The 129,751-nt window shown below is 33.3% G+C and overlaps 3 protein-coding genes and 1 long non-coding RNA gene across 13 annotated transcripts; 3 read left to right on the forward strand and 1 right to left on the reverse strand.

Moving 5' to 3' along the window:
- The first annotated feature begins 480 nt into the window (after positions 1-480).
- On the forward strand, positions 481-49,309 carry LOC113715079 (protein NUCLEOLAR FACTOR 1-like). 7 transcript variants are annotated; one of them, XR_011822347.1, is made up of 22 exons: positions 481-635; positions 1,267-1,364; positions 1,431-1,538; positions 1,623-1,779; positions 3,483-3,556; positions 4,733-4,910; positions 5,769-5,913; positions 7,133-7,256; positions 8,966-9,063; positions 9,234-9,359; positions 10,407-10,487; positions 11,316-11,497; positions 12,970-13,042; positions 21,166-22,867; positions 25,252-25,287; positions 27,785-29,486; positions 31,871-31,906; positions 34,404-36,105; positions 38,490-38,525; positions 41,023-42,724; positions 45,109-45,144; positions 47,642-49,309. XR_011822347.1 is itself a non-coding variant. In XM_072068887.1 (14 exons), the coding sequence occupies exons 2-14, from the start codon at positions 1,334-1,336 to the stop codon at positions 14,556-14,558; spliced, it is 1,389 nt and encodes a 462-aa protein (XP_071924988.1). In that variant the 5' UTR covers positions 481-635; positions 1,267-1,333; the 3' UTR covers positions 14,559-16,214. The 7 variants fall into 7 exon arrangements, 2 of the variants coding, with proteins under 2 accessions (XP_071924988.1, XP_071924989.1); XR_011822348.1 differs by lacking the exons at positions 45,109-45,144; positions 47,642-49,309 and adding an exon at positions 744-788 and having other exon boundaries at positions 529-635; positions 41,023-42,690; XR_011822349.1 differs by lacking the exons at positions 45,109-45,144; positions 47,642-49,309 and having other exon boundaries at positions 487-635; positions 1,302-1,364; positions 41,023-42,690.
- Positions 49,310-55,864: 6,555 nt separating this feature from the next.
- Positions 55,865-73,511, forward strand: LOC113720144 (protein NUCLEOLAR FACTOR 1-like). 4 transcript variants are annotated; one of them, XM_072068520.1, is made up of 20 exons: positions 55,865-56,036; positions 57,256-57,379; positions 59,089-59,186; positions 59,357-59,482; positions 60,532-60,612; positions 61,441-61,622; positions 63,097-63,169; positions 65,138-65,197; positions 65,401-65,439; positions 65,727-65,815; positions 66,299-66,363; positions 67,258-67,304; positions 68,334-68,393; positions 68,706-68,777; positions 70,556-70,585; positions 70,681-70,775; positions 70,919-71,024; positions 71,866-71,928; positions 72,014-72,085; positions 73,371-73,511. In XM_072068520.1, exons 2-20 carry the CDS (start codon positions 57,265-57,267, stop codon positions 73,443-73,445), a joined length of 1,548 nt encoding a protein of 515 aa, XP_071924621.1. In that variant the 5' UTR covers positions 55,865-56,036; positions 57,256-57,264; the 3' UTR covers positions 73,446-73,511. The 4 variants fall into 4 exon arrangements, 3 of the variants coding, with proteins under 3 accessions (XP_071924621.1, XP_071924622.1, XP_071924623.1); XM_072068521.1 differs by lacking the exon at positions 60,532-60,612; XM_072068522.1 differs by lacking the exon at positions 55,865-56,036 and having other exon boundaries at positions 59,347-59,482.
- On the reverse strand, positions 73,284-92,172 carry LOC140015715 (uncharacterized). The gene is made up of 2 exons (XR_011822341.1): positions 92,091-92,172; positions 73,284-73,592 (listed from the first exon to the last, which is right to left on the reverse strand). It is a non-coding gene; the product is annotated as an uncharacterized lncRNA (long non-coding RNA).
- Positions 79,834-83,934, forward strand: LOC140016158 (uncharacterized). Its single transcript, XM_072069587.1, has 3 exons — positions 79,834-80,896; positions 81,583-83,462; positions 83,909-83,934. The coding sequence occupies exons 2-3, from the start codon at positions 82,544-82,546 to the stop codon at positions 83,932-83,934; spliced, it is 945 nt and encodes a 314-aa protein (XP_071925688.1). The 5' UTR covers positions 79,834-80,896; positions 81,583-82,543.
- Positions 92,173-129,751: the final 37,579 nt, after the last annotated feature.

Consider the following 129,751-nt stretch of genomic DNA (forward strand, 5'->3'; position numbering starts at 1 on the left):
TAGCAACGGAAGATAAATACATGAAACAATTTTTCAATTTCCCACACCAAAAGTAAAAAGCTATTGTAAAATGACACTATTAGACATGAGTTGAAAATATATAGTCCATTCAATGAATATTTTGAGGGATGAAAATGTAATTAAACAAGAGAAAATTAGTTGGCTGATAGAAATCAACATCACATCTCATTAATGCTTCTTGTAAATGCTGCAAAACAGCCAATGTTTCACTGACATTCGGCTAAGCCTTGCAACAAGCAACAAGTAGTTCCAATAGCTCTTGAACAGAACAAATGGATTGCAATGAACACTAACCAAAAGAACAACCACAACCAAAAGGCTTTAAGGACAAAAATGCTCTGAAGTGAGCAGATGAAATTTTATGGACAAAAATGCCCAATGAACAGGAACCCAAAACCAAAACGTCTTCTTATAATATATATATAATATAAAGATATAAAGATATATAAAGATATATATATATATATATATATATATATATAATTTCATGCAAATTCCATAATTATTTTCTATAGTTCTTTGAAATAGACCCAAATTTGACCCCAATACACCTCCAAAGATCAATGCTTTCTCCCCGAGAGGATTCAAAAGAGTCACCTGATTTAATAACAGAGGTTAGTTCGCTTCTCAATTTCAGGATGTCTTTCATCCTTTTTCAATTTGAGTTTTGCAAATTTAGGGCTCTTGATAATTGGGCTTTCTCTTGTTCACGTTTTCCTCAGTTGGGCTTTGCTTAGATCACTAATTTATTCAATTACAGTAAACAGGTTTCTCTTTAATTGGCTTGATGTCTTGCTTTCTTCATTTTCTGCAGCATTTGTTGAATTTTTAGTTGTAATTTAGTGTAGATTGTTTCTGAATTGATTCTTTTATGTGAAAAAGGTGTTCTTGGGTCCGTGCAGATAATTGAAAACTATCAGTTTGAGGGGAAAGGAAGAATTTTGAGTTGTGGGGTTTAGGTTGGCGACTTTTGTTCTGAATTTTTTTGGGGAGATAAAACAGAACCTTGAAAAATGTTGTCAAGATCGTATACTAATCTCTTAGATTTGGCATCCGGGAATATTCCGGTAATGGGTAGAGAGAAGGAAAGGAGAAGGTTTCCTAGGGTCATGACCGTGCCCGGAAGTATATGTGAGCTAGATGATGACCAGGCGCATAGTGTTTCATCGGATAATCCGTCTTCAATACTGTTTCTATCTTCTGTATAACACCCTTTTTTTAATTTGTGGTTTTGATTTTGTTTAGGGTTTCTTTCCTTCTTTAACTTATTAACGTGCCAGAGCTCCAACAAAGCTTGAAGAATCAAGTTTCAATGGGAAAACCAGGATTTGCAAGAAAAAGAGGTAAAATTTCCATTAGTTTGCTTCGTAATGTTCGTTTATACTTATTAATAGGTGCATCGTATATAGGATTGAAGAGAGTGAACAGTTCAAAGCCATTTAAGAAGTTCAAAAATCTGAAGCTAAATCTTGGAGCAGAAAAACTTGTACCTAAGCAACCTCTAGAAAATGACTCAGGTGAGCAGTATTACATTTTAGTTTTCTTTTAAGGATTTTTTTTTTGTTATTAGTGATTTTTTTAGTCTTTTTTAAATGTTCTAGAGGATTGGTCTGATGAAAATTCTGAGGCTGAATTAGAAACCAAAGAAGAAGAAGTAGAAGAGGATATTGTTTTTAACAGAAAGCCAACAATGTATGACAATTTATTGAAGAGGTTGGGATCAAGTAGTCAATTAATTGCAAATGCTATTAAGCAAAGGTAGTACTCTGGTGCTACAAAATCTGTGTCCCCCTTTTTCTTAATCTGTGAAATATACCCCCTTTTGATTGTGATGGTGAATTATTTACTTCTTGATGGTTTTATGTGTTTAAAATTTGCTGATTGACCATAGTCGATCATTTGGATAATGTCTTGATGATGATGATATTGGAATTTTCAATGTAGAAAGTGCTGTTTTCATTGCATTGAATGTTTGCTTGAGTTTTATAATGGCCAGTCTGGAAATAAATTCAGTGTACTATGCGAGTAAAGGAATACATGTTATAAGAGTTTGTTATGTATTACATGTTTTTATTTTTATCTGCGTAGTATGCCCCCTTTTGATTTTGCTGGTTAATTATTACATATTGATTGTTTAATGCGTTTAAAATTTGCTGATTGAACCTGTGGGACTTTCGTTGGTTTTGAAAGTCTATCATTTGTTATATGTATTACATGTTTTTATTTTTATCATACCCCATTTTGATTTGCGGGTTAATTATTACATATTGATGGTTTCATGCGTTTAAAATTTGCTGATTGAACCTGTGGGACTTTAGTTGGTTTTGAAAGCCTATCATTTGGAAACTGTAACTTGGATGATTGGCAATTTAATGTAGAAAGTGCTGTTTTGGTATATGTAATGCATTGCTTGAGGTTGCTAATTGTCATTCTGGAAATAAATTTGATTTGCTCTATGGATAAAAGGAATACATGTTATAAGAGCATGTTTGAAATAGTGCTATGAGTGGAGGTTGGTGGGTTCCCAAGAACTAGGGCATTGAGGTGCACTGTAGCATATTCCCCTAGTGTTTTTGGGGTTTGTTAAGTTTTCTTTTGTAAGATAATGATAATTGCTTTGTTATTGTGGAATTGAAGTGTCAAATGACATTTTTTCGGGATTTGGTTAATGTTAAAAGCATCAATTGCTTCTCCATTAATCAGTATTTTACATTGTTTGATGATCATTGGTAATGGCAAAAAAATTGTGATGAAAGAGGTGGAGAAACAGATGTAGTGATGTCTTTAATCTCTTTCCCTGAAACAATAGGTGCTAATCCTTAATTTATTTTGTTTGTAAAGGTATATGAACTTTTTTTCTTTGCTTATGGAAGATATATGGTTTTGTTTTCCTGGTAATCAGAGCCTGTGCTTTAACAAAGATGAAAAATATTATGGAAAGCATAAATGAGTTACAGAGGATGGAAATTATTTCAGTAAGTTTGATTTCAAGTATCTAGTCAAACTGGTGATTAGTGTAGGGTGAACTGTTTTATGTTGATTATGAGAAATGAAAGTTAAAAAATACAAGTCCTTGAAAATTGTTCTTGTCATGATGAGGCACGCAGATGGTTCTTGGAATAAGTTTTGTCACCGCGATAGTGTAACTGATGTGTTTCACTGCATAAGAAGTGTTAGTTTTCTCATGCATAACTTTTTTCATGGTTAGGAGGTCAGTCAAATCAATCATTGTTATTCTCAAAAGTAATTCTCCATGTTGCTGTAGACACTTGGCTGATTTTTTTACTATTCTAGTTGCATTGAATGAATTCATGATGTTGATTTATTTAGTCCTGTGAAAACTTACATAAGAAAAGTGTCTCTCCTGTGAATAGAAAAAGAGAAGAAGAAACTCAATTCATGATGTCGATTTATTTAGTCTGTGAAAACTTACATAAGAAAAGTGTTTCTCCTGTGAATAGAAAAAGAGGAGAAGAAGGGAAAAGTGATACAGAAGATGATGAATCAGAAAGTGAGGTTGAAGATGACAATGAAGGTAGACAATATGCTCTTTATGAATCAGTTGTAGAATTTGTATTTTGTTGCTTCATTTGGTTACAAGGAAGTATAATGTCTTTCATTCTCTTTTCTCATCAAATGTAAACTTCAATGCATCACATTATTATTGTTATATCCTTTAATGCTTTTACTGAGCCTTTGCCTAGTTGATCCGTAAGTTTACATGTTGATTATTACCTCCATCATAGATTGTACTGGGTTTCTTGGTTCCATGTTTTCAGTTAATCGGCTTGTTTATTAGTTTCAAGCACTATGATAATTTGGATAGAATGTATTGAGCACATAGTCCACTATGTTATTTAGGTGAAAACATGTGGTGATGAGCTTGCACGCTAGTTACTGTAGCTTGAAAATTTTTTAGAGCACGAGTTTTGATCATTAATGCTCACATTAGCTTACTTATGTGAAGGATTGGAATTATGTCATGTTTCAGATTCTGTGGGGGCTAAAGTGTTAAACTTGTTATATTTAAAACTGGGCATAATAATAATTTTGGAGAAAAGTTCAACTAGTATTCTTTAATCCTACTGCCTTGGGTGCATAGATGAGATGGAAAATAAAAGTTAATAATCTTTCCTTGATGTAAAATTTAAACATCTTTGCATCATCGGAGGGATAAAACACTTTTTGTGTCTTGGAATTAGTATTTTTTATTTATTGATACACATGGGTTAAAATGGATTTTTGTTCTTTTTTCCTGTACAACATGTCGAAGTCTGTTCATATATCGGAAGTTATCAAGTTAAAGTGAATGGTTAGATATCATTAATTACTTGGGCATATCTTTTATCACCAAAATATTCAGTTGAAAAATTAGATAAATTTTCAAGTTATAAGCAATTGCTTATAGTCTGAAGTCACCTCAGAAGCACAACTTTTCAAATAAGCAACCATAACAATACAAACAATAAGAAAAACTATGGAAGGCATGATCTTTAATTGCTCAATTGATTACTACAACCCTATCGGCGTTGCTTTTATATTTTTCCAACTAAAAAAATTAGTAATCTTGCCTAAAGCTGATATGTTGATAATTTATGGTGTGGTAAGAGTAGTGATGCAATCAACTTGTTATGTCATTTTGTAATGTGAGCTGCTTGGGTAGCTGACTGTTGAATATTGATTTATTTATTTATTTATTTTTTTGAATTAGGGAGTATTGATGAGTCTCCTAGAAGTATTGAAATGATAAATGGTGCCAAAGAAAGTGGTGTGCCAGGTTATACAGAAAAGAGTGAAGATTCTGGATCAGATGATGGAGAGATTGGTGCCTCTGACTCAGACGAAGAACATGATTCGAGAACAAATGTTGAATCCATTACCAGCAGAAGGTATTCTTACATGACATAAATTGCATTGGTTTTTCTATTATCGCTTTTGGGATTCCATTTTTTCTTATAAAACAAACAAAGGTGGAAAGCGAAAAGGACAAAGGTGGAAAGCGAAAAGGAAATCAACTTATGTTTTTAAAAAAGCAAGGACAAACTTTGGTTGTTTATAATCTAATTTTTATCCACCAAGGAAATGATAGATACATTATGGCACTGAAATGCGAGCATTTTGGAGTCTTTTTGTTGTCATTATCAAATTTGCTCATTGACTTCTTTTTATTCTTCCTTTGGATCATTGATCTTTATTTTGTTGCCCTTCTTAATGGAATTTGTGATGGCGTATTCATTTAATGATCATGTACCTAGTTTGACTAGTTACTGCAAAAGAGAGAGGGTATGATATGTAGGTGCTTCTTTACTGTGCATTATGCCAGTTTTGTTTTATAAATTTAAATCTCCAAGGAAAGTGATAAATTTGTTTTGAAGTTGTGCTTTTCCTATTCGCGTTTCTACAACGAGACTTTTCTTATATATATATATATATATATATATATTTTTTTTTTTTTGGTTGTAAACTTTGCACTGTACGAGAAACCTTGTAATTTCCTAGTTTGAATGATTGCAAGGAATTTATACCTGACTAAGAAATTAATCGAACACAAGTATAGAATTTCATGGGCGATCTTTTACATGTTTTTCAATGTAGATGGTCTTTAACATTTTTAACATGTTTTCCTATTCCTTTTGGAACCAGTGCAACAACTGTTCTGCATTCTAATACGATGTTCTACCCCCACCGAAAATATATGGGACACAAGAACTGTCTATATACCTAACTTGAGGTTTCTGAACTTGTAGTACATTCAGCAGTCACTTGGAATATAAATTATCTCAAGGAGAGGTTGACAACTTATTCAAGAGGAAATGGAATTACAAATGGGAAGTTCCTGCTCTTCGTGCACCCAATTGCAAGTGGAGAGGAACTGGAGACTGTTTTTTGAAGGTAGATCTCTTTAATTATAACTGTTGGTTGATATGGTGAGTTTCTGCATGCAAAGAGCTCTAACTGTTGTAATAGTTATCGTCTTGTAATTCTGGTTCCTTTAGCCTAGTGGTTGATTGATGCGGATTTGTGTGGATCTAATAGCCCATTGTGTTTATTTACTTCAAGTTTTGGGCATACGATGCTGCAGTTGGACCCTCCCTCCCACAAGCATACAAAAAATCAGTTTCTCCTGAAGTAAAACAACTCTTTTAATATTCATGACCTGTTTTTTGTGGGTGGATAAGGAAGATTTTAGGGTAATATCCTACTATTTGGTCTTTTAGCGCCAAATACTCTTTGTTTGTTAGCATTGGGAGAGAATTTTGGAGGTTAAGTCCTGTTTGCAGTGTGGTATGGCAGTGCTTGTCATTTAGAGTATCTCTGAACATCATCTATCATTGTATTTCATGATCTAGTTCTTAGATGGTGGCATGACTAAGCTCAATACATGATTTATTGCCTGTGTTCATGTTGCATTAGCTGAGGATTTTTTGGGAAGGTAGTCGTTTACTTTTATTCTTTTGGAGCATTTTTTTTAATGTATCATAGTTCTTGACTTTTTAAAGCCAATTTTGCCCTTATCTTTTCCACAACCATATGATCATCAATCAATATGCTTGAGCCCTGAGCTCATTTCGCTATTTATCTAGGAGTCATGAATGTTTTGAGTTCATTCATTTTTCTTGTTGCATTAGTATGTTTATCTCTACAAATCATTGAAAGATAAAGATGTACAACTTGGTGTTTATAGATTAAATTTTGCTGTTATTTAACTTCACCCACTTGGTATCATCTGATGATCTTGGATAGGTTTAATTTTTTTTTTTTTTTTAAGGTAGCTTATGAAATTTAAACTATCTTCTATGCCTTTTGTTTTGATATTGGAGGAGAGTGCTTTCTCCTCTATTTACAACTTTCTTTCTTCCTTTCTGTTATGTGTTTCTGTGATTTGGTTCCGCATTCTAGTGCTGTGTGGACTGTGTAAAAATGTTACGCTAGTTAGAAGTCGTTGATGTTGCAGCAAAGGGAAATTAATGGAGTCTTTATTGGTGCACCTTGCACTTTGTCTGTTGTTGCCTTTTGAGATCTTTTTGATCTCCTTTATAGACTCTATTTAAAAGGACTTGAGTATAGTTCCGAGAGTAGCAGGACAAGTAATTGATGACTGGTTATGCAGGACATTGACATGAATGAAATGTGTGGCCTCAAGCCAAGATTGTATAAGCATTGGGTAGGTGTCTACCAAGGATCTGGCGGCACTGATTTTCAATCATCTGAGCAGAGATTCTTTTTCTCCATCTGTAAGTGATCTAACAAACTTGGCCACACCTTTCTGCCACTCAAACTTCTTATGTTACTTATGATTAATAGTGGTGATGGTTTTCATCAATGTGATGTTGAATTAAATTGTAGCATTTGCTGTCACCTTGGAAGAGGAATTTTGTGGTGTTAACTTATGTGTGGAACAACTTATAGCATGCCTGGCATGTTTAAAAGTGCTTATAAACCTTTAGGTCTATCCTGTTTGTTAGTTTATTTTTGTGCTGTTACTGAATTTACTTTGGCCCTATCACTTGGCACCAGAAATTGTGTATGAACCAGTAGCAGTCTGATACATGTGAAAGAATGAATCATACTTACTCTGAAGAAGAAATTCTTGTTAGCGAGATTTAGTTCTAGAAACATTCAAGGAAAATTTAACTATATTAGTTTCTATTCCTCCTAAGTTCTTCAATCATTGTGTTCAGATTTCATAATAACGAAGGCAATATGGATTTATCCACATAAATATAAAATTCTTTTTGACTCCTTCAGTTGGCTTAATTTTTGTATAATTTTCTTGAGAATTGCATTTTGCATAATTATTTATTATAGTTGCCCTTCCTGGTTGAGTTTGGTTTCTTGAGAGTCCCAAATTAATATCTCAAAAAACAAAAGTGGCTTTGTCAGGTTGTACTTCATTCTGCACTTTGCATCAGAAACTTTTAAAGACTAGGTCTAGGGGTTGTAATGTTATTTACAAGCAGTTGATTGGAAAAGGCTAGGTTTTTTATTACCCTGGATGACATATCTTAACAATGCTGGAATACTCAGCAAAAGACATAAGAAATTAATTGGTGATAACGCAATTTTCTTGGTCATCTTTGTTTGGTTTAATTGGTATTGCTTCTAAATTCAATCTAATTGCTGCTTGCTGTGTATTACTTCAGGTTCAATTATGTGATTCTTTAGTTGGGTTTCATTTTGCATCAAACATTGATGAACAGATTTAATGTTGACAAACTGGCATGTTATTGAGCATGTATTGCATAACAAATGTTAAAAGCATACAGGTGTATATTTTTTATATTAAAAGTACTTTTGCTTTTCCCCTTTTTCTTTGGTAGGCGGAAAGGTGTCAATGCCCCGTGTATGTTTAGATGGTCTTCATAGTGCATTCTTTTTTTTTTTTTTTAAAGAATGTATATTTCTGCAAACCAAATGTTTATTTATCTATTTAAAAGGCAAAGTTTAGGGGCAACTTTGAGATTCCTTTTAACGTCTAAGCTGTCCATTATTTTATTCTAGGGAATCAGAGTCAACCACGAGCAAGATATACATATGCTTCTCAGTGTAGATGATATAAAATGACTGAAAACCTTGTGATTCTCTGAGATGCCTTTGGACTTTATTTTCGATTTTCTTCCATGCTTGACCCCCTTTCTGCAATAGTTGTTTAACTTATCAAAGATCAGCAACTAGAATATAAGTTATTTAACATGAAGTGGTCCTTTTTAAAATGCAGTTTGGGATTGAGCCTTATTATTCAGCTTATATTTGCTATCATATTTCCCCTTTTTTGTCACTCTGAGCTTATTTTGCGTTAACAATTGATAGTCAATCACTTTTTGACACATTCTAGAGAATTGAGATGGTTGTTGCTTTATGTTAAACTCTTGCTTGTTCAATGGGGTTATATTCATCAGTTAAAAGTTGTACATGTAATCTTGCAATCACACTATTTCTGTAGGCAACAGCTATCGGGATGTATTACACCATAACAAGAAGCCTTTTTATCTTAAAGGTCAAGAGGACTCGAGTATCCTGGATGCTTATGTTTTGCACACTGTATGTATATGGTTTTATACTTGTATTTTGGTCATTGCCTTTGTGTTTTGAATTGGCATTTCCTTTCCAACTTTCTCTATATGGATTTTTAATTGTTATAGCATCATTTTGTAATGAGAAGCGAAACAACATTGTGTATTTCAAACTGCTGATAAAACAGTGGTATGCAGTTAAATCATGTTTTGAGAACAAGGATTTTGATCAGTAAAAATGATGCAAAAGTGGCTGATGCTCAAGGACAAGGGGGCATTCTCAATGGTGATGGTTTCCTGGACCATGGGTTTACTCGTCCTAAGGTATTCATAGTGCTTGCTCTAGGTGTAATTCTGCACATAAGAAAGGTTATGCACAAAATTTTCTTCCATGCGTCTGTTTATTTATTCTGGTTGTCTGAATTGGCTGTTTATCTATTCCGTTCTTACTAGTCTGGTGTTGTTCTTATGATCTTTTTCCCCCTTTGTCATGTAATCAATTTATTGTTCATCTAAGTGGCTATCTTTTGCTCAATGAACAGTTACTATAAATTGGTAAACCTAATGTATGCGCAAGTTTCTCCATCTATTAGTAATTGTTAGGTAGACTTGAGGTCAGAAAGAGCTGTGCCTTCTCCTGGCAAATTTGAACTTCACTTCGTAGGCTTTCTGGTTTTGTCAATATTTGCTTTGGTGCTACCTTGCCCTTGAATTTCAAAAGTGCTGCAGTTTTCGGACCCTCTTATATCTGATACAGACAGTGACCGATCCAAGGGAATGGATATTTGAAAAGGGAAAAGATTCTGAAAGTTTGCCTTTCTTTTCACGTGAACTACTTGACGCCTTTGTTAAGTGATTATCATAGAGCAGAGCTTGTTCTTGAGTTCCAAAACCATGGTGCCAAAGATTAGAAAGTATTGATCAGAGGTGCCTGCATGGACAACTTGGCATCTCTGTTTCATCGCCCAGATCTTTCACCAATCATGTGCTACTCTCTTAACCCACAAGACGTACAGATTTACCCTACTTTTTTGGTCACTTGTAGCTGATTTATTTAGGTTAATGTAATGAACTTCTTCCTGTTAATTTTCTCACCTCGGAAGTTTATACCTACATTGTAGACACTATACATGTCTGAAAATCCACTTGGGAAAGAGACTAACAGGACGCAGAAGCAACTGACTCAAGTTTGAAATTAAGGGAGGATTGAAGAATGCTTAAAGTTTCTTTCATATTTGTTTTATGTGTCTGACAACTTTCTTATACATTTTAGTTTTGATGTCCTGGGCACACTTTTAAGATTCTTAATTGCTTTAATGTTGACACTTTCAGAAGATAAGCTTTTGCCCTTGTTTTTGTTTTAATTTTCAGGTCTTGATCCTTTTGCCTTTAGCAAGCATTGCATTTTGGGTAGTAAAGAGGTTGATCCAGTTAACCCCTTCAAAGCATAAGGTATTGCTGCACTGTCCTAGAGCACTCGTAGGAAAGGTCAATGAGTTTTTGTGCATAAGAGCCAACTGAGGCTGGTTATCTTCTTGTTTAGCACTATTCTTACATAACTTCTTATCGAAAACTCAAATGTATCTGTTGTGTTGTCGACAATGACTTTTCAGTCTTCTGCACTTAATACAACTTGCCTGATGGACAGTGATACTTTATGGACTGGAGCACATACATGGTCTTACGCCCAGATATGACTTTCCATTGACTTGGGCTAAAGAATGCAATGCATCTCAAGATGCGCATTCGCATGCTAGTGACCAAAAAGAAAAGCCAGTCTTCTGTAGGATAATTACTGATTGTGACTAAAAATTTCAACTATGCTCAAGAAGTAGGAACAACGATGGCATATATTTCTTATTGCTTCCATGGGAAGAAATTAAGGAGATTTTAATGTGTTTTTGAATGTGTGTGGTGTAATGTTCATGCTGACACGCGGGAGACTGGCAAATGGTCCTCCTAGACTGGTTATGGATCTCCACTTTTCCAACTAAACAGTAGATTCTACATGGACTGAGTAGAAGAGGAGACGAGCATTCTAAGTTCTCCAATCGAGTTCTTGTGGAGTCTGGATAATTGTGATGCTTAGAACTTAAAGGGACTAAATTGACTGTGGTAGCTGCAAATATGATGTCTTATAATCTTTGCTTCTCGTCATTATTTGGGCATTTGCATAGGTCATCTGTGTGGAGTTAATCAGTCTTCTGTTGCTATAGTTATTGATTGTCATTAAAATGAACAGTCTCTTCAATGCATTTTCTGCATTGTCCTATTCCCCAGGTTAATATTGAACACATGGATCGCTTTACTGAGGAGTTTGGGAGTGGAGGAGTTGAAAGTGAGGAGGAGGATGAGGATGTTGAGAACTCAAAAAGAAAGAAGTCCTCTAAACCTTCTGACTTTCAGTCATTGTTTGGTGGGAATAACAATGATCATTTCATGATAGGCATCAAGTATATGGGGTAAAATATCTGATCTTGACTTGTTGACTAGTGTGAGATTCTTAATTATTTGACTCTGTTTGAGCAGACTTCTTTAGGGAGCTCCTTTTTCTATTGCATGTCAATTCTTACGCATTCATTGGGTGTTTTCTGAAAAGATGAATGGAGCAATGCTTGTATTTTTTTATATTGATTGTAATTTCTTGGAGAAATAAAATCATTTGGGCTTTTGGCTGTCCGTTGTGACTAAGCCAAGTCTAACATTACAGTCATTTGTTTTCATATGTTTAGCTTTTTTCTCGTACTAAGTTGTCACTCTTCATTAACTTGATGAGGACATCTAAAGGCTGCAAAGTAATTCATGCTTTTTATCCCATTGTGCAATTTTATGGTATATGATTTAATAATGTACTGATTTGGACCAGTTGCCAAAACTATAGCAATCAGTTGATTAAGTAACCTTGAAAATTCGGACTACTCATGCTCTAACACAGTTCCCTCCATGACCCTTGGCATTGTGACAGAACTTAGTTATATGAAATTATATTCTTTAAATGTCTTTGACTGGGAAGGCTTGCATTTTAGGAGTATCGACTTTGTCGTTTCTTAGTACCAAGGAAATAGATGGTTTGAAATGATTGGCTGGGTTAGCATCAAATAAAAGGAGGTTTTGAACTTTGTCAAGAGATTTCTTTTTTGGAAAGAGCTGACGGTGACTTTCTGCAGTCTAAGCATCACATGATATGTTTTGTGGGAAGTGTGTGAGTTTGTTTAATGTTTAATATAACAGGACATGATTGCATAACAAGGTTCCTTTTATTTTATTTTAACATATTGGTTAGAAGCTTCTTCCTGGTTCTCAAGAAAAGTCTTCCCTATCAACATTGCTTGTGGAGGTGTTGATGGGACAGGAACTTCCATCCCTCAATTCCCCTCGGCAGGCTAAAATACTTCAACATCCAGGCATCAGACCTAATTTACCAGTAACCACTAACCACCAAAGGGCTCTTGGTGCATGCTTAGAGCGATTGGCCTAGTAATATTGCTTTAAAAATTTACCAAGTAGTGAGTTTTAGTTCTTCTGATTGAAGTAAGGTCATTTTCATGAGTGGAAAAAATCTGCAGACGTCAAAAGAGATTCTTCATAAGATGAGCTAGGGAATTGTTGATAATGACAAAATGGTGATTAGGCACAATTTGAGGGTTAAGTTGGATTTATTGTTATATGTATGAATCCAAAAGAATTGTATAGTCCATTAAGAAATCATGCATACTAGTTTTTAGCTGTGAAATAACTTCTTTATTCTTTCTCTGATGCACAATAGTAATTTGTTCTGTTTTGAAATCACATATTCTTTTCAAGCTCTGGTTCCTTATTAATCGTGTTGTTCTTGAAGATTTGGAAAAGCCCTGAGGTGTCTTCATTATTCTGATTATTAAGCTTTGGTGTTTTGCTTCTAATAATATTTCTTCATTTGATTGTTTATTGGCAGGAGGAAGATCAAGTTATATGCTGATTTTTATTCCTCAGACATAATAGTTGCTTCCCCTCTTGGTTTGATCACTGTGAGTCTTTAACTAGTCACGGTGATTTGGTTCTTAATGCTATGCATACTATGCCATGTGATCTCTTTTATCTGCATCGAGCATGTTTTGAGTTTTGGATTGCTATAGGTTGAAAATCTTGCCAGTAAACTATAAACTCCTCATCATGGATTGCTCCCTTGGCTGCTTGTTTGCTGTGTATTATCTTTTTGCTATCTATACTATGTTTGTTAGCGGTGATTATGACCAGTTTTCAGATTTTTTGGAAATTTATATAGGTTTTTAGTGTTAACCAGTTAACAAAAAATTATGTGGTTCAATTGGGCATCATAAAGAGGTGTAGTCCAACCCAATTTTTGGTCCAACTTTTAATTTTAACCAAGAAATTTTAGCAGTACAATTCAACCATCCAGTTGGCTGAGTTACTCCACATTTTTTATGTAATACAAGAAACTAATAGTCGCATTCAACGGAAATGTTTACATGACAGTAGTGAATTTAGAAGGAACTGTATAATACGTATTTAAAGGATTGATAGATTGTACTTTTATTCTGTAACTTTTTGGCCTATATTTAGAGCACCTCTACCAGTTACCAGCCTTCAAGTCTTGAAATGATTTTTAGGCCTTCATTTATTTAGGTCTTCAACCATTGCATCTACTTGTAATAAAGTGTTAACCATTTCCACCAGTGGTTGAACCAAATTGGAAATTCTTTGTTGCAACTTTCTTTGAATGTAAAAAACCAGGAATGATTGAATGGTCTAAAAAGGAAAGCACGATACCATGCCATTTTGTAATCTTGGTATGTGAATCCATCTGGAATGAAATTCACTGAAAATGATTTTTTCGAATAAAGAGAAGTCCATTCTCCAGGAGAACAAACTTTCTTTATAATACACTTGGAATGACTAATAATGTTTGGATTCTTTTTATCTGGAATGGGGTAAATCTCTACAGATTGAGTATCTGTAGGGATTAATTCATAATAGTCTAGATTTTTTGAAGGGTCATCTGGTTGCCAATAGCATTTTGGAGGAAAGATCCTTTGAGTAACTTGATGAAGAGAAGAGTATATGGGTATTTCTTGGAATCTGGTTAAAGTAATATGTTGAGTAAATGGCTTTGTGAAATAAGTATTTCCTTGAGATTTTTCTGGGGATTTTGCTAATTGTTGAATGGGTCTAATTTGAGAAGCAATTGGAGTAGCAGCTTGACTATAAGTCAATGCTGGAAAATCTGATAATAGTTGAAATCTATTTTGAGAAACAGGAGTAAGACTCATGGCATAACTTTTCATTCATAATGTCCAAAAGGTGTTGTAAATGCTGTTTTGTATCTATCTTTTGGGTCTATTATTATTTGCCAATATCCTGATTTCATATCAAATTTGGAAAATATTTTTGCATTGAATAATCTATTGAGCAAATCTCTTTTATTAGGAATAGGATATCTAATCCATTGTAATACTTTATTTAAAGGTTTATAATTTATTACTAATCTTGGAACTCCTCTTTCTTTTTCAGCTTGATTCATGACATAAAATGCAGCACAACTCCAAGGTGATTTTGAAGGTGTTATTAATCCTTTTTCTATTAATATTTTTATTTCCTTCTTACAAAATTCTAGTAATTCAGAATTCATCTGTATTGGTCTAGCTTTTGTTGGAATATTCTTTTCTTCAAAGTCCTTTTCATAAGGTAATTCTATCATATGTTGTTTTCTATCCCAAAAAGCATTAGGAATATCTGCACAAATTTCTTTTTGAAATAATTCTTCTAGTTCTGATATTCTTTTTTGTATTTTAATATCATTTATTTGTTCTTCAATTTTTAAATAAGCTTTTTCTTCTTTAATATAGTTTATTTGTTGTTGTACTTTAGTGATGGTATTTATTGTTTTATATATTGAAGATGTTTGTAATGTTTGTAATTCTTTCTGTCTTATTGGAGTTAGAAATTTGAAGGTAATAATTTTTCCCATTATATTTACTGAAATTCCTTCATGACTTACTAGAAATGGATATATTTGAATTAAAAAAGGTGTACCTAATATTACATCATGATTTATATTGTTTACAATTATGAAATTATGTCTAATACAATATTCATTATTACATATTGATCCTTTGGTAAATTTATATTTTACTTCTAAATCTTCTCCATTTGCTGCCATTAGTTTTTCTTTTGTTCTTTCACAATATTTTGTGGGAATTATTCCTTCTTTTATACAACTTGTATCAGCTCCACTATCTATTAGAGCTACAAAGGTTTCTTTGAAATCTTCTACTGTAATGGTAACTAGTGCAAACCATTTTTGAAAAGTCATTTTTTCTATAGTATTTATATACTGGTCTTCTTTTATTGGGTTTTCTGCTATTGATATTTCGTTTGTTTTAGTATTAGAGGTTGAAGGTTGATTATTATCTATTAATGTTAATTTTGATTCTATTTCTAAATCTTTTAATTTTAATTCTATTATTTCTTGTTGTAATTGTTTTGCTTGTATTGGAAAAACCTCTGCCAATGTCATTGGTAAGAGAATTCAAAATAAAATGGTGGACTGGATTCAATCAAGAATTTGGCGATCAAACTAATGTGATCAGATTCCTGACCACTGGAGACAAATTAAAGTGGACAGCTACTACCACTACTCAAAAGGAGACAAGACAGTCAACAATCATTCCACCCACTACACCAGTCACTCCAAAAAGAGACAAAGAAAAAGTGACGGAAATGGCATCCGAAGAAACAGCCAGTAACTTTTTGATAAAGCAAATTATGCAGAACCCCGAGATGCTGAAAGAATATTTGAATTATTTACAAAAGCCAAAAGAAGAAGACAAAATAGAGGAGCCAGCAGGATCATCCGAATCTACTTTTGATCCTTTTGATGATCCCATCGGTGGACAAAATCCAAACGACTTTTGAAAAAGAATGTCGGCCACCACAAATGAAAGCAAAATTCAAATGAAATGCAGAATCGAGCCTCTATAAATAGATTCAAGATTCAGAAGACAGGCATCGGCGAAGAAATATCAGAAGTTGTAATAGACTTGTCTTAGTTTTCCTACGATTACCACTCACTCCGAAGTTCTCCTACTATTCCCACTCACTCTAAATAACCATTGTACTCCAAAGTCTTTGTAGAAGTGGATTTCATCATTACAATAAAGTCTTCAAGGTTGGAATTCATTACAAGCTTCCGTTAGGCACTCAACAATCAAAAGTAAGTCCAACTATTTATGTTTATTACATTCTAAGTCCCTACAATATTTGCTTCTAGTTAACGTATATGATTAATTGCAAAGTCCTGGGTAGAAGTGGTATCAGAGCCACACCCTTATTTGCATAAGCATATTTAGACTTCGTCTTTACATTTTCTAACTTTGAATTTAGTCTCTATTTAAATTATCTATTTCATGCATTTATGATCATTTATTTTATTAAACTTTTACTGAAAACGTTGGTAAGACTTGAGGCCTTGTTAGTCCGTTGGTAAGTCCAGAAAAGGATGTTCCAGGCATAGTGCTCGGTTGTTCCCGTCTAGGTAAAAATTTAATTAAAATAATAAACATGGCTGCATTTTTTAGACAATTAAAAATAGGATCAAATTCAAAACGAGATAATGTAATACAAAGTCATGAATATCATATGCCTATAAATAATTCAGATTGGACTATTCCAGAAGAAAAAATAGAACATATTTATAGAATAGGCCCTTTAGATTTCAAAACTGCTTTATCAGTTAAAACTCATGAAGAAACCATATCACTTCAAGAAGAATATCAATCAATTCAACTATTAAATCATAGCACAATTCAAAAATATTTAAGAAAAGAATATCGATATATTCATATAGGTTTAATACAGATTGCTGTAAAACCTTTATTCCATCTAGGAGTTGATGCTCCAATATATTTAGCATTAAGAGATACTAGAATAAAAAGATATAAACCTTCTTTATTATCAATGATTCAAACAAATGTTTGTAATGGACCAATATATTTTAACTGTGCTCCAAATTTTTCAATAGACTTAACAGATCCACACATTTTGAATTCAGTCATATTAGATATTCATCTACAAGGAAATGAATTTGAAAATACTTCAACTTTCAAGTATAAAACTCCTGTTCCAGAAGTTATAAATCAAAATCAATCAGATTATTCCCCGACCCATTCTCAAATGAAAGGAGAAATAAATGTTATAAGTAAACCATATAAAGTAAATCATAAATATTTACAAGAAGATTTTGATAATGAAGAAAATACTGAAAAAAGAATTTGGTTTTTTCAATTAGAATCAAAATATAAAGAAAAATTAATACTAGAATGGAAAGAGGAATTAGAAAAAAGAAAATTTGATTTTCCTTTCTTTACCTGGTTATCATTTTACATTTCAAAAATAGGAATTAATGATGTTTATAATACTTCTCAAATAAATGTTCAAACTAATTTATATAAAAAATGGAAATTAAAAGACGATCAAATATTAACTTCAATTCACCCCCCATTACAAGAAGTAAAAATTAATATAGGACAAGGAGAAATTATAGCCTCACCTTTTAAAAAAGGAAGAGAAGTTGAATCAAGTACAAATAATTCAATAAACCTAGAAGATATTAAAAAGGTTTATCAACAAAATAATTATACAAATCAAATTCTACATACGATATCTCAACATATGGAAATATTAAATACAAAAATTGACACTCTAAAGAAATCAGATTCAAAATTCCCAAATGATATATCAGCACCTCATTTCCAACCTAGAAGTTTGACAAGAGAAAAAGAGCAAGATTTAGTACAAAGTATTAATAATCAAAAAATAAATACTACAGATAATTTATTAAATAAAATATCTAATGCATTACAAAATCTAACTACAGATTCTAATTCTTCAGTAGAATTTTCTTCTATTATTTGGTCTAATGTGTTTATTTAGCAAGATACCACTTTAATTTATTACCACGATACCATGAAATTTTATTAAAATTTCAAAAAACTTTGAAATCTGCTATATAATTTAAGCATCCTAGAAATCTTTGTAATTGAGTTTTATCTTTTATTTCATCTGGAAATTTAGTAGCAAATTCTAAAGCTCTATTAATTGGTTTTATTGTTCCTTGATATATATTATGTCCTAAAAATCTTACTTTAGTTTGAAATAATTTCATTTTTGGGGCGGAAACAACTAATCCATTTTTCTTGACTACTTTTAAAAATATACTTAAATGTTTGAAATGTTGTTCTATTGATTCTGAAAATATTAATACATCATCTATGTATACTATACTGAATGAGCTGTAAGGATTGAAAATATCATTCATTATATTTTGAAATTCTGATGGTGCATTTTTTAATCCAAATGGCATAACTTTCCATTCATAATGTCCAAAAGGTGTTGTAAATGCTGTTTTGTATCTATCTTTTGGGTCTATTATTATTTGCCAATATCCTGATTTCATATCAAATTTGGAAAATATTTTTGCATTGAATAATCTATTGAGCAAATCTTTTTTATTAGGAATAGGATATCTAATCCATTGTAATACTTTATTTAAAGGTTTATAATTTATTACTAATCTTGGAACTCATCTTTCTTTTTCAGCTTGATTCATGACATAAAATGCAGCACAACTCCAAGGTGATTTTGAAGGTGTTATTAATCCTTTTTCTATTAATATTTTTATTTCCTTCTTACAAAATTCTAGTAATTCAGAATTCATCTGTATTGGTCTAGCTTTTGTTGGAATATTCTTTTCTTCAAAGTCCTTTTCATAAGGTAATTCTATCATATGTTGTTTTCTATCCCAAAAAGCATTAGGAATATCTGCACAAATTTCTTTTTGAAATAATTCTTCTAATTCTGATATTCTTTTTTGTATTTTAATATCATTTAATTGTTCTTCAATTTTTAAATAAGATTTTTCTTCTTTAATATAATTTATTTGTTGTTGTACTTTAGTAATGGTATTTATTGTTTTATATATTGAAGATGTTTGTAAGGTTTGTAGTTCTTTCTGTCTTATTGGAGTTAAAAATTTGAAGGTAATAATTTTTCCCATTATATTTACTGAAATTCCTTCATGACTTACTACAAATGGATATATTTGAATTAAAAAGGGTGTACCTAATATTACATCATGATTTATATTGTTTACAATTATGAAATTATGTTTAATACAATATTCATTATTACATATTGAACCTTTTGTAAATTTATATTTTACTTCTAAATCTTGTCCATTTGCTGCCATTAGTTTTTCTTTTGTTCTTTCACAATATTTAGTGGGAATTATTCCTTCCTTAATACAACTTGTATCAGCTCCACTATCTATAAGAGCTACAAATGTTTCTTTGAAATCTTCTACTGTAATAGTTACTAATGCAAACCATTTTTGAAAAATCATTCTTTCTATAATATTTATATATTGGTCTTCTTTTACTGGGTTTTCTGCTATTGATATTTCGTCTGTTTTGGTATTAGAGGTTGAAGGTTGATTATTATTTATTAATGTTAATTTTGATTCTATTTCTAAATCTTTTAATTTTAATTCTATTATTTCTTGTTGTAATTGTTTTACTTGTATTTTAAGATTATTAATTTCTGATTGAAGATCTTTAGTAGTTTCTTTCTTCATTACATTTATATTTTGATATTTATCTATTAATTTTGATATGCTAAAAGGTTCTATTATCTTTGGCATTTTATCTTCTTGAATAATTAAGCTTTTTAATCTTTCCAAATATTCTTTTTTAGCTATTGGATCGTCAATTTTTTCTATTATATCTAGTAAAAATTCTTTATCTTCTTTTTTAGTTATTACATTGATATATTTTGGAGTACAATTACAATCTTCTTCACTGTCTGAACTGGAAATATCATCTAAATAATCATCTTCTATATTTTGTTCTTTTTCATTTATTAATAAATTTATTAATTTATTTTTTATCTCTTCTTCGTTTACACAAATTTCATTTATTTTTTCTTTTAGTTTACATTTATTTGCTTTATGTCCTATTCTTCCACATTTATAACAAACAATTTTCTTTTTAATAAATTTTCTCTTTTTAGTTGGTTCATTTTCTTTAGAGTTTTTATACCTTGTTTTCTTAGAGTATTTTTTAACTTTCTTTTTGTATGCTGATGGTGATTTAATTCTTTTAATTCCAAATGCATCACAGAATGATCCTACTTCTTTCTGTTTTGATCCATATTTTATTTGTAATCTTAATTCTGAACATAACATTAATCCTTCTTTTTTCACAAAAGCAAATAATTGTCCAAAAGTAATATTTTCGAATGAAATGACATCTGTTCCCATTTCCTTTTGTAAATTATCCATTATTCTTTGTGAAAATAAGCTTGGTAATCCAGTTATGAATCTTTCTTTCCAGAATGAAGCATTACAATCTGGTCTTCTTAATACATTTGTTAAGAACATATCTTTATACCATCTAAAATCTGATAAAGTTGGACATCTTAAATTTGTTAAAAATGTTTTATTAGAATTTAATTCCTCTTTTGGATTTCCTATAAAATACATAACTATTGTTACAATTAAAAATTCTGCAGCATCTGATTGTATTTGAATATTTCCTTGATCATCTTCTATTTCTTGAGTATGATCTAGTATTGATAATTTATCTTGTAATGTTAAAGCATTATCCCACCAATTCTTTAATTGTCCAGTAAATCCTGAAACTAGTAAAGTTGCAATATTTCTTTCTTGAATATTTTTAATTTTATAAGCTAATCTAGCCATTCCCATTTCTTGTAAATTATTTAATACTTCATATTCAGCTTTACCATCGATATTCCATTCATATATTGAATCTCCGTCATATTTAGTCGTTCTAAATTTTGATCTTTCTTCATATTGAATATCTGGAGGACTTGGGCATAACTTTCCATTCATAATGTCCAAAAGGTGTTGTAAATGCTGTTTTATATCTATCTTTTGGATTTATTATTATTTGCCAATATCCAGATTTCATATCAAACTTTGAAAATATCTTGGCATTAAATAATCTATTGAGTAAATCTCTTTTATTAGGAATAGGATATCTAATCCATTGTAATACTTTATTTAAAGGTTTATAATTTATTACTAATCTTGGAACTCCTCTTTCTTTTTCAGCTTGATTCATTACATAAAATGCAGCACAACTCCAAGGTGATTTTGAAGGTGTTATTAATTCTTTATCTATTAATATTTTTATTTCCTTCTTACAAAATTCTAATAACTCAGAGTTCATTTGTATTGGTCTGGCTTTTGTTGGAATGTTTTTTTCTTCAAAGTCTTTTTCATAGGGCAATTCTATCATGTGTTGTTTTCTATCCCAAAAAGCATTAGGAATATCTGCACAAATTTCTTTTTGAAATAATTCTTCTAGTTCTGATATTCTTTTTTGTATTTTAATATCATTTATTTGTTCTTCAATTTTTAAATAAGCTTTTTCTTCTTTAATATAGTTTATTTGTTGTTGTACTTTAGTGATGGTATTTATTGTTTTATATATTGAAGATGTTTGTAATGTTTGTAATTCTTTCTGTCTTATTGGAGTTAGAAATTTGAAGGTAATAATTTTTCCCATTATATTTACTGAAATTCCTTCATGACTTACTAGAAATGGATATATTTGAATTAAAAAAGGTGTACCTAATATTACATCATGATTTATATTGTTTACAATTATGAAATTATGTCTAATACAATATTCATTATTACATATTGATCCTTTGGTAAATTTATATTTTACTTCTAAATCTTCTCCATTTGCTGCCATTAGTTTTTCTTTTGTTCTTTCACAATATTTTGTGGGAATTATTCCTTCTTTTATACAACTTGTATCAGCTCCACTATCTATTAGAGCTACAAAGGTTTCTTTGAAATCTTCTACTGTAATGGTAACTAGTGCAAACCATTTTTGAAAAGTCATTTTTTCTATAGTATTTATATACTGGTCTTCTTTTATTGGGTTTTCTGCTATTGATATTTCGTTTGTTTTAGTATTAGAGGTTGAAGGTTGATTATTATCTATTAATGTTAATTTTGATTCTATTTCTAAATCTTTTAATTTTAATTCTATTATTTCTTGTTGTAATTGTTTTGCTTGTATTGGAAAAACCTCTGCCAATGTCATTGGTAAGAGAATTCAAAATAAAATGGTGGACTGGATTCAATCAAGAATTTGGCGATCAAACTAATGTGATCAGATTCCTGACCACTGGAGACAAATTAAAGTGGACAGCTACTACCACTACTCAAAAGGAGACAAGACAGTCAACAATCATTCCACCCACTACACCAGTCACTCCAAAAAGAGACAAAGAAAAAGTGACGGAAATGGCATCCGAAGAAACAGCCAGTAACTTTTTGATAAAGCAAATTATGCAGAACCCCGAGATGCTGAAAGAATATTTGAATTATTTACAAAAGCCAAAAGAAGAAGACAAAATAGAGGAGCCAGCAGGATCATCCGAATCTACTTTTGATCCTTTTGATGATCCCATCGGTGGACAAAATCCAAACGACTTTTGAAAAAGAATGTCGGCCACCACAAATGAAAGCAAAATTCAAATGAAATGCAGAATCGAGCCTCTATAAATAGATTCAAGATTCAGAAGACAGGCATCGGCGAAGAAATATCAGAAGTTGTAATAGACTTGTCTTAGTTTTCCTACGATTACCACTCACTCCGAAGTTCTCCTACTATTCCCACTCACTCTAAATAACCATTGTACTCCAAAGTCTTTGTAGAAGTGGATTTCATCATTACAATAAAGTCTTCAAGGTTGGAATTCATTACAAGCTTCCGTTAGGCACTCAACAATCAAAAGTAAGTCCAACTATTTATGTTTATTACATTCTAAGTCCCTACAATATTTGCTTCTAGTTAACGTATATGATTAATTGCAAAGTCCTGGGTAGAAGTGGTATCAGAGCCACACCCTTATTTGCATAAGCATATTTAGACTTCGTCTTTACATTTTCTAACTTTGAATTTAGTCTCTATTTAAATTATCTATTTCATGCATTTATGATCATTTATTTTATTAAACTTTTACTGAAAACGTTGGTAAGACTTGAGGCCTTGTTAGTCCGTTGGTAAGTCCAGAAAAGGATGTTCCAGGCATAGTGCTCGGTTGTTCCCGTCTAGGTAAAAATTTAATTAAAATAATAAACATGGCTGCATTTTTTAGACAATTAAAAATAGGATCAAATTCAAAACGAGATAATGTAATACAAAGTCATGAATATCATATGCCTATAAATAATTCAGATTGGACTATTCCAGAAGAAAAAATAGAACATATTTATAGAATAGGCCCTTTAGATTTCAAAACTGCTTTATCAGTTAAAACTCATGAAGAAACCATATCACTTCAAGAAGAATATCAATCAATTCAACTATTAAATCATAGCACAATTCAAAAATATTTAAGAAAAGAATATCGATATATTCATATAGGTTTAATACAGATTGCTGTAAAACCTTTATTCCATCTAGGAGTTGATGCTCCAATATATTTAGCATTAAGAGATACTAGAATAAAAAGATATAAACCTTCTTTATTATCAATGATTCAAACAAATGTTTGTAATGGACCAATATATTTTAACTGTGCTCCAAATTTTTCAATAGACTTAACAGATCCACACATTTTGAATTCAGTCATATTAGATATTCATCTACAAGGAAATGAATTTGAAAATACTTCAACTTTCAAGTATAAAACTCCTGTTCCAGAAGTTATAAATCAAAATCAATCAGATTATTCCCCGACCCATTCTCAAATGAAAGGAGAAATAAATGTTATAAGTAAACCATATAAAGTAAATCATAAATATTTACAAGAAGATTTTGATAATGAAGAAAATACTGAAAAAAGAATTTGGTTTTTTCAATTAGAATCAAAATATAAAGAAAAATTAATACTAGAATGGAAAGAGGAATTAGAAAAAAGAAAATTTGATTTTCCTTTCTTTACCTGGTTATCATTTTACATTTCAAAAATAGGAATTAATGATGTTTATAATACTTCTCAAATAAATGTTCAAACTAATTTATATAAAAAATGGAAATTAAAAGACGATCAAATATTAACTTCAATTCACCCCCCATTACAAGAAGTAAAAATTAATATAGGACAAGGAGAAATTATAGCCTCACCTTTTAAAAAAGGAAGAGAAGTTGAATCAAGTACAAATAATTCAATAAACCTAGAAGATATTAAAAAGGTTTATCAACAAAATAATTATACAAATCAAATTCTACATACGATATCTCAACATATGGAAATATTAAATACAAAAATTGACACTCTAAAGAAATCAGATTCAAAATTCCCAAATGATATATCAGCACCTCATTTCCAACCTAGAAGTTTGACAAGAGAAAAAGAGCAAGATTTAGTACAAAGTATTAATAATCAAAAAATAAATACTACAGATAATTTATTAAATAAAATATCTAATGCATTACAAAATCTAACTACAGATTCTAATTCTTCAGTAGAATTTTCTTCTATTATTTGGTCTAATGTGTTTATTTAGCAAGATACCACTTTAATTTATTACCACGATACCATGAAATTTTATTAAAATTTCAAAAAACTTTGAAATCTGCTATATAATTTAAGCATCCTAGAAATCTTTGTAATTGAGTTTTATCTTTTATTTCATCTGGAAATTTAGTAGCAAATTCTAAAGCTCTATTAATTGGTTTTATTGTTCCTTGATATATATTATGTCCTAAAAATCTTACTTTAGTTTGAAATAATTTCATTTTTGGGGCGGAAACAACTAATCCATTTTTCTTGACTACTTTTAAAAATATACTTAAATGTTTGAAATGTTGTTCTATTGATTCTGAAAATATTAATACATCATCTATGTATACTATACTGAATGAGCTGTAAGGATTGAAAATATCATTCATTATATTTTGAAATTCTGATGGTGCATTTTTTAATCCAAATGGCATAACTTTCCATTCATAATGTCCAAAAGGTGTTGTAAATGCTGTTTTGTATCTATCTTTTGGGTCTATTATTATTTGCCAATATCCTGATTTCATATCAAATTTGGAAAATATTTTTGCATTGAATAATCTATTGAGCAAATCTTTTTTATTAGGAATAGGATATCTAATCCATTGTAATACTTTATTTAAAGGTTTATAATTTATTACTAATCTTGGAACTCATCTTTCTTTTTCAGCTTGATTCATGACATAAAATGCAGCACAACTCCAAGGTGATTTTGAAGGTGTTATTAATCCTTTTTCTATTAATATTTTTATTTCCTTCTTACAAAATTCTAGTAATTCAGAATTCATCTGTATTGGTCTAGCTTTTGTTGGAATATTCTTTTCTTCAAAGTCCTTTTCATAAGGTAATTCTATCATATGTTGTTTTCTATCCCAAAAAGCATTAGGAATATCTGCACAAATTTCTTTTTGAAATAATTCTTCTAATTCTGATATTCTTTTTTGTATTTTAATATCATTTAATTGTTCTTCAATTTTTAAATAAGATTTTTCTTCTTTAATATAATTTATTTGTTGTTGTACTTTAGTAATGGTATTTATTGTTTTATATATTGAAGATGTTTGTAAGGTTTGTAGTTCTTTCTGTCTTATTGGAGTTAAAAATTTGAAGGTAATAATTTTTCCCATTATATTTACTGAAATTCCTTCATGACTTACTACAAATGGATATATTTGAATTAAAAAGGGTGTACCTAATATTACATCATGATTTATATTGTTTACAATTATGAAATTATGTTTAATACAATATTCATTATTACATATTGAACCTTTTGTAAATTTATATTTTACTTCTAAATCTTGTCCATTTGCTGCCATTAGTTTTTCTTTTGTTCTTTCACAATATTTAGTGGGAATTATTCCTTCCTTAATACAACTTGTATCAGCTCCACTATCTATAAGAGCTACAAATGTTTCTTTGAAATCTTCTACTGTAATAGTTACTAATGCAAACCATTTTTGAAAAATCATTCTTTCTATAATATTTATATATTGGTCTTCTTTTACTGGGTTTTCTGCTATTGATATTTCGTCTGTTTTGGTATTAGAGGTTGAAGGTTGATTATTATTTATTAATGTTAATTTTGATTCTATTTCTAAATCTTTTAATTTTAATTCTATTATTTCTTGTTGTAATTGTTTTACTTGTATTTTAAGATTATTAATTTCTGATTGAAGATCTTTAGTAGTTTCTTTCTTCATTACATTTATATTTTGATATTTATCTATTAATTTTGATATGCTAAAAGGTTCTATTATCTTTGGCATTTTATCTTCTTGAATAATTAAGCTTTTTAATCTTTCCAAATATTCTTTTTTAGCTATTGGATCGTCAATTTTTTCTATTATATCTAGTAAAAATTCTTTATCTTCTTTTTTAGTTATTACATTGATATATTTTGGAGTACAATTACAATCTTCTTCACTGTCTGAACTGGAAATATCATCTAAATAATCATCTTCTATATTTTGTTCTTTTTCATTTATTAATAAATTTATTAATTTATTTTTTATCTCTTCTTCGTTTACACAAATTTCATTTATTTTTTCTTTTAGTTTACATTTATTTGCTTTATGTCCTATTCTTCCACATTTATAACAAACAATTTTCTTTTTAATAAATTTTCTCTTTTTAGTTGGTTCATTTTCTTTAGAGTTTTTATACCTTGTTTTCTTAGAGTATTTTTTAACTTTCTTTTTGTATGCTGATGGTGATTTAATTCTTTTAATTCCAAATGCATCACAGAATGATCCTACTTCTTTCTGTTTTGATCCATATTTTATTTGTAATCTTAATTCTGAACATAACATTAATCCTTCTTTTTTCACAAAAGCAAATAATTGTCCAAAAGTAATATTTTCGAATGAAATGACATCTGTTCCCATTTCCTTTTGTAAATTATCCATTATTCTTTGTGAAAATAAGCTTGGTAATCCAGTTATGAATCTTTCTTTCCAGAATGAAGCATTACAATCTGGTCTTCTTAATACATTTGTTAAGAACATATCTTTATACCATCTAAAATCTGATAAAGTTGGACATCTTAAATTTGTTAAAAATGTTTTATTAGAATTTAATTCCTCTTTTGGATTTCCTATAAAATACATAACTATTGTTACAATTAAAAATTCTGCAGCATCTGATTGTATTTGAATATTTCCTTGATCATCTTCTATTTCTTGAGTATGATCTAGTATTGATAATTTATCTTGTAATGTTAAAGCATTATCCCACCAATTCTTTAATTGTCCAGTAAATCCTGAAACTAGTAAAGTTGCAATATTTCTTTCTTGAATATTTTTAATTTTATAAGCTAATCTAGCCATTCCCATTTCTTGTAAATTATTTAATACTTCATATTCAGCTTTACCATCGATATTCCATTCATATATTGAATCTCCGTCATATTTAGTCGTTCTAAATTTTGATCTTTCTTCATATTGAATATCTGGAGGACTTGGGCATAACTTTCCATTCATAATGTCCAAAAGGTGTTGTAAATGCTGTTTTATATCTATCTTTTGGATTTATTATTATTTGCCAATATCCAGATTTCATATCAAACTTTGAAAATATCTTGGCATTAAATAATCTATTGAGTAAATCTCTTTTATTAGGAATAGGATATCTAATCCATTGTAATACTTTATTTAAAGGTTTATAATTTATTACTAATCTTGGAACTCCTCTTTCTTTTTCAGCTTGATTCATTACATAAAATGCAGCACAACTCCAAGGTGATTTTGAAGGTGTTATTAATTCTTTATCTATTAATATTTTTATTTCCTTCTTACAAAATTCTAATAACTCAGAGTTCATTTGTATTGGTCTGGCTTTTGTTGGAATGTTTTTTTCTTCAAAGTCTTTTTCATAGGGCAATTCTATCATGTGTTGTTTTCTATCCCAAAAAGCATTAGGAATATCTGCACAAATTTGTTTTTGAAATAATTCTTCTAGTTCTGATATTCTTTTTTGTATTTTAATATCATTTATTTGTTCTTCAATTTTTAAATAAGCTTTTTCTTCTTTAATATAGTTTATTTGTTGTTGTACTTTAGTGATGGTATTTATTGTTTTATATATTGAAGATGTTTGTAATGTTTGTAATTCTTTCTGTCTTATTGGAGTTAGAAATTTGAAGGTAATAATTTTTCCCATTATATTTACTGAAATTCCTTCATGACTTACTAGAAATGGATATATTTGAATTAAAAAAGGTGTACCTAATATTACATCATGATTTATATTGTTTACAATTATGAAATTATGTCTAATACAATATTCATTATTACATATTGATCCTTTGGTAAATTTATATTTTACTTCTAAATCTTCTCCATTTGCTGCCATTAGTTTTTCTTTTGTTCTTTCACAATATTTTGTGGGAATTATTCCTTCTTTTATACAACTTGTATCAGCTCCACTATCTATTAGAGCTACAAAGGTTTCTTTGAAATCTTCTACTGTAATGGTAACTAGTGCAAACCATTTTTGAAAAGTCATTTTTTCTATAGTATTTATATACTGGTCTTCTTTTATTGGGTTTTCTGCTATTGATATTTCGTTTGTTTTAGTATTAGAGGTTGAAGGTTGATTATTATCTATTAATGTTAATTTTGATTCTATTTCTAAATCTTTTAATTTTAATTCTATTATTTCTTGTTGTAATTGTTTTGCTTGTATTGGAAAAACCTCTGCCAATGTCATTGGTAAGAGAATTCAAAATAAAATGGTGGACTGGATTCAATCAAGAATTTGGCGATCAAACTAATGTGATCAGATTCCTGACCACTGGAGACAAATTAAAGTGGACAGCTACTACCACTACTCAAAAGGAGACAAGACAGTCAACAATCATTCCACCCACTACACCAGTCACTCCAAAAAGAGACAAAGAAAAAGTGACGGAAATGGCATCCGAAGAAACAGCCAGTAACTTTTTGATAAAGCAAATTATGCAGAACCCCGAGATGCTGAAAGAATATTTGAATTATTTACAAAAGCCAAAAGAAGAAGACAAAATAGAGGAGCCAGCAGGATCATCCGAATCTACTTTTGATCCTTTTGATGATCCCATCGGTGGACAAAATCCAAACGACTTTTGAAAAAGAATGTCGGCCACCACAAATGAAAGCAAAATTCAAATGAAATGCAGAATCGAGCCTCTATAAATAGATTCAAGATTCAGAAGACAGGCATCGGCGAAGAAATATCAGAAGTTGTAATAGACTTGTCTTAGTTTTCCTACGATTACCACTCACTCCGAAGTTCTCCTACTATTCCCACTCACTCTAAATAACCATTGTACTCCAAAGTCTTTGTAGAAGTGGATTTCATCATTACAATAAAGTCTTCAAGGTTGGAATTCATTACAAGCTTCCGTTAGGCACTCAACAATCAAAAGTAAGTCCAACTATTTATGTTTATTACATTCTAAGTCCCTACAATATTTGCTTCTAGTTAACGTATATGATTAATTGCAAAGTCCTGGGTAGAAGTGGTATCAGAGCCACACCCTTATTTGCATAAGCATATTTAGACTTCGTCTTTACATTTTCTAACTTTGAATTTAGTCTCTATTTAAATTATCTATTTCATGCATTTATGATCATTTATTTTATTAAACTTTTACTGAAAACGTTGGTAAGACTTGAGGCCTTGTTAGTCCGTTGGTAAGTCCAGAAAAGGATGTTCCAGGCATAGTGCTCGGTTGTTCCCGTCTAGGTAAAAATTTAATTAAAATAATAAACATGGCTGCATTTTTTAGACAATTAAAAATAGGATCAAATTCAAAACGAGATAATGTAATACAAAGTCATGAATATCATATGCCTATAAATAATTCAGATTGGACTATTCCAGAAGAAAAAATAGAACATATTTATAGAATAGGCCCTTTAGATTTCAAAACTGCTTTATCAGTTAAAACTCATGAAGAAACCATATCACTTCAAGAAGAATATCAATCAATTCAACTATTAAATCATAGCACAATTCAAAAATATTTAAGAAAAGAATATCGATATATTCATATAGGTTTAATACAGATTGCTGTAAAACCTTTATTCCATCTAGGAGTTGATGCTCCAATATATTTAGCATTAAGAGATACTAGAATAAAAAGATATAAACCTTCTTTATTATCAATGATTCAAACAAATGTTTGTAATGGACCAATATATTTTAACTGTGCTCCAAATTTTTCAATAGACTTAACAGATCCACACATTTTGAATTCAGTCATATTAGATATTCATCTACAAGGAAATGAATTTGAAAATACTTCAACTTTCAAGTATAAAACTCCTGTTCCAGAAGTTATAAATCAAAATCAATCAGATTATTCCCCGACCCATTCTCAAATGAAAGGAGAAATAAATGTTATAAGTAAACCATATAAAGTAAATCATAAATATTTACAAGAAGATTTTGATAATGAAGAAAATACTGAAAAAAGAATTTGGTTTTTTCAATTAGAATCAAAATATAAAGAAAAATTAATACTAGAATGGAAAGAGGAATTAGAAAAAAGAAAATTTGATTTTCCTTTCTTTACCTGGTTATCATTTTACATTTCAAAAATAGGAATTAATGATGTTTATAATACTTCTCAAATAAATGTTCAAACTAATTTATATAAAAAATGGAAATTAAAAGACGATCAAATATTAACTTCAATTCACCCCCCATTACAAGAAGTAAAAATTAATATAGGACAAGGAGAAATTATAGCCTCACCTTTTAAAAAAGGAAGAGAAGTTGAATCAAGTACAAATAATTCAATAAACCTAGAAGATATTAAAAAGGTTTATCAACAAAATAATTATACAAATCAAATTCTACATACGATATCTCAACATATGGAAATATTAAATACAAAAATTGACACTCTAAAGAAATCAGATTCAAAATTCCCAAATGATATATCAGCACCTCATTTCCAACCTAGAAGTTTGACAAGAGAAAAAGAGCAAGATTTAGTACAAAGTATTAATAATCAAAAAATAAATACTACAGATAATTTATTAAATAAAATATCTAATGCATTACAAAATCTAACTACAGATTCTAATTCTTCAGTAGAATTTTCTTCTATTATTTGGTCTAATGTGTTTATTTAGCAAGATACCACTTTAATTTATTACCACGATACCATGAAATTTTATTAAAATTTCAAAAAACTTTGAAATCTGCTATATAATTTAAGCATCCTAGAAATCTTTGTAATTGAGTTTTATCTTTTATTTCATCTGGAAATTTAGTAGCAAATTCTAAAGCTCTATTAATTGGTTTTATTGTTCCTTGATATATATTATGTCCTAAAAATCTTACTTTAGTTTGAAATAATTTCATTTTTGGGGCGGAAACAACTAATCCATTTTTCTTGACTACTTTTAAAAATATACTTAAATGTTTGAAATGTTGTTCTATTGATTCTGAAAATATTAATACATCATCTATGTATACTATACTGAATGAGCTGTAAGGATTGAAAATATCATTCATTATATTTTGAAATTCTGATGGTGCATTTTTTAATCCAAATGGCATAACTTTCCATTCATAATGTCCAAAAGGTGTTGTAAATGCTGTTTTGTATCTATCTTTTGGGTCTATTATTATTTGCCAATATCCTGATTTCATATCAAATTTGGAAAATATTTTTGCATTGAATAATCTATTGAGCAAATCTTTTTTATTAGGAATAGGATATCTAATCCATTGTAATACTTTATTTAAAGGTTTATAATTTATTACTAATCTTGGAACTCATCTTTCTTTTTCAGCTTGATTCATGACATAAAATGCAGCACAACTCCAAGGTGATTTTGAAGGTGTTATTAATCCTTTTTCTATTAATATTTTTATTTCCTTCTTACAAAATTCTAGTAATTCAGAATTCATCTGTATTGGTCTAGCTTTTGTTGGAATATTCTTTTCTTCAAAGTCCTTTTCATAAGGTAATTCTATCATATGTTGTTTTCTATCCCAAAAAGCATTAGGAATATCTGCACAAATTTCTTTTTGAAATAATTCTTCTAATTCTGATATTCTTTTTTGTATTTTAATATCATTTAATTGTTCTTCAATTTTTAAATAAGATTTTTCTTCTTTAATATAATTTATTTGTTGTTGTACTTTAGTAATGGTATTTATTGTTTTATATATTGAAGATGTTTGTAAGGTTTGTAGTTCTTTCTGTCTTATTGGAGTTAAAAATTTGAAGGTAATAATTTTTCCCATTATATTTACTGAAATTCCTTCATGACTTACTACAAATGGATATATTTGAATTAAAAAGGGTGTACCTAATATTACATCATGATTTATATTGTTTACAATTATGAAATTATGTTTAATACAATATTCATTATTACATATTGAACCTTTTGTAAATTTATATTTTACTTCTAAATCTTGTCCATTTGCTGCCATTAGTTTTTCTTTTGTTCTTTCACAATATTTAGTGGGAATTATTCCTTCCTTAATACAACTTGTATCAGCTCCACTATCTATAAGAGCTACAAATGTTTCTTTGAAATCTTCTACTGTAATAGTTACTAATGCAAACCATTTTTGAAAAATCATTCTTTCTATAATATTTATATATTGGTCTTCTTTTACTGGGTTTTCTGCTATTGATATTTCGTCTGTTTTGGTATTAGAGGTTGAAGGTTGATTATTATTTATTAATGTTAATTTTGATTCTATTTCTAAATCTTTTAATTTTAATTCTATTATTTCTTGTTGTAATTGTTTTACTTGTATTTTAAGATTATTAATTTCTGATTGAAGATCTTTAGTAGTTTCTTTCTTCATTACATTTATATTTTGATATTTATCTATTAATTTTGATATGCTAAAAGGTTCTATTATCTTTGGCATTTTATCTTCTTGAATAATTAAGCTTTTTAATCTTTCCAAATATTCTTTTTTAGCTATTGGATCGTCAATTTTTTCTATTATATCTAGTAAAAATTCTTTATCTTCTTTTTTAGTTATTACATTGATATATTTTGGAGTACAATTACAATCTTCTTCACTGTCTGAACTGGAAATATCATCTAAATAATCATCTTCTATATTTTGTTCTTTTTCATTTATTAATAAATTTATTAATTTATTTTTTATCTCTTCTTCGTTTACACAAATTTCATTTATTTTTTCTTTTAGTTTACATTTATTTGCTTTATGTCCTATTCTTCCACATTTATAACAAACAATTTTCTTTTTAATAAATTTTCTCTTTTTAGTTGGTTCATTTTCTTTAGAGTTTTTATACCTTGTTTTCTTAGAGTATTTTTTAACTTTCTTTTTGTATGCTGATGGTGATTTAATTCTTTTAATTCCAAATGCATCACAGAATGATCCTACTTCTTTCTGTTTTGATCCATATTTTATTTGTAATCTTAATTCTGAACATAACATTAATCCTTCTTTTTTCACAAAAGCAAATAATTGTCCAAAAGTAATATTTTCGAATGAAATGACATCTGTTCCCATTTCCTTTTGTAAATTATCCATTATTCTTTGTGAAAATAAGCTTGGTAATCCAGTTATGAATCTTTCTTTCCAGAATGAAGCATTACAATCTGGTCTTCTTAATACATTTGTTAAGAACATATCTTTATACCATCTAAAATCTGATAAAGTTGGACATCTTAAATTTGTTAAAAATGTTTTATTAGAATTTAATTCCTCTTTTGGATTTCCTATAAAATACATAACTATTGTTACAATTAAAAATTCTGCAGCATCTGATTGTATTTGAATATTTCCTTGATCATCTTCTATTTCTTGAGTATGATCTAGTATTGATAATTTATCTTGTAATGTTAAAGCATTATCCCACCAATTCTTTAATTGTCCAGTAAATCCTGAAACTAGTAAAGTTGCAATATTTCTTTCTTGAATATTTTTAATTTTATAAGCTAATCTAGCCATTCCCATTTCTTGTAAATTATTTAATACTTCATATTCAGCTTTACCATCGATATTCCATTCATATATTGAATCTCCGTCATATTTAGTCGTTCTAAATTTTGATCTTTCTTCATATTGAATATCTGGAGGACTTGGGCATAACTTTCCATTCATAATGTCCAAAAGGTGTTGTAAATGCTGTTTTATATCTATCTTTTGGATTTATTATTATTTGCCAATATCCAGATTTCATATCAAACTTTGAAAATATCTTGGCATTAAATAATCTATTGAGTAAATCTCTTTTATTAGGAATAGGATATCTAATCCATTGTAATACTTTATTTAAAGGTTTATAATTTATTACTAATCTTGGAACTCCTCTTTCTTTTTCAGCTTGATTCATTACATAAAATGCAGCACAACTCCAAGGTGATTTTGAAGGTGTTATTAATTCTTTATCTATTAATATTTTTATTTCCTTCTTACAAAATTCTAATAACTCAGAGTTCATTTGTATTGGTCTGGCTTTTGTTGGAATGTTTTTTTCTTCAAAGTCTTTTTCATAGGGCAATTCTATCATGTGTTGTTTTCTATCCCAAAAAGCATTAGGAATATCTGCACAAATTTGTTTTTGAAATAATTCTTCTAGTTCTGATATTCTTTTTTGTATTTTAATATCATTTATTTGTTCTTCAATTTTTAAATAAGCTTTTTCTTCTTTAATATAGTTTATTTGTTGTTGTACTTTAGTGATGGTATTTATTGTTTTATATATTGAAGATGTTTGTAATGTTTGTAATTCTTTCTGTCTTATTGGAGTTAGAAATTTGAAGGTAATAATTTTTCCCATTATATTTACTGAAATTCCTTCATGACTTACTAGAAATGGATATATTTGAATTAAAAAAGGTGTACCTAATATTACATCATGATTTATATTGTTTACAATTATGAAATTATGTCTAATACAATATTCATTATTACATATTGATCCTTTGGTAAATTTATATTTTACTTCTAAATCTTCTCCATTTGCTGCCATTAGTTTTTCTTTTGTTCTTTCACAATATTTTGTGGGAATTATTCCTTCTTTTATACAACTTGTATCAGCTCCACTATCTATTAGAGCTACAAAGGTTTCTTTGAAATCTTCTACTGTAATGGTAACTAGTGCAAACCATTTTTGAAAAGTCATTTTTTCTATAGTATTTATATACTGGTCTTCTTTTATTGGGTTTTCTGCTATTGATATTTCGTTTGTTTTAGTATTAGAGGTTGAAGGTTGATTATTATCTATTAATGTTAATTTTGATTCTATTTCTAAATCTTTTAATTTTAATTCTATTATTTCTTGTTGTAATTGTTTTGCTTGTATTGGAAAAACCTCTGCCAATGTCATTGGTAAGAGAATTCAAAATAAAATGGTGGACTGGATTCAATCAAGAATTTGGCGATCAAACTAATGTGATCAGATTCCTGACCACTGGAGACAAATTAAAGTGGACAGCTACTACCACTACTCAAAAGGAGACAAGACAGTCAACAATCATTCCACCCACTACACCAGTCACTCCAAAAAGAGACAAAGAAAAAGTGACGGAAATGGCATCCGAAGAAACAGCCAGTAACTTTTTGATAAAGCAAATTATGCAGAACCCCGAGATGCTGAAAGAATATTTGAATTATTTACAAAAGCCAAAAGAAGAAGACAAAATAGAGGAGCCAGCAGGATCATCCGAATCTACTTTTGATCCTTTTGATGATCCCATCGGTGGACAAAATCCAAACGACTTTTGAAAAAGAATGTCGGCCACCACAAATGAAAGCAAAATTCAAATGAAATGCAGAATCGAGCCTCTATAAATAGATTCAAGATTCAGAAGACAGGCATCGGCGAAGAAATATCAGAAGTTGTAATAGACTTGTCTTAGTTTTCCTACGATTACCACTCACTCCGAAGTTCTCCTACTATTCCCACTCACTCTAAATAACCATTGTACTCCAAAGTCTTTGTAGAAGTGGATTTCATCATTACAATAAAGTCTTCAAGGTTGGAATTCATTACAAGCTTCCGTTAGGCACTCAACAATCAAAAGTAAGTCCAACTATTTATGTTTATTACATTCTAAGTCCCTACAATATTTGCTTCTAGTTAACGTATATGATTAATTGCAAAGTCCTGGGTAGAAGTGGTATCAGAGCCACACCCTTATTTGCATAAGCATATTTAGACTTCGTCTTTACATTTTCTAACTTTGAATTTAGTCTCTATTTAAATTATCTATTTCATGCATTTATGATCATTTATTTTATTAAACTTTTACTGAAAACGTTGGTAAGACTTGAGGCCTTGTTAGTCCGTTGGTAAGTCCAGAAAAGGATGTTCCAGGCATAGTGCTCGGTTGTTCCCGTCTAGGTAAAAATTTAATTAAAATAATAAACATGGCTGCATTTTTTAGACAATTAAAAATAGGATCAAATTCAAAACGAGATAATGTAATACAAAGTCATGAATATCATATGCCTATAAATAATTCAGATTGGACTATTCCAGAAGAAAAAATAGAACATATTTATAGAATAGGCCCTTTAGATTTCAAAACTGCTTTATCAGTTAAAACTCATGAAGAAACCATATCACTTCAAGAAGAATATCAATCAATTCAACTATTAAATCATAGCACAATTCAAAAATATTTAAGAAAAGAATATCGATATATTCATATAGGTTTAATACAGATTGCTGTAAAACCTTTATTCCATCTAGGAGTTGATGCTCCAATATATTTAGCATTAAGAGATACTAGAATAAAAAGATATAAACCTTCTTTATTATCAATGATTCAAACAAATGTTTGTAATGGACCAATATATTTTAACTGTGCTCCAAATTTTTCAATAGACTTAACAGATCCACACATTTTGAATTCAGTCATATTAGATATTCATCTACAAGGAAATGAATTTGAAAATACTTCAACTTTCAAGTATAAAACTCCTGTTCCAGAAGTTATAAATCAAAATCAATCAGATTATTCCCCGACCCATTCTCAAATGAAAGGAGAAATAAATGTTATAAGTAAACCATATAAAGTAAATCATAAATATTTACAAGAAGATTTTGATAATGAAGAAAATACTGAAAAAAGAATTTGGTTTTTTCAATTAGAATCAAAATATAAAGAAAAATTAATACTAGAATGGAAAGAGGAATTAGAAAAAAGAAAATTTGATTTTCCTTTCTTTACCTGGTTATCATTTTACATTTCAAAAATAGGAATTAATGATGTTTATAATACTTCTCAAATAAATGTTCAAACTAATTTATATAAAAAATGGAAATTAAAAGACGATCAAATATTAACTTCAATTCACCCCCCATTACAAGAAGTAAAAATTAATATAGGACAAGGAGAAATTATAGCCTCACCTTTTAAAAAAGGAAGAGAAGTTGAATCAAGTACAAATAATTCAATAAACCTAGAAGATATTAAAAAGGTTTATCAACAAAATAATTATACAAATCAAATTCTACATACGATATCTCAACATATGGAAATATTAAATACAAAAATTGACACTCTAAAGAAATCAGATTCAAAATTCCCAAATGATATATCAGCACCTCATTTCCAACCTAGAAGTTTGACAAGAGAAAAAGAGCAAGATTTAGTACAAAGTATTAATAATCAAAAAATAAATACTACAGATAATTTATTAAATAAAATATCTAATGCATTACAAAATCTAACTACAGATTCTAATTCTTCAGTAGAATTTTCTTCTATTATTTGGTCTAATGTGTTTATTTAGCAAGATACCACTTTAATTTATTACCACGATACCATGAAATTTTATTAAAATTTCAAAAAACTTTGAAATCTGCTATATAATTTAAGCATCCTAGAAATCTTTGTAATTGAGTTTTATCTTTTATTTCATCTGGAAATTTAGTAGCAAATTCTAAAGCTCTATTAATTGGTTTTATTGTTCCTTGATATATATTATGTCCTAAAAATCTTACTTTAGTTTGAAATAATTTCATTTTTGGGGCGGAAACAACTAATCCATTTTTCTTGACTACTTTTAAAAATATACTTAAATGTTTGAAATGTTGTTCTATTGATTCTGAAAATATTAATACATCATCTATGTATACTATACTGAATGAGCTGTAAGGATTGAAAATATCATTCATTATATTTTGAAATTCTGATGGTGCATTTTTTAATCCAAATGGCATAACTTTCCATTCATAATGTCCAAAAGGTGTTGTAAATGCTGTTTTGTATCTATCTTTTGGGTCTATTATTATTTGCCAATATCCTGATTTCATATCAAATTTGGAAAATATTTTTGCATTGAATAATCTATTGAGCAAATCTTTTTTATTAGGAATAGGATATCTAATCCATTGTAATACTTTATTTAAAGGTTTATAATTTATTACTAATCTTGGAACTCATCTTTCTTTTTCAGCTTGATTCATGACATAAAATGCAGCACAACTCCAAGGTGATTTTGAAGGTGTTATTAATCCTTTTTCTATTAATATTTTTATTTCCTTCTTACAAAATTCTAGTAATTCAGAATTCATCTGTATTGGTCTAGCTTTTGTTGGAATATTCTTTTCTTCAAAGTCCTTTTCATAAGGTAATTCTATCATATGTTGTTTTCTATCCCAAAAAGCATTAGGAATATCTGCACAAATTTCTTTTTGAAATAATTCTTCTAATTCTGATATTCTTTTTTGTATTTTAATATCATTTAATTGTTCTTCAATTTTTAAATAAGATTTTTCTTCTTTAATATAATTTATTTGTTGTTGTACTTTAGTAATGGTATTTATTGTTTTATATATTGAAGATGTTTGTAAGGTTTGTAGTTCTTTCTGTCTTATTGGAGTTAAAAATTTGAAGGTAATAATTTTTCCCATTATATTTACTGAAATTCCTTCATGACTTACTACAAATGGATATATTTGAATTAAAAAGGGTGTACCTAATATTACATCATGATTTATATTGTTTACAATTATGAAATTATGTTTAATACAATATTCATTATTACATATTGAACCTTTTGTAAATTTATATTTTACTTCTAAATCTTGTCCATTTGCTGCCATTAGTTTTTCTTTTGTTCTTTCACAATATTTAGTGGGAATTATTCCTTCCTTAATACAACTTGTATCAGCTCCACTATCTATAAGAGCTACAAATGTTTCTTTGAAATCTTCTACTGTAATAGTTACTAATGCAAACCATTTTTGAAAAATCATTCTTTCTATAATATTTATATATTGGTCTTCTTTTACTGGGTTTTCTGCTATTGATATTTCGTCTGTTTTGGTATTAGAGGTTGAAGGTTGATTATTATTTATTAATGTTAATTTTGATTCTATTTCTAAATCTTTTAATTTTAATTCTATTATTTCTTGTTGTAATTGTTTTACTTGTATTTTAAGATTATTAATTTCTGATTGAAGATCTTTAGTAGTTTCTTTCTTCATTACATTTATATTTTGATATTTATCTATTAATTTTGATATGCTAAAAGGTTCTATTATCTTTGGCATTTTATCTTCTTGAATAATTAAGCTTTTTAATCTTTCCAAATATTCTTTTTTAGCTATTGGATCGTCAATTTTTTCTATTATATCTAGTAAAAATTCTTTATCTTCTTTTTTAGTTATTACATTGATATATTTTGGAGTACAATTACAATCTTCTTCACTGTCTGAACTGGAAATATCATCTAAATAATCATCTTCTATATTTTGTTCTTTTTCATTTATTAATAAATTTATTAATTTATTTTTTATCTCTTCTTCGTTTACACAAATTTCATTTATTTTTTCTTTTAGTTTACATTTATTTGCTTTATGTCCTATTCTTCCACATTTATAACAAACAATTTTCTTTTTAATAAATTTTCTCTTTTTAGTTGGTTCATTTTCTTTAGAGTTTTTATACCTTGTTTTCTTAGAGTATTTTTTAACTTTCTTTTTGTATGCTGATGGTGATTTAATTCTTTTAATTCCAAATGCATCACAGAATGATCCTACTTCTTTCTGTTTTGATCCATATTTTATTTGTAATCTTAATTCTGAACATAACATTAATCCTTCTTTTTTCACAAAAGCAAATAATTGTCCAAAAGTAATATTTTCGAATGAAATGACATCTGTTCCCATTTCCTTTTGTAAATTATCCATTATTCTTTGTGAAAATAAGCTTGGTAATCCAGTTATGAATCTTTCTTTCCAGAATGAAGCATTACAATCTGGTCTTCTTAATACATTTGTTAAGAACATATCTTTATACCATCTAAAATCTGATAAAGTTGGACATCTTAAATTTGTTAAAAATGTTTTATTAGAATTTAATTCCTCTTTTGGATTTCCTATAAAATACATAACTATTGTTACAATTAAAAATTCTGCAGCATCTGATTGTATTTGAATATTTCCTTGATCATCTTCTATTTCTTGAGTATGATCTAGTATTGATAATTTATCTTGTAATGTTAAAGCATTATCCCACCAATTCTTTAATTGTCCAGTAAATCCTGAAACTAGTAAAGTTGCAATATTTCTTTCTTGAATATTTTTAATTTTATAAGCTAATCTAGCCATTCCCATTTCTTGTAAATTATTTAATACTTCATATTCAGCTTTACCATCGATATTCCATTCATATATTGAATCTCCGTCATATTTAGTCGTTCTAAATTTTGATCTTTCTTCATATTGAATATCTGGAGGACTTGGGCATAACTTTCCATTCATAATGTCCAAAAGGTGTTGTAAATGCTGTTTTATATCTATCTTTTGGATTTATTATTATTTGCCAATATCCAGATTTCATATCAAACTTTGAAAATATCTTGGCATTAAATAATCTATTGAGTAAATCTCTTTTATTAGGAATAGGATATCTAATCCATTGTAATACTTTATTTAAAGGTTTATAATTTATTACTAATCTTGGAACTCCTCTTTCTTTTTCAGCTTGATTCATTACATAAAATGCAGCACAACTCCAAGGTGATTTTGAAGGTGTTATTAATTCTTTATCTATTAATATTTTTATTTCCTTCTTACAAAATTCTAATAACTCAGAGTTCATTTGTATTGGTCTGGCTTTTGTTGGAATGTTTTTTTCTTCAAAGTCTTTTTCATAGGGCAATTCTATCATGTGTTGTTTTCTATCCCAAAAAGCATTAGGAATATCTGCACAAATTTGTTTTTGAAATAATTCTTCTAGTTCTGATATTCTTTTTTGTATTTTAATATCATTTATTTGTTCTTCAATTTTTAAATAAGCTTTTTCTTCTTTAATATAGTTTATTTGTTGTTGTACTTTAGTGATGGTATTTATTGTTTTATATATTGAAGATGTTTGTAATGTTTGTAATTCTTTCTGTCTTATTGGAGTTAGAAATTTGAAGGTAATAATTTTTCCCATTATATTTACTGAAATTCCTTCATGACTTACTAGAAATGGATATATTTGAATTAAAAAAGGTGTACCTAATATTACATCATGATTTATATTGTTTACAATTATGAAATTATGTCTAATACAATATTCATTATTACATATTGATCCTTTGGTAAATTTATATTTTACTTCTAAATCTTCTCCATTTGCTGCCATTAGTTTTTCTTTTGTTCTTTCACAATATTTTGTGGGAATTATTCCTTCTTTTATACAACTTGTATCAGCTCCACTATCTATTAGAGCTACAAAGGTTTCTTTGAAATCTTCTACTGTAATGGTAACTAGTGCAAACCATTTTTGAAAAGTCATTTTTTCTATAGTATTTATATACTGGTCTTCTTTTATTGGGTTTTCTGCTATTGATATTTCGTTTGTTTTAGTATTAGAGGTTGAAGGTTGATTATTATCTATTAATGTTAATTTTGATTCTATTTCTAAATCTTTTAATTTTAATTCTATTATTTCTTGTTGTAATTGTTTTGCTTGTATTGGAAAAACCTCTGCCAATGTCATTGGTAAGAGAATTCAAAATAAAATGGTGGACTGGATTCAATCAAGAATTTGGCGATCAAACTAATGTGATCAGATTCCTGACCACTGGAGACAAATTAAAGTGGACAGCTACTACCACTACTCAAAAGGAGACAAGACAGTCAACAATCATTCCACCCACTACACCAGTCACTCCAAAAAGAGACAAAGAAAAAGTGACGGAAATGGCATCCGAAGAAACAGCCAGTAACTTTTTGATAAAGCAAATTATGCAGAACCCCGAGATGCTGAAAGAATATTTGAATTATTTACAAAAGCCAAAAGAAGAAGACAAAATAGAGGAGCCAGCAGGATCATCCGAATCTACTTTTGATCCTTTTGATGATCCCATCGGTGGACAAAATCCAAACGACTTTTGAAAAAGAATGTCGGCCACCACAAATGAAAGCAAAATTCAAATGAAATGCAGAATCGAGCCTCTATAAATAGATTCAAGATTCAGAAGACAGGCATCGGCGAAGAAATATCAGAAGTTGTAATAGACTTGTCTTAGTTTTCCTACGATTACCACTCACTCCGAAGTTCTCCTACTATTCCCACTCACTCTAAATAACCATTGTACTCCAAAGTCTTTGTAGAAGTGGATTTCATCATTACAATAAAGTCTTCAAGGTTGGAATTCATTACAAGCTTCCGTTAGGCACTCAACAATCAAAAGTAAGTCCAACTATTTATGTTTATTACATTCTAAGTCCCTACAATATTTGCTTCTAGTTAACGTATATGATTAATTGCAAAGTCCTGGGTAGAAGTGGTATCAGAGCCACACCCTTATTTGCATAAGCATATTTAGACTTCGTCTTTACATTTTCTAACTTTGAATTTAGTCTCTATTTAAATTATCTATTTCATGCATTTATGATCATTTATTTTATTAAACTTTTACTGAAAACGTTGGTAAGACTTGAGGCCTTGTTAGTCCGTTGGTAAGTCCAGAAAAGGATGTTCCAGGCATAGTGCTCGGTTGTTCCCGTCTAGGTAAAAATTTAATTAAAATAATAAACATGGCTGCATTTTTTAGACAATTAAAAATAGGATCAAATTCAAAACGAGATAATGTAATACAAAGTCATGAATATCATATGCCTATAAATAATTCAGATTGGACTATTCCAGAAGAAAAAATAGAACATATTTATAGAATAGGCCCTTTAGATTTCAAAACTGCTTTATCAGTTAAAACTCATGAAGAAACCATATCACTTCAAGAAGAATATCAATCAATTCAACTATTAAATCATAGCACAATTCAAAAATATTTAAGAAAAGAATATCGATATATTCATATAGGTTTAATACAGATTGCTGTAAAACCTTTATTCCATCTAGGAGTTGATGCTCCAATATATTTAGCATTAAGAGATACTAGAATAAAAAGATATAAACCTTCTTTATTATCAATGATTCAAACAAATGTTTGTAATGGACCAATATATTTTAACTGTGCTCCAAATTTTTCAATAGACTTAACAGATCCACACATTTTGAATTCAGTCATATTAGATATTCATCTACAAGGAAATGAATTTGAAAATACTTCAACTTTCAAGTATAAAACTCCTGTTCCAGAAGTTATAAATCAAAATCAATCAGATTATTCCCCGACCCATTCTCAAATGAAAGGAGAAATAAATGTTATAAGTAAACCATATAAAGTAAATCATAAATATTTACAAGAAGATTTTGATAATGAAGAAAATACTGAAAAAAGAATTTGGTTTTTTCAATTAGAATCAAAATATAAAGAAAAATTAATACTAGAATGGAAAGAGGAATTAGAAAAAAGAAAATTTGATTTTCCTTTCTTTACCTGGTTATCATTTTACATTTCAAAAATAGGAATTAATGATGTTTATAATACTTCTCAAATAAATGTTCAAACTAATTTATATAAAAAATGGAAATTAAAAGACGATCAAATATTAACTTCAATTCACCCCCCATTACAAGAAGTAAAAATTAATATAGGACAAGGAGAAATTATAGCCTCACCTTTTAAAAAAGGAAGAGAAGTTGAATCAAGTACAAATAATTCAATAAACCTAGAAGATATTAAAAAGGTTTATCAACAAAATAATTATACAAATCAAATTCTACATACGATATCTCAACATATGGAAATATTAAATACAAAAATTGACACTCTAAAGAAATCAGATTCAAAATTCCCAAATGATATATCAGCACCTCATTTCCAACCTAGAAGTTTGACAAGAGAAAAAGAGCAAGATTTAGTACAAAGTATTAATAATCAAAAAATAAATACTACAGATAATTTATTAAATAAAATATCTAATGCATTACAAAATCTAACTACAGATTCTAATTCTTCAGTAGAATTTTCTTCTATTATTTGGTCTAATGTGTTTATTTAGCAAGATACCACTTTAATTTATTACCACGATACCATGAAATTTTATTAAAATTTCAAAAAACTTTGAAATCTGCTATATAATTTAAGCATCCTAGAAATCTTTGTAATTGAGTTTTATCTTTTATTTCATCTGGAAATTTAGTAGCAAATTCTAAAGCTCTATTAATTGGTTTTATTGTTCCTTGATATATATTATGTCCTAAAAATCTTACTTTAGTTTGAAATAATTTCATTTTTGGGGCGGAAACAACTAATCCATTTTTCTTGACTACTTTTAAAAATATACTTAAATGTTTGAAATGTTGTTCTATTGATTCTGAAAATATTAATACATCATCTATGTATACTATACTGAATGAGCTGTAAGGATTGAAAATATCATTCATTATATTTTGAAATTCTGATGGTGCATTTTTTAATCCAAATGGCATAACTTTCCATTCATAATGTCCAAAAGGTGTTGTAAATGCTGTTTTGTATCTATCTTTTGGGTCTATTATTATTTGCCAATATCCTGATTTCATATCAAATTTGGAAAATATTTTTGCATTGAATAATCTATTGAGCAAATCTTTTTTATTAGGAATAGGATATCTAATCCATTGTAATACTTTATTTAAAGGTTTATAATTTATTACTAATCTTGGAACTCATCTTTCTTTTTCAGCTTGATTCATGACATAAAATGCAGCACAACTCCAAGGTGATTTTGAAGGTGTTATTAATCCTTTTTCTATTAATATTTTTATTTCCTTCTTACAAAATTCTAGTAATTCAGAATTCATCTGTATTGGTCTAGCTTTTGTTGGAATATTCTTTTCTTCAAAGTCCTTTTCATAAGGTAATTCTATCATATGTTGTTTTCTATCCCAAAAAGCATTAGGAATATCTGCACAAATTTCTTTTTGAAATAATTCTTCTAATTCTGATATTCTTTTTTGTATTTTAATATCATTTAATTGTTCTTCAATTTTTAAATAAGATTTTTCTTCTTTAATATAATTTATTTGTTGTTGTACTTTAGTAATGGTATTTATTGTTTTATATATTGAAGATGTTTGTAAGGTTTGTAGTTCTTTCTGTCTTATTGGAGTTAAAAATTTGAAGGTAATAATTTTTCCCATTATATTTACTGAAATTCCTTCATGACTTACTACAAATGGATATATTTGAATTAAAAAGGGTGTACCTAATATTACATCATGATTTATATTGTTTACAATTATGAAATTATGTTTAATACAATATTCATTATTACATATTGAACCTTTTGTAAATTTATATTTTACTTCTAAATCTTGTCCATTTGCTGCCATTAGTTTTTCTTTTGTTCTTTCACAATATTTAGTGGGAATTATTCCTTCCTTAATACAACTTGTATCAGCTCCACTATCTATAAGAGCTACAAATGTTTCTTTGAAATCTTCTACTGTAATAGTTACTAATGCAAACCATTTTTGAAAAATCATTCTTTCTATAATATTTATATATTGGTCTTCTTTTACTGGGTTTTCTGCTATTGATATTTCGTCTGTTTTGGTATTAGAGGTTGAAGGTTGATTATTATTTATTAATGTTAATTTTGATTCTATTTCTAAATCTTTTAATTTTAATTCTATTATTTCTTGTTGTAATTGTTTTACTTGTATTTTAAGATTATTAATTTCTGATTGAAGATCTTTAGTAGTTTCTTTCTTCATTACATTTATATTTTGATATTTATCTATTAATTTTGATATGCTAAAAGGTTCTATTATCTTTGGCATTTTATCTTCTTGAATAATTAAGCTTTTTAATCTTTCCAAATATTCTTTTTTAGCTATTGGATCGTCAATTTTTTCTATTATATCTAGTAAAAATTCTTTATCTTCTTTTTTAGTTATTACATTGATATATTTTGGAGTACAATTACAATCTTCTTCACTGTCTGAACTGGAAATATCATCTAAATAATCATCTTCTATATTTTGTTCTTTTTCATTTATTAATAAATTTATTAATTTATTTTTTATCTCTTCTTCGTTTACACAAATTTCATTTATTTTTTCTTTTAGTTTACATTTATTTGCTTTATGTCCTATTCTTCCACATTTATAACAAACAATTTTCTTTTTAATAAATTTTCTCTTTTTAGTTGGTTCATTTTCTTTAGAGTTTTTATACCTTGTTTTCTTAGAGTATTTTTTAACTTTCTTTTTGTATGCTGATGGTGATTTAATTCTTTTAATTCCAAATGCATCACAGAATGATCCTACTTCTTTCTGTTTTGATCCATATTTTATTTGTAATCTTAATTCTGAACATAACATTAATCCTTCTTTTTTCACAAAAGCAAATAATTGTCCAAAAGTAATATTTTCGAATGAAATGACATCTGTTCCCATTTCCTTTTGTAAATTATCCATTATTCTTTGTGAAAATAAGCTTGGTAATCCAGTTATGAATCTTTCTTTCCAGAATGAAGCATTACAATCTGGTCTTCTTAATACATTTGTTAAGAACATATCTTTATACCATCTAAAATCTGATAAAGTTGGACATCTTAAATTTGTTAAAAATGTTTTATTAGAATTTAATTCCTCTTTTGGATTTCCTATAAAATACATAACTATTGTTACAATTAAAAATTCTGCAGCATCTGATTGTATTTGAATATTTCCTTGATCATCTTCTATTTCTTGAGTATGATCTAGTATTGATAATTTATCTTGTAATGTTAAAGCATTATCCCACCAATTCTTTAATTGTCCAGTAAATCCTGAAACTAGTAAAGTTGCAATATTTCTTTCTTGAATATTTTTAATTTTATAAGCTAATCTAGCCATTCCCATTTCTTGTAAATTATTTAATACTTCATATTCAGCTTTACCATCGATATTCCATTCATATATTGAATCTCCGTCATATTTAGTCGTTCTAAATTTTGATCTTTCTTCATATTGAATATCTGGAGGACTTGGGCATAACTTTCCATTCATAATGTCCAAAAGGTGTTGTAAATGCTGTTTTATATCTATCTTTTGGATTTATTATTATTTGCCAATATCCAGATTTCATATCAAACTTTGAAAATATCTTGGCATTAAATAATCTATTGAGTAAATCTCTTTTATTAGGAATAGGATATCTAATCCATTGTAATACTTTATTTAAAGGTTTATAATTTATTACTAATCTTGGAACTCCTCTTTCTTTTTCAGCTTGATTCATTACATAAAATGCAGCACAACTCCAAGGTGATTTTGAAGGTGTTATTAATTCTTTATCTATTAATATTTTTATTTCCTTCTTACAAAATTCTAATAACTCAGAGTTCATTTGTATTGGTCTGGCTTTTGTTGGAATGTTTTTTTCTTCAAAGTCTTTTTCATAGGGCAATTCTATCATGTGTTGTTTTCTATCCCAAAAAGCATTAGGAATATCTGCACAAATTTGTTTTTGAAATAATTCTTCTAGTTCTGATATTCTTTTTTGTATTTTAATATCATTTATTTGTTCTTCAATTTTTAAATAAGCTTTTTCTTCTTTAATATAGTTTATTTGTTGTTGTACTTTAGTGATGGTATTTATTGTTTTATATATTGAAGATGTTTGTAATGTTTGTAATTCTTTCTGTCTTATTGGAGTTAGAAATTTGAAGGTAATAATTTTTCCCATTATATTTACTGAAATTCCTTCATGACTTACTAGAAATGGATATATTTGAATTAAAAAAGGTGTACCTAATATTACATCATGATTTATATTGTTTACAATTATGAAATTATGTCTAATACAATATTCATTATTACATATTGATCCTTTGGTAAATTTATATTTTACTTCTAAATCTTCTCCATTTGCTGCCATTAGTTTTTCTTTTGTTCTTTCACAATATTTTGTGGGAATTATTCCTTCTTTTATACAACTTGTATCAGCTCCACTATCTATTAGAGCTACAAAGGTTTCTTTGAAATCTTCTACTGTAATGGTAACTAGTGCAAACCATTTTTGAAAAGTCATTTTTTCTATAGTATTTATATACTGGTCTTCTTTTATTGGGTTTTCTGCTATTGATATTTCGTTTGTTTTAGTATTAGAGGTTGAAGGTTGATTATTATCTATTAATGTTAATTTTGATTCTATTTCTAAATCTTTTAATTTTAATTCTATTATTTCTTGTTGTAATTGTTTTGCTTGTATTGGAAAAACCTCTGCCAATGTCATTGGTAAGAGAATTCAAAATAAAATGGTGGACTGGATTCAATCAAGAATTTGGCGATCAAACTAATGTGATCAGATTCCTGACCACTGGAGACAAATTAAAGTGGACAGCTACTACCACTACTCAAAAGGAGACAAGACAGTCAACAATCATTCCACCCACTACACCAGTCACTCCAAAAAGAGACAAAGAAAAAGTGACGGAAATGGCATCCGAAGAAACAGCCAGTAACTTTTTGATAAAGCAAATTATGCAGAACCCCGAGATGCTGAAAGAATATTTGAATTATTTACAAAAGCCAAAAGAAGAAGACAAAATAGAGGAGCCAGCAGGATCATCCGAATCTACTTTTGATCCTTTTGATGATCCCATCGGTGGACAAAATCCAAACGACTTTTGAAAAAGAATGTCGGCCACCACAAATGAAAGCAAAATTCAAATGAAATGCAGAATCGAGCCTCTATAAATAGATTCAAGATTCAGAAGACAGGCATCGGCGAAGAAATATCAGAAGTTGTAATAGACTTGTCTTAGTTTTCCTACGATTACCACTCACTCCGAAGTTCTCCTACTATTCCCACTCACTCTAAATAACCATTGTACTCCAAAGTCTTTGTAGAAGTGGATTTCATCATTACAATAAAGTCTTCAAGGTTGGAATTCATTACAAGCTTCCGTTAGGCACTCAACAATCAAAAGTAAGTCCAACTATTTATGTTTATTACATTCTAAGTCCCTACAATATTTGCTTCTAGTTAACGTATATGATTAATTGCAAAGTCCTGGGTAGAAGTGGTATCAGAGCCACACCCTTATTTGCATAAGCATATTTAGACTTCGTCTTTACATTTTCTAACTTTGAATTTAGTCTCTATTTAAATTATCTATTTCATGCATTTATGATCATTTATTTTATTAAACTTTTACTGAAAACGTTGGTAAGACTTGAGGCCTTGTTAGTCCGTTGGTAAGTCCAGAAAAGGATGTTCCAGGCATAGTGCTCGGTTGTTCCCGTCTAGGTAAAAATTTAATTAAAATAATAAACATGGCTGCATTTTTTAGACAATTAAAAATAGGATCAAATTCAAAACGAGATAATGTAATACAAAGTCATGAATATCATATGCCTATAAATAATTCAGATTGGACTATTCCAGAAGAAAAAATAGAACATATTTATAGAATAGGCCCTTTAGATTTCAAAACTGCTTTATCAGTTAAAACTCATGAAGAAACCATATCACTTCAAGAAGAATATCAATCAATTCAACTATTAAATCATAGCACAATTCAAAAATATTTAAGAAAAGAATATCGATATATTCATATAGGTTTAATACAGATTGCTGTAAAACCTTTATTCCATCTAGGAGTTGATGCTCCAATATATTTAGCATTAAGAGATACTAGAATAAAAAGATATAAACCTTCTTTATTATCAATGATTCAAACAAATGTTTGTAATGGACCAATATATTTTAACTGTGCTCCAAATTTTTCAATAGACTTAACAGATCCACACATTTTGAATTCAGTCATATTAGATATTCATCTACAAGGAAATGAATTTGAAAATACTTCAACTTTCAAGTATAAAACTCCTGTTCCAGAAGTTATAAATCAAAATCAATCAGATTATTCCCCGACCCATTCTCAAATGAAAGGAGAAATAAATGTTATAAGTAAACCATATAAAGTAAATCATAAATATTTACAAGAAGATTTTGATAATGAAGAAAATACTGAAAAAAGAATTTGGTTTTTTCAATTAGAATCAAAATATAAAGAAAAATTAATACTAGAATGGAAAGAGGAATTAGAAAAAAGAAAATTTGATTTTCCTTTCTTTACCTGGTTATCATTTTACATTTCAAAAATAGGAATTAATGATGTTTATAATACTTCTCAAATAAATGTTCAAACTAATTTATATAAAAAATGGAAATTAAAAGACGATCAAATATTAACTTCAATTCACCCCCCATTACAAGAAGTAAAAATTAATATAGGACAAGGAGAAATTATAGCCTCACCTTTTAAAAAAGGAAGAGAAGTTGAATCAAGTACAAATAATTCAATAAACCTAGAAGATATTAAAAAGGTTTATCAACAAAATAATTATACAAATCAAATTCTACATACGATATCTCAACATATGGAAATATTAAATACAAAAATTGACACTCTAAAGAAATCAGATTCAAAATTCCCAAATGATATATCAGCACCTCATTTCCAACCTAGAAGTTTGACAAGAGAAAAAGAGCAAGATTTAGTACAAAGTATTAATAATCAAAAAATAAATACTACAGATAATTTATTAAATAAAATATCTAATGCATTACAAAATCTAACTACAGATTCTAATTCTTCAGTAGAATTTTCTTCTATTATTTGGTCTAATGTGTTTATTTAGCAAGATACCACTTTAATTTATTACCACGATACCATGAAATTTTATTAAAATTTCAAAAAACTTTGAAATCTGCTATATAATTTAAGCATCCTAGAAATCTTTGTAATTGAGTTTTATCTTTTATTTCATCTGGAAATTTAGTAGCAAATTCTAAAGCTCTATTAATTGGTTTTATTGTTCCTTGATATATATTATGTCCTAAAAATCTTACTTTAGTTTGAAATAATTTCATTTTTGGGGCGGAAACAACTAATCCATTTTTCTTGACTACTTTTAAAAATATACTTAAATGTTTGAAATGTTGTTCTATTGATTCTGAAAATATTAATACATCATCTATGTATACTATACTGAATGAGCTGTAAGGATTGAAAATATCATTCATTATATTTTGAAATTCTGATGGTGCATTTTTTAATCCAAATGGCATAACTTTCCATTCATAATGTCCAAAAGGTGTTGTAAATGCTGTTTTGTATCTATCTTTTGGGTCTATTATTATTTGCCAATATCCTGATTTCATATCAAATTTGGAAAATATTTTTGCATTGAATAATCTATTGAGCAAATCTTTTTTATTAGGAATAGGATATCTAATCCATTGTAATACTTTATTTAAAGGTTTATAATTTATTACTAATCTTGGAACTCATCTTTCTTTTTCAGCTTGATTCATGACATAAAATGCAGCACAACTCCAAGGTGATTTTGAAGGTGTTATTAATCCTTTTTCTATTAATATTTTTATTTCCTTCTTACAAAATTCTAGTAATTCAGAATTCATCTGTATTGGTCTAGCTTTTGTTGGAATATTCTTTTCTTCAAAGTCCTTTTCATAAGGTAATTCTATCATATGTTGTTTTCTATCCCAAAAAGCATTAGGAATATCTGCACAAATTTCTTTTTGAAATAATTCTTCTAATTCTGATATTCTTTTTTGTATTTTAATATCATTTAATTGTTCTTCAATTTTTAAATAAGATTTTTCTTCTTTAATATAATTTATTTGTTGTTGTACTTTAGTAATGGTATTTATTGTTTTATATATTGAAGATGTTTGTAAGGTTTGTAGTTCTTTCTGTCTTATTGGAGTTAAAAATTTGAAGGTAATAATTTTTCCCATTATATTTACTGAAATTCCTTCATGACTTACTACAAATGGATATATTTGAATTAAAAAGGGTGTACCTAATATTACATCATGATTTATATTGTTTACAATTATGAAATTATGTTTAATACAATATTCATTATTACATATTGAACCTTTTGTAAATTTATATTTTACTTCTAAATCTTGTCCATTTGCTGCCATTAGTTTTTCTTTTGTTCTTTCACAATATTTAGTGGGAATTATTCCTTCCTTAATACAACTTGTATCAGCTCCACTATCTATAAGAGCTACAAATGTTTCTTTGAAATCTTCTACTGTAATAGTTACTAATGCAAACCATTTTTGAAAAATCATTCTTTCTATAATATTTATATATTGGTCTTCTTTTACTGGGTTTTCTGCTATTGATATTTCGTCTGTTTTGGTATTAGAGGTTGAAGGTTGATTATTATTTATTAATGTTAATTTTGATTCTATTTCTAAATCTTTTAATTTTAATTCTATTATTTCTTGTTGTAATTGTTTTACTTGTATTTTAAGATTATTAATTTCTGATTGAAGATCTTTAGTAGTTTCTTTCTTCATTACATTTATATTTGGATATTTATCTATTAATTTTGATATGCTAAAAGGTTCTATTATCTTTGGCATTTTATCTTCTTGAATAATTAAAGCTTTTTAATCTTTCCAAATATTCTTTTTTAGCTATTGGATCGTCAATTTTTTCTATTATATCTAGTAAAAATTCTTTATCTTCTTTTTTAGTTATTACATTGATATATTTTGGAGTACAATTACAATCTTCTTCACTTTCGGAACTAGTAATATCATCATAAAAGTCTTCTTCAGAACTTTTCTCTTTTTCATTTATTAATAAATTTATTAATTTATTTTTAATTTCTTCTTCATTTACACAGATTTCTGTAATTTTTTCTTTTAATCTACATTTGTTTGCTTTATGTCCTATTTTTCCACATTTATAACAAACAATTTTCTTTTTAATAAATTTTTTCTTTTTAGTTGGTTCATTTTCCTTAGAGTTTTTATACCTTGTTTTCTTAGAGTATTTTTTAATTTTCTTTTTGTATGCTGATGGTGATTTAATTCTTTTAATTCCAAATGCATCACAGAATGATCCTACTTCTTTTTGTTTTGATCCATATTTTATTTGTAATCTTAATTCTGAACATAACATTAATCCTTCTTTTTTCACAAAAGCAAATAATTGTCCAAAAGTAATATTTTCGAATGAAATGACATCTGTTCCTATTTCTTTTTGTAAATTATCCATTATCCTTTGAGAAAATAAACTTGGTAATCCTGTTATGAATCTTTCTTTCCAGAATGAAGCATTACAATCTGGTCTTCTTAATACATTTGTTAAAAACATATCTTTATACCATCTAAAATCTGATAATGTTGGGCATCTTAAATTTGTTAAGAATGTTTTATTTGAATTTAATTCTTCTTTAGGATTTCCTATAAAATACATTACTATTGTTACTATTAAAAATTCTGCAGCATCTGACTGTATTTGAATATTGCCTTGATCATCTTCTATTTCCTGAGTATGATCTAATATTGATAATTTATCTTGTAAGGTTAAAGCATTATCCCACCAATTCTTTAATTGTCCAGTAAATCCTGAAACTAGTAAAGTTGCAATATTTCTTTCTTGAATATTTTTAATTTTATAAGCTAATCTAGCCATTCCCATTTCTTGTAAATTATTTAATACTTCATATTCAGCTTTACCATCGATATTCCATTCATATATTGAATCTCCGTCATATTTAGTCGTTCTAAATTTTGATCTTTCTTCATATTGAATATCTGGAGGACTTGGTATTTCTCCTTTCATTTGAGAATGGGTCGGGGAATAATCTGATTGATTTTGATTTATAACTTCTGGAACAGGAGTTTTATACTTGAAAGTTGAAGTATTTTCTACAGGAAAATTTATCTCAGTAGATTCATAGTTAGAATGTCTAGCTGGTATCCATGAATAACTTGAACTGGGTCTTTCTCTTAATGAAGCAAATCTTATTAAAGTGTTTCCATTACAAACATTTGTTTGAATCATTGATAATAAAGAAGGTTTATATCTTTTTATTCTAGTATCTCTTAATGCTAAATATATTGGAGCATCAACTCCTAGATGGAATAAAGGTTTTACAGCAATCTGTATTAAACCTATATGAATATATCGATATTCTTTTCTTAAATATTTTTGAATTGTGCTATGATTTAATAGTTGAATTGATTGATCTTCATCATCAAAATCTTCTTGTAAATATTTATGATTTACTTTATATGGTTTAATTATAACATTTATTTCTCCTTTCATTTGTGAATGAGTCGGGGAATAATCTGATTGATTTTGATTTATAACTTCTGGAACAGGAGTTTTATATTTGAAAGTTGAAGTATTTTCTACAGGAAAATTTATCTCAGTAGATTCATAGTTAGAATGTCTAGTTGGTATCCATAAATAACTTGAACTGGGTCTTTCTCTTAATGAAGCAAATCTTATTAAAGTGTTTCCATCAGGTTTTTCTATAATATCTTCAGCAGTAGTTTGTTCTATATTTCTTGCTATTTGTGGGTTTTTGATTTCAAATTCACTTGGTATAGTTATTTCATTCCATTTTAATCTTTTCGGAGTATAAGTTGTAGGTCTATCTGCATCTACTTGTAATAAAGTTGTTTCTTCTTTAAGGGTTGGAGTCATTATAAATTTGGGATTTAAATGAGATGATAAGGGTCTATAATATAATCTGTATATTATTGCAAAATTCTTTGTATGTTTTTCAAATTCATTTCCTTGTAGATGAATATCTAATATGACTGAATTCAAAATGTGTGGATCCGTTAAGTCTATTGAAAAATTTGGAGCACAGTTAAAATATATTGGTCCATTACAAACATTTGTTTGAATCATTGATAATAAAGAAGGTTTATATCTTTTTATTCTAGTATCTCTTAATGCTAAATATATTGGAGCATCAACTCCTAGATGGAATAAAGGTTTTACAGCAATCTGTATTAAACCTATATGAATATATCGATATTCTTTTCTTAAATATTTTTGAATTGTGCTATGATTTAATAGTTGAATAGATTGATATTCTTCTTGAAGAGATATGGTTTCTTCATGAGTTTTAACTGATAAAGCAGTTTTGAAATCTAAAGGGCCTATTCTATAAATATGTTCTATTTTTTCTTCTGGAATAGTCCAATCTGAATTATTTATAGGCATATGATATTCATGACTTTGTACTACATTATCTCGTTTTGAATAAATTTAAATCTCCAAGGAAAGTGATAAATTTGTTTTGAAGTTGTGCTTTTCCTATTCGCGTTTCTACAACGAGACTTTTCTTATATATATATATATATATATATATATTTTTTTTTTTTTTTTGGTTGTAAACTTTGCACTGTACGAGAAACCTTGTAATTTCCTAGTTTGAATGATTGCAAGGAATTTATACCTGACTAAGAAATTAATCGAACACAAGTATAGAATTTCATGGGCGATCTTTTACATGTTTTTCAATGTAGATGGTCTTTAACATTTTTAACATGTTTTCCTATTCCTTTTGGAACCAGTGCAACAACTGTTCTGCATTCTAATACGATGTTCTACCCCCACCGAAAATATATGGGACGCAAGAACTGTCTATATACCTAACTTGAGGTTTCTGAACTTGTAGTACATTCAGCAGTCACTTGGAATATAAATTATCTCAAGGAGAGGTTGACAACTTATTCAAGAGGAAATGGAATTACAAATGGGAAGTTCCTGCTCTTCGTGCACCCAATTGCAAGTGGAGAGGAACTGGAGACTGTTTTTTGAAGGTAGATCTCTTTAATTATAACTGTTGGTTGATATGGTGAGTTTCTGCATGCAAAGAGCTCTAACTGTTGTAATAGTTATCGTCTTGTAATTCTGGTTCCTTTAGCCTAGCGGTTGATTGATGCGGATTTGTGTGGATCTAATAGCCCATTGTGTTTATTTACTTCAAGTTTTGGGCATACGATGCTGCAGTTGGACCCTCCCTCCCACAAGCATACAAAAAATCAGTTTCTCCTGAAGTAAAACAACTCTTTTAATATTCATGACCTGTTTTTTGTGGGTGGGTAAGGAAGATTTTAGGGTAATATCCTACTATTTGGTCTTTTAGCGCCAAATACTCTTTGTTTGTTAGCATTGGGAGAGAATTTTGGAGGTTAAGTCCTGTTTGCAGCGTGGTATGGCAGTGCTTGTCATTTAGAGTATCTCTGAACATCATCTATCATTGTATTTCATGATCTAGTTCTTAGATGGTGGCATGACTAAGCTCAATACATGATTTATTGCCTGTGTTCATGTTGCATTAGCTGAGGATTTTTTGGGAAGGTAGTCGTTTACTTTTATTCTTTTGGAGCATTTTTTTTAATGTATCATAGTTCTTGACTTTTTAAAGCCAATTTTGCCCTTATCTTTTCCACAACCATATGATCATCAATCAATATGCTTGAGCCCTGAGCTCATTTCGCTATTTATCTAGGAGTCATGAATGTTTTGAGTTCATTCATTTTTCTTGTTGCATTAGTATGTTTATCTCTACAAATCATTGAAAGATAAAGATGTACAACTTGGTGTTTATAGATTAAATTTTGCTGTTATTTAACTTCACCCACTTGGTATCATCTGATGATCTTGGATAGGTTTAATTTTTTTTTTTTTTTTAAGGTAGCTTATGAAATTTAAACTATCTTCTATGCCTTTTGTTTTGATATTGGAGGAGAGTGCTTTCTCCTCTATTTACAACTTTCTTTCTTCCTTTCTGTTATGTGTTTCTGTGATTTGGTTCCGCATTCTAGTGCTGTGTGGACTGTGTAAAAATGTTACGCTAGTTAGAAGTCGTTGATGTTGCAGCAAAGGGAAATTAATGGAGTCTTTATTGGTGCACCTTGCACTTTGTCTGTTGTTGCCTTTTGAGATCTTTTTGATCTCCTTTATAGACTCTATTTAAAAGGACTTGAGTATAGTTCCGAGAGTAGCAGGACAAGTAATTGATGACTGGTTATGCAGGACATTGACATGAATGAAATGTGTGGCCTCAAGCCAAGATTGTATAAGCATTGGGTAGGTGTCTACCAAGGATCTGGCGGCACTGATTTTCAATCATCTGAGCAGAGATTCTTTTTCTCCATCTGTAAGTGATCTAACAAACTTGGCCACACCTTTCTGCCACTCAAACTTCTTATGTTACTTATGATTAATAGTGGTGATGGTTTTCATCAATGTGATGTTGAATTAAATTGTAGCATTTGCTGTCACCTTGGAAGAGGAATTTTGTGGTGTTAACTTATGTGTGGAACAACTTATAGCATGCCTGGCATGTTTAAAAGTGCTTATAAACCTTTAGGTCTATCCTGTTTGTTAGTTTATTTTTGTGCTGTTACTGAATTTACTTTGGCCCTATCACTTGGCACCAGAAATTGTGTATGAACCAGTAGCAGTCTGATACATGTGAAAGAATGAATCATACTTACTCTGAAGAAGAAATTCTTGTTAGCGAGATTTAGTTCTAGAAACATTCAAGGAAAATTTAACTATATTAGTTTCTATTCCTCCTAAGTTCTTCAATCATTGTGTTCAGATTTCATAATAACGAAGGCAATATGGATTTATCCACATAAATATAAAATTCTTTTTGACTCCTTCAGTTGGCTTAATTTTTGTATAATTTTCTTGAGAATTGCATTTTGCATAATTATTTATTATAGTTGCCCTTCCTGGTTGAGTTTGGTTTCTTGAGAGTCCCAAATTAATATCTCAAAAAACAAAAGTGGCTTTGTCAGGTTGTACTTCATTCTGCACTTTGCATCAGAAACTTTTAAAGACTAGGTCTAGGGGTTGTAATGTTATTTACAAGCAGTTGATTGGAAAAGGCTAGGTTTTTTATTACCCTGGATGACATATCTTAACAATGCTGGAATACTCAGCAAAAGACATAAGAAATTAATTGGTGATAACGCAATTTTCTTGGTCATCTTTGTTTGGTTTAATTGGTATTGCTTCTAAATTCAATCTAATTGCTGCTTGCTGTGTATTACTTCAGGTTCAATTATGTGATTCTTTAGTTGGGTTTCATTTTGCATCAAACATTGATGAACAGATTTAATGTTGACAAACTGGCATGTTATTGAGCATGTATTGCATAACAAATGTTAAAAGCATACAGGTGTATATTTTTTATATTAAAAGTACTTTTGCTTTTCCCCTTTTTCTTTGGTAGGCGGAAAGGTGTCAATGCCCCGTGTATGTTTAGATGGTCTTCATAGTGCATTCTTTTTTTTTTTTTTTAAAGAATGTATATTTCTGCAAACCAAATGTTTATTTATCTATTTAAAAGGCAAAGTTTAGGGGCAACTTTGAGATTCCTTTTAACGTCTAAGCTGTCCATTATTTTATTCTAGGGAATCAGAGTCAACCACGAGCAAGATATACATATGCTTCTCAGTGTAGATGATATAAAATGACTGAAAACCTTGTGATTCTCTGAGATGCCTTTGGACTTTATTTTCGATTTTCTTCCATGCTTGACCCCCTTTCTGCAATAGTTGTTTAACTTATCAAAGATCAGCAACTAGAATATAAGTTATTTAACATGAAGTGGTCCTTTTTAAAATGCAGTTTGGGATTGAGCCTTATTATTCAGCTTATATTTGCTATCATATTTCCCCTTTTTTGTCACTCTGAGCTTATTTTGCGTTAACAATTGATAGTCAATCACTTTTTGACACATTCTAGAGAATTGAGATGGTTGTTGCTTTATGTTAAACTCTTGCTTGTTCAATGGGGTTATATTCATCAGTTAAAAGTTGTACATGTAATCTTGCAATCACACTATTTCTGTAGGCAACAGCTATCGGGATGTATTACACCATAACAAGAAGCCTTTTTATCTTAAAGGTCAAGAGGACTCGAGTATCCTGGATGCTTATGTTTTGCACACTGTATGTATATGGTTTTATACTTGTATTTTGGTCATTGCCTTTGTGTTTTGAATTGGCATTTCCTTTCCAACTTTCTCTATATGGATTTTTAATTGTTATAGCATCATTTTGTAATGAGAAGCGAAACAACATTGTGTATTTCAAACTGCTGATAAAACAGTGGTATGCAGTTAAATCATGTTTTGAGAACAAGGATTTTGATCAGTAAAAATGATGCAAAAGTGGCTGATGCTCAAGGACAAGGGGGCATTCTCAATGGTGATGGTTTCCTGGACCATGGGTTTACTCGTCCTAAGGTATTCATAGTGCTTGCTCTAGGTGTAATTCTGCACATAAGAAAGGTTATGCACAAAATTTTCTTCCATGCGTCTGTTTATTTATTCTGGTTGTCTGAATTGGCTGTTTATCTATTCCGTTCTTACTAGTCTGGTGTTGTTCTTATGATCTTTTTCCCCCTTTGTCATGTAATCAATTTATTGTTCATCTAAGTGGCTATCTTTTGCTCAATGAACAGTTACTATAAATTGGTAAACCTAATGTATGCGCAAGTTTCTCCATCTATTAGTAATTGTTAGGTAGACTTGAGGTCAGAAAGAGCTGTGCCTTCTCCTGGCAAATTTGAACTTCACTTCGTAGGCTTTCTGGTTTTGTCAATATTTGCTTTGGTGCTACCTTGCCCTTGAATTTCAAAAGTGCTGCAGTTTTCGGACCCTCTTATATCTGATACAGACAGTGACCGATCCAAGGGAATGGATATTTGAAAAGGGAAAAGATTCTGAAAGTTTGCCTTTCTTTTCACGTGAACTACTTGACGCCTTTGTTAAGTGATTATCATAGAGCAGAGCTTGTTCTTGAGTTCCAAAACCATGGTGCCAAAGATTAGAAAGTATTGATCGGAGGTGCCTGCATGGACAACTTGGCATCTCTGTTTCATCGCCAAGATCTTTCACCAATCATGTGCTACTATCTTAACCCACAAGACGTACAGATTTACCCTACTTTTTTGGTCACTTGTAGCTGATTTATTTAGGTTAATGTAATGAACTTCTTCCTGTTAATTTTCTCACCTCGGAAGTTTATACCTACATTGTAGACACTCTATACATGTCTGAAAATCCACTTGGGAAAGAGACTAACAGGATGCAGAAGCAACTGACTCAAGTTTGAAATTAAGGGAGGATTGAAGGATGCTTAAAGTTTCTTTCATATTTGTTTTATGTGTCTGACAACTTTCTTATACATTTTAGTTTTGATGTCCTGGGCACACTCTTAAGATTCTTAATTGCTTTAATGTTGACACTTTCAGAAGATAAGCTTTTGCCCTTGTTTTTGTTTTAATTTTCAGGTCTTGATCCTTTTGCCTTTAGCAAGCATTGCATTTTGGGTAGTAAAGAGGTTGATCCAGTTAACCCCTTCAAAGCATAAGGTATTGCTGCACTGTACTAGAGCACTCGTAGGAAAGGTCAACGAGTTTTTGTGCATAAGAGCCCACTGAGGCTGGTTATCTTCTTGTTTAGCACTATTCTTGCATAACTTCTTATCGAAAACTCAAATGTATCTGTTGTGTTGTCGACAATGACTTTTCAGTCTTCTGCACTTAATACAACTTGCCTGATGGACAGTGATACTTTATGGACTGGAGCACATACATGGTCTTACGCCCAGATATGACTTTCCATTGACTTGGGCAAAAGAATGCAATGCATCTCAAGATGCACATTCGCATGCTAGTGACCAAAAAGAAAAGCCAGTCTTCTGTAGGATAATTACTGATTGTGACTAAAAATTTCAACTATGCTCAAGAAGTAGGAACAACGATGGCATATATTTCTTATTGCTTCCATGGGAAGAAATTAAGGAGATTTTAATGTGTTTTTGAATGTGTGTGGTGTAATGTTCATGCTGACACGCGGGAGACTGGCAAATGGTCCTCCTAGACTGGTTATGGATCTCCACTTTTCCAACTAAACAGTAGATTCTACATGGACTGAGTAGAAGAGGAGACGAGCATTCTAAGTTCTCCAATCGAGTTCTTGTGGAGTCTGGATAATTGTGATGCTTAGAACTTAAAGGGACTAAATTGACTGTGGTAGCTGCAAATATGATGTCTTATAATCTTTGCTTCTTGTCATTATTTGGGCATTTGCATAGGTCATCTGTGTGGAGTTAATCAGTCTTTTGTTGCTATAGTTATTGATTGTCATTAAAATGAACAGTCTCTTCAATGCATTTTCTGCATTGTCCTATTCCCCAGGTTAATATTGAACACATGGATCGCTTTACTGAGGAGTTTGGGAGTGGAGGAGTTGAAAGTGAGGAGGAGGATGAGGATGTTGAGAACTCAAAAAGAAAGAAGTCCTCTAAACCTTCTGACTTTCAGTCATTGTTTGGTGGGAATAACAATGATCATTTCATGATAGGCATCAAGTATATGGGGTAAAATATCTGATCTTGACTTGTTGACTATTGAGAGATTCTTAATTATTTGACTCTGTTTGAGCAGACTTCTTTAGGGAGCTCCTTTTTCTATTGCATGTCAATTCTTACGCATTCATTGGGTGTTTTCTGAAAAGATGAATGGAGCAATGCTTGTATTTTTTTATATTGATTGTAATTTCTTGGAGAAATAAAATCATTTGGGCTTTTGGCTGTCCGTTGTGACTAAGCCAAGTCTAACATTACAGTCATTTGTTTTCATATGTTTAGCTTTTTTCTCGTATTAAGTTGTCACTCTTCATTAACTTGATGAGGACATCTAAAGGCTGCAAAGTAATTCATGCTTTTTATCCCATTGTGCAATTTTATGGTATATGATTTAATAATGTACTGATTTGGACCAGTTGCCAAAACTATAGCAATCAGTTGAATAAGTAACCTTGAAAATTCTGACTACTCATGCTCTAACACAGTTCCCTCCATGACCCTTGGCATTGTGACAGAACTTAGTTATATGAAATTATATTCTTTAAATGTCTTTGACTGGGAAGGCTTGCATTTTAGGAGTATCGACTTTGTCGTTTCTTAGTACCAAGGAAATAGATGGTTTGAAATGATTGGCTGGGTTAGCATCAAATAAAAGGAGGTTTTGAACTTTGTCAAGAGATTTCTTTTTTGGAAAGAGCTGACGGTGACTTTCTGCAGTCTAAGCATCACATGATATGTTTTGTGGGAAGTGTGTGAGTTTGTTTAATGTTTAATATAACAGGACATGATTGCATAACATGGTTCCTTTTATTTTATTTTAACATATTGGTTTGAAGCTTCTTCCTGGTTCTCAAGAAAAGTCTTCCCTATCACCATTGCTTGTGGAGGTGTTGATGGGACAGGAACTTCCATCCCTCAATTCCCCTCGGCAGGCTAAAATACTTCAACATCCAGGCATCAGACCTAATTTACCAGTAACCACTAACCACCAAAGGGCTCTTGGTGCATGCTTAGAGCGATTGGCCTAGTAATATTGCTTTAAAAATTTACCAAGTAGTGAGTTTTAGTTCTTCTGATTGAAGTAAGGTCATTTTCATGAGTGGAAAAAATCTGCAGAGACTTCAAAAGAGATTCTTCATAAGATGAGCTAGGGAATTGTTGATAATGACAAAATGGTGATTAGGCACAATTTGAGGGTTAAGTTGGATTTATTGTTATATGTATGAATCCGAAAGAATTGTATAGTCCATTGAGAAATCATGCATACTAGTTTTTAGCTGTGAAATAACTTCTTTATTCTTTCTCTGATGCACAATAGTAATTTGTTCTGTTTTGAAATCACATATTCTTTTCAAGCTCTGGTTCCTTATTAATCGTGTTGTTCTTGAAGATTTGGAAAAGCCCTGAGGTGTCTTCATTATTCTGATTATTAAGCTTTGGTGTTTTGCTTCTAATAATATTTCTTCATTTGATTGTTTATTGGCAGGAGGAAGATCAAGTTATATGCTGATTTTTATTCCTCAGACATAATAGTTGCTTCCCCTCTTGGTTTGATCACTGTGAGTCTTTAACTGGTCACGGTGATTTGGTTCTTAATGCTATGCATACTATGCCATGTGATCTCTTTTATCTGCATCGAGCATGTTTTGAGTTTTGGATTGCTATAGGTTGAAAATCTTGCCAGTAAACTATAAACTCCTCATCATGGATTGCTCCCTTGGCTGCTTGTTTACTGTGTATTATCTTTTTGCTATCTATACTGTGTTTGTTAGCGGTGATTATGACCAGTTTTCAGATTTTTTGGAAATTTATGTAGGTTTTTAGTGTTAACCAGTTAACAAAAAATTATGTGGTTCAATTGGGCATCATAAAGAGGTGTAGTCCAACCCAATTTTTGGTCCAACTTTTAATTTTAACCAAGAAATTTTAGCAGTACAATTCAACCATCCAGTTGGCTGAGTTACTCCACATTTTTTATGTAATACAAGAAACTAATAGTCGCATTCAACGGAAATGTTTACATGACAGTAGTAAATTTAGAAGGAACTGTATAATACGTATTTAAAGGATTGATAGATTGTACTTTTATTCTGTAACTTTTTGACCTATATTTAGAGCACCTCTACCAGTTACCAGCCTTCAAGTCTTGAAATGATTTTTAGGCCTTCATTTATTTATTTGTTGTTTAGGTGTGTCATCTCTAGTCGTGGATCCACTGCCTTAGCAACTGTTATGAGGCTTGTAAACCCTCAAAAGTCCAAACCTAAACTAGGACCCAAACTGTTGCATCTAACAAGCTTAAAAAATCTGGAAGGCTAGAAACCAAGCTTTATTCAAACACATGCCTGTAAAAGAAGAGGACATTGTTCATGAAGTGCTGACTGCTGTAAGAGATGTAGTGGCGGGTTGTGGAAAATTTCCAGTAAACAAGGCAAGCTGGGAATTGGCTGTAGAGTCAGGACTACCTCTGACTTGTTTTAGATGACTAGTATTGTATAGCATAGAGTACTATTGATGCAGTAGAAATTCTACATTCTGTGTACAAGCTTACTATTCTTATCAATAAAATGTTCAATTTTGCTCTAAAAAATCATATTAGGACATTGAGGTTTGTAACGAGGTTTCAAGTATAGATCATAATAATGTGGAGCAGTATGCCTTTTGAGATTGTTATCGTGGGGGTCAGAGTTAGGGCTTATTGGATTTTAAAATGCGCTCCATTTCTATGACCATCAAAACTCAACTACCTTTTCCTTTTTCCTGCAATAAAGGGAGTGGGGATTATTAACTTGCCTGTAAATTTGGTTAAAATAATCGAAGGGTTCTCTTAAAAGATCATCAGAAAAATAAGCACATGGAGTAAAGCGTACAGCCGGGAACAGGCTGTATTCAAGTGAAACCCTAGTTTTGTAGAACACAATGAAGCCCAAATTTTGTGGAACATATTCTTTCATAATAGCTAACCAATATGGCTTTGTAACATGTTCTATCATCTGGGAATTTTAAATCTAATATAAGTTGAAGTAGTTCTTGATATTCTGTTAAAGAAAAAAAGAATGCAGATCAATATATTTTAGGATAGTGCAACAAGGTGGGATTTAACAGATTTGATTAAAACCCAAAAATTGTTGTTTTCAATAAATTAAAAGTTTGGCTAGACTCCGAGAGTGGAAATCAATTCTTAGCCCTGTCAGGATTCAGTAGTGTAGTATTCTTTTTTAAAGCATAAGGTGACCTTGATTTTACTGATGAGATTAGACCTCTACTTTAGTTTACTGATTGAGCTTTGAAAAACCATAATCACTAAAAGGTCTGTATTTTTTCCAAATTATGATTCAATAGAGATGGTCATTTTGTTTTCTATGGCTCAAAAATGTCATTATGACTAAAGAGAATCTTGTTTTTTTGGTTTTCAATCTCTCTCTAATTTTGGGGTGGTTTGCCGAGAACAGATGACTTTTCAATCACCTCCTTTCTCTCTTAAAGTGTGATATGCATAATGATTTGTTCTATTTGGCAATTTACAGAAAATTGGCGCGGCAGAAGTAGAGAAAGAAAAGGATATTGATTATCTTTCCTCCATAGAGGTAAACTATTTAGTTCTAAGCCATGTAATTTCCATTTAATATTTACGTATATAAGTGTGTGTGTGTTTGGGTTTGTGTGCATTTGGGCTGAAAAGAACGTTTTATTGGTTGAACTTAATCACTACCATGATGATTCAATATTTATCTTAATAAATTCTTTAATTGTTTCGCTTCAATTAATTGAGGGCTTTTGCATCTTCCAGGTTTTGATTATTGACCACGCAGATGTCATACTAATGCAGGTGACTTTATTTTCTGGTAGAGTTTTGTTTTGTTGGTTCCTTTATTCAAGTTAAGTAGTCATTTCTCCCTTCTCCCACACTTCCCCTCCAACCGGGCTCATATAAAAGGAGGAGAATGGATACTACTTCCCTTCCTTGTTTTAGGTGTATGGCCTTTAAGAATGAGTCCCAGCTATATACAGTTGTTGAAACGATAATGTGGTGCCAAGCAGCTTGAAACTGATACAAAGTGCACATTTCCTAATAACTTTTTGTTTACTTTTTTGTTGTCCTCATTTGATCTGCAGAATTGGTCTCATGTGAACACAGTAGTTGAACAATTAAACCGGTTACCTGTGAAGCAGCATGGAACTGATATAATGCGCATACGACCATGGTATATTTTTATTCCTACCTTTCTCTATGGGCAAACATCCACCTTTCGATGAGCCCTATGTATTTCCTGTCATACTCGGTCTTCTTTCTGCTACATTTCCTAGCTTCTGGAATATTAATAATTTATTTTTAAATATCTGAGTCAAGGATTGTGTATTCTTGTTACTTTAATATTAGTTGATTCTAGCTGTTTTTAGGTTTTAAGTTGTTTTCAGGTGTTCTCATTTGCCTTTGACTTCTGCCTTTTTATTTTGAGCCCAAAAGGCTGATTTGTAAATGTCCTTTTCCTTTTCAAAACTTATAGGACAAATATATCTTTTATTTTCACACAACATTTGAAGGATTAACTTTTTCTTAAGCAGCTTTTGAAAAGGTAAGGCAAGCGGGAATAACTCTGTTTTGCAATAAAAATGATCATCCTTCATAACATCTGATCTCTTAAATTTGTGTGACACCACGTAAACTTTTGCTTTCTTGCTTCTAGGTACCTAGATGGACAAGCGCAATTCTATCGACAAACAATAATTCTAGGTTCTCACTTAAACCCAGGTAATTACTTGCACATTGTTAATTTCATTATGTGTAACTGTTGCTTTAAGAATAGTTGTTGCATGTATATAACATTTTATGTTTTGGACTGCCAAATGCAGTTTATGAGATGTTTGATTTGACCTCTCTAAGAGTGGATCATAAGGCCAAACGCGAAGGAAATAATTCCATTACTTCTGGATTTTGAAGAATGTTATTTTGTAACTGTAAACCTAAATCCAACATCTAAACAATAGCCTCAGCTGTTAACTAGTTCCCTTAAACAGCAATGTGGACTTTTTAGCTAAATGCTTTTTGACTCCAATTTAACCTCTGAAGATATATGTTGCACCAAGTATATAGGATTTTCTGTTTTCTTTTCTTCTTTTTATTATTTTTTTTTTGCGCTTTTTATAAATTTTTCTCTTCTTGATCATGCTTAATGTTGGTATGTGGGTGGGGATGAAAGTAAACTAGTACCACCTCATGCATTTAGGCCTTTCGTCCAAATAGAATAGTAAACTAACCACCTCATGCATTACCCCCACCCACAAAACAACTAGCCAATGCCCATAACAAAAAGAGAAGATAAGAAGTGCACACCCACTTTGCAGATAAAAAATATAAAAAGAAAACAAAAAGATCCTATAATGCTCCACAGGAATCCTTTTTCTGATCCTCATCTTTATATATTACGCAGGCTACTTTTACACATAAAATGTGCATTCTAAAGACTATTTTGTGCTTTCTTTGTTTTATGTGTCATAAAAGATGAACTGTTTCTTTGGATGTATGGAATTGAGACTGTTCATGCAAACCAATGCATTTGAACTTTAAAATTCCTCATAAGATACTTAGACAACAGTTGGAGCTGATAATTCTTTTGACGCTTCACTCTGCCATTCTCTTTTTCAGACGTCAATTCACTGTTCAATCGGCACTGCCTTAACTACGAGGGAAAGGTTTGCCCAAATTCATAACTTTAAGTGCATGTAGATATTATTGGCATGTTTAGTTGACTATTTTGATTTTAACTATCCATGAATATTAAAAGGCCAAAACTTGTGTAGACCCAGTCTTCAAAGACCCCAATTTGGGCCATTGGGTCTTTGAAGATGGGGTCTACCCAAGTGTGAGCCCTTGCCTTATATTTGTTTACACCAACCTTGTGAAGGGAGAAGTAAATGAATACAGTTCAGTATAGTTGTAACTGAAACTTTTTTTTTATCACTTCTGCAGTCTTTCATTCTATAAATTTCATTTTCTTTCTTTTCGAACAGTTAAGCCTGAGAGTTTTGATTTGTTCAAATTGCCCACTCTAATTCTCATTTCCAGATTACTAATTTGGCAGTATTATAGCTGCTGATGCTATGGGTGGAATGCTTATCATCTTGTTGGTGAAGATATGTAGGTTAAATTTTGGGGCTCTTGCCAATGCTGGTTGCCTGCTCCAGTTGCATTATTTTTTCCCCTTAGCTCCAAAATGAAGTATCACCAATTTTGGGGAGGAATGAGGAAATTTTGGTGAAATTCCTCTGCTTGAAATTTACTTGCTATATTGGACTGAAGCGCTAACATGAGCCTAACATGAGTCTGATTTACTTTGTTTCATTTTTCTCATGCAATGCGTCTTACAAGAAGATTTTAGATTGGGAAGTGTGAGGCAAAGTGGCCAATTTTCTTCATTAAACTTCAATAATAACCTCATCCTCCTATATTAACTTTCCGTGACTAATTGCAAGAGGTCTGAAGTATGGATGCTTATGCATTTCCCTCAACTGTAAAGGAATCTCTAATATGCTTCCACCCCCATCATCCAACATGTTAGGGGCAAAACATTGCATAACTGTTTCGTGTTTTCTCTTTAAAAGGAAATGTGATTGAACATGACTTGATGGTAAATAATGTGTATGATCTTCTTGCTTAACATAAAAACAGGCTCATAGTCTATGTCCTTGTAGCAAGTTACAGTGATTGAGGTCTTTGTGCAGGTCAAGTTGGTGTGCCTCTATAAAGGTGTTCTTCCAAAAGTATTGATCCCTGTACGGCAGGTCAGTTAGTCTTCAGGGGATAGGCTTTTGCTTGTATGGTAGACCAATTATTACATGATAATATTGTTGAAAAGAAATCTTTGCTAATGACCGCAACTGCTAATTTTCCATATATACTTGTGGGTTGTAGTATTAATGTTTGTTTAAGCAAAATTTAGATGTTTAGGATTTGCTTTTTTTTTTTTTCCAGCAAGATTGCTGTTAAACTTTTATTTTGGATTACCACCTAATATTTCTTGTATATCAATCAACTCGTAGAAGAACCTTCATCTAGTCTTCTTGTTTGTTTTGTCCCTTATTTGAACATGACAGATATACGAGCGGTTTGAAGCAGACTCGATTGCAGATGTTGATGATGCTCGTTTCCAGTATTTTTGTAAGAAGGTTTGTTTGATAGCTGGATTGTCACTTTAGATGGTGCAATATATATTGACAACAAAGTTGCTGCAGCATATTATTTCCATTTGGACCTATGTAGTTTATTTTTAGATATTACAGATAATCATTCACATTGGTGACTCGTTTGCTTTGATAGAGTTGGGTCAGTGGCCAGCGTTAAAGTTTCAGTACAGTGCATTTTTATATCTATGTTTCCAGTTTGTCCTTTGTGAAATATACATGATCAAGAAATTGATTAGAATTTCACCAAGATGCAATGTCACGTATTCACACTTACAGCACGTTGACCAAAAAAGAGAAAAAATCCAAGTGCATGATTATATTGCAGAGGGTAGGGAAGTGGAACTTCCCTTTCTGGGTTAGATTAAGAAAATTGTAGCAAGTGGGATTATAGGTCTTTTCCCAACTCTACGGAAAACAAATGCAGGGTTAGAACTCAGATGAAGGTGTTTTCAGTATGGCAACTATGCATGCAACATAGGAAAGGAGACATGTTGGCCCAAAAAGAGATGAGATCAGTAAGAAAGCATTATCAGGCCCTCTGTAAGAATGCATTTAATCTGAATTAGAAAACATTTTGTCATGAATGCAAGAAATTTTTTATTTCCAGGGAGTATGTCCTCAATGAGCTTCCTCACTTTTCTGCTGAACTTCTGTAAATGGTGAAATGAATGGTCTTTGTCTATTATCAGAAAATGTATGCAATGCATGTGCTTTCCCTAGTTGAAATAAACCTGAAAACCAACTGCATTTCATAATGAGCTATTTAAAGTACCCTTAGATTGGGGAATTCTATCCAAAAGAAAAGGGAAAATAAAGTCAGGTTTCATAAGTTGGGTGCATGTAAAAATATACAGGACTTGGCATCTATCATCTTAGACAATTTGGTTTCCAATATTTCACATATAGTGTTGAACTCAACAGTGTCTAAGCTTCAGTCAGTGTTGTACCAGAGACAGTTTGCATTCTCGAAGTGACTAAATAGTTGAGAGAAAAGATGAATTATCTGATGGGATCACAGTTCTGCACTCGCTCTTCGGAGTCCATATGTTGTCTTTCCTGCTTAAACAGGCAGAACTAAGTCTGAACATATCATATTGACTTCTGTTTCAATTGTGAACATGATAATCACTTGAGCTTGTAGGTGATGAAATTGAAATCAGAATAGACACCGGGAAGTTGCATACAAGAGTTTGAAAGGTATTAAAAAAAAAAAAAAAAAAAAAAAGAGACTACTGGAAGGAAAGGCATAGAAGGACCAGAGAGAATGGTATTTTGAAACTTTCATGGTTCCAGAGATGGTAAACACTAATTGCCAATCTGAAATAACATTTAAAAGACGTTATTAGGCTTTTCAGGAGTTTTGAAAACAGAGGAGGACTATGGGACTAACATCATTAAGGGCCGAATTTCTAGACTAGATTTAGGGAATTGAAGTACAATATCAATTACATTTGTGTCATTTGCCTGTGATTGAAGCAATTCCGAAGCTTCTTTTGGATGCATCACCATCTTCATCTGCTTCATTTTGCATTCTTACTGTTTACTACCTTTGCTAACTGCATTGAAATGATCTCTGCCCCTTGTAAATTGGAGTTAAAAATTATGAATTCAGTTTATGGTATGTAATTCTACTTGAGACTTAATTGAGAGGATCTTTTTGCATGGTTAAGTTAATCATAACTCTCATGGTTAGTCTTTTTCTCGGGAAGCATTGTTCTCTTATGCTAAGTTTATCCAGATGCAACTTATTCTCATTGCAGGTGTTTCCCAAAATAAAAGACTCTATCCAGGTATTTATTTCTTGTTTGAATTGGTTGATAATTTTCTGAGAACATCTGGTCTTAAGATTCATATTGAACATTTATGAACCTTTCCATTTATGCAGGGTGGAATTATGCTATGTATTAGTTCTTATTTCGAGTTTGTTCGACTCCGAAATTTTTTGAAATCTCAAGAAGCATTGTTCTGCCTTCTTGGAGAGTAAGGAGCAATCACCTTTTTCTTTATTTTTTATTTTTTACATTGTGCTGGTTTAATTCACATTTTCTTCAGCACAATATTTGAGTTTGATGCAAACGGTTGACTATCTCCACGTTTGATATCAATTTCTTTGTCCTATTTAGGTACACGAAACAAAGTGATATATCTCGTGGGCGAGTTTGGTTCTTCCAAGGACAGCGGAAAATCATGCTATACACTGAGAGAGCTCACTTCTACCACAGATACAAGGTTCTTAGTTTCTTTTTTGTCTTCTTTCTGGTGTTTCCTACTACCACCTTTATTGTACTCTTAAGTCAATTAAGATTGGTGGGCTGTAAAACTAGTTGAGAAAATAGATATTAGATCATTTATGCTGCTGCATGATTTTTTTTTTTTGACAACAAAACTGATGAAGAAAAGGGAGAAACCATGGTCTATTGGTGATCAATGTTATTTCTGGCACAGTGATTTGACTTTGTTTCACAGAACTTTAAAATGACGTTATCTTCTAGTTGAATTCTTAAAATTACATATGGCTAAAACGTTTACTTAAATAAGAAATAAGTGCTTTAGGATTACAAGGCTTTGCTGTATTGATGAGATGTCAAAAACTGGACCTGAATTAATATAATTGATGAGAATCTTCTGGTCTATTTGTTTATAATTGCAATGATGCATAATACTGCTGATAACAGCATCTCTCCTATGCATTTCATCCTCTTGATACTTTCATATTTGAGGCAAATTACATGTATATCCAAAAATCTAACTTTGATGTTTCAGAATTAAAGAAGGGAAATCAAGATACAAGTAGATTAGTGAAGTTTAATCTTATTTTAGAAGTCATTCTCATAATATTTAATCTTATTTTAGAAGTCATTCACATAATATTTGTCCTATATGAGTTCATGGCTTTCTCACCGTTCATAGCCATACAAACAGTGTGTTTGTCTCTAAGTTTTCTAGATTGAAATGTTGTACCCTGAGAGTTGACCTCAGAGATTAGGATATCATTGTTTTCCTAATAGTTTTAACAAGCTTTCAGATTGAACATATGACATTATTTTGATCCTAAGTTTCTTGTGTATAGATCCGTGCTATTCAGAAATTGATCATTTATTCTCTTCCGGAGAGGAAAGAATTTTACCCTGAGGTACAATTTATTCTGTAAGCCTATGTTTCCTTTTCTCCTGTCTATTGAGGAATTTTGATTGAAGTACCATTGTCGTGTATTTCAGATAGTAAATATGCTCGAAGGATCTCAAAACATGTCTTGTACCGTGCTATTTTCTCGTTTTGATCAGTTCCGGGTAAGATCTTTTCGAGCATGCAATGAAATGAAAGTGTCCCTTGAAAATTTTCTATTCTTATTCTCTCTGATAGGTTTCTTTAGAATAGACAAAGTTCATAGAGATTGAAATTTGATTAGGTCCTCCAGAGTCCGGTGAGGAAATTCTTCCCTATTTACTAGTTAAAGTGGCAACAACAACAACAAGAAGATTTGCTTCACAAAAAAAAAAAAAAAAAAAAAATGCACAAACAGATTTGCTTCACAAACAAACATTTAAGGGGATAGTAATATCAAGTATGCTCTCAAGTTCACAGAACTTCAGTGTAATCATGTTTCATGGAGGACTTTCCTTGTTTTATCTTACTTTTTGTCACGTTCTTACTAGCAGTGCTTTCCAGTAATTCAACTTGAGCAATTTTGACTTGTGAGAGAACTAAACTCGAAACTCTTTATCATGGGTTGGATATGTTAAAAGACACATTTTGTGCAAAATCAGGGTATAGAAGAAAGCACTCAAGGATATTGCTTGGACTATTACTAACTTCTTTTTCCTTTTCTGATGTTAAAATTTTGATATAGAACTTTTAGTTTATTAAGCAAGTCTGACTTGTTTGAGACCAGAAATTGGAGGGCTTACTCTTGAATATTGATGCAGTAATGGTTATAGTAGACTTATCTGCATTTTGTCAAGCATCAAGCTGTACCCCCCCCCCTTTTCTCCTCTTTTTCCCCTTTTTCGGTCAGATCTTTCTTGAACTTACCTTCTGTCACTAAGGCAAGTACCGTCGTCTAGGAAACTCTCTCTTTGAATTTCTTGAAAGTTTCTAATTCCAATGAAGGTAATTTTCTTTCTTAATCTTGAATTGACATGACTCTCCCCTAAGAATGGCTTACACTGCATTGAGGTTGTAATCAAACCTTCTGGCTCCTTGGCTTTTATGTTGCTTAAGAATCTTGAGATTGTTCCCGTTTGGAAAGTATATTTGCTACTCAGTATTTATAGCAGTTAATTTCAAGGATCCTTCGATTTTTGAAATTGTTAGATATTTTTTGAATTGAAGGCATAGGACAATGGATGGGATTACAAATCTGTTAATTTAGTGGTCATATAGATGATAATGCCAGCTTTTCCTTCCCTTTTCTCTTACTCGTTGCCTTGGTTGCAATACTCAAAGATTATAAGCCTGTATATGCCTCTTTTTTTTTTTGTTTCCCTTTCTCTCTCAAATTACCTTTGTCCTTGTGTCACATGAATTTTACTTTCTTTTAAAGTTCTTGTGATGCGTACTTTTTTATGGTTTCAGCTTGAAAGAATTGTTGGTTCTGCATCTGCAAAAAGAATGATTACATCAGAGAAGGGTGTTTTTGTATTCTGTTAGAAATTCTTTAGCCGTGCCTCCAGAAATTGGGAAAACAACTGCTCTATGTTACCGAATATCACACCCGTGGGGAATCACAGATGGATGATCTGTCATAGAACAACTCCTCCAATCCGTTATGGGACAGTTTTCTGCTTTGTTCTGCAGCTACGCTGTGACAGCCCCACCTTCTCCTAAGGCGAACCAAAGAGGTTAGCGGACTGCCTGCCCAGCTCTCGCCAGGACTAACGGATCGGTTTACGTCGATCTATTACGTTCCGGAACATACCATTGCGCGCAAACAAGTCAAAATCACAAAATAAAAAAAACGAAAATTCGAAGCCGAAGATGAATAGCATGACACGTCAGAATCCGGCCGGAATCTGGCCGGATTTCCGGCCGGATTCCTGGCCGGATACTGGCCAGAGAGCATCCAAATTTTTTCCTTTTCCGTTTGAAAATCGCATTGATCCGCAATCCACCCAAGCATCCATTAAACATATATATATACATTGGAATCCAACGTTTACAAGCCAAACGGCGTACCAAAATATTCAACTAGTTCATACATGTGCAAATAACCATTTACAACCCACCATTGGTGGGAAACAAAACACTTAGGGTTTTCACCCTCAAGGAGCTATTCAAAATACATTTACATGCTCAACCTGGCAATTGACTATCCAATCCATTCTCAAAAGTAATTATATCCCTGTAAGGAAAACAAATGGAACGGAGTGAGTTTAAGCTCAATGAGTTACTACCACATAAGCATCTAAAATCACATAAGTGTAACCGTTCAGTTCAAGTATGGTGTAAGACCCACCATCTCGAAGCTAAAAGACAGGGCTACAACAATGTAGAAGGCCACTCAGTCCAAATCCTAGCACAACTAGGTCAAAAATGCAGAATACCAAACCAGAACCGAAATTGCAGGTTCACAAATCACACTATGCTGTAATCAGTACAACTTAGCCTATACAAGTCCAAATGCCGAAATTCCAAAGGCATATGATAGCTAAGACATCCAGCTATATTTCATCAGAAGACACCAACATCCAAATCCAAAGCAATACCAGTCAAAACAACCCATTTTAAACACAGTTCGCACATTCTGATCAACCCAGAACAGTAACAGTAAAATCGACATATCTCACTCTACACTAATCCATATGATCTGAAATTTTACAGGTACCTCAAACACATCAATACCTACAACTTTCATGTTTTAAGTAAAGACCAATTCGGCCTCTAACCACATGATCCAAAACCGGACAGAAAAGGGGGTTATGAAACCCTAACTTTTCACATTTCAATCCAAACCCAAAATTGGTTGCATTTATCAATAATTCACACCTACTAGAGTCATAACCCCTCATTATCAACCATCATAAACAACCACAACACCATGATCACATTAAACCAGAAAATTCCTCAAAAAATAAAAACTTCACCAATTCATCACAAATCAAGAAATAAATCACATAATCCATCACTTTAGCTCCCATTAGGCACAAATTAAACATCATTAAGTATAGAAGGAAGTTTAAGCATCACTTACCTAGTAAACAAGAGAGGGGAAGTTGTAGGACACCTTAGCTCTCCAAGAAAACTTCACCAAATCACTCACTAGCACCAAAGAGAAGGTTTTTATGGAGTGGAAACTAACTTAAGTACTTGTTTTGGTTGATTTGAGCTAAGTAGTAGCTAAACTTTGAAGAGTTTTTTCTTTCTTCTTGCTAGAGAGGGCCGGCTATAGGGAGGTAAGAAAGAGTGAATTTTGTGGTAATTTTTAAGATATTTAACTAATTGGGTCAAAAGTCAAAAACATGAATAGTAAGTCATCAAGTAAAATCCAATGAAATGGTGACACTTGTCACCCAATAAGTGCATTCTTATCCTTTCTTTTTCCTCTCACATCAATCAATTCACATCCTCTACTTATCCCTTAACACCCGATAAATTTTACACAATATCCGGAATTTAACCTAATTGGCCGAATTTTTCCGAACTTTTCGCACTAGTGAGTCCCACGTCCATTATATATTTTTAATTTTCTAAAAACTCTCCAATACTAGAAAAATTATCTAAAAACTATAATTATTCATAAAATCCACCAAGAAATATTCCTAAGCCAGAAAATGCAGAAAATGTGAGAACACGTAAATCCCTTAATAATTTTCCTAGGGTTTTATTTCCTTTAATAGCATGTTTTCTGCATTTCCTGGTTTAGGAAATTTTCCTGAGAAATGTTTATGAGTAATTATAGTTTTTAGATGATTTTTCTAGCATTGGGTAGTTTTTGAAAAATTACGGAGAGATTATGGACGTGGGACCCACTAGTGCGAAAAATTCGGAAAAATTCGGCCAATAAGGTTAAAATTCGGATACTGTGTGAAATTTATCGGGTATTAAGAGATAAGTAGAGGATGTTAAGTGATTGATGTGAGAGGAAAAGGAAGGGATAGGAATGCATTAATTAAGGTGACAAGTGCCACCATTTCATTGTTTATGACTTATGACAACTATTCATGGTTTTTGACTTTTGACCAAATTGGTTAAATATCTAAAAAATTAACCAAAAATCTCTTATTCTTGTCTTCCTCTTGGCCGACTTTCTTGAGCTTCAAAAGAGAGAAAAACTCTTCAAGTTTTGGCTTTCATCTTGCTTCAATCAAACCATCCAACCTTCTAAACTTGTTTCTACTCCATAAAACCTCTTCATTTAGTGATAGTGAGTTGTTTGGTGAAGTTGTTTGGAAACTTAAGGTGACAAGTTGCTCTCCCTCTTGTTTTACTAAGGTGAGTGGTGGATGAACCCCTTTCCTCCCTCTAATGATGTTTAATTTATGTTTAGTAGTGGCATAAGAGGCAATTTTATGGATTAATTCTTGATTTGTGGTTGAAATGATGAAGTTTTATTATTTTTGGAGATTTTTCTATTTTAATATAAGCATGATTGTGTGGCTATCTAGGATGATTAGAAATGGTATATAATGACTTAAGGAGGTGGGAAAAGTGAACAATTGCAACCAATTTCTGGTTTGGGAAAAAATTTCAGCAAGTTAGGGTTTTTGGGTTGCACAATCTGTCCGAATTTTTAGCACCTAGTTAGAGGCCGAATTGGCCTTGGCTCAAAACATGAAAGTTGTAGGTATTGATGTGTTTGAGGTGCCTGTAAAATTTCATGTCATTTGAAGTAGTGTAGAGTGAGATATGTCGATTTTACTGTAGCTGTTCTGGGTTGATCAGAATGTGCAAACTGTGTTTGTAATCGTCTGTTTTGACTGGAATTGCTTTGGATTTGGATGTTGGTGTCTTCTTATGAAATGTAGCTTGAGGTCTTAGCTACCGCATGCCTTTGGAATCAATGCATTTGGACCTGTATAGACTGAGTTGGACTAATTACAGCATGGTGTGATTTGTAAACCTGAAATTACGGTTTTGGTTTGGTATTCTGTATTTTTGACCTAGTTGTGCTAGGATTTGGACTGAGTGGCCTTCTACATTGTTGTAGCCCTGGTTCTTAGCTTCGAAACGGTGGGTCTTACACCCTCATCCGATAATCGTAGTGCAATTTGTGCCATTACCGCATAATGAAGGCAAAACTGTTTTTGTTGTTATGGCCAAGATGGCTATATTTCCTGATTTTCTGGTTTGCTACAATGCTTATATATGCATATGAAACCTTATTGGGGTTGTGGTTGGCATGGCTTTTTGACTCGTTATCGAGTCTCCATGTACTTGTTTGCATGTTTAGGGCTCGCTCTCATTCCGGTCATTTCCTAGCTAACTTTTGTACTTGTACTACTTTGAGCCTAACGGCTTTTGGGAAATGAGATGACTTTTGTGTGAAATGTTGGGACTGATTTGAGGAAATAATGAAGCCTTAATGGCTGGAAAAGTAAGAATTTTAAGGGAGGTGCTTCCCGATTTGCTAGGCCGTTTGATTCCTTTAAGTTGGATTTGCCTTTTGGTGGAAATGAAAGGCTTTTGGGTTGTTTGCGCCTAAGTCTTCATGTTACCTTTTTGTTTCCAAGAAAATCATGTTTTCCACCCTTGCATTAGTAATTATTTGGCGAGGCATACGACTAGTAGTCGAGCCTCATGTGCATTGTGTTTACTCGATTATGGACGGGGCCATGGGCGTGGAAATAGGCAACCTACACCTGAAAGGGGTACTGGGGAAACCTCATCTGGACCAAACCCTGAACTTAGGGTTGACCCCAATGTCCAAATAGCTGCTGCCATGCAGCAAATGACTGCTTTGTTAGCCCAAGTGGTGCACCAACAAGGTCAAAACCCTAACCATAACCCTGGGAATCCTGGTAATCACATGGAGGGCGAGGATAGAGCCCTTGAGAGATTTCAGAAGTTCTCCCCACCCAAATTTCTTGGAGGCCCTGATCCTGATGTATCTGAGAAGTGGCTGGAGAAGATGATCGATATTTTCGCTGCCTTACACTATACCGAGGAGAGACAGGTGACATTTGCTGTCTTTCAACTAGAGGGAGCCGCCCGTTCCTGGTGGAATGTCATTCGAATGAAATGGGAAAGAGAACAAACCCCGAGGACGTGGGCGAACTTTATGACAGAATTTAATGTCAAGTTTTTCCCTCCTCTCATCCAAGAAAAGAAGGAAGATGAATTCATTCGGTTTCGCCAGGGAACACAAACCGTAGCCGAGTATGAGAGTCATTTCACTCGATTGTCTAAGTTTGCGCCTGAACTGATCATAACCGAACAAAGACGGATAAGGCGTTTTATTCAGGGGCTAAATGTTGAGATTCAAAAGGATTTGGCTGTAGCTCAACTTAGTACCTTTAGTGACGCTGTGGAGAAAGCTCAACGGGTTGAAGATGCGAGGTTACAAGTTAGAAACTTTCAAACCAAGAAAAGGGGTTTTCCTGGGAGCAGCTCGGAACAGGAAGATAAGAGCACACCCCCTAAGAGTGGAAAAGGAAATGGGGGAGTACGACAACCGGGGGTGGCCAGTGGTGTCTCATCGGGAGGATCGGTCTCTGCTACTCGAGGTCCCTGCGGATATTGCGGAGGGCCAAATCACACGGAGGCAAATTGTTGGAAGAAAGAAGGAAAATGCCTGCGCTGTGATAGCGCCGAACATCGAATTGCTAACTGTCCAGCACGACTGCGCGAAGGGAAAGGGACTCCGCCACCAACCAAGACTAACTCTCAGCAACCAGCTAAGACCAACCCTGGACAGTCGAAAGGAGAAGGGACTGGAGCGAAAGTACCGGCTCGAGTATATTCCCTGGAGCATCATCAGGTCCCTGACTCGTCTGAGGACGTAGAAGGTACGATCCGTTGGGTACCATAGATTCGATGGATTCCGCTGATAAGAAAATTTCGAGGACGAAATTTCTTTAAGGGGGAGAGTGTGAGAACCCGTAAATCCCTTAATAATTTTCCTAGGGTTTTATTTCCTTTAATAGCATGTTTTCTGCATTTCCTGGTTTAGGAAATTTTCCTGAGGAATTTTTATGAGTAATTATAGTTTTTAGATGATTTTCCTAGCATTGGGTAGTTTTTGAAAAATTACGGAGAGATTATGAACGTGGGACCCACTAGTGCGAATAGTTCGGAAAAATTCGGCCAATAAGGATAAGTTTCGGATACTGTGTGAAATTTATCGGGTATTAAGAGATAAGTAGAGGATGTTAAGTGATTGATGTGAGAGGAAAAGGAAGGGATAGGAATGCATTAATTAAGGTGACAAGTGCCACCATTTCATTGGGTATGACTTATGACAACTATTCATGGTTTTTGACTTTTGACCAAATTGGTTAAATATCTAAAAAATTAACCAAAAATCTCTTATTCTTGTCTTCCTCTTGGCCGACTTTCTTGAGCTTCAAAAGAGAGAAAAACTCTTCAAGTTTTGGCTTTCATCTTGCTTCAATCAAACCATCCAACCTTCTAAACTTGTTTCTACTCCATAAAACCTCTTCATTTAGTGATAGTGAGTTGTTTGGTGAAGTTGTTTGGAAACTTAAGGTGACAAGTTGCTCTCCCTCTTGTTTTACTAAGGTGAGTGGTGGATGAACCCCTTTCCTCCCTCTAATGATGTTTAATTTATGTTTAGTAGTGGCATAAGAGGCAATTTTATGGATTAATTCTTGATTTGTGGTTGAAATGATGAAGTTTTATTATTTTTGGAGATTTTTCTATTTTAATATAAGCATGATTGTGTGGCTATCTAGGATGATTAGAAATGGTATATAATGACTTAAGGAGGTGGGAAAAGTGAACAATTGCAACCAATTTTTGGTTTGGAAAAAAATTTCAGCAAGTTAGGGTTTTTGGGTTGCACAATCTGTCCGAATTTTTAGCACCTAGTTAGAGGCTGAATTGGCCATGGCTCAAAACATGAAAGTTGTAGGTATTGATGTGTTTGAGGTGCCTGTAAAATTTCAAGTCATTTGGAGTAGTGCAGAGTGAGATATGTCGATTTTACTGTAGCTGTTTTGGGTTGATCAGAATGTGCAAACTGTGTTTGTAATCGTCTGTTTTGACTGGAATTGCTTTGGATTTGGATGTTGGTGTCTTTTTATGAAATGTAACTTGAGGACTTAGCTACCCTATACCTTTAGAATCAATGCATTTGGACCTGTATAGACTGAGTTGGACTAATTACAGCATAGTGTGATTTGTAAACCTGCAATTACGGTTCTGGTTTGGTATTCTGCATTTTTGACCTAGTTGTGCTAGGATTTGGACTGAGTGGCCTTCTACATTGTTGTAGCCCTGGTTCTTAGCTTCGAAACGGTGGGTCTTACACCCTCATCCGATAATCGTAGTGCAATTTGTGCCATTACCGCATAATGAAGGCAAAACTGTTTTTGTTGTTATGGCCAAGATGGCCACATTTCCTGATTTTCTGGTTTGCTACAATGCTTATATATGCATATGAAACCTTATTGGGGTTGTGGTTGGCATGGCTTTATGACTCGTTATCGAGTCTCCATGTACTTGTTTGCATGTTTAGGGCTCGCTCTCATTCCGGTCATTTCCTAGCTAACTTTTGTACTTGTACTACTTTGAGCCTAACGACTTTTGGGAAATGAGATGACTTTTGTGTGAAATGTTGGGACTGATTTGAGGAAATAATGAAGCTTTAATGGCTGGAAAAGTAAGAATTTTAGGGGGAGGTGCTGCCCGATTTTCTAGGCCGTTTGGTTCCTTTAAGTTGGATTTGCCTTTTGGTGGAAATTAAAGGTTTTTGGGTTGTTTGCGCCTAAGTCTTCATGTTACCTTTTTGTTTCCAAGAAAATCATGTTTTCCACCCTTGCATTAGTAATTATTTGGCGAGGCATACGACTAGTAGTCGAGTCTCATGTGCATTGTGTTTACTCGATTATGGATGTGAAACCTTCAATTGGTTTATTTTGGTTATTTTAGGGTTTCTTGGCGATTAAGGCCAATCTGAAGTAAAAACTTTTGAAGTTGAGCCGGTGAGTGTACCACTCCCCTCCATTGCTGTTTAACTTGATTTCTGCTCTGCAATCTGTTTAATTTGTTTGAGACGATGGTGTACTTTATCACACTTGTTCTCTTGTCTGTTCATATGCCAATTTTGAGTGCCTATCTGAATCTGCCGTCTGAATCTGCTATCTGAATCTGCTATTCTGTATCTGTATCTGAATCTGTTATCTGTGTTTGCATCTGTTCGGATTTCTATGACCTATGAGCTCAATCCTGTGGCTAAGTTATTCGAGTCGGGCCGGCAAGGGCCTGGACGATTAGATAACGAACCACGGTAGTCTGTTCGGGGATTTTTGGATATTGAGACCCTTGATTCCAGTATATTCGAGTATTATCATTTCTGTTCGGTTACGGTGAGTGGGCCCGGTAAAGGGGTGTTTGGTGGACGAAATTCGGTGTGAAGAGGGGTCTACGGACGTTTTGGTTCTATATACGTTGACGGAGAGTCAACCGATTTGGATCAAGTACTGCGCTGGAAATTTGGCTCCTGAGAGCCACCCGTATCCTTCTGATTTGAATCATTGGTTCCTTTGATTTACATCTGGCATGTGTATTTGATTTGTAAAATGTGAAATGCCATGATTTTTCTGCTATATGTTTGGTACCTCATTGAGCGCAAGCTCACCCCTTTCTGTCCCTTTTGTTTTCCTTACAGGAAAATAAACACTTTTGGTCTGGATTTGACAAATGGCTGCCAAATTGAGCTAGTGGAACATATCTTTTGTATAGCTCATATATTAAAACCCTAAGTGTACTTTTGGGGCGTTTTCTCTTTTGATTTGGCAAACCGTGTATATGTATCAACTTTTGAAAACTTTTGTATGTCATTTTGAATTGTAATCGCTAAAGTTCAGATGTGAATGTTTGCGTGCTCTTTCGATTGGGTTCTGACGGGTCGGTTACTATTCATGGCCGACTCCGAATTTCATATTTTTATATTTTGGGTTATTTTACCATTTTAACTTGTTTCCACTCGTTTGTAAGTTCCGGATCGCAATAGATAGCTCTAGTCTGCATCGTTAGTCCTGGCGAGAGTTGGGCAGGCGACCCGCCGAACCCTCTGGTTCGCCTTAGGGGGAGGTGGGGCCGTCACATGTGGTATCAGAGCCTGCTTCGCGTGGTCTCTGCGCGAAGTGAGATTGGGTCAAGTGGTATTGTGGTCCTAATTTCATGAATATGTCTAAGTGCTCGTTTGAGCGTAAGTTATGAACCGGGCATGTGATAAGTGTACGAATCATTATCATTGGACTCGAGGAAGTTAGGTATGTATGTCGGGTAGGAATCTTTAATAAGGATGGTTTACTCTTGGGACCGGCCGGCTCGAGTTGTGAATTATCTTAGATGGGATTCTTGCGCTCGGATACGAAAGATATGAGGGCCTAGGTTAGAAAGGATTTGGTGAACTAGAAAGGCCTTTCCTCGGTGGATCGTCTATGTTTGTCCTTGACTTAACTGGCTGTATGTATGTGTGCGGCCTAATTTTGACCGGCTTGTATATATATGCTTTGATATTGTTTGGAATGTATAAATGTGTGTTATCATAAAAGTTTTGAGTGTTACTTACATGCATCGTACTTATTTTGGTTTAGTATTATTGCCTAGATCAAGTAAAACTCATGGAAGGTACACGGAGTGGACGGGACCATGGGCGTGGAAATAGGCAACCTACACCTGAAAGGGGTATTGGGGAAACCTCATCTGGACCAAACCCTGAACTTAGGGTTGACCCCAATGTCCAAATAGCTGCTGCCATGCAGCAAATGACTGCTTTATTAGCCCAAGTGGTGCACCAACAAGGTCAAAACCCTAACCATAACCCTGGGAATCCTGGTAATCACATGGAGGGCGAGGATAGAGCCCTTGAGAGATTTCAGAAGTTCTCCCCACCCAAATTTCTTGGAGGCCCTGATCCTGATGTAGCTGAGAAGTGGCTGGAGAAGATGATCGATATTTTCGCTGCCTTACACTATACCGAGGAGAGACAGGTGACATTTGCTGTCTTTCAACTAGAGGGAGCCGCCCGTTCCTGGTGGAATGTCATTCGAATGAAATGGGAAAGAGAACAAACCCCGAGGACGTGGGCGAACTTTATGACAGAATTTAATGCCAAGTTTTTCCCTCCTCTCATCCAAGAAAAGAAGGAAGATGAATTCATTCGGTTTCGCCAGGGAACACAAACCGTAGCCGAGTATGAGAGTCATTTCACTCGATTGTCTAAGTTTGCGCCTGAACTGATCATAACCGAACAAAGACGGATAAGGCGTTTTATTCAGGGGCTAAATGTTGAGATTCAAAAGGATTTGGCTGTAGCTCAACTTAGTACCTTTAGTGACGCTGTGGAGAAAGCTCAACGGGTTGAAGATGCGAGGTTACAAGTTAGAAACTTTCAAACCAAGAAAAGGGGTTTTCCTGGGAGCAGCTCGGAACAGGAAGATAAGAGCACACCTCCTAAGAGTGGAAAAGGAAATGGGGGAGTACGACAACCGGGGGTGGCCAGTGGTGTCTCATCGGGAGGATCGGTCTCTGCTACTCGAGGTCCCTGCGGATATTGCGGAGGGCCAAATCACACGGAGGCAAATTGTTGGAAGAAAGAAGGAAAATGCCTGCGCTGTGATAGCGCCGAACATCGAATTGCTAACTGTCCAGCACGACTGCGCGAAGGGAAAGGGACTCCGCCACCAACCAAGACTAACTCTCAGCAACCAGCTAAGACCAACCCTGGACAGTCGAAAGGAGAAGGGACTGGAGCGAAAGTACCGGCTCGAGTATATTCCCTGGAGCATCATCAGGTCCCTGACTCGTCTGAGGACGTAGAAGGTACGATCCGTTGGGTACCATAGATTCGATGGATTCCGCTGATAAGAAAATTTCGAGGACGAAATTTCTTTAAGGGGGAGAGTGTGAGAACCCGTAAATCCCTTAATAATTTTCCTAGGGTTTTATTTCCTTTAATAGCATGTTTTCTGCATTTCCTGGTTTAGGAAATTTTGCTGAGGAATTTTTATGAGTAATTATAGTTTTTAGATGATTTTCCTAGCATTGGGTAGTTTTTGAAAAATTACGGAGAGATTATGAACGTGGGACCCACTAGTGCGAATAGTTCGGAAAAATTCGGCCAATAAGGATAAGTTTCGGATACTGTGTGAAATTTATCGGGTATTAAGAGATAAGTAGAGGATGTTAAGTGATTGATGTGAGAGGAAAAGGAAGGGATAGGAATGCATTAATTAAGGTGACAAGTGCCACCATTTCATTGGGTATGACTTATGACAACTATTCATGGTTTTTGACTTTTGACCAAATTGGTTAAATATCTAAAAAATTAACCAAAAATCTCTTATTCTTGTCTTCCTCTTGGCCGACTTTCTTGAGCTTCAAAAGAGAGAAAAACTCTTCAAGTTTTGGCTTTCATCTTGCTTCAATCAAACCATCCAACCTTCTAAACTTGTTTCTACTCCATAAAACCTCTTCATTTAGTGATAGTGAGTTGTTTGGTGAAGTTGTTTGGAAACTTAAGGTGACAAGTTGCTCTCCCTCTTGTTTTACTAAGGTGAGTGGTGGATGAACCCCTTTCCTCCCTCTAATGATGTTTAATTTATGTTTAGTAGTGGCATAAGAGGCAATTTTATGGATTAATTCTTGATTTGTGGTTGAAATGATGAAGTTTTATTATTTTTGGAGATTTTTCTATTTTAATATAAGCATGATTGTGTGGCTATCTAGGATGATTAGAAATGGTATATAATGACTTAAGGAGGTGGGAAAAGTGAACAATTGCAACCAATTTTTGGTTTGGAAAAAAATTTCAGCAAGTTAGGGTTTTTGGGTTGCACAATCTGTCCGAATTTTTAGCACCTAGTTAGAGGCTGAATTGGCCATGGCTCAAAACATGAAAGTTGTAGGTATTGATGTGTTTGAGGTGCCTGTAAAATTTCAAGTCATTTGGAGTAGTGCAGAGTGAGATATGTCGATTTTACTGTAGCTGTTTTGGGTTGATCAGAATGTGCAAACTGTGTTTGTAATCGTCTGTTTTGACTGGAATTGCTTTGGATTTGGATGTTGGTGTCTTTTTATGAAATGTAACTTGAGGACTTAGCTACCCTATACCTTTAGAATCAATGCATTTGGACCTGTATAGACTGAGTTGGACTAATTACAGCATAGTGTGATTTGTAAACCTGCAATTACGGTTCTGGTTTGGTATTCTGCATTTTTGACCTAGTTGTGCTAGGATTTGGACTGAGTGGCCTTCTACATTGTTGTAGCCCTGGTTCTTAGCTTCGAAACGGTGGGTCTTACACCCTCATCCGATAATCGTAGTGCAATTTGTGCCATTACCGCATAATGAAGGCAAAACTGTTTTTGTTGTTATGGCCAAGATGGCCACATTTCCTGATTTTCTGGTTTGCTACAATGCTTATATATGCATATGAAACCTTATTGGGGTTGTGGTTGGCATGGCTTTATGACTCGTTATCGAGTCTCCATGTACTTGTTTGCATGTTTAGGGCTCGCTCTCATTCCGGTCATTTCCTAGCTAACTTTTGTACTTGTACTACTTTGAGCCTAACGACTTTTGGGAAATGAGATGACTTTTGTGTGAAATGTTGGGACTGATTTGAGGAAATAATGAAGCTTTAATGGCTGGAAAAGTAAGAATTTTAGGGGGAGGTGCTGCCCGATTTTCTAGGCCGTTTGGTTCCTTTAAGTTGGATTTGCCTTTTGGTGGAAATTAAAGGTTTTTGGGTTGTTTGCGCCTAAGTCTTCATGTTACCTTTTTGTTTCCAAGAAAATCATGTTTTCCACCCTTGCATTAGTAATTATTTGGCGAGGCATACGACTAGTAGTCGAGTCTCATGTGCATTGTGTTTACTCGATTATGGATGTGAAACCTTCAATTGGTTTATTTTGGTTATTTTAGGGTTTCTTGGCGATTAAGGCCAATCTGAAGTAAAAACTTTTGAAGTTGAGCCGGTGAGTGTACCACTCCCCTCCATTGCTGTTTAACTTGATTTCTGCTCTGCAATCTGTTTAATTTGTTTGAGACGATGGTGTACTTTATCACACTTGTTCTCTTGTCTGTTCATATGCCAATTTTGAGTGCCTATCTGAATCTGCCGTCTGAATCTGCTATCTGAATCTGCTATTCTGTATCTGTATCTGAATCTGTTATCTGTGTTTGCATCTGTTCGGATTTCTATGACCTATGAGCTCAATCCTGTGGCTAAGTTATTCGAGTCGGGCCGGCAAGGGCCTGGACGATTAGATAACGAACCACGGTAGTCTGTTCGGGGATTTTTGGATATTGAGACCCTTGATTCCAGTATATTCGAGTATTATCATTTCTGTTCGGTTACGGTGAGTGGGCCCGGTAAAGGGGTGTTTGGTGGACGAAATTCGGTGTGAAGAGGGGTCTACGGACGTTTTGGTTCTATATACGTTGACGGAGAGTCAACCGATTTGGATCAAGTACTGCGCTGGAAATTTGGCTCCTGAGAGCCACCCGTATCCTTCTGATTTGAATCATTGGTTCCTTTGATTTACATCTGGCATGTGTATTTGATTTGTAAAATGTGAAATGCCATGATTTTTCTGCTATATGTTTGGTACCTCATTGAGCGCAAGCTCACCCCTTTCTGTCCCTTTTGTTTTCCTTACAGGAAAATAAACACTTTTGGTCTGGATTTGACAAATGGCTGCCAAATTGAGCTAGTGGAACATATCTTTTGTATAGCTCATATATTAAAACCCTAAGTGTACTTTTGGGGCGTTTTCTCTTTTGATTTGGCAAACCGTGTATATGTATCAACTTTTGAAAACTTTTGTATGTCATTTTGAATTGTAATCGCTAAAGTTCAGATGTGAATGTTTGCGTGCTCTTTCGATTGGGTTCTGACGGGTCGGTTACTATTCATGGCCGACTCCGAATTTCATATTTTTATATTTTGGGTTATTTTACCATTTTAACTTGTTTCCACTCGTTTGTAAGTTCCGGATCGCAATAGATAGCTCTAGTCTGCATCGTTAGTCCTGGCGAGAGTTGGGCAGGCGACCCGCCGAACCCTCTGGTTCGCCTTAGGGGGAGGTGGGGCCGTCACATGTGGTATCAGAGCCTGCTTCGCGTGGTCTCTGCGCGAAGTGAGATTGGGTCAAGTGGTATTGTGGTCCTAATTTCATGAATATGTCTAAGTGCTCGTTTGAGCGTAAGTTATGAACCGGGCATGTGATAAGTGTACGAATCATTATCATTGGACTCGAGGAAGTTAGGTATGTATGTCGGGTAGGAATCTTTAATAAGGATGGTTTACTCTTGGGACCGGCCGGCTCGAGTTGTGAATTATCTTAGATGGGATTCTTGCGCTCGGATACGAAAGATATGAGGGCCTAGGTTAGAAAGGATTTGGTGAACTAGAAAGGCCTTTCCTCGGTGGATCGTCTATGTTTGTCCTTGACTTAACTGGCTGTATGTATGTGTGCGGCCTAATTTTGACCGGCTTGTATATATATGCTTTGATATTGTTTGGAATGTATAAATGTGTGTTATCATAAAAGTTTTGAGTGTTACTTACATGCATCGTACTTATTTTGGTTTAGTATTATTGCCTAGATCAAGTAAAACTCATGGAAGGTACACGGAGTGGACGGGACCATGGGCGTGGAAATAGGCAACCTACACCTGAAAGGGGTATTGGGGAAACCTCATCTGGACCAAACCCTGAACTTAGGGTTGACCCCAATGTCCAAATAGCTGCTGCCATGCAGCAAATGACTGCTTTATTAGCCCAAGTGGTGCACCAACAAGGTCAAAACCCTAACCATAACCCTGGGAATCCTGGTAATCACATGGAGGGCGAGGATAGAGCCCTTGAGAGATTTCAGAAGTTCTCCCCACCCAAATTTCTTGGAGGCCCTGATCCTGATGTAGCTGAGAAGTGGCTGGAGAAGATGATCGATATTTTCGCTGCCTTACACTATACCGAGGAGAGACAGGTGACATTTGCTGTCTTTCAACTAGAGGGAGCCGCCCGTTCCTGGTGGAATGTCATTCGAATGAAATGGGAAAGAGAACAAACCCCGAGGACGTGGGCGAACTTTATGACAGAATTTAATGCCAAGTTTTTCCCTCCTCTCATCCAAGAAAAGAAGGAAGATGAATTCATTCGGTTTCGCCAGGGAACACAAACCGTAGCCGAGTATGAGAGTCATTTCACTCGGTTGTCTAAGTTTGCGCCTGAACTGATCATAACCGAACAAAAACGGATAAGGCGTTTTATTCAGGGGCTAAATGTTGAGATTCAAAAGGATTTGGCTGTAGCTCAACTTAGTACCTTTAGTGACGCTGTGGAGAAAGCTCAACGGGTTGAAGATGCGAGGTTACAAGTTAGAAACTTTCAAACCAAGAAAAGGGGCTTTCCTGGGAGCAGCTCGGAACAGGAAGATAAGAGCACACCCCCTAAGAGTGGAAAAGGAAATGGGGGAGTACGACAACCGGGGGTGGCCAGTGGTTCCCATCGGGAGGATCGGTCTCTGCTACTCGAGGTCCCTGCGGATATTGCGGAGGGCCAAATCACACGGAGGCAAATTGTTGGAAGAAAGAAGGAAAATGCCTGCGCTGTGATAGCGCCGAACATCGAATTGCTAACTGTCCAGCACGACTGCGCGAAGGGAAAGGGACTCCGCCACCAACCAAGACTAACTCTCAGCAACCAGCTAAGACCAACCCTGGACAGTCGAAAGGAGAAGGGACTGGAGCGAAAGTACCGGCTCGAGTATATTCCCTGGAGCATCATCAGGTCCCTGACTCGTCTGAGGACGTAGAAGGTACGATCCGTTGGGTACCATAGATTCGATGGATTCCGCTGATAAGAAAATTTCGAGGACGAAATTTCTTTAAGGGGGAGAGTGTGAGAACCCGTAAATCCCTTAATAATTTTCCTAGGGTTTTATTTCCTTTAATAGCATGTTTTCTGCATTTCCTGGTTTAGGAAATTTTCCTGAGGAATTTTTATGAGTAATTATAGTTTTTAGATGATTTTCCTAGCATTGGGTAGTTTTTGAAAAATTACGGAGAGATTATGAACGTGGGACCCACTAGTGCGAATAGTTCGGAAAAATTCGGCCAATAAGGATAAGTTTCGGATACTGTGTGAAATTTATCGGGTATTAAGAGATAAGTAGAGGATGTTAAGTGATTGATGTGAGAGGAAAAGGAAGGGATAGGAATGCATTAATTAAGGTGACAAGTGCCACCATTTCATTGGGTATGACTTATGACAACTATTCATGGTTTTTGACTTTTGACCAAATTGGTTAAATATCTAAAAAATTAACCAAAAATCTCTTATTCTTGTCTTCCTCTTGGCCGACTTTCTTGAGCTTCAAAAGAGAGAAAAACTCTTCAAGTTTTGGCTTTCATCTTGCTTCAATCAAACCATCCAACCTTCTAAACTTGTTTCTACTCCATAAAACCTCTTCATTTAGTGATAGTGAGTTGTTTGGTGAAGTTGTTTGGAAGCTTAAGGTGACAAGTTGCTCTCCCTCTTGTTTTACTAAGGTGAGTGGTGGATGAACCCCTTTCCTCCCTCTAATGATGTTTAATTTATGTTTAGTAGTGGCATAAGAGGCAATTTTATGGATTAATTCTTGATTTGTGGTTGAAATGATGAAGTTTTATTATTTTTGGAGATTTTTCTATTTTAATATAAGCATGATTGTGTGGCTATCTAGGATGATTAGAAATGGTATATAATGACTTAAGGAGGTGGGAAAAGTGAACAATTGCAACCAATTTCTGGTTTGGGAAAAAATTTCAGCAAGTTAGGGTTTTTGGGTTGCACAATCTGTCCGAATTTTTAGCACCTAGTTAGAGGCCGAATTGGCCTTGGCTCAAAACATGAAAGTTGTAGGTATTGATGTGTTTGAGGTGCCTGTAAAATTTCATGTCATTTGAAGTAGTGTAGAGTGAGATATGTCGATTTTACTGTAGCTGTTCTGGGTTGATCAGAATGTGCAAACTGTGTTTGTAATCGTCTGTTTTGACTGGAATTGCTTTGGATTTGGATGTTGGTGTCTTCTTATGAAATGTAGCTTGAGGTCTTAGCTACCGCATGCCTTTGGAATCAATGCATTTGGACCTGTATAGACTGAGTTGGACTAATTACAGCATGGTGTGATTTGTAAACCTGCAATTACGGTTCTGGTTCGGTATTCTGCATTTTTGACCTAGTTGTGCTAGGATTTGGACTGAGTGGCCTTCTACATTGTTGTAGCCCTGGTTCTTAGCTTCGAAACGGTGGGTCTTACACCCTCATCCGATAATCGTAGTGCAATTTGTGCCATTACCGCATAATGAAGGCAAAACTGTTTTTGTTGTTATGGGCAAGATGGCCACATTTCCTGATTTTCTGGTTTGCTACAATGCTTATATATGCATATGAAACCTTATTGGGGTTGTGGTTGGCATGGCTTTATGACTCGTTATCGAGTCTCCATGTACTTGTTTGCATGTTTAGGGCTCGCTCTCATTCCGGTCATTTCCTATCTAACTTTTGTACTTGTACTACTTTGAGCCTAACGGCTTTTGGGAAATGAGATGACTTTTGTGTGAAATGTTGGGATTGATTTGAGGAAATAATGAAGCCTTAATGGCTGGAAAAGTAAGAATTTTAGGGGAGGTGCTGCCCGATTTTCTAGGCCGTTTGGTTCCTTTAAGTTGGATTTGCCTTTTGGTGGAAATGAAAGGCTTTTGGGTTGTTTGCGCCTAAGTCTTCATGTTACCCTTTTGTTTCCAAGAAAATCATGTTTTCCACCCTTGCATTAGTAATTATTTGGCGAGGCATACGACTAGTAGTCGAGTCTCAAGTGCATTGTGTTTACTCGATTATGGATGTGAAACCTTCAATTGGTTTATTTTGGTTATTTTAGGGTTTCTTGGCGATTAAGGCCAATCTGAAGTAAAAACTTTTGAAGTTGAGCCGGTGAGTGTACCACTCCCCTCCATTGCTGTTTAACTTGATTTCTGCTCTGCAATCTGTTTAATTTGTTTGAGACGAGGGTGTATTTTATCACACTCGTTCTCTTGTCTGTTCATATGCCAATTTTGAGTGTCTATCTGAATCTGCCGTCTGAATCTGCTATCTGAATCTGCTATTCTGTATCTGTATCTGAATCTGTTATCTGTGTTTGCATCTGTTTGGATTTCTATGACCTATGAGCTCAATCCTGTGGCTAAGTTATTCGAGTCGGGCCGGCAAGGGCCTGGACGATTAGATAACGAACCACGGTAGTCTGTTCGGAAATTTTTGGGTATTGAGACCCTTGATTCCGGTATACTCGAGTATTACCATTTCTGTTCGGTTACGGTGAGCGGGCCCGGTAAAGGGGGTGTTTGGTGGACGGAATTCGGTGTGAAGAGGGGTCTACGGACGTTTTGGTTCTATATACGTTGACGGAGAGTCAACCGATTTGGATCAAGTACTGCGCTGGAAATTTGGCTCCTGAGAGCCACCCGTATCCTTCTGATTTGAATCATTGGTTCCTTTGCTTTACATCTGGCATGTGTATTTGATTTGTAAAATGTGAAATGCCATGATTTTTCTGCTATATGTTTGGTACCTCATTGAACGCAAGCTCACCCCTTTCTGTCCCTTTTGTTTTCCTTACAGGAAAATAAACACTTTTGGTCTGGATTTGACAAATGGCTGCCAAATTGAGCTAGTGGAACATATCTTTTGTATAGCTCATGTATTAAAACCCTAAGTGTACTTTTGGGGCGTTTTCTCTTTTGATTTGGCAAACCGTGTATATGTATCAACTTTTGAAAACTTTTGTATGTCATTTTGAATTGTAATCGCTAAAGTTCAGATGTGAATGTTTGCGTGCTCTTTCGATTGGGTTCTGACGGGTCGGTTACTATTCATGGCCGACTCCGAATTTCATATTTTTATATTTTGGGTTATTTTACCATTTTAACTTGTTTCCACTCGTTTGTAAGTTCCGGATCGCAATAGATAGCTCTAGTCTGCATCGTTAGTCCTGGCGAGAGTTGGGCAGGCGACCCGCCGAACCCTCTGGTTCGCCTTAGGGGGAGGTGGGGCCGTCACAGAAAACATGCAATTAAGGGGAAAACTCTAGGAAAAATATTAGGGAAATACGGGTTCTCACATACGCAATGTCTCAAATAGCATCAAAACTAGTTCTGGGAGAATTCTTGTACGAAATAATATCTGTAGCTCTTGATCTGAGAACATCCCTGATCTGATTGTTCTTTGTTTCTTTTCTTTTTCTTTTGTCAGAATTAGCTATTGACCATAACTGACCTTTGAAATGTACCCGTCTGATACTATTTCATTTCCTCTCTGATGAAAGTTAGGTGGTTGCGTACATCCAAGGTTGATTTTCAGTTTTGGTTTTTTCGAGCGATAATGTAAGCTATAAGCACAATTTTAAAGAGAACGAGAATCTCATTATGTTGCTTTGCAACTCCTTTCTTTCTTCCTACGAAGAAATGCCGCCTTACTTTGATTTTAGGATACAGCAATGCAACGTCTGTTGTTGAAACTGAAGTAATAGCTCCTTGTTTATCAATGGAATTTAAAGGACGATTACTGTTTTTAGTTGATATGTATGTAAAGTGGATTGGAACTTTATAGCTAGGCTAGAGATTATGAGCTAGGGTTTGAATGTAATGATCATATTAGTTGTAATAGGGATTCATGGAAATGATGTTTGGGTTTTTTCAAAAAATAAATAAGCAAATAAATAAAATTTATCCATTGCATAAACAAAAATGTTAATAAGTTCGTTGAGAATCATGTAAGGTTGAGTGGGTGGACCGAAGGTATCTAAATAATCTTTAAACATGCTCCAAGAGTAGAGATCAAAATGATGGCACGTAGAAGGCTACAGGCAGGCATGAAAAGAAAAATGCAAAAGAATCAAAATGAGAAAGAAACTCTTTTCTGCGTCCTATGGGAGAATGAAGTTATGCTAATTCTACTTTATACCACTTGAGGGAAGCTTGCATTCAGCATGGGAGTTTTAACTTGTGTGATGAAATGTTTATTCAAATGAATTTATAGAAGAGGTTGTAGAATTAGAATTATATAGTAACATGTTTCATTGAATCAGTTGAAGTGAATGGAATTATAAATAAATTGATCAGATCAAACAAATTTATGCATAATGGTTCAAGTTCAACCATTTAAAGCACCTCTAAGCAGCAGTAATTCCAATGGATAAATGCAAGTTCAAACAAATGGCAACAAAGCAAATTATAACAAAAAAAATAAGGCACAGACAACCTTAGTAATCTATCACACCCCATTTTTCCGCGATAGAAAAATAAATTAAGTGAAGGGTGTTATTTATAAAAGATGTGATTTTATTTTAAAAAATAAAGAGGACCTAAAATGAGACTTTAAAAAATGCGACAATTTGGGTCTAAAATTTAGTCTAAAAAGGGTTTTTAAGAAAAATTAGGAGTCGCCACTTGGTATTAAGTTTTAGTGTACCAAGTCATCCAAAAATATTTTTTAACAAAAATAAAATAAAATAAAATAAAATAAAACCCTTTTAGACAACTCCAGGTCTTTGAAAACAAGAGAAAATGAGTTAGGGAGTCATGGTTGAAGAAAGGGAAGTCAAAGGTTCAATTGATTCAAACCTAAAGCACCCTTTCAACCTAGTTTAAGCTAGTTGCGTGGTTTAGTCAAAATTTTCTTAATCTAACCCTTAAATTTATCATATTTGGATGTTTCCTACATGGATGCAAATATAAATGTCGAAAGGGAAAAAATATCCATTCAAGAGTTTAATTGAAACCAATCGCATTAGTTACGAATGCCAAAATAATTTCTTGAAAGGGTCACAAGTATGTAAATGATGAAATCAAAAGAAAAGAAAAGAAAATTAAATTATATACATAGATATAAGTGATCAAAAGAAAAGGAAATGCAGCATAATGGGTACACGAGGTAAAAACTCGGAACATAATTTTCTTATACAGGGATTAATGGGTATTTAAACTAAAAAGTTATAATCACCCATTTCTCATATTCAAAGACTAATTTTTCTAGTCTAGACATGCAAATGAACTAACTTATTGTTGCAATTTCTTAAATGAGATGCAATTCTAAATAGAGGATATGGGATAATATAATAGGCAATATCATGCAAATGAGAAAAGATCCTAAAAATAAAAAATATGCATGAAAATGTAATGAGTATCACACAAAGATGAATCTAACGTAGGAACGATCTAAGAGTCTAGCGTTGGACTAACCCATTTCTAAAAATCCTTACTAGTATTGGACTAGCAAGTAAACGGAAGGAGAAGCCACAACTAGCGTTGGACTAATGTGGTGACATCATGCATTAACAATACATAGTGTTGACCTTGGTCGATCAATCCTTGGTTTTGATGATTAACAAACCAAAATGTAGATTTGGTCTAATGTTTTTATGTGAGAAATTTGTTAGAATCAGGTTCAATGGTGTCAAGGAAAGAAAACCAACCAAATGAAGAAGCAAAATCAGGTCACTCATGTCGGACGGCCAAAAGGAAACTATCGGACGTCCGAAAGGATGAAGAACATCAAGAAGGAAACTCTGTCGGACGCTCGTGAGGAAGCATCGGACGTCCGGAAGGATCGGACGCACGCCTCGGACGCACATCGATCGCATCGGACGTCCGAGAAATTTCGCAAAGATTTGATGACTCTCTGCCTACGTTCGGATGCAGGGTTCGGACGTCCGACAGGTGGTTCGGACGTCTGACAGGCACCTGTCGGACGTCCGACAGGCCAACGGCTAGTTTTGACAGCAATTAATATTTGACCGTTGGAGAGTCTTTTGGAGCCATTTCTCACCTTCTATAAAAACCCCAAAGCACAAGAAGACTAGAGACTTTTGCCAACACAAAATACAAGCTTACAAGTGAGATTTTTGAGTAGAAAGATTCTTTGTTGGTTGTATAAGGGGTTGGGGAAGTTGGGTTGTGAGGTTGCTCAAGTGAAGGTTACTCTCTTGGAGTAGTAAAACCTTGGTGTAGGTGAACCAATCACTTGGAGTGGTAAAACCTTGGTGAAGGTTGCCTCATTTGTATAAAATAGTTCTTAATTGGGTGAGTGATCTTTCAAGTGTAGGTTGTTGAGGGTTAACTAGAATTGTTGTAAAACTTCTTGGCTCAACCAAAGTGTGTTTGGGGTGAGGAAGGAGTAAGCCTTCACTTGTACATCTTGGTTAGCATCGCCATCAATTGAAGAGACTATTGGATTGATATTTGGTTTGCATTTCTTATCTTTTCTCTTTAATTAAGTTTTCTTTATTGTGCTTAAATTTGATATATTTTTGTGCATCATTGTGAAATTGTTTGTACTCATTGGGTTGCACCGGGCTCTTACAATTGGTATCAGAGCTTGGTCTCTTTTGATCAAGCTTAACCGCTTAGAGTAAAGATCATGGCAACCATAAAAGTTTCTTTTTTAGAAGGGCAATCTATTGATAGACCACCTATGTTTAATGGTTCTCATTTTAGCATGTGGAAACAAAGAATGATGATTTTCTTACAATCTGTTTACATTGAATTATGGTATGTGGTAGAAGATGGTCCTTATGAAGCTAGAATAGTTGACTCTATCACCAATTTGAGTAGATTAAAGACTAGACAAGAATTGAATGAAAAAGACAAGAGATACCTTTCTTTGAATGCCAAGGCCATGTGTATATTGTACAATGCATTAGATGTAAATGAATCTAGTAGGATTAAAGGTTGTAAATCAGCTAAAGATATTTGGGATAAATTGTGTGTATTTCATGAAGGTAATCAAGATATTAAAGAACAAAAGAAATCTTTACTTGTTTCTCAATATGAATTTTTCAAAATGCATCCTCTTGAAAATGTTGATAAGATGTGTAGTAGATTTTGTGACATTATTGAAGATCTTAAATTGCTTGGAAAAGAATATTCTTTGGGTGAGAAAAATAGAAAGATTTTGAATGCCTTGCCAAAAGAATGGGAAAACAAAATAAATGCTATAGAAGAGGCAAAGGATTTAAATTCTATGTCCATTGAATCTCTTGTGGATACCCTAACCTCTTATGAATTAAAGCTGGAATTCAAAGTGCAAGAGGAAGAAAATGCAAGAATGTATAAGAGAGGCATAGCTTTTAAAGCATCTCAAGTGGGGGATAACCCATCCTTCATGGGTAATGAAATCATGGAAGTGGACAATGATATATCTCCTCACATCAAAAGTTTCAAGAAGATCTTCAACAAGAGATGTTCAAGAGGAGATTGCAAAATTACATGGGATGAATGCAATTCAAAAAGAGAAAAAGAAGAGTTGGCCCAAATGGCACTAATGGCCGTTGGAGAAGATGAGGTAAGTTCTTATCACTCTTCTTGTGATGAAGATAATGAAGATGATGATGTGAAAACTCTTATGATTAAAATGCATAAAAGTTTGAAAAAATCTTATGCTAAAAATAAAGATTTGAAAACAAAAATAAATGATTTGTTGGAAGAAAACTCCAAACTTTTTCAAGAAAACAAATGTTTGAGAATGGAAAATGATGATTTAAAAAATCAAAAAGGTGTTTTTGATTGCAAAAATAATTTGAAAAGGAAGTTGGAAGAGAAAACAAAGTTTTATGAAAAAATGTTGGAGGAACAAAATTTGTTAAAGAAAAGAATTAATGACTTGAACGAGGTTCTCAAAAATGAAAAACAAAAGTTTTCTCAAACAAAAGAAAGCAAATCTTTTCAAGGCACAAATAAGTTTGCTAAGAAAATTAGTTGCATTAAATCCACTTATGTGCAAAATACTTCTATCATGTGTCACTTTTGTTGCCAATTTGGACACATGCAAAATGATTGCTATGTAAAGAAAAATATGAGAAAAGGTATGAAATCCATGTGGATTGCTAGATCATGTTGTAATAACTCCCAAGGACCCTATTATGGTCTTGACTTGAAAAATAAAGGGGGAGTTTGCTTTTTGATTGATGCCAAAAGGGGGAGTAGGATTTATTGAAATTTCTTTGCATGTTGGCACTTTCTAAGGGGGAGCTTTATTTGAACTTATTTGATAAAAGAAATCTTCATTTTGTTTGTCATCATCAAAAAGGGGGAGATTGTTGACCTTGGTCGATCAATCCTTGGTTTTGATGATTAACAAACCAAAATGTAGATTTGGTCTAATGTTTTTATGTGAGAAATTTGTTAGAATCAGGTTCAATGGTGTCAAGGAAAGAAAACCAACCAAATGAAGAAGCAAAATCAGGTCACTCATGTCGGACGGCCAAAAGGAAACTATCGGACGTCCGAAAGGATGAAGAACATCAAGAAGGAAACTCTGTCGGACGCTCGTGAGGAAGCATCGGACGTCCGGAAGGATCGGACGCACGCCTCGGACGCACATCGATCGCATCGGACGTCCGAGAAATTTCGCAAAGATTTGATGACTCTCTGCCTACGTTCGGACGCAGGGTTCGGACGTCCGACAGGTGGTTCGGACGTCTGACAGGCACCTGTCGGACGTCCGACAGGCCAACGGCTAGTTTTGACAGCAATTAATATTTGACCGTTGGAGAGTCTTTTGGAGCCATTTCTCACCTTCTATAAAAACCCCAAAGCACAAGAAGACTAGAGACTTTTGCCAACACAAAATACAAGCTTACAAGTGAGATTTTTGAGTAGAAAGATTCTTTGTTGGTTGTATAAGGGGTTGGGGAAGTTGGGTTGTGAGGTTGCTCAAGTGAAGGTTACTCTCTTGGAGTAGTAAAACCTTGGTGTAGGTGAACCAATCACTTGGAGTGGTAAAACCTTGGTGAAGGTTGCCTCATTTGTATAAAATAGTTCTTAATTGGGTGAGTGATCTTTCAAGTGTAGGTTGTTGAGGGTTAACTAGAATTGTTGTAAAACTTCTTGGCTCAACCAAAGTGTGTTTGGGGTGAGGAAGGAGTAAGCCTTCACTTGTACATCTTGGTTAGCATCGCCATCAATTGAAGAGACTATTGGATTGATATTTGGTTTGCATTTCTTATCTTTTCTCTTTAATTAAGTTTTCTTTATTGTGCTTAAATTTGATATATTTTTGTGCATCATTGTGAAATTGTTTGTACTCATTGGGTTGCACCGGGCTCTTACACATAGTAAACAAATAATAAATAAATTAAAACAAATAAACACATAAGAACACGTAGCACATAACACGTACGCATGATATCTAGATGCAAAGATCTTAAGAAAGCGAGTAAACACATAAGCACACAAGCATACAAACACATAAACAAATAAAAGCGAGTAAAGACCTAACTATTACATTCGGGGACCCTAACTACAATCTAAAGGGGTAAAGAATGAAATAAAATAATAACATAACTATTACAATTTGGCATGTAAATGTCTCTCAAATAATAAAAAGTTAAATTAAATTAAATAAATGAAATTAAAAATGAATAATAATAATAATAAAAAGAAAAGAATAATAATAAATAAAAGAAAAACACTCAAAACATGTAATTGCACATAAAACACGTTGGAGCACATAAAAAGAATTTAAAATAACAAAAGATGTTATCTCTCTTGAAGTGGTGACTAAGTGGGGGTGAAATTGGCTCTATTTAGGCTCCAAAATGAACAAAATGATTAAGGCACCAATTTAATTAACAAATAAATCATAAAAAATGGAAATAACATGAAATCTATCAATTGGAGTATTCAAATGAAATATAATTAATAATCTAAGAAGAAAAACAACTTCTATTTAAGAAATCAAATCTGTCAGAGACCTAATTACAAAAATTAATAAAGTTTAGGGAGTCAAATTATAATTACACAAAAATTTAGGGTCTGAATTAAAGGAAAATAAAGTTTAAGGACTTATTTGCAATTAATTAAGGACTTAATTGAAATAAATCTAAAGCATTTGGGTCAAAATACAATAAAATAAAAGTATAGGGACCAAACAGCAAATTCTTTTCTGGTCTCTTAGGAAACAAGGCCATCGGGCCAATTTTTTTTTTGGGCCGAACGACCAAGCCTAGCCCAAAGTCCTAGCCAAAACACACAGGCCAACCTGTCTTTTGTCACTTAAACCCATCCGAAAAAATACATGGGTGTTGACCTCCTAGCCCAGCCAAAACCCAAAAGAAATAAACCAAAACCCATTTCTAAAACCCAATAAAATATTAATCACAAGCCCACACCTAAATAAAAAACATTAACCCAAACTCTTTTTTCTTTTCTTTTCTTTTCTTTCCTTTCTTTTCTTCTTCCTCCCCTTCTTCTCCACCGAGAAGATGAAGCTTCCTTCTAGTTGGCGGCGCAATCGATGGATCGCCACCGGACGCCGACTGCCAGCAAAATTTCCAATTGCCAAATTTTCTCAAAATACACCTCCTCAATCAATTTTTCGCGTAGATTTCATTTTCGGAGTTATTTTTTACAAAAAAATGAATCAAAAGTGGCGAAATTGCCAAAACAGTTCGGTTTTTTATTATTTTTTAAAACACTATAATTACTACTAAAAATCATAAAAAATTGTACTACAATATTCCTTAACTTCATCAATACAACTATGATTTTAATTTGACAAGAAAACAACATAAAAGGGTTAAAATAAAGCAAAACAGTCTCCTAAATTTCATTTTTTCATTTTTGACATTTTTCAAACATTTAGCATGCTTATACAAAATTTATTTCTTTTTCCTTTAATCTGATTTATAACTTGTCTAACAACACAATAATAACAAAATCAGTAAGAGCAAAAATACACAAACAGCCAAACAATTAATTAAGGAAAAAGAAAAACTGGAAGAATAAAAGATAGAAATACCTCAACGAAGTTTGTATTCTCTTGGCTCAAGTTTTGATGTAATTTCCAGCTCTGATTGTCCAGTTGCTGCCTCCTTTTTGCTGTGCAAGTGTGTTGAATTTTTGGGAAGAGATGAGAGAGCTTTTTTTTTTTTTTCCCTTCTCCTGTGTTTTCTTTCTCTGTCTTTTTTTTTTCGTTGAGAGCTCCAGCCAGAGAGAATTGAGAGAGTCTGAGAGTGAGAGAGTTTAGACTGCAATTTTTCGCTCCTTCTTTCGTCCGTTGAGAGCTAGGGGCCTAGAAGCAAAATTTGAGCCCTTTTTTTTTTTATTTGTTCCGTTGCCTCCCATGTGGTTTGGTCAAAAGGTGATTTGGTTGAAGGCATCATCATGATGCCTCTACTTTTTTTTCTTTTTTCTTTTTTTTTTCGAATCCAAGGAAAGAAAAACAATAATTTTTAATTTTTTTTATTTAAAACAAACATGCAAAAAATGAGATAGTACACGTTAAAATGTAAGAAAAAAATATAACACTTAAAATAGAAAAAATTCAAGAAAACATTAAAGATTGACAAAAAATTGGTGTCTACAACTTGCCCCTCTTTGTCTAGAGTTTCGAAGAAACTCAAGACAAAGACGTAGACACCAAATTGCTTACCTGTTTCCTCTAACTATACCTGAATTAAAATAAACAAGCCAACACTTGACTGAAATTATTGAACACAAGATGTCATGAAATTACAAAACACGGGACCGAACTCATGTATAGTTGCCTACATATCCCGCCATGGGAATCAGGTCAAACGTAGTTCGAATACAAGTGAACCATAATGAAACATGTGCATTGACTGCCTGTGATCTTTGCAAAGTCGAAGAAGTCTGAGCTCTTAGAACTTCTACCACGAAACACAAGATAACTGAGATAGCACAATTATTAACCAAAACAGTCAAGAAAAGTATATTGTCATAATTAGAAAAAGATGCGCGGAGGGACGCGATTACGCTCCAACAGAAAATTAAATGTGATTGTCTAGATTGGGGGTAGAAGGGTGCGCGGCGGACGCTGAGACTCACCAATAAGAAATTAAATTTGATTTTTTTTTTGAAATAGATGCACGTAGGGACGCAGTTACGCTCCAACAGGAAATTGAATTTACCAAGAAGGGCGGTAGAAGGGTGCGCGGTGGACGTTGAGACCTCACCAATAAGAAAATTAAATTTGATTTTTAGAAAAAGATGTGCGGAGGGATGCGGTTACGCTCTAACAGAAAATTAAATGTGATTGCCTAGAAGGGGGGTAGAAGGGTGCGCGGCGGACGTTGAGACTCGCCAACAGGAAATTAAAGTTGATGATGATTTTTTTTTTCAAGAAAGGGGATAGAGGGGTGCGCGGTGGACGCTGAGACTCACCAACAAAAAATTTAAATTTGTCATCAAGAAATAATAGATTGGTGGGATATGATCTGAACCCAATTGATAGATTGGTAGGATACAACCCGAGCCCAATTAAAATGATGGATTGGTGGAATATGCCCCGAAGCCAATTGATGGATTGGTGGGGTACGTTTCGAACCCAATTGAATGATACATTAGTGGGATAAGACCCGAGCCCAATTGAAATGAAATATTTTCGAATGAAATTTGATTGTCAAGCAGGGGGATAGAGGGGTGCGCGGTGGACACTGAGACTCACAAACATGAAATTAAATTGTCAAGAAGGGGGATAGAGGGGTGCACGGTGGACACTGAAACTCACCAACAGGAAATTTAAATTGTCAAGAAGGGGAGATACAAGGGTGCACGGTAGATGCTGAGACTCACCAACAGGAAATTTAAATTTGTCATCAAGAAATAATAGATTGGTAGGATACAACCTAAACCCAACAAGATAAAAATGGTCAGTGGGATAAAATCCAAGCCTGTCGAGGTTGGTGAGATACAACCCAAGCCCAACAAGATAAAAATAGTCAGTGGGATAAAACCCAAGCCTGCCGAGGTTGGTGGGATACAACCCAAGCCCAACAAAAATAAAATGATATTGAAATAACTTTTGGAATCGTAATTTTTCAAAATTTGCCCTAGTGTAGGGCCTCTTTTTTTTTACTTTTTACTTCTTTCACTCCTTTTTCTTTTTATCAAAAGTGGAGAACTTTGAAACTTGAAGAATACCATTGACAATTGTCCCTTTCAAGGATTTGCGAGGAAAATACATATCACGCTATCCTCTCGATTTTCAAAGACATTTTTTTTTTCAAAATTGATTTGGAATGTATTACCAAAATTGGAGCTCACTCCTTTCAATATTTACCTCAGTGTAAATCATGTTTAACAAAGGCCACATTTTTCATGCTTTTGAAAGAGTAAAAAGAGTAATCATATGATACCAATACCATGTGGTTCCTTGTGTTCCTTTTGGCATTGAGAACCATGCAAGCATGATCTTTCGATGTCAAAACTGCTTCTCAAGAGTTGTGCTGCAACTTGTTTTGAATCTTCTCAATCAGTCTGTCATACTTTATTTTGTATCAACTTTTCCTAATGACCAATTTTGAATGAATGACCATTTCGAGCTTCAGCATTCTGGTTTTTGTTCAAGATTCTCTTGTACTCCAAAATCTTACATTGATGACCTTAGCCTTTCGGATTTTCACTAAGGTCACCTCTTTTCTTTTCCTTTTTCTTCTTTTTTTTTTCTTTTTTCTTTTTCTCTTTTCTTCTTTTTTGGTTTTTTCACACACACACACTCTCTCTCTCTCTCTTTTAAAAGGTGCAGTTTCAGGTTTTTACCTTTAGACATGGACAAGACAATTTTAAGCTCAACTACATCAATCCAGTTATATTTTGACAATTAGTGGCATCAATGAAACAATCCTCTCTGACATGTTTCAGAAAAGTTTGTATTTATATCATTTGCCCAAAAATTTTTTTTTTAAAATACTGCAAAAGAGGAAGGTCGGCACTATTTCAGCTCTTGCAAATAGGATCAGGTGAGGTATATCAATAAAGTTGAGATTTGAAAGCAAATCATATGTAGAAAGCAGATCATTTGAAAGTAGTTGAAATACTTTTGAGATCACATGCTTTCAGAATTTTGTTCCAGTGTAGAGCTGATAAGAAATGCAAATTCTTCCTCAATTTAATTCTCACCGAACTTCTCTTTTCTTTTTTCTATTCTCTTTTTTTCTTCTTTTTTTTCAAAGAAATAAAATTGCCGTAGTATGGAGTCAGTAACCTTAAAGGGCTGCCAAGCAAAAAGGATAAGGTATTTTGAAATGTCAAACGGGAAAAATATTGAAACGGAAAAAAGAAAGAAAGTTTGCCTTAAACCCCTCTCTTGCAGTAATTTACAAAAAAAAATTTATTTCAAATGATTTTTTTTTTTTTTTGCATATGTCTGTATTGATTGGTTGAGGAAAAAATTGTCCGTCTATTTCCATGAGAATAAGCACCTCTGGATAGCACTCTTTGAACCATAAATGGTCTTGCCAAATTGGAGCAAACTTTCCTTTAACCTTTCCTTGAATCGGAAGAATTCGCTTCAAAACCTTATCCCGTACTTCAAATAGGCGAGATTTGTCTTTTCTTCTTATAAACAATGAACCCTCATTTATTGATAGTATTGTCCCTGTCAGGTAACATTCAGCCTCTTTTTCATCCATTGGAGACAGCAACTTATTGTGTTCTTTGATCCATTTAATTTCTTTTACCTGAACCTTCGTCAAAATACGCAAGGACGGGATCTCAATTTTGACAGGCATTACCGTTTCCATTCGAAACGTAAGAGGATAAGGTGTTGTCCCAAGTTAGCAATATAATCTCCAAGTGAAATGCTCCCAAAATTCAATAGCAAACATTTGCAAAATTGAAGGAAAAACTCTTGTCTTTTTCTTCTTTTTTTTTTCACTCCCCCCTTTTTTCTTTTTTTTTTTCCTTTTTTTTCTTTTCTTTTTAAGTCGGCTGCTGAAGTATGTACTGTTTCTGAGTAAATAGCCGATGCTCCACTTTGCAATGTAGCATTATTGCCCCTCTTTTTATTCGTGATTGACCTCCAACATTGCAAGTTTTTGACTTGCGTCTTTTTTTCGCTCTTAACTATAAATACCTGCACAAGAGGGATTTTTCAAAGCAGTTGAATTTTTCAAAATTCTTCCTTTTTTATTATTATTTTTTCAGCAATGATATAACATTAAAGATTCATGCAAAGTGTTGACTTATCAAAATTTGAAAAATATACACGTGACCTTGGACATACCCTACAAATGGATTATAAAATTTTTGCCTCAATTTGAACTTATTTGGTGAAATTTCACAAATATATTACAAAAAATTTGCCCTAGTTTGGGCTTATTTTAGTTGCAAAATAATCACATGCAATATAAATAGAAATTGCATTTTTCAAATGAAGAATTTAAATGTCATATTCAAAATTCATATAGAAGATTTCAAGATAAATTTCTCAAAATAAGACAAAATTGCAAAAAATCTCTTCCTCATTTTGGGATTGATGTTGAGGGAAAAGTGGTCACTTTTCTTGTCAGCTCATCTTTGACGACTAATCAAATGGATATTATTCATGATTTTGAGGTAGCTCAGAGAGATGGTATGCCAGGATCTTTTTTTTTTTTTTTTGTGCCCAAATTGTGTCTAACTCATTCAATATCATATCTTAGTGAAAGCAAATAGTTTATCACTCTTATTTCTTAAGAAAACTCAGTCAACATATAAGTTCTATAGGCTTGTTATATATGGGTAGAAGCGATAGCTAAATATATGAAAACAGGTTATAGCCTTATGATCATGAGTGATTGATAGGTTCTTCAGAGGCAAAATCTTCACTTTAAATTGTCATGAAAGATAAGTCAACAATGGACTTTATGAGCTTGTAATGTGGTTTGACAATGATAGTTAAAAGAAATAAAATTTTCATGGACAATGCACTTAAGATCGCCTTCCTTCCCAAAAATTGCCTCAGTTTTGGACTTAAAACTTGGGAGCCCATTTTGACTCTTTTTTTTCTCTTCCTCTTTTTTTATTATTAAAGGGAATTCAGCATTGGATGTTTTTGCATTTTTTCTTTTCATTTCATCATTTTTCAATTTTTTATTTTTTTCATTCATTTTTTGTTTTTGTTTTGTGTTTTTTTACCAATTCTGAGATCCCCAAATGCCAATGATAGATATTGAAAACTCCTTAATTTTTAGAGTATAGATGACTCCTCTTTCTTTCCGATATTAAAGACCAAATATCAATGGTAGAGTCAAATTCTCCCAACTTGTAGCTTTTTCTCCTTTCTTCCTCTTTTTTTTTTTTTTTTTTCAAATCTCCTTCCCCAGTGTGGGGTGCGATCATAAATGCTTTTGAAATGAACCACCAATTTAGGCTCAAATGAGGATGCAAGGGATAAACAGTGTTTAGATGGTGGAAACGATGGCCAAAACATCATCTTATTTTTCACGACAACCAAAGTAAAGAATAGACATTTGAAAATTTTTCATGGAGGGTCATGATCATTGAGACTTTAATTTGAAACGGAATTCTCTTCTTTTTTTTTTTTGAAGCTTCAAATGGGAAAACAAATGATAAAATCTGTACAGATAGAGAAACAAAAGGCTAAAGTATCATCCCAAATTTTCAAAACAAATAAGAAGTAATATATATTTTTGCTTTCACTCAGATGTGAATTGAATCTAATTAGACACACTGGATATTTTCAATGTAAAAATTTGTCTCACTTTGAAGCTAGTCAACCAATGCGACTGACTTTGGAGGTTTGATAGAAGTGGACAAAAAAAATGAAAAAGAAAAGTGTCGGGGTTGATCTTTCATGACAAACTATCAAATTTGTGTGACCCCTTTTATTTTCGACTACTCTCATTGAATAGTTTAAACCACAAATTTTGTGTATACAAAGATTTTTGGGAATTGGACATACACTCATGAATTTTTTTAGACAAGAGGTCGAAAAATCTCAACTTAGTCTTATTTCTTGAAATCCATCATGAAATCTCCCAATGAGCAAATAAAGAATGAATATATTCAAAACAATAATTGTCTAAATAAAAACTTTATTATTCAAATGTTTGAAATTTTTTTTTCAAATATAATACATATGAGAAAATAAAAATCTCTAAATAATAAACTTTCAAATATATACACACTTTCTTTTCCGAATTTTTTTAGATAAAATGTATTAGAAACAATGAATCAAGAGATTTTTGAGATGATTTAGACTGGCATTTTCAGAGAGATTTTTCTCCTTTTTTTTTTTTAGGATCTGCCCAAGAATCAAGTAACACTTGTAATTTTCAAAACTTATAAACCAAAAATATTTTAAGATATTGAAAAATATTTTTTTTGCCTTATTGAAACATCTTTTATAAATGTGAAAGTGGAAAAAATAAAAGACAAAAAAAACACAGAGTTAGTAAACAGAACTGCAAAATCGATATGCATGTCCTATGGGGGAGCCCTTTTACGCCAAGGGTTCGCCTAGCATGAAAAATGCAATCCTCTAGAGTAGACACCATACAATACCTAATGGATTCGATCGACTTATTGAGATTCGAATAAAAGACAATTTAAAAAATTTGATAAACTGGAGCGACAAGAAACAATTTATCCTAACAAAATGAGGACAAGATCCGAATGGATTGATTGCTTTGATTGACACACAAAGTGATATTAAAAAATTAATTTAATGTGAAAAAATTTATTTTTGAAAGAATTGAAATGTCTCGACTAGATTATTCAGGAAACCTTAGTCGAAACCTTAAAAGAGAATAAATAGGTCAAAGAAATTGGATGAAATTGATGATTTTTGCTGGAGTGCGCTAAAAATGGATAAACTAGTCAAATGGATTGAATGAAATTGACGGTTTATTCAAAATTGACTGGATCACTGGTCAAATGAATTGAATGAAATTGATGATTTATCAAAAATGAAATTGAATGAAAATGGGCAAAATTGTATGGAGTGGATGGTCTATCAAAAAAAAAAAAACTCGACTCAATCATCCTAGATGTAAAAATGGGTTAGATGGAATTGATGGTTTATTTGAAAATTGACTAGACTGACAACCCATTGGTGGTTTCAAAAAATTCATTGCGATGCATTAGTCTATGAGCCTTTTAAAATCAAGATTTGTGAGGAATTATTTGTGAATTTCTTCAATTTAATGTCCTTTATGCAAAGGATTTTACCAGCTTTGACAAAATGGCCAAAAAAATGATTATAAAAGGCTCATATTCGAATGCGCAAAAACTATTCCATCATTCTCAATGTCGTCAGGTGGAAGGAATCGAATCTTACCTTACCTTGTGCACTACCCCTTTGGATGGTACGAAAATGTAAACGTGCAAGTCTTATTGGATTATATATCCGAGACAAAAGGGTGGTTTATTCCTAACATGGAATTCCCTATGTGGCATTCCCTCTAAGGTTTATGCATGATGCCAATTTATTAAAGCAACTAAATATGCAATTTGAAATGAAAACGTGACCTAAAGAACCCTTTTTATGTCAGGATGGGCCTAAAATGATGTGCAATTATTAACTTACGAATGCAGTACATCAAAATTTAAACGTGCAATAACCTATCTAAGAGGATAGGTTCTAAAAGAGTATCATGCCAGAACTCTCATTTTGAAGGCTTATGAATGCAATAGAACAAAGAAATGTTAGTTCAATAATATGAAAAATAGAAAGCAATTAAAGAAAGAAGGGTGTAATCCCTCCCTCGTGCCTAGTGTTCCTAATTGGATAGGTTGACTCTAACCTAGGCAATTTCTATCATGGATGCATGAGGTTTGACTTACTAATGCATCTACACTCGATAAGGTTCATGCTCCCAAACCTTCAGACAAAAGGCGAAGGGTCATCAATCCCAAGGCCTTCGGTCGGTGGCTTGAGTGATCCTTTAGGTACTGCTATGGGCGCAGCGCACACCATCCGCATATCTAAGAAAATCGATTCTAATCCTACAAGGAGATGTGGGATGGTGCCTACGAAAAAAATAAAAATAGGGTGAAAAGCAATGCATGCACGTATGAGGTGCTTCCTTTTGAGGAGAGGGTTTATAATTAAAACGCGCATGGAGGCTCCAAGGTAATATTTCCCCCACCCAAGAAGCAAGTGCGATAAAAGTATATATAAACATAAATAAATGAAAATAAATAAACAAACCATCGCATACGCGGATATCAAGAGACAGCCGCGTGTGTGAAATACCATAATCCTAAAAGTGAGGAAAAAGAAAAGTAAAATATGCAACCTAAACATCCAAATATGATAAATATAAGGGTTAAAAAGAGAAAAGACAACTAAACCAAGCTGTCGCCAATGGAGTCGCCAAGCTGTCACACCCCATTTTTTCGCGATGGAAAAATAAATTAAGTGAAGGGTGTTATTTATAAAAGATGTGATTTTATTTTAAAAAATAAGTAAAAGAAGACCTAAAATGGGACTTTAAAAAATGCGACAATTTGGGTCTAAAATTTAGTCTAAAAAGAGTTTTTAAGAAAAATTAGGAGTCGCCACTTGGTATTGAGTTTTGGTGTACTTGTACCAAGTCACCCAAAAATATTTTTTTAACAAAAATAAAATAAAATAAAACCCTTTTAGACAACTCCAGGTCTTTGAGAACAAGAGAAAATGAGTTCGGGAGTCACGATTGAAGAAAGGGAAGGCAAAGGTTCAATTGATTCAAACCTAAGGCACCTTTTCAACCTAGTCTAAGCTAGTTGCGTGGTTTAGTCAAAATTTTCTTAATCTAACCCTTAAATTTATCATATTTGGATGTTTCCTACATGGATGCAAATACAAATGTCGAGAGGGGCAAAATATCCATTCAAGAGTTTAATTGAAACCAATAGCATTAGTTACCAAGGCCAAAATAATTTCTTGAAAGAGTCACGAGCATGCAAATGAAGAAATCAAAAGAAAAGAAAAGAAAATTAAATTATATACATAGATATAAGTGATCAAAAGAAAAGGAAATGCAGCATAATGGGTACGGGAGGTAAAAACTCGTGACATAATTTTCTTATACAGGGATTAATGGGTATTTAAACTAAAAAGTTATAATCACCCATTTCTCATATTCAAAGACTAATTTTCCTAGTCTAAACATGCAAATGAACTAGCTTATTTTTGCAATTTCTTAAATGAGATACAATTCTAAATGATATGATTACCACATATAGAGGATAGGGGATAATATAAAAGGCAATATCATGCAAATGAGAAAAGATCCTAAAAATAAAAAATATGCATGAAAATGTAATGAGTATCACAAAAAGATGAATCTAACGTAGGAACGATCTAAGAGTCTAGCGTTGGACTAACCCATTTCTAAAAATCCTTACTAGTATTGGACTAGCAAGTAAACGGAAGGAGAAGCCACAACTAGCGTTGGACTAATGTGGTGACGTCATGCATTAACAATACATAGTAAACAAATAATAAATAAATTAAAACAAATAAACACATAAGAGCACGTAGCACATAACACGTACGCATGATATCTAGATGTAAAGATCCTAAGAAAGCGAGTAAACACATAAGCACACGAGCATACAAACACATAAACAAATAAAAGCGAGTAAAGACCTAACTATTACATTCGGGGACCCTAACTACAATCTAAAGGGGTAAAGAATGAAATAAAATAATAACCTAACTATTACAAATTGGCATGTAAATGCCTCTCAAATAATCAAAAATTAAATTAAATTAAATAAATGAACTTAAAAATGAATAATAATAATAAAAATAAAAGAATAATAATAAATAAAAGAAAAACACTCATAACATGTAATTGCACATAAAACACGTTGGAGCACAAAAAAGGAATTTAAAATAACAAAAGATGTTACCTCACTTGAAGTGGTGACTAAGTGGGGGTGAAATTGGCTCTATTAGGCTTCAAAATGAACAAAATGATTAAGGCACCAATTTAATTAACAAAAAAATCATAAAAAATGGAAATGACATGAAATCTATCAATTGAAGTATTCAAATGAAATATAATTAATAATCTAAGAAGAAAAACAACTTCTATTTAAGAAATGAAATATGTCAGAGATCTATTTGCAAAAATTAATAAATTTTTGGGAATCAAATTATAATTACACAAAAATTTAGGGTCTAAATTAAAGGAAAATAAAGTTTAGGGACTTATTTGCAATTAATTAAGGACCTAATTGAAAGAAATCTAAAGTATTTAGGGTCACAATACAATAAAGTAAAAGTACAGGGACCAAACAGCAAATTCATTTCTGGTCTCTTAGGAAACAAGGCCATCGGGCCAAATTTTTTTATTTCTTTGGGTTGAACACTACCCAAGCCCAGCCGAAAGTCCTAGCCAAAACAAACAGACCAACCCGTCTTTTGTCACTTAAACCCAACCGAGAAAATACATGGGTTTTGACCTCCTAGCCCAACCAAAACCCAAAAGAAATAAACCAAACCCATATCTAAAATCCAATAAAATAATAATCACGAGCCCACACCTAACTAAAAAACATTAACCAAACTCTTTTTTTTTTCTTTTCTTTCCTTTCTTTTCTTTCTTTTCTTTTTCCTCCCCTTCTTCTCCACCGAGAAGATGAAGCTTCCTTCTAGCTGGCGGCGCAATCGACGGACCGCCAGCGGACGCCGACCGCCGGCAAATTTTCCGATTGCCAAATTTCCCAAAATACACCTCCTCAATCAAATTTTTGCGTAGATTTCATTTCTGGAGTTGTTTAAAAAAAAAAGAATCAAAAGTGGCAAAATTGCCAAAACAGTCTAGTTTTTTATTATTTTTTAAAACACTATAATCACTACTAAAAATCATAAAAAATTATACTACAATATTCCTTACAACTTCATCAATACAACTATGATTTTAATTTGATAAGAAAACAACGTACAAGGGTTAAAATAAAGCAAAACAGTCCCCTAAATTTCATTTTTTCATTTTTGACATTTTTCAAACATTCAGCACACTTATACAAAATTTATTTCTTTTTCCTTTAATCTGATTTATAACTTGTCTAACAACACAATAATAACAAAATCAGTAAGAGAAAAAAATACACAAACAGCCAAACAATTAATTAAGCAAAAAGAAAAACTGGAAAAATAAAAGAAAGAAATACCTCAACGAAGTTTGTATTCTCTTGGCTCAAGTTTTGATGTAATTTCCGGCTCCGATTGTCCAGTTGCTGCCTCCTTTTTGTTGTGCAAGTGTGTTGAATTTTTGGGAAGAGATGAGAGAGCTTTTTTTTTTTTTCCTTCTCCTGCGTTTTCTTTCTCTGTCTTTTTTTTTTTTTTCGTTGAGAGCTCCAGCCAGAGAGAATTGAGAGAGTCTGAGAGTGAGAGAGTTCAGCCTGCAATTTTTCGCTCCTTTCGTCCGTTGAGAGCCAGGGGCCTAGAAGCAAACTTGGAGCCCTTTTTTTTATTTGTTCCGTTGCCTCCCATGTGGTTTGGTCAAAAGGTGATTTGGTGGAAGGCATGATGACCAAGGTCATCATGATGTCTCTACTTTTTTTTTTCTTTTTTCTTTTTTTTTTTCGAATCCAAGAAAAGAAAAACAATAATTTTTTATTTTTTGTTTAAACCAAACCTGCAAAAAATGAGACAATACACGTTAAAATGTAAGAAAAAATATAACACTTAAAATAGAAAAAATTCAAGAAAACATTAAAAATTGATAAAAATTTGGTGTTTACATAATCATTTATGTACAATTTGCATGTGTCCATATCAGAATATATGTTCTTTTAGTAAAAACTGGTTTTATCAATTCATCTACATGTCTACATGTCCTATCACAAATTAACCATTCGAACCCTAATAAGGGGAAAATCATTCGAACAAATTTAAGGAAGATCTCTACAAAGAAATTTGCTAAAGTTTAAAATCCAATTGAATTTCACTTTTTTTGTGCAAGCCAAATTTACAACAAACTATTTTCTACTAAAGAAACTATCAAAAATTTTCTCAAACAACAATTAACATCCAATCAACAGTCACAATTAACATGTATCAACTGTGAGGCCACATTTAGATCCTACCTTGATTACGAAATTGCAGTTGATAGATAACCTTTGCTCACAGTTTAATCACGTGCAATTATGAATATCAGATTTTACAAATACAGTTAAAAGATGTAAGAAAGTTCCTACGATATAGTCACAGGTATCATGTATACTATAATAAAAATTTCAGTTTCATACAAAAGATCTTGAGAAAATATTATTGTAGAAAACTCACAATTTTTGCTCTATCAGTTAAACACCAAAAATTGTAGAAAATGAGAGAAAACAAATGAGTATACTTGTTGAAACACTTCTAACAAAATATGGAGTATAAACACCTGAACCAACAATCTTCAATTTTAAATGTCTCTATTGTTGCTAGAAAGTTCAAGAGCATTGTAATTATACTTGTAATGGATTAAAAATTGATACTTCACCTATTGTACATTAAAATTCCCTTAAACATAAATCAATTGCTGACTTGAATGAAAACACCTCTCCAAACAGGTACACCAAAATATGAAACAGAACCAATTGAACCAAGAGTTTCGAGTATTAAGAGTTTCCTGAACCAATCATCTTCAGCATTAAGAGTCTTCATTAATGCACTTAAAAAATTGCCCTACAATTATAGATGAAGAGGAAGAGTACTGCAATTACACTTTTAAGTAGTTGCAATGCTAATTTTTTGCCTATAATGTGTTAAAACTACCTTAAATGTGACTTAATTACTAAATTCAATGAGTCCCATCTGTTATAGAAGCTCAATTGCACATATCAGGGTTTCTAGTGGTTTGTAATCTAATGAAATTTTTGTTTGTATTAATGCTGAAGTTGATGATTAGCTTAGAAGAGAAGCTAGTCATTTTGCATCTATAAACACCATTTAAAAGTCTAATAATAATGTGCAATACAAACTAATTGCATATGGGAGAACATAATAGTCAAACTCTACTTACCTGCACATCACAATGTTGTTCATTTGGTTTAACCATTTGTATTTACGTTTTTCCCTGCCTAAAATGCCGCCAAAAATGGCGGATGAAAGTTTCTCAACAATCACCTACAAACTCCTTTTCACATATGTATAGGATATTTGCAAGTTTATAAAGCTTAGAGAGCTGAAAACTAGTCCATGCAACTGAAGTTTTATGATTGTTTGAAATCTTCATAGCTTGAAAGCAACGAACTTTTATATTCGAAGTAAATATGAGAACTTGAGAAATTGTGAAAATAGTAATATAGAAATTTATTTGGTGATAGATTTGAAACAAGTTTGATGACCCATTTTGACTAAACCCATTATTGAAACGCCTAAAGTTAATCCAACATGTCCAATTGCCACCTATAATGCCTAGTGTTAGTATCAAAATCTAAAAGATGTTAATTAGAATATTTTACTATGCAACTTTTTTTAGGAATTTCGACAACTAGAATTTTGATAAGAATTAAAGTGCAACTTTCTGTAAATCTTAAACATTGTGCAAAAGGAAATTCTAATTAAACTAAGATCTATACTGGGTATTTACTGTAGATCGTAGGACGTACCAAAACACAGCTACTATACTAGGCAAGCAAGCCGTTAGCGGCATCCATCTATAGTATAGTTACGTAACTTCTAAAGGTTAAGGTCACCCTTGGAAACTGCTACTTTTGTAGATTAAGAAAGAAGATTATTTCTATTATTAGAAATAATAGGAACTATGGACTCTTGCCTGAGGTTTATTTGGTCTACTCGAAGATAAGGGTTCGTAGCTCTCTAAAGAGGTTTCAGGTGTGATTGATTCTTTTTAATGAAGGAGATATTAATACAATAATATCATCTTTCAGTTCAGTACAGAAAAAAGCCCCGTAGCCAGCAAACATAGAAACGAAGTAAAGTTCACAACCCTTGCCTTGGCTGTCGCGCCCCATTTTTTTGGAAAAAATAAAAATGATTGTTTTTTAGGATTTTATTGGTTTGAAAAAAGTGAATTTTTTGATAAAAATAAAAATGGGTCTAAATGGGACTTTTGAAAATGCGACGATTCGACCCAAGAAAAATAGTTCAAAAAGTGTTTTATATGAAAAATGGAGTCGCCACTTGGTATAGAGTTAGGGTGTACCAAGTCACCCAAAAAGTGAATTTTTTAAGGAAAAAAGTAAGAAACCCTTTTGAACGACTCCTAGTCTACGCAAACAAAGAAAAAAGGTTCGGGAGTCACATTTGACGAAGGGGAAGGCAAGGATAAAAATCCAAGGCACCCCTTCGACCTAGCCAAGGCTAGTTGCGTGATTTAACCCTTATTTTCCTAATTTTTTCTACCCAAAGTATGTATTTGCAATTTGGACAAAACTAATGAATGAGAAATGCAATCCTAAATCTAAGAAATGTCTCTTATGAGGCTTGTGGTCCCATTCACATGAATTGTGAAGGCCAATAAGAAAGACCTCATAGAAAATCGTGAATGATGCAAATGAGGACTCAAATAAGAGTGTAAGTGTGCAAAGTGTAGAGAAGGGCATGTGTGCAATTTGAAAGTGTTTGTGTGCAAATGAATGAAAATATAAGTGCTCGTGTGCAAGTGAGCAAAAAATAGTAAATATATATAAGTAAAAAGGTAGGTGCAATGTGTGAGGTGAAAAATAAAGAAGTGAATAGGTGTGTGAATATGGCATATGGATTAAAAAATTTAATGAGGAGAATAATGAGAAAAATGAAAAATGTATGAACTTGGAGGAATGCATCAAGTCGGGTACGGGGATGACCTCTAGTTTTATGATTTTAATTTTCCCTCGGATTAGAAGGTAAAACTAGCGTGCTAAGGCTATCGAGTAGCCACACTCGCTCGTTTCCCTTATCAAGAGGGGGTTTTCACGCAAATGAACCCTAACTAGCATGAGATGCAAGTCCTAAAATGAAGGGGAAGAGGTTTGAGGAACATGCCAAATGATAAACTAAGGAAAATGCGTGATATGTGGTGAACAGGCAAAAATGCATTAATGAAAAGAAAGGAAAAAGCCTATTGGGTCTAGCATTGGACTAGCCCTTTCTATGACATCCTACTAGTATTAGACTAACGAAATGATAATGAACCACAACTAGCGTTGGACTAGTGTGGCGACGGACATTCATCCATTCCATTCATCTATACTACAAAAAGCGAGTAGACATGCAAATCACCTAAATCATGTAGCACTTATCATGCTCGACTAGATGCAGGATCCTAATAAAGCATTTAACATATAACACATAGGCATGCAACCATTACATTTGCTAACTAAAACAAAGGGGAAAGGGAAAATGGACCAAATTACTTGCTACGCCCTATCTATTACAAGCCAAGAGGTGTACACATACCCCATTAAAAGAACAACTTAATGAAAATGAAAGTAAATGACATAAATGAAAGGAAATAAGGAGAGGCAAGGAAAGCAAGTAGACATGCAAATTTCAATTAGCACATTAGTCCACATAGGAGAGAAACAAAAGGGGTAAAAGAAATTATACCTTCCCTGTTGGTGATACTAAGGAAGTAAACAAACTCAACTTGGCTAGATTCACCCAAGAAAAGACTAACTTAGGCTAAAATCACCAAAAACAAAGGATTAATGCACCAATTTAGTGATAAGATATAAACTAAACAATTTGAATCCACCAAAACATCAAAATTTCCCTCAATTGCAACTCAATGAAGTCAAAACTACTTAAAGACCAAGGCAAAAGGCATGATCATCCAATCCCCCAAGCATAACATCTACTAAGACCCAAATGCAAGCACTATTCAAATCAATTGAACCTAATAAATCGTTTAAGCGCTTCAAAGATTCCAAAATAAAGAAAGAGTCAAACAATGATTGAAGTTGCAAATGATTTTAGGATTTAATTACAAGATACTAAAACATGCTTGGGCTATTGTGGCACAAAGAGAAACTTAGAGGGATCAAATTGATTAAATGTTCCAATTACTTGGGCCATAGTCGAGTTATCCAAGAAACAAGGGACTAGACTGCAATTTTTAGAATATTTCCATGCAGATTTTCATGCCAAGCACGCAGATTGCCTCCTTTCTCATTGCTGGTTTCTGCAAATTCCAGCCAAGGTTGCTTCCACAACTCTTTGCTCTTAAGCTCTTGGTGGCCAAAACAAAAATCTGAACGCAGCTTGCTCAACAATTTTTAACCAAGATCATAGTTTTTAAACTAAACAACAAAAACACTCGGCTCTGTCATCCAAACAAACAAGAAAACATAGCAGAAATTGGTGCAGAAAATCTGGATAAAACATTCGTGTGACAGTGACTTAGCAACCTGGAATTTACTTGTTCAGCAAAACATTCGAACATGAACCCAGCATTTCAGCCCCCCGAACATACAAACTCAACACCTTTAATCCATTCGAACACAACAGTCATCACCATATGACAAAAAAAAGAAAAGACTGGTCTGCCCGAAAAATGCAGCAAGAATTTCTGCAACAAAACAAGCAGGCTGCTGCATTTTGTTTCACTTAGCCGAAACATGTCTATGCAAAAAGTAACCCAAGAAATTTCCACTGAATCCAGTCGTTCACAAGTTCAACTGGATATAAAAGTGAAATGCAGCAAAGGTGCGAAGGGAAGGACTTATAGTGAACATTCACTCCATGTCAAAGAAATATGAGGAAAAGAAGAATAGACTTTGCCGAAACTTCATGTTATCTTTCTGGGTTATATTTGTTCTGCAACCATAAACTCCAGCAACAATCTATGATGCAACCCCCTCCATTTAACTAACGTCATTCGAGCATTGATCATCAAACCCAGAAATTTCAATCAAAGCAACTAAACAGAAGAAACAGCAAATCACAATCATGAAAACCAAACAAGATACTATAAAAAGAACTCCTGACCACTTATGTATGTACAAGGAATTCTAAAACAAGACCACACAGTCCACTCCCAACCATGCTACAATATCTTAATCAAACATCAGAACTTGTTTCCAAGCGCAAGCATCAGGCAACGAATTACGCAACAAAAACCCACCCAATGGGCTGTTATAGGAAGAAAACAGCAAAGTGAACAAAACGCAGCAAGGTTTTTTTTACTTAAGGCAGAACTGAGCTTCCGGAAGAGGTATAAGGCAAAAAAAGATTACCTTTAACAACTTATGGAGTTCAATGACCAAGGAAGGATCGAAAAGATTGCGTCCAGATGCCAAATCAGTTGATGCAGATTTCTGGAAAGAGACTTCAAGGGCACCGTATGAGGTGCAGAGACAGGAATCAATCCTTCTTATCCAGCCCTTGCCCCCTTTCCTCAGCCGTGAGCTCTCGTGCTTGATTTTCCTTCTCACTCTCTCAAACCGTCTCAAAATTCTCTCTCGGTTCTTCCCTTCTGTCTCTCCCTTCCTGGTTTTTCTTCTGCCGTTCTCCAGAACCTCTCTCACGGGAGCTCTCTCCTAATCCCCCCTTTCTGATGCAGCCGCCAACCCCTTCTCTGTTTTTCCAGTTGCGGCCGTCACCTCTCTGATGAAAAACCTCTCCTTTCTTCACAGTTTTTCTGGTTCTCCACTCAATTCTTACGGCTGCCCTTTTGTTCTTCTCCGTTCTCTGCCGTTTCTTTTTTTCTATTTCTTCCCGTCAATCTCTTTCTCTCCTTCGAAACCCTCTCCCTCAGCGGCTGCTGTCCTCTTTTTCTATTTATATGAAGCCCCCCTCCCCTAACCTACAGTCTTTTCTTACCTATTTGCAGCCAAGGCTCCCCAGTCCTTCCTTGCAAATCCTTCCCTGCAAGCTGCGTTTTGACGCAGCTTGCATGCCGCTACTTACCCTTTTTTTTTTCTTTTTTTTCCAACTTCCAACTTAATAAATACAGAAATGATAAAATATAAATAATAACAAATTGACAAAAACCAGGTAATAATAATAATAACAAAACAAAAATAATTTTAAACAAAAAACTAAACAAAAATGGCCATTTTTAATTTTTTAATTTTTAATTTTTTATCATTTTCTTTTTCTCAAAATAACTTGATAAAAATAACTAAAGTGCCCAAAAATTGAATTTGAAAGTATTTTTGTGAACAATTTTCTTCTTTTTTTTTTCTTTTTTTATGATTTTCTTTTTTTTCCTTTTTTCCAAGAAAGCATTGAATAAAAATGACTAAAACATATTTTTGATGTTTTCCTTTTCTTTTCTAAAAAACTCTATACTAATCTTAAACTTAAAAGCTAAAAACTAAAAACTAAAACTAAAAGTAAATAAGAATGAATAGCAAATGAAATAGGTCAACTAAAAGGGCGAAAATGAATAAAACTAAAACATCATAACAACTAATAGTGCAAAACACACAATAACGAACTAAAATGCAAGCAATCTAAAAATGAAAATCATGAAATAGGTGCTACATAAAATTATTAAAAATTTGGTGTCTACAGTTTGCCCCTCTTTGTCTGAGTTTTGAAAAAACTTGAGACAAAGAAGTAGACACCAAATACTTACCTGTGTTATTCGGTGGCGAATGTTTGGAACGATTGCCGCTCTTGAAACGAGGACTGACCTCTCTATCAAAATGTTGAAATGGGATTGACCCAGACAGGAATTTAAACGGGACTGACCCGAACAGGAATTTAAAACGGGGCTGACCCGAACAGGAATTTAAAACGGGACTGACCCGAACAGAATTTAAACGGGACTGACCCGAACAGAATTTAAACGGGACTGACCCGAACAAAACTTAAACGGGACTGACCCGAACAGAATTTAAACGGGACTGACCCGAACAGAACTTAAACGGGACTGACCCGAACAGGAATTAAACGGGACTGACCCGAACAGAATTTAAACGGGACTGACCCGAACAGAAATTTAAACGGGACTGACCCGAACAGAATTTAAAACAGGATGAATTGAAGTGAGATGGAGTATTGGTGGGGTTGACCCATGTTTATTGGTGATGCAAATGATAGAAGCGAAATGAAGTGTTAATGGGACTGATCCACGTTCCAGTGGCTGTGAAAATGAAATGTTCACTGGCAGTACTGACCCACGTTCTAGTGGCTATGAAAATGAAAAGCTTACCGGCGGGACAAACCTCAGCTCCAGCGGCTATAAAAATGAAAAGCTCACTGGCGGGACAAACCTCAGCTCCAGCGGCTATAAAAATGGAAAGCTCACTGGCGGGACAAACCTCAGCTCCAGTGGCTATGAAAATGAAATGTTGGTATGTTTGAAAAAACTGTATGAAACTTGCTTGGAAAATTATCCAAGATTTGTCCTAGTGTAATGAATTGGTCAGCGGGATAGAACCCAGTTCCGCCGAGGTTGGCGGGATAAAACCCAGTTCCAACGTGATAAGCGGTCAGCGGGATAGAACCCAGTTCTGCCGAGGTTGGCGGGATAAAACCCAGTTCCAACGTGATAAACGGTCAGCAGGATAGAACCCAGTTCTGCCGAGGTTGGCCGGATAAAACCCAGTTCCAACGTGATAAACGGTCAGCGGGATAGAACCCAGTTCTGCCGAGGTTGGCGGGATAAAACCCAGTTCCAACGTGATAAACGGTCAGCGGGATAGAACCCAGTTCTGCCGAGGTGAACTTGATTTGATTTTTGACTTTTTGATTTTTTTGATTTTTGATTTTTGATTTTGATTTTGATTTTGATTTTGATTTTGATTTTGATTTTGATTTTTTTGATTTTTTTTTCTTTCTTTTTGAGACTTGTCGAAATAATTTGCCCCTGTGTGAGTTGAGTTTTTGCAACTTGAGTCCATAGTTGATTCTGCATTGCCGTGTTGTTGTACCTTTTGATCGAATTTGCTTGCAACATTTTTCGATCTGCCTTTATTCCCTGGAGAACTCTTTCCGGCACCGGTTCCAGTGCGGGGTGTGATTGCATGCAATTTTCTACAAAAGAGAAAAAAATAAAGGAAATTGCCACCATCATTTGATCCGTTTTCCTTTGAGAATCGTGTAAACATGAGTCTTTCAATGCCTTTATCAACTTCTGCTGCGGTAGCCGATTGAGTTGGATTTCTCACCCTAAGGCTTTCCCGATTTTCAAACTGACCAGGTATATGCTTTGCGATATTATGAAGTTTGTGTAGTTGGCTTGGCTGGATTTCAACTGTTTCCAAAGGATGACTGAATCCAAGTATACTTTTTGAAATAAATCACAGGGATTGTCATTTATCACAATTCAACAATAAAAAATGAGGTATGCAAGAAAATTCACATGTCATGTAAAAATGAATATGCACAAGAATGCACACACAACCATGTGTGCTTAAATTCTACAAAAATGTCATGAATACAAGTAATTTGGGAAAAAATGAGTTTCCTAAGAATGTATGTGCAAAAGAATGTTTTTTTTTCAAAATGACACAGCTTTGGCCAACGGATGTCATATTCAAGTCTTTGGATATCTTAGTTCCGGAATTCAATGTTGCCAGAGGTATGACAAAAATGAGGACAAATCTAAATGGACCAAACCACCAGTTGTTCCTCTTTGTACTTTCTCATTGCAGAAACCTACCTTAGCGCCCATTCGGGTTTTCACCAAGGTTGCCCCCCACCCTTTTTGTTGGTTTTTTCTTTCTTTTTCTTTTTTTTTCCTTTTTTTTTCTTCCTTCTTTCTTTTTTTCTTTTTTTTCCTTTCTCTTGAGGTGCCCTTGTGGGTTTTCACCTAATGAAACAATGGAAGAGCTCAACCATAGTCGACTCAGGAATGTAAGTTGAAGATTGCTGGCATCAATAAAATGCTCTTCCCTTATAAACTTAAACGAAGGCATTATGGACATCACCTGCCAGTTGATTAGCAAAATTCCTAATAGAAATGCAGCAAGTGACGAAAGCCAGGACTTTGGGCTTTTGTAATGAGGTCAGGTGGGGTGTTTTTCAAGAAAAGTTGAGGCTTGAAAGCAGGTTTGATGAAAGGTGTGAAATAACCTGAGATTGCATCATTTTGAAATTATCTCCAATTTTTGAACGAAACCGAGGAAAATTTGCCCCAGCTTGCTTGGATTTTTCTTCTTCTTGCATTTTCTTCATTGCATTTTTCTCACTTTTTGTATTTTTCTTCAAAAAACTAAATTTGCCCCAGTGTGGGGTTCATTCTTCCTTTTCATATCTCTTTCAAAGATACATTTGCCCCAGTGTGGGGTTTTTCTTTCCTTTCTGATCATTTTTCAAAATGAATTTGCCCCAGTGTGGGGTTTGCAATTCTCAGGGGCTACCAAACGAAAATTATTGTTCTGATAGCTCAAAGGGGATGACTAGGGATGAAATGTTTTGATTGAAAAAGAAGACGGCCTGACTTTTGCCTCGCCCTTTGCATGATTTCCTAAAAGAAATTTTGCATAATCAAATAAAGAACATCTTACACATGTCCGAGTTGATAGGTTGAGGGAATGTCTGTTCTTCCATCTCTCCTTTGAACACCCAGTAAGCTTTGTCAATTTGAAGCAAATTTGCCTTCGACTTCGTCTTTCATCGCTTTAGCACTTTGTTTCCTTTTTCAGAAGATCGGTGGCGGATCCTTTTGTTATGAACGTAGGTCATGCATTTTGACAACGTTGGTCATGGCACACTGCTTTAACCAATCAGCTTACAACCTGGCAGGAAAGGGATTTTCTCAATGAAGGAATTTCTCAATGAAGGCTTTTTTCTTTTTATGAAGGCTTTCTCCATGAAGGGGTCTCTCAAAGAAAAGATTTCTCAATGAATGGATTTTTAATGGAGGGGTTTTCAATGGTTTTCTCAATGAAGGCTTTTCCCAGGAAGGGATTTTCAACGAAAGGATTTTTAATGAAGGGATTTTCAATGAAGGGCTACATCAGATTCCAGAACAGTGATATTCAAAGGATCAAATAATTTCATCTTTGGCCATCTCAAAGAATTAACAAAAATTCAGGAAAATAATCAAATAAACAAATAAAACAAATTGTGCATTTCATGAAACTCCAAATCAAAGCAGAAACAAGACAAAACTCAATTGCAAAAGATGCTTTCGTTAAGCTATTCACATATGCAAGAAAAAGTTTTCGTGAATTTTAGTAAATGACAAACCCCTAGATTCATCGAAATTTCCTTTGAGAGGGAGGATAATCAGCCATCCAAATTGTGCAGAGCTCCTTCAGGATTTTCAAATTTCGTCATTGGAGGTGGATGCTTCAAAGGTGTCACTGTGTTTGGGAAAGGAGTTTGTACTTATGTTCGGTCCTTGTTCTGCACTTCTTCTAATCAATATTTCCCCGGCCTCGATCATTTCTTGGACTTTCTGTTTAAGTGCTCTACAATCAGTAGTTGGGTGGCCAGGTGCTCCCGAATGATAGGCACAAGTGTATTGTGGGTTATATCCGCCGGAGATACCATGGTAGGCTGGAGGGGGAATTTCGTCGATTTTACCGGCGGCTTTTAATTGTTCATATAATTGGTCCAAAGGCCTGCCAAGATTGGTGAATGTTCGAGAACGATTTTGAACGTGGGTTTCAGTATGTTGGGGGTAGTTGTAGGTGGGTCTGTTTGGTCGGGGAAATTGTTGATTGTAAGGAGGTCGGGGTCGAACTTGTTGGAAGTGAGGTTGAGATATTTGAAAAGGGGCCATAGGCGAGTTGTTGTAATTAGGGCGAGGTCGAGGATGAGTGGTATTGGTGTGGTAAACAGGTTGAGGACTTGAATAGTAAGGGTAAGGGTTTGAGTAGGTATTGTATTGTCTAGGTCTGGGCCTTGGAATAGGGTTTCGTCTCCAGACAAAAGCAGTTTCCCCCTCTTGCTTTTTGAATTGTTGTTTCTTCCCACTATTCCCCTGTCCTTGCAAGGCATCCAACTGGGATTTGAGGGCGGAGACATTAACAATCTTCCCAGCCTTCACGAAATCATCGAATTCCTCAAGCTTATTAACAATTGCGGCAAATGAGCATCCAGTCATACGGAAAATTTCTTCAAAGTATGGCGGATCATGTGCTTTAATGAAAATGCGTATGATTTCGTCCTCCGTCATTGGTGGCTCAACTTTTGCAGCTATTTTCCTCCATCTTTTGGCATAAGTCTTGTGATCCTCGGAGGGTTTTCTCTTCATCCCTTCCAACGTGGTTCGTGTTGGAGCCAGCTCGCAATTATATTCGTACTGCCTCACAAAAGCATTAGATAAGTCAACCCAGGTCTTTGCTTCTTCGGGTTTCAGATTGGAATACCAGTCGAGTGCATCCCCCTCCAGACTTTCTGGGAATAGCCTCAAAGGCAGATTTTCATCATCTGTTGGCCTACCCAACTTGTTGGCGAACAATCGGAGGTGTGTCTTGGGATTGCCTGTCCCATCATACTTGTTAAACTTCGGAGTTTTGAACCCCTCAGGCAATTGCACATTTGGAAAAAGACAAAGCTCATCATAATCCAGCACTCCTTGTTTGTTCAAACCCTGACTCCTCCTCATAAACTCATCAAAACGGTTAAGGCGTTTGAGCAGCTTTATATCAACGGGAGCGGAAGATTCCCCCATTTCTGGCTTGGTTTGAGCGATATGGTCGGGTAGGAATGGCTCAGCAGCAGTGGGATAGAAAGTATGTAGCTCTGGTGGTAGGTTTGAAGTAAGTTGGGGTTGTGGACCTTGCATGTAAGCAGGGAAAAATGAAGGATCAGGAGGGTAAGTGTATGGCAAATGTATGGTGGGATATGTGAAAGTCCCTTCGGTTGGAATAGGGAAAGATGGAGCAACAGTGGCTTGAATTGAAGGTATGACAAATGGCTCTGGCCCAGGCTGCCTGCCGGGCACGGGCTCAGGTTGAACTCCACTGCTGATAAGCTCATCGATTAATTTCCTCTGGGCCGCCATCTCAGTGGTCATCTCACCGAACTTAGTGAGCATCTCAGTCAACTGAACCCCCAAACTTGTGGTCTCAGGCTGGGCAGTAGTAACAAACCTGTCTGATGGTTCCAGTTGCGGACTCATGTTTACACGACTCCTCTGAGTTTGACTACGGGATCGTGTTATGATGGGGCTTCGACGAGAAGCTATGTTTAAATATTACCTGAGAATTTTTGAAAAATTGCCTTTAGATTCAACCCTCGCTTAGTTATTCCAATAAAAAACAAAGAAAAGGAAAACAAAAAGACAAGAGTTAGTAAATATCCAAAAATTTCGGATGCATGTCCTATGAGGGAACCCTTTTTGTGCCAAGGGTAGGCCTAGCATGAAAATGCAATCCTCCAGAGCAGGCACTATACCATACCTGATGGATCTGATCAACTCATTTAAGTGAAAAATAATTTTGAAAAATTTGATCAATTGGAGGGACGAGAGACATTTGTCAAATGATGTCAACGTCCAAATGGATTGATCACTTTTGATCGATACAAGAGTTTGCAAAAACGCACGGGTTTGACTTTGACGAACTTCCTATTGAAGAGATTGGAATTCGTTGACAAAATTTTTTCGGTGAAGTACGGGTCCAAACCCCAACTGATCAAATGTCTGAATGGTTTTCTCAAAATCGACTAGGTTTCCCCATTTTAAAATTCGACATTGAAATCCTAATTGGTCAAATGAAATTGACAATTTATTACAAATCGACCGGATTACCCTAAAAAGGGAAATAGGTCAAATGAATTGAATGAAATTTATCCAAAATTAATCAGATCACCCTAAAAAGGGTAAATTGATCAAATAGATTGAACAAAACTTGATTTATTCAAAATTGGCTCGGTTGCCCTAAAAATGGGTAAATTGGTCAAATGAATGCAATTGAATTAGGGATTTATTAAAAAATCGGCCGAATGACCCTAAAAAGGGTAAATTTGTCAAATGAATTGACGATTTATTCAAAATCGACCGGATGACCCTAAAAAGGGTAAATTGGTCAAATGACCCTAAAAAGGGTAATTTGGTCAAATGAATTGATGATTTATTCAAAATCGACCGAATGACCCTAAAAAAGGTAAATTGGTCAAAAAGACCCTAAAAAGGGTAAATTGGTCAAATGACCCTAAAAAGGGTAAGTTGGTCAAATGACCCTAAAAAAAGGGTAAATTGGTCAAATGACCCTAAAAAGGGTAATTTGGTCAAATGAATTGATGATTTATTCAAAATCGACCGAATGACCCTAAAAAGGGTAAATTGGTCAAATGAATTGATGATTTATTCAAAATCGACCGAATGACCCTAAAAAGGGTAAATTGGTCAAAAAGACCCTAAAAAGGGTAAATTGGTCAAATGACCCTAAAAAGGGTAAATTGGTCAAATGACCCTAAAAAAAGGGTAAATTGGTCAAATGACCCTAAAAAGGGTAATTTGGTCAAATGAATTGATGATTTATTCAAAATCGACCGAATGACCCTAAAAAGGGTAAATTGGTCAAAAGACCCTAAAAAGGGTAAATTGGTCAAATGAATTGATGATTTATTCAAAATCGACCGAATGACCCTAAAAAGGGTAAATTGGTCAAAAGACCCTAAAAAGGGTAAATTGGTCAAATGAATTGATGATTTATTCAAAATCGACCGAATGACCCTAAAAAGGGTAAATTGGTCAAATGAATGGTTTATTCAAAATTGATTATGAATTGACAAAAATGGATCGATTGAATCGTCCGGCCATTGGTGGCTTCAAAAAATTAGTCTATGAGCCTTCTAAAATCACGATTTGGACTCAATTTATTTATCGTCTCAATAGGATGAATCATTTGTGAATTTCTTCAAATTAATGTCCTTCACGCAAGGGATTTTTACCAATTTTTGATAAAATGGCCAAAAAGTGATTATTAGATGCTCATATTCCAAAGATCACCCTATGAAAATGATCGGATCCTACCTTACCTTGTGCACTACCCCTTTGGATGGTACAAAATGTAAACGTGCAAGTCTCACTGGATTAAGTATCCGAGACACAAGGTGGCTTATTCCTGACACGGGATCCCCTAAATGGCATTCCCTTCTAGGGTTTATGCATGATGCCAGTTATTAAGGCAGTAAAATATGCAATATGACCTAAAGGACCCTTGATTTGCCAGGGTAGGCCCAAAATGACATGACATTATTATTTATGCACAAAAATATACAAAACTTCTTAAACGTGCCATGTCCTATCTACACGGGTAGGTTTCTTAAAAGAAGGTCATGCCAGACCTCTTATTTGCTAGGGTTGTGAATGCAAAAACAAGAAACAAGGAAAGTTAGTTCCACATTTAATCACATAACACGTTGGACAATTAAATGATAAAAAACAGGAAAAGTAAATAAGGAAAAGGATGGGATCCCTCCCCTCGTGAATGGTGTCCCTAATAGGGTAAGGCAGACTCTACCCTAGGTGAACTATATGGATGCATGAGGTTGGGGTTCACTAATGCATCTAACTCGATAAGCTCAGGTCCCCAAGCCTTCAGACTTAGAGCCAAGGGTCATCAATTCCATGACCCTTTGTCGGTGGCTCGAGCGATTCCCCAAACACCGCTACGCACACGTCGTGTCACGGCCGCATGTTTGAGTGAATCTATAAAAAACCTCAACCTTCGACTAAAAACTAAGGATATTAACCCAAAGTTTAAAGCGGAAGAGTGAGTGACCCATTGGATCGTGCTACGCACACGTCGTGTCACGATCACACGTCCAAGTGGGTCTCCTAATCCTAAAGGGTGGAGTGGCGTGACAAGCCACTAAAAAGAAAAATAAAGGGGGATGAATAGTAAAGCGTATGCGCGTATGATAGTGCACGTTTTGGAGGGGAGGGATCAAGAACCCACGCGAGGCTCTAAGGGTGACACACACACCCCCCCCAAAATGCAATGCAAAGCGCGAAACAAGCAATTAAACATACATCCACACATTCATACATACGTGAGTGAGGGAATCGTTTGATATGCGCGTATGGGCCAAAATCCTAAAAAAAGGAAAAAATGCACCCTAATATCCAAATGAAATGCATAATAGGGGTAGAAAAATAGAAAAGAATGGCTAAATCAAAAAAAGCTCGGACCCACTTAGGAAGTCCCCAGTGGAGTCGCCAACTGTCGCGTCCCATTTTTTTGGAAAAAATAAAAATGATTGTTTTTTAGGATTTTATTGGTTTGGAAAAAGTGAATTTTTTGATAAAAATAAAAATGGGTCTAAATGGGACTTTTGAAAATGCGACGATTCGACCCAAGAAAAATAGTTCAAAAAGGGTTTTATATGAAAAATGGAGTCGCCACTTGGTATAGAGTTAGGGTGTACCAAGTCACCCAAAAAGTGAATTTTTTAAGGAAAAAAGTAAGAAACCCTTTTGAACGACTCCTAGTCTACGCAAACAAAGAAAAAAGGTTCGGGAGTCACATTTGACGAAGGGGAAGGCAAGGATAAAAATCCAAGGCACCCCTTCGACCTAGCCAAGGCTAGTTGCGTGATTTAACCCTTATTTTCCTAATTTTTTCTACCCAAAGTATGTATTTGCAATTTGGACAAAACTAATGAATGAGAAATGCAATCCTAAATCTAAGAAATGTCTCTTATGAGGCTTGTGGTCCCATTCACATGAATTGTGAAGGCCAATAAGAAAGAACTCATAGAAAATCGTGAATGATGCAAATGAGGACTCAAATAAGAGTGTAAGTGTGCAAAGTGTAGAGAAGGGCATGTGTGCAATTTGAAAGTGTTTGTGTGCAAATGAATGAAAATATAAGTGCTCGTGTGCAAGTGAGCAAAAAATAGTAAATATATATAAGTAAAAAGGTAGGTGCAATGTGTGAGGTGAAAAATAAAGAAGTGAATAGGTGTGTGAATATGGCATATGGATTAAAAAATTTAATGAGGAGAATAATGAGAAAAATGAAAAATGTATGAACTTGGAGGAATGCATGAAGTCGGGTACGGGGATGACCTCTAGTTTTATGATTTTAATTTTCCCTCGGATTAGAAGGTAAAACTAGCGTGCTAAGGCTATCGAGTAGCCACACTCGCTCGTTTCCCTTATCAAGAGGGGGTTTTCACGCAAATGAACCCTAACTAGCATGAGATGCAAGTCCTAAAATGAAGGGGAAGAGGTTTGAGGAACATGCCAAATGATAAACTAAGGAAAATGCGTGATATGTGGTGAACAGGCAAAAATGCATTAATGAAAAGAAAGGAAAAAGCCTATTGGGTCTAGCATTGGACTAGCCCTTTCTATGACATCCTACTAGTATTAGACTAACGAAATGATAATGAACCACAACTAGCGTTGGACTAGTGTGGCGACGGACATTCATCCATTCCATTCATCTATACTACAAAAAGCGAGTAGACATGCAAATCACCTAAATCATGTAGCACTTATCATGCTCGACTAGATGCAGGATCCTAATAAAGCATTTAACATATAACACATAGGCATGCAACCATTACATTTGCTAACTAAAACAAAGGGGAAAGGGAAAATGGACCAAATTACTTGCTACGCCCTATCTATTACAAGCCAAGAGGTGTACACATACCCCATTAAAAGAACAACTTAATGAAAATGAAAGTAAATGACATAAATGAAAGGAAATAAGGAGAGGCTAGGAAAGCAAGTAGACATGCAAATTTCAATTAGCACATTAGTCCACATAGGAGAGAAACAAAAGGGGTAAAAGAAATTATACCTTCCCTGTTGGTGATACTAAGGAAGTAAACAAACTCAACTTGGCTAGATTCACCCAAGAAAAGACTAACTTAGGCTAAAATCACCAAAAACAAAGGATTAATGCACCAATTTAGTGATAAGATATAAACTAAACAATTTGAATCCACCAAAACATCAAAATTTCCCTCAATTGCAACTCAATGAAGTCAAAACTACTTAAAGACCAAGGCAAAAGGCATGATCATCCAATCCCCCAAGCATAACATCTACTAAGACCCAAATGCAAGCACTACTCAAATCAATTGAACCTAATAAATCGTTTAAGCGCTTCAAAGATTCCAAAATAAAGAAAGAGTCAAACAATGATTGAAGTTGCAAATGATTTTAGGACTTAATTACAAGATACTAAAACATGCTTGGGCTATTGTGGCACAAAGAGAAACTTAGAGGGATCAAATTGATTAAATGTTCCAATTACTTGGGCCATAGTCGAGTTATCCAAGAAACAAGGGACTAGACTGCAATTTTTAGAATATTTCCATGCAGATTTTCATGCAAAGCACGCAGATTGCCTCCTTTCTCATTGCTGGTTTCTGCAAATTCCAGCCAAGGTTGCTTCCGCAACTCTTTGCTCTTAAGCTCTTGGTGGCCAAAACAAAAATCTGAACGCAGCTTGCTCAACAATTTTTAACCAAGATCATAGTTTTTAAACTAAACAACAAAAACACTCGGCTCTGTCATCCAAACAAACAAGAAAACATAGCAGAAATTGGTGCAGAAAATCTGGATAAAACATTCGTGTGACAGTGACTTAGCAACCTGGAATTTACTTGTTCAGCAAAACATTCGAACATGAACCCAGCATTTCAGCCCCCCGAACATACAAACTCAACACCTTTAATCCATTCGAACACAACAGTCATCACCATATGACAAAAAAAAGAAAAGACTGGTCTGCCCGAAAAATGCAGCAAGAATTTCTGCAACAAAACAAGCAGGCTGCTGCATTTTGTTTCACTTAGCCGAAACATGTCTATGCAAAAAGTAACCCAAGAAATTTCCACTGAATCCAGTCGTTCACAAGTTCAACTGGATATAAAAGTGAAATGCAGCAAAGGTGCGAAGGGAAGGACTTATAGTGAACATTCACTCCATGTCAAAGAAATATGAGGAAAAGAAGAATAGACTTTGCCGAAACTTCATGTTATCTTTCTGGGTTATATTTGTTCTGCAACCATAAACTCCAGCAACAATCTATGATGCAACCCCCTCCATTTAACTAACGTCATTCGAGCATTGATCATCAAACCCAGAAATTTCAATCAAAGCAACTAAACAGAAGAAACAGCAAATCACAATCATGAAAACCAAACAAGATACTATAAAAAGAACTCCTGACCACTTATGTATGTACAAGGAATTCTAAAACAAGACCACACAGTCCACTCCCAACCATGCTA

Source organism: Coffea arabica, chromosome 10c (assembly GCF_036785885.1).
Source record: "Coffea arabica cultivar ET-39 chromosome 10c, Coffea Arabica ET-39 HiFi, whole genome shotgun sequence".
NCBI lineage: Eukaryota > Viridiplantae > Streptophyta > Magnoliopsida > Gentianales > Rubiaceae > Coffea > Coffea arabica.

What these genes read in the sequence shown, in the direction of transcription:
- LOC140016158 (XM_072069587.1), top strand. Translation starts at nt 82,544, where the DNA reads ATGGAAGGTACACGGAGTGGACGGGACCATGGGCGTGGAAATAGGCAA. An exon ending in ATCGGTCTCTGCTACTCGAG is followed by an intron (nt 83,463 to 83,908) that starts GTCCCTGCGGAT and finishes TTCCTGGTTTAG; the next exon opens with GAAATTTTGCTGAGGAATTT.
- LOC113720144 (XM_072068520.1), top strand. Translation starts at nt 57,265, where the DNA reads ATGAATGAAATGTGTGGCCTCAAGCCAAGATTGTATAAGCATTGGGTA. An exon ending in ATAGGCATCAAGTATATGGG is followed by an intron (nt 61,623 to 63,096) that starts GTAAAATATCTG and finishes GTTTATTGGCAG; the next exon opens with GAGGAAGATCAAGTTATATG. An exon ending in AAATAAAAGACTCTATCCAG is followed by an intron (nt 70,586 to 70,680) that starts GTATTTATTTCT and finishes CCATTTATGCAG; the next exon opens with GGTGGAATTATGCTATGTAT.
- LOC113715079 (XM_072068887.1), top strand. Translation starts at nt 1,334, where the DNA reads ATGGGAAAACCAGGATTTGCAAGAAAAAGAG. An exon ending in ACCTCTAGAAAATGACTCAG is followed by an intron (nt 1,539 to 1,622) that starts GTGAGCAGTATT and finishes TAAATGTTCTAG; the next exon opens with AGGATTGGTCTGATGAAAAT. An exon ending in GAGATTCTTTTTCTCCATCT is followed by an intron (nt 7,257 to 8,965) that starts GTAAGTGATCTA and finishes CTATTTCTGTAG; the next exon opens with GCAACAGCTATCGGGATGTA.